The sequence below is a fragment of the Trematomus bernacchii genome, unplaced genomic scaffold, assembly GCF_902827165.1.
Source record: "Trematomus bernacchii unplaced genomic scaffold, fTreBer1.1, whole genome shotgun sequence".
Taxonomy (NCBI): domain Eukaryota; kingdom Metazoa; phylum Chordata; class Actinopteri; order Perciformes; family Nototheniidae; genus Trematomus; species Trematomus bernacchii.
Window position 1 is genome coordinate 10,396,705 of NW_022987828.1, and position 119,079 is coordinate 10,515,783.

Here is a 119,079-nt window from a genome sequence, read left to right on the forward strand (position 1 = left end):
AGCGAGCAAAGTAATTTGCCATGTGCTGAGTTTAAGTGCTGTAGGAAATCCCACTGTGACTTTGAAATTAAGAGCCAAGTGGACGGTGTACGGTACGTGATGGTCAGCTAAGCAGACACATTGCATATTTATATGTAGTTGGTCATGCGTATTTGAGCTTGTAGGCTACGTTTTTTTTATTGAAGTTAATACTATAACATGTGTACGAATATGCAGAAAGCCTCTATATTGTCACAGAGATGTAGCAAAATCAAGCAAAAGTTCAAACCTAAGTGTTTCCAAGTATTTATGTTTTTATTCCCCTGCTGTGGCTGCGTTTGTAGGCTAAATAACAGATGCGAAAACGGTTTAAGGCTGTAGACTTATTAACCAGGATAATTTGAGGGCAACACAACTATTCTCTTTCAATCAACTTTTATTGCACAAAGAATCGTGCTTTTCATCATGTAGGGTGTCTAAATATTGTCCAAACTCAATGGTTTTGTGAATTAACATTTCTTCACAGAGTTACACGTGAGAAACAAGTGAAACACGTCTTCAAAGGGTCTCGTGCTGTGTGTCCAGCCAGCTCCGCGGGACCGCCCCGCACACAGGGACATGCCCTGCCCCGCTGCCTGAGCTCTGCTGCGGTAGGCCAGCACTCCTTGAGGGAGGGAAAGACTGATGAACCCCAGTTTTATTTCTGCGTTGTCATGTTTCACAAGGAGTTCAGAAGCTCCGAGACCGCCTGACACCACCGTTTCATGGATGCATCTGAAGTTTAGGCGCGGAGACTCTTTTTCTCTGTCCCTCTATTAACTTTCCATTCGTATAAAGTCAATTAGCTAATGTTTTTGGACATTCATTATCGTTTTCATGCGTGAGCGTCTTCTTTTGTAGAATTTAGAGTATTTCTTGTTGCAAATCCCATTCAGTTTGTCAAGATGCAGCTCCGGACCGTCCTAGACGTTAATGTTGTGGACGTGCTGAAGAGAAGGAATCCCTCCAAACACTATGTAAGTTTTCTCGTCCTCTTTGTTTCTGCACTTATGTTGTAACCATTGTTTTCACATTTAAGACTTGTCTGTCGTTCACCCACTTTGGTTTTGACTGAATGGCTTTCCAACGATTGGATTGATTTGTCTTGACATTTTGTACATAATATCCATTGTGTCCTATAATAAATCCAAATGAATTTTGTAATTTTGAGGAATGTCCCTTTTGTGCCACCAAGACATTCACATTTAAGTGAAATGTGGATGGATGGATGACATTTGACATGGTGAGAGCAGCCTCATAGAGCTGCTACACGCTGTAGACCTTTAAAAGCCCTTCCCATGGCATGACGTCTTTGGTTGGCAGTCAAACATATTGTCTACGTGTTATAAATGATTGCCAATAGTTAATTGGTAGTAAATGGAAGAACATGGTGTTTTCAGGAATTATCAGAAATGTTCCTATTTTCGCAGGAGGGAAGTGTGTGTGTGTACGTGTGTGTGGCTGGCTATATGACAGGGAATAGGAGATAAAGTAAACACAGTTTGGCTGTAGCTTACAAGCCAGGAGTAGTTTTGCATCCTCCCTGGCAAACTAATTTTGCAAGTATGTCTACACACTGTTTAATGTCCTGCAGCTGACCAACTAATCAGCTAATATGGCCAACAAACTGACGTTAGCTGTGCACTCTGTGACTGTTTGTTTGCAGGACAAGATGTTTGTAAGATGAATAACAGGGAGATTTGCAGGAAAGCAAATCTAGGTTATGAAAGTCAGTGGCTTTGAATGTATTGTGGTAGGGAAGTCTGTGTCTGTGTCTCTCATAACATAGAATATGCAACATTTAAATGTGATGTTCCAATTGTCTCATTCTTCTATGAACAACAATATTGTTTTACATCCTAATGTTATTTTAAGGCAATAACATAAACAAGCCCAATGAGTAAACTTTATTTTCATTGCACATAGTAGATGTAATCTTACTGAGTCAACAAATTGCAGTTGAGCATCAAAAGGTTAACCAGAAGTGCATACAATGTACAGACCATATAATTAAAAGTAATAAAGAATAGAGAATAATAGAAGGTTAAGTGGAAGATATGAATCAGCATCGGCACTGATAACAACAGGCTATGTTAGGTATATAACATTACACTATGTACTGTATGTGGTTTTTATACATTTAAACACTGTGGACTTTTGTGTACCCTTCTGGCAGTGAGAGTTATGGCAAATACACTGTTGGCAAGTGCTTTTTGCTTTGTAGTTCCTTATAGTAGAGCCATCCACACTATGAGACAGAACAAAGTTGAATAAAATGTCCTCGTGTGATTTTAGGCTTTTTTTATATGTTGTCTTGCCGGATACTAAGGGGCTATGGAAGTCGTAATGTATAACCATCCAAAGATGCATTGTAACAAATACAATTGTGTTCAGACCGGACGTGAACAAATGGGCGGGGCAGTAAGGTGATTACCTTTTCATAATTTTTCCCACTATTCTTCCAACTAGTTCCGTCCTACAGTGCTATAAATATCTGTAAGTAGCATGCTTAGCTTAGCATAAAAACAGAAAAAAGATACTCAATGCTAAACTGCATGAATATAGTGATGGACCAAATATACCAGTGTGGCTGTAGATTCCTGGTCTTGGTTGATTCTATGGTCTGTTTTTGGTGTTGGCTTTCTGACTCGAGTAATCAAATCCAAGGAGCCATGAGACATGTCTCTGCGGGACTGCAAAAATCTATTAGTCCATCAGGTACAATTGGATTAATTAACCTGAGAGTTAGGATCAATTGCATCATCCATCTCCTGCTTAGGGAGACTCCTGATGGCCACTAACCATAGGGCACAGACTTTCCCTTGGGATTGAAGCCGGAGGTGAGGGTTGACTGGGAAGTCCCCACGAGGGGGAAAAAAAGAAATCTCATTATCTATGAGCTAAGCAACTGAAAATGCTTATCCGGTTTGAGAGAGGAAAGAAGCAACCCTTTGTCTTTTGTCCCCACTGTTCAAGTGTGACTTCCTTCCAGGGACTCATGGCACTGGAGCCAGAGAGTACATGGAAACTAATCCTTGTTTCCATACATTACCAGAGAGGGATCATTTTAGGGAAAATTAGATCCATTTGCAAGTCCTTGGTTTGTGAAGTTCATCGCAGAAACATGCTCTTTTTATACATTTAAATTATTATTTTGTGTTAAAATGTGCCTGTGAGCTACATACATATGGTAATTGATTGCAGATGAGCCCACACATACTGCCAGTGTGTATCCATTTGTGTTTAATTGATTTGTATCTGCTTGAAACAATAATAATATCTTGCATTAAATACCCATAGGCTTACGCGGTATCTGTAATTCTGTTTGTGACCAGCACCATCAATATTACTCTAACCGTTACCCACACAAATGACAAATGAATGAATTCATATTAATTTGTTTTTTTCAGTTTAATAATTTATATTATTATGTTCAAAAATAAACCTGGTTGTCGGTTCTTTTTGGATGTATCTTGACCTCACACACCCTCACTTTGAGCCATGCTGTTGTCTCAACTCAGAGTGTTTTCTCATGCTGTCTGTATCTAATTAGCGAGCTGCTGGAGAACTTGTTCCGCCTCGCTGAAGACTCTTTCTGTAATGAACAGTGTGCAGACTGAAGACTGCATTTCAAACTAGTAAATGATGTCCTTGTAGATTGCCACCATATGTGTAAATGCAGCTTTTGTAAACACCCTGTGCCATGCTCTTAGATGGAAATGCAGGAGGTGCAGCCATCTGTTTCCGAACCTCAGGGTGTGCACAATTGTTTGTGGGCCCTTTTATTGTTGAGGCAAATAGAGCATTTATTTTGGGAAGACTTCCCGCAACAGTGTTTTGTTCTTTAAATGACTGATGTCTGTCAAGGAAATGCTATTCCCATTTCAGCTTCTGTTTGAGTAAACACTTCTTCCCTGTCATTATTCCTGGTGATAGATATAAGCGCAGGAAGTTGTGGACATATCAGGAGCATAATTTGTTTCCTTAGACAGTGGACTCACGCAGACATTGTGAAAGGAAAATGCAAAGTTGTTAGTTACACAAGACGCTGAAACACAACAACTCAAGACCAGAAAAGATGGACTTTTTGTTATTAGCACTGTAGAATAATAATTTGACACTTTCAATCAGCTGCACTCAAAACCCAAATGTAATTCATTATGAATGGTTCTAAAGACATAATACCTCAAATCTATTGTCCCTCTTATTAACCCCTGATGTATTTCCAATGTGTGACGGTAACAGACGAACTTAATGAGTTTATTTGACCTTTGATGACCTCTTGAAGTTAAGTCAGAAAGGAATGCACTTTGTGTCATTAAGGCAGGGCAAGCTAAAGCGGTGCCGTGGTGTCTTTGACAAAGTGACTCTGCTCCTAATGGACCACTTGTGTTTGTGCTTCTCTCACTAGGTGTACCTCATCAACGTCACTTACTCGGACTCCACTTCCCATATCATCTACAGGAGATACAGTAAATTCTTTGAGCTACAGGTATGTTGTACTGGTAAATTAAGTAAATATTTCTACTGTCACTTAATACATGAGCAGCCTGAGCCCTAAACTTGCAAAAATGTTTGTTGAAAATGACCCGGATATGTCTTCATAGAATCTGTGAGGTCAGTTTGACCTTTTAGTCTCTCTTTCTGTTCATCTGCTGAAAGGCGGTATGTTCAATGGAAGGTCTCATTTAAGAAGACTGGAGCCGGTTTGGAGAAAGGGAAATGGGGGTTAATCCAGTAAGCAGATGCAGGAAGAAAACACTACCTCAGTCAGATTACAGCTTTGGTCAGTGTTATGCTTCAGGACGTTTTAAGGGATCCACTAGCATCCAGTGAAATGCCTGAAATTCCTTACATTGACTAATTTTACATTTTAACCACACAGTGTTTAGTAGTCTAAATGTATTGCAAGTTTAAAAGACATTTTGAAACATCTTAGTAGCTTAAGCAACAATGTGAAGGGTTTAAACCTAAATCTGTGCATGCCTTAATAAATGTTCTTCTAAAGGAGCGTCTCTGGCACTTCTCTGATAACTCCCTCTGCCAGACTGCACTCTCCAGTGCTGAGGCTCTGGTGGGCTGGCTGTACTGGAGGCAGCAGAGGAAACCCTTTGTTCTCTGGTCTCTTGCTAATAGCCAGGAAAATGCTGCCCTGGTCTGTTTGATGGAAACAGGGCTTCTCTCCTGTCTAAGTAAACATTAGTCTTGTCCATAGATCCCTGCTGCCGGGGTGTGTTTGTCTGGCCACGGTAATCCGTGAAGAACAACAGTCTCCAGCTGTCCATACAAAATTGGGTGGGGATAGTGTGTTTTATTTGTCTTTATGTGAACATAGTCATATAGGTGAAAGATGAAGTGTCTCGAGTGAAGCAGATTGGAAATGGCCTACAATCTATGATAAGTATTAGACTGCGAAGATAGCATGTTGGCAGATGCTTAAAGTAATCCTGCATTATGAAAAGTATTGAATAATTAAAAACAGTTGCGTATCTTAGATTTTAAGCTAGCTGAAGAAGGAGGTTGTTGTTTGGGTAATGCAAGGACCAATCCCAGATTGCATTGGAATAAATGAAGAGTTAGCTGTGGTCAGGAAAGTGTTGGGGGCTGGGGGAATGAACAGTTTGGTGCTTTGTTAATGGAAAAATGTGGCTTTCCTTTTAACATTTTAGATGACTATTTAACCTGGTGAATGTCCCCTTATAATTTAAATAATATTGAGTGTAGTGTTGTTTCTTAGGGCCTGTATTAGAATATTTGTCTTTTCTTCAGTCCGAAATTGAGATTTTGATTGTTTGTCTGCCAAATTACACCTACAGTCCTCCCCCAGCTCTGCACAGTTCTGTCTTTTTAGAACAATTGCCTGTTTTATGCTCACCAGAAGCTGAACAAAATGTGTTTGACACCCTTGGCCTGACAAATGTGACCATGATCTCATCGGATAACCATTAAATCAGAATTCAGAAAAGCTAGGAAAGGTCACAGAACAAGAAATGCCTTTAAGGCTGAGGCTGATTATTCATATTATGTCCAACGTCAGCCAACACTGTTCAGCTGCTCATAAAAAAGCTACTCATCAACAACAGGCAGCTTTGCTCTTAGTCTTTTTAAGATGAGGAATCCATTTTCGTTACCAAATGGATTTCCAAGAGTGCACTTACTGCTAATGAATCAAACCTCCTCAGTGTACTCAACATAACTCATAACTGCTCCTCAGGGAAGCAATTATCATAAATAATCAGGATCCCCTCATTACCAGATTCCTTCTCTCTTTGTCTTTTCTGCTGACCTAAAGTGAATCTAAGGAGAAAAAAAGCATTTGTCATGCATTTGCAGAGTTAAGCATGATAGTACTCACTTTCAAGACGTTTGTTTTCATGCTGCATACTGCTGAGCCTGAGTTCCATAAATGTTGTTTCTGGTGTCAAAGGGAAATGTTTTTTAACCACATTTGTTTGACGTGAGCAGAATTGGTCAGTGTGTCGAACAGAGTTTACCCCCTCCACACCCTTCAACCACAGCAGACAGAGCACATGGGTCACAGCATTCCTCAGGGGGATTGTGGAGTGTGCATGCTGGCCTGGTTTCCTTTTGGACACACACTTCTCCAAAAATCCCATAGTGGTCATTATTTTTGGATTGGAGAATCGGACCTGGTTCAGCTCTACTCTGTCTGCGTTATAGTTTATCTTGCCTGCTTTCATGGGACTTTGATAAGGTTCTTTTTCTTGTCAAACCTGAATTACATTTGTATTGATTTGAGGGAGGAAACACTCATGGGTGAGAAGAATGTCAATTTAAGGATATTTATTATTTAGAAGACAAATGTAACCGTCCCTTCTACAATGAAATGCTGTCTGAGTCATGATGGAGTCACACACAAAAAAAGAAAGTATCCAAAGATTCTCCAGAGTTGTTGTCTTTTTTTGTTCAGTTGTCAAAACCTGAGGCCTACATTACCCACAATGCAATGCAACAGATGCCAGTCCAGTCTCAGATGTTGGTGTGTTATGCTAGTAGCTGCTAATGTAGCCTTAAGCTACACAGGACTGGTTACTATACTTACTTTTCAAATGTGTAGTCTGCATACCCAATCATGCTGACTAGCAGAAATATTTTCTTTTAAAAAAACTTTACAATGTTGCTGCAGTACCAAAAGCAGCATTTGATGTTGATAATGATAACAATGCAGCTTTTGCAACAACATGCATGATAAATCGGGGACATTTTATGACCAAGAGGCCTGTTTCATCACAATCTCTCTACAGTAAACAACAGTCAAGTAGATGTCAAAACACAACCCAGAGATGGAATCAGATTATTGGTTTCCCACTCAAACATTTCTCCAAACTCCCTCTGACTGAGATTCCTCTCAGAAGAGTTCATTTGTCTGCTGCACAGCGGAGTGTCTCTTTGTCTCTTCCTCCCTTTCCACTCCAGTCAGTGCAATTAAGTTAAATGCTTCTATGATTATCATTACAGCGTACAGAAGCTGTTTGGGTTCTCCCATCACCATAATTCATATCCATCACGTCACATGCTGAAATTATGCCAGTGTAGAGAGGATTGAATGTTTTCTGCACTTTCTTTTCTCTCCCTTTTATCCACAACGCTGATTTTCAAGTGTGACTGGGAAACTGCATTACATCATAACACCTGTTGCTCTGTGGTTCATTTCCCCAGTGGGAACACTTGGCTGACACTGCAGCTTAATATGCTTAAGTATCCTTTGCAGAGTTTACAAAAGCAACATAGAGTAAATACAGCATATCAGAGCCAAGTCCCTGAAATTTGAGAAAGGTTTCCCTCAGAGTTTTGACCCAAGTTGTCCAGCTGTTGCTATAGTAACAAATGTCACACCTGTCCCGTAGAGCTGCAAGTGTATCCAGGCAGGTCCCCGGGGGCTGAGGTAATCATCGCCTCTCTGTCGGGAGAGGTGGTCTCTGAAGGTGCTGAGTGAAGAACGCTCCCATCTTAGAGGGAGTGTATGGCTACATCCAGCTAGGAGGCTGATAACATGATGAGTGTGTCAGACACACGGTACAGCTGCCAGTGCACTCTTACATAAACGGGGATTTCTAAGAAACCACATCTGTTAGTACGCCTGTTATAATTAGGGCCTGAGCTCGACTAGAGTCGGAGCGAAGACCTATTGTAATCCTTGTGTAAGACCAGATAAGGAAATTATACAAAAGCATAATAATGCAAGTTCACCCTCAAAGAGGAAATAACTTCTCACTCTTGGAAATATCCAGACATCGGAATTGGAATGTTTTAAAAAATATATTTAATAAATAAAATAAAAACTACCCATTCAAAACACTAGAACAAATTGACTATTGGGCTCTGTTAACACAATTATGCACTTCCTGTGTCTTATAATGCTAAACTCTTCTTTTTATTTTGTTAGCTAAAGTGTTGGTGAAATGTATCATGAAACAAAACACGTATGTAAACTCAACAGGCAATATCAAAGGTCATGTACATGTCAGACCTGCATAATAGTAGTGGTAAATGGTTTCCTAAACAAACATTCTGGTTTGTATTTATATTTGTTGAGGTTGAGGAGTATAAAACACTAGGTGTGGATAACCAGAGCCGCTCTATGTACTCAGCCCTTTTTACTTTCCCCTTAAAAACAGAATACAATGGCTGCGCTCTTCAAAATATTTCTTGTTGGCTGTCTATATTTTGAAGAAGAGGGGAAATGCCATGCCCTGAGAGAAGTTAAAGGATTTAGCCAAGGCAGCATATTATTGTAAGAAAGAAATGAACCACAAGAAGAGAAACCAAACCACTCTTACACAGGCAATCCCACTTTACCCTCCAAGCTCGATTCTGTTTGTCCACCTGGTTCTTTTTGGCCTGGTTTAGACCAAAACTCCCGGCTCCTCCTCCAAGTTGAGTGTGCTGTAGCTTGATGCTCACAGACTTTGCGGTTTAACAGAGCCCATCTGGAATAAGGCAAAGCAGAACGAGCAAAGGCGGGGCAGCATCTGGATTTTGAGCTTTCTGTTACTGTAGGATGCTCTCATATGTGCTCATGGTACTGTGATTTATTCAAGGAAGAAACCAGAAACTTTTGTCCTTGACACAAACGCATACACGCGCATATTGGACGCATCCATATTTTTTCAGCACTCAACAAAACAACCTTGTGCATTATTCACTACACAGCACATGTTCTTTTTCCACATGGGACAGATACACACATGTATACGTTAATCCAAGTAGACACATGCTGAGACATCAAACTGCTACAAATAGGAGGACATAGTTGTAATCTGTCATCATGACAGACCTAACAGTATTCTTTCTATAAAGAGTATTCTGTCTGTATCACCCTTTATCTCTTCATAGATAAATGGTCCGATGTATCAAGTGTTAACATCAAAGTGTTAATTATCTCCTCCGATGGCGTTTAAAGCTCCTTAAGTGGAACTTGCTTTTGATTTTTCTTTTCAAGTGTGGGTGATGTAACCTTGTCTGCTGCCCCAGAGATCAAAGTGTTTTGTAGTTTCACGACACAGTAGCTTTTCAGAAGATATTTAATTACACCCACGTTGAACTCATGTGTCATAACAAAAAGGTCGTCTGTTCCTCTTTTCAAATGCAACCCCCATTTTTTGTTCCTATGCCCCTCACAAATTCCTCCACTTTCAACTAACTGATTAACGTGTGGTAGATAAAACACAGTTCATGTGGCTAAGCCATCAAATAGTTACTTGATTATAATTGTACGTTGGCATCCATCTGTTTTCGTGGCAGTCAAAGAGTCATGTTTTTGATTTCTTGCAGCAGAACTCATGTTTTTGTCATTCTTTACTCCCTTCTCCTTTTTGCAGATGCGAATCCTCGACAAATTCCCAATCGATGGAGGACAGAAAGACCCCAAAAAGAGGATTATTCCTTTTTTGCCAGGTGGTAAACACAATCAATTTAAGATGTATTAAAGACTGCAGATTTCAAGCAAAAGAAAGGCTGTCAGTCATATTTATGCACAATCGCTGTTTGTCAGCAAGCCTACATACTCCACTCCATGGATTGGCCCACGACATTGCATTGTTTATTAACTGCCATACAGGATCCAAGCAAAATCAATTTGTGGTGTGCCATGGCAGTAGGAGGCTGGCAGAAAGGGATTTGTATAATCTGATGAACTCATTGTGAGCCAGAGCAGAGGAGAGCAGTGAAGAGATCCTTTGTTAGACAAGCTGTACTGCTCAAGTCTGACCACTGCTGTTTTGATCTTTCTGTAATTCTTCATGGAGTGAACTGGATGCCCTCCACACAGCAAACAGCCTGCACACTTTTACTGTTTAGTATGTTTCATAAATATAAACACTGATAACAGCTCATAGGAGTTATAAAGTGAGGATTAGTAACCTTTTACAAATGGTCTAATTTATGTATGGGTTAAAATGCCCTTTCGAGCTCAATTGATTTTAGAGTCAAAGCTGTTTTCAAAATAAAATATTTAATCATGTATGCTATTCTTTTTCTTTAGTTAGTCATTTAAAAATGAAGGTAAACCCACTTCCTTCCTCCTTTTTCTAAATGCAACAAAGAGCAAACCTGTTATTTATTGCGCTTGATAATCTAACATTTTAATGTTAGATTATCTTGTATCATTTTGTTTCTCGTGGTATATGTACAACTGAACTGACAGTGCTCTGTTTTTCCTCAGGTAAAGTCTTATTTCGCCGAAGTCACATAAGAGATGTAGCCGTCAAAAGACTAAAGCACCTGGATAATTACTGCAAAGTAAGACAATGGCTGCATGTCTCATAAAGTCCTCTTTAAGTTAATTGTATCACTCTGTCTGCTGTTAACACGATACATCTTGTAGGAAAAGAAATGACTGATGATGACTACCCATGTTTGGTTTTGTCGGAACAGCCCTTTATCTATGACAATGCTCTACTCCCTGAACATTTGCCACCGCATTTTGAAGGCAGACCTCAACATTTATCTCCCCCACCAGCCTCAACAGGAAAGCAACAGCACTATCTGTGCTGGTCATTTCCTGTCACCAATGTAAATAGGCAGCCTATAAAGGAAACAAGGGAAATGGGGGGCACACAGGGGTAAAAGAGAACCCAAAATGAATCAGCAGGCTTCAAGTCTAGTATGAGTGCAGATGGCTACCTGATCCGTTTATATGAATTAGGTCAGAGAAGGGAATGTGGGTCAGGTGCAGTGCCAAGTGTGGCAACAGTTTTCCTTTATAGGAACCAAGCAGGATTAGCTGTGAAGGCAAGAAGCCTAGTATTTTTTTAAATATTGTTTCTTTAAAGCTGTCTTTAGTGGGCTGAAGTATCTAATGTTCAACGCCCATGCAGCTGAGACAGGCGTTTGTTAAACTATATCACCTCTGTGGGTTTTCCTTTGTTTTAACCCTCACTCCGTGCTCAGAGCCTTCTTCCTTCCCCTCCACACCCTCCACATCTCCACCCAGTCTGTTTAGCTGACTGACTGTACAATCACGAAGTGTTTAAGACCGGTTATTCATTGTCATTCAAACCAAACTCGAGCACTTTTAAACAGCACCTGCAACTTTTTTTTAATATATGTTTTTGTCACAAACACATGCTTTCTCCCTCCTTTTCCCGCCCACAGGCTCTTATGAAGCTTCCCACCCACATTACCCAGAGTGAGGAGGTCCTAAAGTTCTTTGAGACAAATACAGAGGACCTCAACCCTCCCAAAGAGTGAGTAACTACCACTGCTGACTTTATAAATCATAGGCTATCATTCAGTATTAGCGTCATCTCTTTTAAACTAGCCATCGCCCTCTGGTGTGTTACGCTCCAGCAGCAAACTGTGTGTGGTTCAGCAGCTGGGACAGGTTTCACCCGCAGTGACCCATCTTGATCCAGAGGCTTTGCTGTGTGTCTCAGAGATGATTGATGGGTGCTGGTTGACAGGCACTGCGTTTTCTTATTAATAATGATTTATAGGAGGTAACACGCGATCCCCAAAACAAATGCGTAAGGATCAGAGGTGTCATACGAGTGCAGCTGAGTTCAAGTCTCAGAGCAGATAAGGCTTCAGGGCTAGTCATTTGTCAAAAGCACGTCTAAGTCAGAGTGGGAGTAATTACAGACCAGCTGCTAGATTCATTTTTGTATTCTATTCTTCCCTTTTGTCTATGTTAAAATTAAGTACATTCTTTTTTCATGAATGCATACATTTGTGTTTGTTTGTACTTCTCCCAACACACTCAATGAGAAAAATGTGTTGGAGTTACCTCTTGAGTGGTCTCTCCACCACCACCAGACACACAACCTCTCACCCCCGCTGCCCAGTCATGTTAATCCCACTTCAAAGCGAGATCTTCCTCCAGTCTTGCAGGTTCTGAATTTAAATTGAGACGTTGAGGTCTAAAAGCCATGCCACCCAAGTGCTCAGTTCACTTCTGCTGGATCTGGACCATTTCAAAATGCCTCTTCTGGTGTTTATTCTTTTTTTCGTTAGTTTGTTATATCATACAAAAAGGCAATTGGTTGAAAAAGGATGAATAAATAAAGCACATTTGAGAGCTATTTCGTCACATCTAAATATTTTTGAGAAATAATTTGAAAACAGAATAAAAATTAAGAGCATTTCGGCTTGGGTAATAATTATAATGTATTTGTTCTTCTGTCATCTTGACTGAAACATAATAAGTATAGATTGTTTACCATTCAGCCTTTATTTACTCTAACTTGATTATTTAGGGTTGCATTAAGAATGGAAATACTATTCTCCATCAATAAAAGCTTGATTTTCCAAAAAGGGAAACAATTTGATGTATAAATTAGGACAATTAGGGAGTAAACGTATACACAGTTATGTAAAAAGACCTAGAATCTTGCAATTGGTGTAGAGAACTTGATAGATAAATTAAAATGTTAAACAAAATACAAGTATGTAAAACAAGCAGAGGTCACGTCTTATATTTCAAACCGATGTAAGTTCTTTAACAATAAGTAGGTGCTTCTAACCCAGCTCGCTAAGCATGATGAAATTCTGAGAGGTAATAGGGTAATATTTCAGTACCCTTTCTCTCTTGGACCAGACCACACAACCCTATCATAAAAAATACAATGATGTGTACTACATCACCGGTAATAAATCTCTAGGCAGACTGATAGACTATTCCAGATGTTTTAAGAGTTGTTGAAGATGAGTTCCCATAAATCATATCACATAAAAACTGCGTTAACAATCCTATTCCTACAAATCATAGGAAAGATGTATTTATTTATGTCGAAATTATTTCTGTGGAAATTAGTTGCCAACATTTTCCCTGGGCCAGCACCCAAGATTATTTTTGTGGAATTTGAATGGGAGTTCAATCAATAAATCTATCAAGAAATCCAATTTGTCTCTATTACAGTTGCAGTGATTAATAATGAGACCGGTCATACTGGTGACATTTTCTCCACCAAAAAAAAGCTTGGGTTGAATTATTTAAAATATTTTTTGCCAGTAGTTACTAACTTTTAGCATCAGCAAGGAGGCAATGTTGTTTGACAAGTCTTCATCTGCTACTGCCATCTAACGGTCAACAGTCGTCACTGCACAGAGTTCAGAAAATAAAGAAATTATGTTGATCCGTCACAAGAGGGAGCCATGCAACAGGCCTTAAAACTGTAAGATGGTTTCTTTACTTCTGGAGAAGTGTATTGTGTGTATGTGTGTGTGTGTGTGTGTGTGCCATTATAAAACGTTTTGATAATAGAAACCATGTTTTTAATTGTATTACAAGTCATTTTACGTCCTGGGGTCCTGATTGGCACCTCAATTTAATGTTACTGAGATCATATGCAGATTGTATTTAATTATTGAGTTACATTTATTTTATTTTTTTCATCAAAGTCATCAATCATTGTTTCAACACTGCAAAGTTAGTCTGACAATTATGCAGATTTGAAACTTGGCAATGAGATAACATTATTTAAATTAAAAGTTAGTTTTAAGATATTTTGCTGGAATAATGTGAGCGGTAAACGCCAGCCCATGCTTTTTCTAAATGTATTTTACTGCCGTTTCTGCACCTTGCCTTCACACTATTTGAATCCCCATGGGGAAAAGTTTCCTTGGCATTTGGTCCACCCTAACCTTTAAGAAACAGTGAGCAGCCACAACACAGTGCCTGGAAACCATTGGCATTTCTGAGTCCATCAACTTGGTCAATAGCAGGCCCACTGATGAACAACAATTGCATATCTTTATAATCCTTATCCATCACTGCATCTTAATGATGTGCCAATCAAAACAACCTACCCTTTCAGTTTGCAAATCAGACCTCTGCGCATAATCATAATGATTTCCTGCTCAATTAAGTTGACCTATTGACCCCTAAACTGTAGGTCACTCCTGCAGAGGTTAATCTGAGGTCAGGCAGGAGTGTCTGTGTATTGTAAACATGAAGCAGGCGGACCCTTCAGTTCTCTGACTTGGCTGAGAAATGTGAGCAAAGGACTAACGTCTCACACATTCCATTTCTAATAAGCCCACCTACAAAGAGTGAGCTGCAGTTATGTGCAAACAGATGGTTATTCTCAACTCAAGCTTAGGATGGACTCTCCCGGGCTTGGATATTAAATGACGTGTTCAGCCCATGCATCTCCGGGCATGGGTGTTTATAAAACTGTAAAGACTATCTCCCAACTTCTGTGACTCTCCATTGGCTTGCTAACTAAAGGTTAAAATGTATCCCTAAAACATTGGCGCACAGTCTTAAGCATTTAATATGTTTGGACATATTTTGGCTCCCCTTACCTTCTCCTCATTTATTAGATTTTACTGGTGAGAGGAGGGAAGCATTTAGAGCCAGCGTTTTGTGCTCAGTCTTCTCCTGGGAAGAGTATTATTCCAGCTCTGAGCTGGAAGGGTCACAAGCTAGCAGGGCAGGTCAAGCATCCACTTTATCCCCATCATTTCTCCCCAACCCTCTATGGTATAGTGCTTCCCCCAGTTTCATCCCCACCCTACCAGATATTGGCTAAATAAACACTTCACGAAATACTTTAGAGATGTATAACATGTATTACAATTCATTTGTCTCACGTGTTGTCTCGATGCCTGAAACCGAATCAATAAACATACTGATGTAATGTATCCAAGAGTTTATGCTACATTACCTAAATAATTACCACCACTGACCCTGTGCTCCTTTCTGTCCTGAAAATAATCTGTTAGCTGAATGACATGCGTGCTGTTTTGATTTAAAACACATTTGGTTTCTTCTAAGGGACACTTTGCATCATCTGCTCTGACTATAGTTTATTAAAAATATTATAAGCACAAAGTAATTTGGCTCAGCAAGAATGTTTACCACTATTTTCGCTCTATGAACATAGCTTGAAGATAGCATATAAACATGTTTTTTTGTAGTGTCACAATACAATTTAGTTTGTTGTTCTTTTCAAAATTAAGTAAGTAATGAAGCTGAACTGAGCAGTGAGCTATTACGTAAGTGGTTGGAAGTATCTCATAACTTGTATTTGTTCACGCATCTGGAAACAGGGAAGCGTTGTGCCAAAAAATGACTTTATCTTAAATGACAGACAAATAAAGTTATTAGTAAAAATGTTTTGAGGAGGCAGTAAGAGTTGCTTAGCTTAGAGGGGAATCATTTGATGATGACACTGAATAACAGTTTTAATGTCATTTTTATTATTGTCCATTAAGTGTAAAACAGCTTTTTCCTAGTACAGTATGACATACTTAGAACATTGCTATTACAAATTCTACTTTTCTTGTTAACTGAAATCAATGAAACCTGCAGAGTAGATGGACAAACTGTAACCTGGCGAATGTTGGACAAGGTTTATCCAAACATGCACTCATATCCATAACTGGCCATGGCTCCAGTCCTGCTGCTGGCCTCTACAGAGAGCCAGGTGTCTGTTCCCATCTGTGTCAAAACCTCGGCTTCTCCTCAGTGTGCTCATGAGGACAGTCAGCCAACAAGCTACAAACCACACATATACATACTGTAGGCCCAGCTTTAGAAAACACTGCTCTGTTTTGAAATGTTTATGCATGTCAATTCTATAACAAATTCTCATCAAACAGGATTAAGCAATTATGTGCAGTGTCATCGCTTATGTACCTGCATTACAGTACATGAGGCATGAGCATTCAAATTGAACTGACAGCACTTTAATGAATGACTTTTAATGTGTTCATACTGTGTTCATCGTGCCATTGTTTGCTTGTTTTTGCTTCTAAATGACTAACTACGGCTGAATAGATCCAACAACAGTGACGGGTTTAAGCGTATGCAAATGATGTGTTCCACTCTAAATAGAAATCAACCAGACAAAAAGGAGCAGACAGACTAGTACAGTTAATATCCATGTAGTCAATGTCAAAATGGTGTTCTGTGACCCAGATGAGTGTGAAAGCACAGAGTGGGTTCATTGACACTATTTCTCATCGTTCAGCGTTTTGTGCTTGGCAACAGAAGGACGCTTTCAAATCTAAACATGAATGGGACTTACTTAGGGGATATGATAGTGTTGTAAAGTAAATAATTGCTGTATTGTTAAACATAGGCAGCTGCACACCATGTCTGCCATATAGACATTATCTCATGGCAGTATTTGGCTAGAAGATCTATAGATTTGTTCTCGTACACACTTACTGTAATCCTCCACGCACGCCGTACTGTACGTTGTATCCCACCCTGTCTCTCTCCCTATGGTAGTGGCGGGTCAAGTTCTGCATGCATTCTCAACAAGGGTTTGGCTGGGACTTGTGTGCCAACTGCACTCGGATGGTCCCAGGCAGACACAGATTCAGTTCTAACCAGTTCCTAGATTGATCAGGTTGTATTAATGCTCACACACACTGATACTGACCATGCTCCTCTGGTGTTGTCGTCTTTTCAGGGACTGTGGAGGATCCGGCAAACGGAAATCAGGTGAGGATGTGAAATCTTTTTTTAACTTGGTCAGTAGAATCTGTGTTTAAGTTATTATATGAGCCATCCATTTGTATTTTGTCCCTACTGTGTTGAATGGCTACTTGAATGATATTGAAGTTTGAACATTTAAAACATCTGGATGACATCTGTCTGTTGTAGTTTTCCAGGCTAGCACGTCAATGCTATACTGCTAGCATAACACACCCAAATCTCTGATTGAACTGTTGTGAATTACATTGCATTGTGGGTAATTTAGGCAACAGATTATGACAAGGTATAAGACTGTTTGAAATAAAGCTGCAACAATTAGTTGATTGATCCGCAACTACATTATTTTGATAATAAGATATTTTGTAGTAATTTTTTTTAAATATTCTCTGGTTCCAGCTTTAGAAATTAGAGAATGTGATGCTTATCTTTATCACGTAAGAAACTACATTTCAAATCTTTTGGTTTTGGACACTTTTAATACATTCCGATGGGCTCTAGGGAATTGTGAATGTCATTTTTCACAACAAACAAAAATTAATTGAGAAAATAATTTTGAGGGTTAATCAATGATGAAAACAATTAATAGTTGCAACCCTACATAAAAGACTTGTACTGGATTTTAAGAGGGCAATGAACAATTAAGCTTTATAGATTACATGGTTCCCAAATGCATTCTAATCCAACACTTTATTGGTTAACATTAGATCATTGTATTGTAATGAAATGGTTAAGAAAACCGTGTTTATGTGGGAGAAACAGACCAGTTTGCTCTTCCAGGGTTGACTATAGGCTTTATGTTTGTATGTGAGAGAGTGTAAGAAAGACAGAAAGAATGAGTGACTCAACTGAGCATGGGGATACAAGCGTAGGAGGAAGCAGGAAAGGCATGAGAGGAGTTTAGGGAACAGCTGTGCAAGTGTGTTTGTATGCGCGTGCACTTGCATGCATGCAGTCTCAGAATACCCACACGCATTACTAAATTACATGCTAGCCCTACAATCAGATGCGAAGTTGCTGTGGCCATCCTTTCTTCAATCTGTCACAGTTACAAATGACATAGCTGGGCAGCAAAAGTCTCAGTAAATGACCTGCAAGTTCATTTTCTGTGGTCCATGCATGCTGAGGAAAAGCTGTGATGGAGTTGCCACCAAATGAAATAAGACCCCAACCTAATTTCATTATATGTTCCATCGTATTGAGGCTTTACGTAACAGGGAATTCCAGCTACATGGCGAAATGGAAAAATTGTCTTATTTCAGCTGTGTGTGTGTGTGTGTGTGTGTGTGCTGAGTAACCTACATTCAGTCTGTGCAATATATTAGATTGGTTTCCAGCTATATTTATATCGGCTGCCTCACGTTTGCATGCACACTTTCAGCTGTTTCATGGTGTGGCTTAATATGAAACACGTTATCTGCTGTACTGTATGTATATTTATGCTTACAATTAAATAATTGCATCCACCAGGGAAAACAATGATAACACACTTTACGTCTTGTGCTTAGGATGATTTAATATTCACAGTTGAAATGCAGTACATACTGTACAAGCCCTCCATACTTTATACCTAAACCCTTACCATAGTCCCTGTGCTGGACATTAGCGGTGAACGCAGCTGAAAGATTGATCTTTGTCTTTTGAAGGAGGACAGCAGATAAAGTGCAGTGAGTCTGTGGTGAATTTGTGCTGGAGCTGCAGCTTATGGTTTACATAATTACATGGTGCAGGTTTCCCATAAGAGCTACTGAGCCCCTGCCCCTGAACAGGAGAATGTTGCCCTTCACCACAAAACTGCAATGGTTAGAAGTCCGACTAGAAGCTCTGTTTACCTGGCAAGCAGAACAAATGTGATGTTGATATTGACAATATCATTATGTTCATCACCATCATGGTTGTTTTTCTGTTTGTTCCGGCTCTTCAGCTTCGCCCCTGGGATGAATAAAGTTTTATCTTATCTCATTGTATTCAGTCATTTCTCTTTTTTTATAGGATGGAAACTAGATGATAGAGACCATTTGGCGAAAAAAGTAATTTGGAAGGGAATTGTGTTATAAACGTAGGGATTTCATCTCTCATATGTTTTCAGCAAGATCCTGGCCCATATCTAATTTATTGTCGTCCAACTGGGACTTCGCACAGTATGAGGTTGAAGTCTGCATTATTGATCTTCTATGTCTAACAATGTTGTTGGATTGACTGCAGATACTAGGCTCTTCGGAGTAAATCCCTGTCAGATAACTCGGACTGATCAAAAAGACACCCTGCCATATTCAAACCCTAAAGGAAATGAATGGTCTTTCATTCACAAGATACCATGGTGATGAAATAAGTATACTATCCATACACAGGGAAGAAAAAAAAGAGCAACTGTTAAAGAAAACAATCTGATTCCAATTTACTCCGATTTTGGGATCAACTGCTGCTTACTTTTTCGGATGTTGAGGGTTCTGCAAAGCCAGTTCATCTTTAAATCATCAATGATAATCTGTATATTTAACTAAGAAAGTGAGATGAGCAGGAGACGGTTTGAAAATGAGTTGGAGAGAGAAAGAAACGGAGCACTCAGGGGTGTAGTGCATGTGAATAGCAGCTGGAGAGGAGAGGAGGTTTACGTGGCAAGTGGAAACCATTTCAGTGTTGCGCACGGACTGAGGGAGTGTGTTTATATGTGCAGACTCGCTGTCTTTATTTGAGCTGCGGGTCTCCGGGGGCCTGTAGAGTGTGTATGTGTGCATGGGTTTGTGTCTATGTGGGTGTTCGCGTACTGTAATTGGTGTATGCGCATGCTTGTTGGGTTAATGTGTTCACGACTTAGATGGCGGGGTGGGTCAAGAGGTCTGTGTTTATTTGTATTTTCAGATGGCTAAGATTTTAAACCGGTATAGGAAATCATTAAAGCAAATGACCACTTTCAAATCTGTCTAACAACCGTGCACTGTGCCTCTTTTTCAATGAACAGCCCCCACTCTTCTATGCACAATGAGTCTCACAGTAGCCGAAAGATTAACTCTGTGCGTTGAACTAGGTTTAAATCAAGTGTTGCATTTAACTTTTTTTCGCCCCCCAAGTTATGGATATTGATGTTCATTTTAAGGATCAGTGTAAAGATGCAGCCCCCTACCTCCCCCAAGTTATAACTCTGGCATGGTCAAAGCTCCTCCCCCACCTCCAGCAGAAAGCAGATCCAATAGAGGCCTCTCTGTTTCTGATAAGTGACCATTTGTCACGGTGGACTCCCACCCTCGAGGCAGAACTTACTGTAAGCTTAATGCTCAAAACAACACGTTTGAGCCAGAAAAGGTTCAGTAATGAATGCGATCAGACATGTGTGTTTATTTATTTATTGGTAATTCTATGTAAGTCCAGTTATAGGCATAGGTTGTTCTTTGATGGCTCTGCTTTTGCTTCACATACAGTAGTCGAATGTAAAAGGCGTCAGATTTTCTACTGGAAAACATGATGAAGTGGAAGGTTGGTTTGAAGGATTTGGATTTTATTAGCATTTCCTTTTGATTCTAGACTTTCTTGGAAACCATCTATATATCGCTATATACTCTGTATATCCACAAGCCCCCCCCCCCCCTCTCAACCAACTTCCTCCTGACTGCTTTTCTGTTTTGTTTTGTTTGTCTACCCTCCCTCCCAAAATGTAAAGCGTCTTTGGGTTCAAGAAAAGCGCTATAGAAATATAATTTATTATTATTATTATTATTATATCTGCAACATCCAGTGTAACGGTAACTAATAAAGTTAAAGGTTCCCATGTGGAGTTTCTTGCCTCACGTAGCGTTATGGAGTGATGTTTTTACAAGTGGGTGCCTGTTTTATTATCACCGCCAACTGTAACCTGTATATACGTATGTGTATGAAGACACACATGCACAGTGTTTACAGTTGTTTGCAAAAGAGCGCTCGCGTATAAACATGGACAAAAACAATGTAGGTTTTAGATTTTTCCAAAGCTCTGCTGTCTGATGTACCTTTGTGAAACCTTCTATGGTATTTACACTTTTAACTAGAGTGCAAGTAAAGATGATTAAGATATTAGACAGTTTCGAACAGCCTTGTTAGAGCTGTCTTATGATTTTGCTGAACGTTTCTGTACTATTTGTATGTGGTCTGCCCTTTCTCCCTCAGGGCCACATACTGATTCAATGACATGAGTACATCTGTACTACATTGAACCCCAGTCCTGTGTCCTTTTCTAATCCAACTGCACATCTGCTGCTGATGAGACAAACAAAGGGATTGCACTTTGCCAATTTTATCATAAAGCTACCCTAAGGTTCAAAATATGGCACTAAAACAGAGTGGCCAATGCCAACTATGCTATCAAGCAAAATGCTTGATCCTGAAAAATCTCTCACGAAAAATAATGTCTTATTTGCATGGGTAGACTAGACTCCCTGGTTTCCTCCTCTTGGTGATGAATTATTGCAACGTTTCGTACTGTCATCATCTTTGGATGGAGTTGATGATGGCTTAGTGGGGGTGGGGGTGGAGGTTGGATAGAGTTAGGACATCTGGGAATGCAAGGGTGGGAGCAGGAAGCACATGTATAAATCTGAGTGAGGAGAGATATAAACACAGCGAGTGGCTAATAGGGCTATCTGGTGGAAGCCAAGAAGAAAATACTTTACTTTTCATAGCTCATAAATACCTTAGATCTACGTTGTGCATACATAAAACGTTAGATATATAAACAGACATGCAAACTTAAACACTCAATGATGGTTCCCAACCTTTTTTGTCAGCAAGTTCCTACCCCCACGGCTCTATCAGTTAATTAGCCTTTCATCAACACCACCCATCATGTAAAAAGCTATATATCTCATAGTGTTTGGATAGTACAAGTTGGTATGGCTAAGTTTGCTTTTGTACAACTACCACTATAAGCGTATTATTTCAACCATTGCTTTAGGCTAACAACTTCTTCCATGCATCCATTAATTAAGCTAAATATCTGAAATCACTGTTCTATAACTTTGAATACTATGTGAAATCACCCTTATCAGGAAGTGACTTATTAAAGTACTGTAACTTTACTGGGCTAAAGCACTTCATTGAGACTTTGATTTGTACACAGTCATTTATGAAGCTACTTTATACTACTCATTTCACAGCTCTTTTTACACACTTCATTTGAAATGAGACCTATCCTGTCCAATACTTGTTCACCCCATTTTTCTCACACATGTTCTCCCCGTTCTGGCTCTGTCTTCCTGCTGTTGCAAAACATTTCATTTCCTGAATGAGAGTGAAATATTAGCTTTTGTTTTTCAGGCCTATTGACTTTGCTGACAAAGTTTTTACTCACTCACCTCAGGTCTCAGATTTAGTGTTCACTCATCGCAGTAGTTAATTATTGGTTGTAGAAACATCTATTCTCATAATTTTACATAGATTATAGTTTTATGAGGTCATGACCTGCAGAGTTTTGTATCCATCTGACTTACGACACGTTTGTTTTTTTGTTCTTTTATTTTATTTGACAAGAAAATGTCCAGGATAGCAGATTTATTTATGATTGGGTTCCCAAGAGGTCTATATTTTATTTCAAAGTCAGATTTAGTAATAAGCAAGCAAAGGCAAGGAAAGGTTCACATGTTTGCAGTTTGAGTAGAAGGCAATTTACTGATTATGAAAAAGTGTAATGGAATGAGTAGCTAATTTAAATAGCACTCAAAGTCAAGGCACTGCAAACCAATACATCTGTAAATCAGGACCAAAGATAATGCCTGGAAACTTGATATAGACATGTTCAAATTCCCATAATACTGCATAATTATGTCTGAAAATGCCTCTTTTAAATGTATTTAATTAAAAAACACATCAACCTTTACTGGAAGTAAATTGACTGACTTATATAAAATCACTAAGTACTGAAAGACATTTTAGGTTTTCCCTTTTCGTTACAGCCAAACATGTTTGATACAGTCCTCTCATGTCAATGTTGAGCCATCATTATTATTGATCAGTTCTAATTGATCTGTGATTTGAAACAAACCACACATTACCGATAATAATGTCAATGTCAAAACAAATATCACTGCTTGCTGTAACTGAAGTTATTGCTGTTATATTTGACTTTGAAGAAAATTAAGGCAATAACCAACATTTAAATTATGTGTTCTTTCCAGTGTTTCTGCACCCAACGTTGTGGTCTGGCAAAACATCTTGCACAAATAACTTCAGGCTTCTCAAACCGCAGCCCAACCACAGTAATCCAGTGTCAAACTCTTTGGCAGTTTTAGCATTTGAGATGCTAAAGCTGTTGAATTCTTCTTCATAAGTTATGAGCTCCTTGACATGTTCATTTTGATCCCAAATTGATTGCAAAATATCATCCCAAGAGAGAAAAATTAATCTTCAGTCTGAAGCTCTTTGGAGAAATTATGTTTCAAACCAAGGTGTCATTTCTTATCTAAGACTTAAACCTTCAATGTGTTGGACTGAATCATCTTATTCCCAGCCTCATTTTTACACAAGTTCCTCTTTCCAGAAACTGTCATGACCAAATTTTTCAAAACGCCGGCTTTTCTCTTCTCCTTGTGACATTTTTTTGCTGGAAATATTTGTTGATCATGTGAGTCAGGAGCCAACATATTTAACTTTACACCACAGTGATGGCACTCCAGTAAAAGCAGCCATGTGACCATAAATAGAGATTGTGATTTGTAGATCCTGTTATTCAAACACACCATAAAAGTACATTGTGCATCCAATGTAGCAGCGTTATTAGTGTAAACAGATATAATCTAAAGTGTGCAGACAGTAGCTCCTTTCTGCTTTGAACTCAGTGGTCAGCTGAAGCTCTTGTTAATGTGTGAACTGAATGTCAGCTGTGCTTATGTCTGGATTCCAGCTGACGCTTGTTAGATGTGCTTTAGGGTCTTCAGCTATGCTTGGTTTAGGGATTCTTCAAGATTATGGCTTCAGCTAGGCTCAGAGGATGCAGCCCTACTCGTGTGGGGCAAAACACGTCGTAGATGTTTGTAATGTATAGGACAATATATGCTTTTATTAACTATTCACACATGAAATATCCATAACAAAACACTCCTGTAGTTAAAGTAACCAAACTTTATTGAAGTAGTGGACATGACTTACTTAAGTTATGAAAGCGTGCACAAACTGTGAAACTAAGTCACTGCTGGTGTTTATATGGTTAACTCAGTGAGGTACAGAAAGAGAGGTTTCCATTGGCTGTGCTGCACGCTGTAGTCAGAGCTCTAGTGTTTCATGGAGACAGAAGGCCATCCCTCTGAGCTCAGCTCCAGCCCCTTCATCTGGTTCTATTTAAGGCCTCTAGTGCCGACTCTTATGATTGGCGTACACAACCCCCTACTCTCTCTCCAGCTCCAACCCCAACTGAGGAGAAGGAGGCTTTTTAGCAGATGGTTTATTTTCCAAGGGAAACCATTTCTTTCTCCCACTCTACTGTCCTGTCCTTAGCTGGCTTAAGCCCACTTTTCTATCACTTCTAGAGCTCCTTCTGCTTTCTAACTGCTGTTCCTCTTTCCACTGTGTTAATGTAAACCTGCATCTACTGACCCGGTCTTGTCCCACATCAGGAGGAGGCCCCTTCAGTGACACATAATGGATTATCTTCACTTGACTGCTTGATCCTGCACTCTACTGCAAGAGATTCCTTTTTTAGACTTTTAGCATCTCCATTGCCCTTGTTGTTGGGCTGGAGGGGGATGCAGCTCTATGGCTAGACTCCCAGGAAGATGCACTGAGCCCTGTGATTATTGTGATTGGCTGAGCTCTACAGACAGTGTGGCCTATGGCACAACGAGTGCCCAGGAGCGGTTCTCGTGGACCTATGGCTGGCAGCTGGCTGACGGCATGTTTTTTCCCATCAACCCCAGGTCTGGATGCTTCGGACCCCATGCTCCTGGAACAGTACGTGGTGGTGGCCAGTTACGAGAAACAAGAGCCTTCAGAAATCGGCCTTCAAGCGGGCGAGGTGGTCGATGTCATTGAGAAGAGCGAGAGTGGTGAGTAATCAAAACAAAAGCACAACACAGACATGTTGAGCAGGAAAAGGCAACATGCATGTCAGACATAAACAAAGTCTTTCCATAGTTCTTCAAACATGCTGACTGTTTGCATTTTCCAAGCTCAACCCTTTTACCTCCTTTGTCTACAGCTAGCTGTTATTTAGCCCCATCTTGAGGCTCACTTTGGCCTACAGTCAGCCCTGTTTTTCCCACTGTTGGTTTAGGCCCAGGGCCAGAATGTTGCCTCTCGCAAGAGGAATGTCTTCCAGACTCATATTAATTATTCCACCTTACTATGCCGGATTTACAAATGCCAGCTGCAGAGAGTCCTTAGTCAGCTGTTTAACCTCTGGGAAAACCTAGCAAACAGAGCCAGGATCATGTTTTAGGATATATGTGACTCAGTTAGACAATATTTCATTTTTGATGAGTCAAAACAACTTAATCATTGATTAAGCAATAATGTATATGATTTAACAAAAATAACGGTTAGAATATCTATATTTCAAATGCAATGATATGAAATCTGGTGAGATAGTTTCACACTATATGATACCGGAAAATCTATATTGAATCAATTCACGTGTCTTGGGTAACTATAAAAATAGTTGTAAAACCACCAGGTCTAAGCACCTGCCCGAATCCCTTTTTATTTTGAAGGGAATTTGCTATACGAAGCCCAGGATTGACCGGAAAGGTATAGGCCCAGTAACAGGGTCTGAGCTTTAATGGTGTGCTGAGACAGTTAAACTGTAATGGGACTCATGTGTTCTTCAGTGGGAGGATGGGGATGGAGGAAATAGTGACCAGAAAGGCAATTGGACTTGGGTTTCATGATGGGTGTGAGTGAAACGCCATGCCACACTGGCCTTAAGGAAGAGGGTCTGTGGAGTAGGATTGCTTTGAAGTGTCACGTGTCCCGCCTTCGGGTTCATGTATTTGTTTTCACTCCCTGCTCCAGTAGGATTTCAACCCAATGGGGAGCCACAGTGAGGCGGATATTCCAACACCTTGAAGTCCTTTTATCGGGGGGCCTTATATGAGAGCTTTCCTCCATGAAGTCAAACTGCATGGTGCTGCGCTTTTAAGTAGAGGCCCCTTCACTTTTGCATTTCAGTTGGCCTATGTGCAAAGTTATGGTGGTTGATGTGTGTGTTGATGATGCATGCAGAATGTGAAACTCATGCACTTCAATGGTCTCATTGCAGATTTATGATTTTCCAGGCTTTCGTGTTATTACCGTAGCTTAGTTTCAATGTTATTATTGCCTTGTGTCATCCTCTTCTCTGATGGAAAGGCTATATTTAGTTGCATCTCTCACTCAGCTCATTCATTCATCTCTGGCTCAGTTGGAATTGTCAGGAGTTTCTAGAAAGCAAAACAGAAGAGTCCAAGCTCCTTAAAACACATCCTAAGGCTATTTGACAGTTTTATTATACACTGACGGACACTTTCACAGAGATCTGAGCTAAATACCCCCCCCCCCCCCCCACCCAGCCCTACATCTTGCTTTGGAGACTGTTTCCAGCAGCACAGCTAGCATTTAATGGAAATCTCAACACCTCCTGCAATGGAAGTCGACTAAATCTGCTCGATTTGGCTGGGGGACATCCCTCCATCTCCCTTTGCCAATACAAACAAGACCAGGTGTGTGCTAAGAAGATTTCAGAGCCCATTTGATTTAGCATTCATTCCCTTGCAGGATAAGTACAAAACCCTTTAATAGTTTCTGACAGATTGGTCTGTGAGTTACAGAGTGAATATGTTGCGTTATAGGCGTTAAAAGGTTTCTTTTACATTTGTAATGATAAAAGGATTGAATGGATTTTTATTGAGCTTCCAGCTAGTCACATATTTTCCTTTAAAGCTTAAAGTACATTCAAAGCAGCATGGGTTCCCCCTGCAGAGTTTTTGAATGCAGTGAGTGGAAAATATCTGTATGCTGTCATGTTGCCGTCTAAGTCTGGCTGTTTTTTGCAGAAAAGGTGTGAGTGTATGAGAGTATAACACTGACAGATCTACAGTAAAAAGGAAAAACTAAAGCTCTGTATTATTTTTGCCCTAGTCCCTCAACAGAAGTCCTGCTGTTAAAGCTACTGTACCATAGATGTTGGCTGTGACTGCAGCCCAGGGCAGTTATCGACTTTTCCTTACCTTGGATTAGATAATATATGCCTTCAACAGGGCAGTGAATCTAGGTCAAACCTATAAGAGAGCTCAGCTTTCTCCACTTTTCCAGCCTGCTGTTCAAGGCAGTATTTTCCATTGCAGTGGCTCAACGATACAGTTTGTGTCTTTGCCTTTGTTTCAGATAGTACCGTTTTTGTATTGATTTTGTTAGTGTTTGGTATGGTGCAGTATGCTGTCAATCAACAGGGTATACCTATGATTGCTTGATGTTTAGTTGTAGCATTCAGGTTTTTTGGAATGATACTCTAAAAACAAAGAAAAACAGGAACTACTTTCTGCAAAAACTGATATAAATAAATGCATGGATTAATATAAAGTAGCCAAATATAAAGGCATAACAATATAGTGTTGTTGAACCAATTTATTCTGCCATTATTCCCTATGCAGCTATTTTATTTGTCTATTTTATGAGAGTTTGCCAGGGGGAAATGCTGGCTCAGGAGGAGAGAGTAGTGCAGGGAGAAACTCTGGGAGAAAATGGAAAAAGCCATTTCCTGCCAAAGTTAGTGGTTCAGAAAGGTTGGTTCATTATAATGGCTTAATGGATCCTCCAGGATGCCTCCTCAGTTTACACTGTATTGGAGAGATGTTAACCAACGCTAAGCTAGCAGCCTTGTCGGTCAGTTCGAATGCTCGGATGTATTCAGCGGTTTAAACTTTGCCCGTTAATGGAGTAGCATGTAGGAAAGGAAAAATAATTTGCAGTCACTTCTGGAAATATTGCACTTATTGCAGCTGGTTTGCCTGCACCTCAAGGGCAGCGTTAGCCACACTGCGCCCAGTCAGGGTTAAACTTGTCTCCTTTCCAAGTCTGCATCAGCCTCTATGAATTACAATCTGCCAAATCAACTCCAGGAATGCCAGTCTGTTTTTGGGAGGCCGGCTCACATCCGTCAGTCCCTTCAGTTCCCCAAAGACCCTCTGGCACCACCCATGTACAGTATGTATTGACTATATGCTGCTCCACCCAGCTTAATTAAGCAGGGAGGAGTAGGTAGAATTTCAAGAAGAGCCCGAAGAGTCACAGTAAACATATCTATATAAAATAGGCCTTTTCGTCCTCACAAACACAAAGGATTTCAAGTTTGATGAATGTGAGCCATGGAGAAGTTGGAAGGGAACAGCGGTATCCTGCAGGAGATGTTTGACTTCCTGGCTGAAGTCCCTTAGAGATTGCTTGAGTCAAATACTGGCAGATTAAGCAGGTCTGGCCCTCAGCGTGGCATGATGGATGTGCAGGATGTCTTCTTTAACTTCACATGGAAAAAAAGTACCCACCAGTACAGTAATGTCTGCGCTCTCCGTCTTCAGGCTGGATGCAAGATGATCTCAGGGCTTACAGCTCAGCTGGAGCTCGATGTTCAGAGAGGCAGGCTCTTTTTGACTTTACTCCAAGAGCACAGACTTACACTTGTCATGGCAAAAGTTCCAAATCCAGATCACTACTACTGAGTTCATGGAATTTATTTTTATGGCAATCAGATTATTTAACTTATTTGAATTGTTTTTAGCCGCGCTAGTGCAAAGTACTGCTATGTCTAAATACAGCCCTACAGAGCTGCTTGTAGACTGTAGATTAATGTTTGAGCTATAATGCATGGACAACAACAACTATGGAAGACATAACCTTGGAAAATGTAATAAATGTAGCTCGCAGTTTACATGATGTATTGTTCCTCCTGGGATACAATGCTAGGCCCTCATATAACACTTTATTAGTTACAGATGACTTTCCTTTGTACCTAGATAAAGGCACAACAAGGCGTGTTGCCATAATATTCAGCGAGTTAATGAGAGAATGGAAATAACTTTTTTCAGCAACAGTAGTTCTTGCAAGTCTGACAGCTGAATGTATTACTGTCCTTTCCAAATGTTCTCTGATACAGGAGGATAAAGGGCAAGGTCAGCTCTGAACATCTAGTACTGTTCGTTCTCAAACCCTCAGTTTATGCAGAATGGTATGTGCAGTTTCAGCAAGAACATGTTTCCTTGTACAAAAGACGAAAAACCCTATAATTCTTGTCAGTGAACCACCGAAGACATGATACAGAAAACTTTCCAAGTGTTAAAAGTCTTTTTTAAGTAAAAAAACCTTCAGCAACAGATGGAAACCACATCATCCACTCATAGTGATCCCCATCTACCACATTCTTTCAGCTTACCATAGGAAGAACTAATTACCATTTCAAGGAATTAACCTTATCCTGTATTTTTAGATACGGAAACTTAAATGGGAGGTTTGTAAATTGCGTTTTTTAGCTCTTCAAGACTTCTACTGCTGCTGCATACAAGCAGATGAGTTGTATAACAGGAGCAATAACAGTATTTAAGAGTACGAATAGTGGTAATAATAGCGCACAGAAATCCGACTGCAGCCAAAAAGGTGCCTCTGTCTCACTCAAGAATTGACCATTGAGTTAAACCAGTATTTTAAACGGTGGTCTTTCAGAAACTCAAGGACTGCTGTGTCTCCAAATCAGTGGAGCCTGGAGAGCACACAGCTTTAGTTGAGACCATGAGGGGATCCTTTCAGAGGCTGGGAGGGAGAGAAGGTTGTTCCTTAGGTCAACACAAGCTCTTGAAAGTCGAGTTGTGCCGTTTCTTTTCCGCCCTTCCCTCTTACCATAGACTCCCAGGTAATTGAAACCCAGTGTTTTATGAAAACTGGAAACGTGTGTATATTGGGCTGAATACCTTCCCCCCGTGCTCTGATACTGAATCCACTGTTAATGAATACAGAAGCTGGAAATGAATGGGTTTTTTCTCCTACTCTACTCAACAGTGGTGTCAGATATCTGCAGGACTGCTGAGCCATTGCATTCCTCATCATTTCAGGTCGTGAAAAAAAGCCTCCTTGTGCAGCTGAATCTGTGGTTCTCATGCTAGATAGATAGATAGTGTAGAAATCCTTGGTGAGAGTTACTCCAGGTCAATTTGTCTAAATGATGCATTTGTCGGGTTGAGTAGAGCATTCTAATGTCACATTGTGTTATATGCTATTTCTTAGGTGATTGATTGTATACAAAGATTGCGGTTTTGTTTTATAGGTCATCCAGTCACCTTAGGAAAACCCCGAAATGACATAAATCTAGTTTCTTGTTGCAGCTGAGAATCTGTTGTTGATTACTGTAAAAATGAAACCCAGGTCTTAAAGCTGATAGAGTTTCCAGATGGCAGATACTGTATGAGAGACACAGAGCTCAGAAATGCTGCTCGCTCTCTTTCTATGTCTGTACAATGGAAAGAATATAAGTTCAGAGAGACAACTGCATCAAAGTTTTACTTTCTTGGCTGCAGGAATATCTCAGTTGCATTTTACCATCTGGCATTGTCAAAGTTCTGCAAAATCTTCATTTGAAATAACAAACATTGATTTGTCTTCATTTTAAGAAACAATCCATTTTGAAAAGCTTTGCAATCAGTAACATTTTTCTGGAAGTGTGCTTTTTCTCTTTCTGGTGGAGAGGTAAATGTGAATTTAACATGAAGCCACAGCCAGGAGTCGATTAGCTTAGCTTAGCACAAACAAATGGAAACAGTAGGAAACAGCTAGCCTTAATCCGTCCGACTAACAAAATACACCTACAGTACTAGCCCTCTATGTCCGTATAACCTCAAGTGTTAGTCATCAGATACCGGTAATGACGATTACCATAATATTCAAAAACTTGAATATTGATTTCATCTTAATAATACACAATGATAATATTTTGTAAATAATCTAGCACCTCTGTAATCATGCTTTTGTATGGTTATGGTTACGGGCTCTGTCCAACTTCCTACACTTCAGGTGTAATGCATTTGCCAAAACGAGACAAAACACACAAAGTTAAAGATTAATTTGACGGACGATATTATTATATATTTTTTTTTCAAATGTTCTACCATCATCACAACAGAATCATTATTGTGAATTATTTTGTCCTCAATAATAGTGTTGTAAAAATATCTAAACAGTGACAGCCCTCGCCTCGATCAAACTTTAAGTATGCCAATTTGGGTTCTGTGTGCCGAGTTGCCACGCAATCATCGGAGATTACAGGGAATTACAAGATATAAAATTAACTCCAGAGGTTCTGATGCAGGCTTTCTCCTCAAGAAAGACATTTTTGCTTTAAAAACGGGATCTTTATGTTTCATGCTGGCGAAATAAGGCTGACATCATCGTTTTCGTTTTTTTATTACAGAAATTATTGGAATAAAGCACGTACTTAAATTGATACGACCAGAGTTTTTGCAGCTCACAGCAGGCTACTGAGGCATAAACTTAGTTACAATTCGCCCTCAGCTCTACATTAAACATTCCGTTTTTCCTGATGTCCTTGAAACAAAAATACAACAGTGTTTTCAAGAAAAAACGTTTGACTTTTTCCTTTCCGAGGCTTTGACATTTGATGTTGATGTCTGTGGTCTCGATACTATGATGTGATGGTGTTATATGACATCTCCACCAGAGAGTTGTGGGTTCAGCTATTGTCTTATGCAACCACTGACCCCCTATCTGTCGAGGTTACGAAACTAAACTCTGCTCAAAGGTTTTTTTTTTACTGAGTAGCTTTATTCGTACGATTGAATAATGTTTAGCTATTTGTGTTGCCAGTCAGCATGTTCTTTTTTTCCTTTGCGGTTTAAACTGTGCCGAAGCTTTCCAAGAATTTTCCTTTTCCTTATGTGAGTAGCAAGGCAGTGAGACATGAGGAAAAGCAGGTTGGGATGAAGACTAAAAAACTGAAATAAATGATAAAAAGGCACAGATAAAGACATAGATATAGCTTTCCATTTAACATAAGTCTGCTCTCTCTATTCGACAAACCCACGCACATAATTCTAGACATAAGGTATGCTTCCTTCATCTTTGTTCCTCCCACATCTGTACAGATAATCCCTGCCATCCGGATTCAAGGAAGAAAAAACACGTTCTTCTCCTAATCGTATTTCCATTATCTGCCATTTGGTCTTTCATCATCTGATTCCAAAACTTTAGTCTCAAACCTCACAGGAGCTTCACTTTTAACCTTTTAACTTTGAGTAAAATTGATGTCTTGGCAACAGGAGACCCAAAAAACAGCGGTTTCTTTTGTTATGACCTCAGTTTAAGGTGTCATCATGAAGAATGTACAAACGATAACCCTGGGTTGACATTATCCAATCTTCAGGAATCGTGTTCCCCTCCCAGCCTTAATGGAGAAATATGCCACAAGAATTATCACAATAAAAGGATACAATATGTGACGACCATATGTGAGTTTCACTTTAAATCATAGTTCATATCCACCACATGGTTTCAGCACAATTTAATTTTGCATTGGCTGTACAAGGATTTATGGAGCTGGTTATTTGCAGGTGTGTAGTGCAAACACTGTGAATGAATACATGCGATGAAAGATATGGAGCAGGTTTCTCATTTAGAAGTGTTTTTTTCTACACTTTACATAATTGCAACCTGCATGATATAAACCTGCAACGACCAGGAAATCGGCACTTGCGTAATGTGTGTGCGTTTTTTAAAAGGACTTTTATTGCTTCTTTTGAGGTTCAGTGAACTCAGCCTAAGCACCTGCCATATGGAGGATGGTTGAGAAATACAGGCAAGACAGCCCTAGCCATCAATAACAGAATTTATTTACTCAGGCTTTTAACATGGCAATGTGTCTTTGCTGCGTATGTATATAGTCAGACTCACAGCCAAGTTCTCTCAATTAAAGTACATTTCTACACCTTATTCTCATGCCACTGCTTACATTTCTGTAAGTGTCGGTTTGCTGAGGTGAGAATGACATTTCCCCTAAGCAGGCAAGTCAGTGGGAAAATGGCAATTTGCAAATGTAAGGTTTTTCCTTCACTGGGCTGACACGTCTTTTTACTCCTGCCAATTTGACCTTTCTTTATAATAGCCAGTTTAATTTAATTAACTATTAATGTAGCAAGTGTTGCCCTTTGCCGTTCATTTAACACTTAACATGCATTTAAATGTTCTCAGTGACCCAGTGAGATATACTGTAGTAAATACACTTATGGTCTTTTCCAGGCTGTTTCCATAAATGAAAAATATTACACATATACACCCCATTATTCGGATCAGCTCCACATTTTTATGTCTTCTTCCTTTGCCCATACTAAACTCTTCCACCAGGTTTTATGAAAAGTAGTAGTTTCTCTGTGATGGTGCTGACAACCAAAACAAACCAAGAACATCACCTTCTTGGCGGAGGTGACACTAATTGAATCTTCTCACAACATTTTAGCTCCACTATGGAAAGAGGAAGTCTATTTAAGGGGTTGTGAATATTGTACACAACGTTTTATTTTTTCCTGATGTATTGGCATGAGGTTTTATTCAAGCCACAGCAAAGACTGAGCACATTACATGGCGTGTTGCATACCTGAGCCCTAGCCAGCATGTCTCACAGTGCCAGGCACTAAAAGCATCCTTCCCTCAGGATCCACCCAAAACACCCCCACTATGCAACTGATTATTTTGTCGTGTAGCTGAACTATTTAGTCAATTAAATATTGAATCCGTCATATGAATCACAGAGATTGCATGCGTAAGTTACAGAAAGGTCTGGAAAGATTTTCTTTGTTATTTCCTCCACTGAGGAAGTAATTTGGACCGTCAGCAGGATAGCTCTTGCGCCTCTAGATTCCAGAAACATTTGGTGGACACATTGAATTATTTTAGTCATCAGAAATGTGTTCAACTACAGTATGAAACCGCCTGAGAAAAACGACCTTACACAAATACCATGGGCATTCTTGCAAAGACCAATACATTACAGAAAAAAACATGATGTCTCATACCAGCTGAGAAGTTGTTCAGAGTTGGCAGAATCTCCACTCTTTGGGATTTGTCATTTCTCAAATTCTCTGACTTAAACAAAAAATAATGACTCCACATAAAGCAGATCCAACAAAATAGATTGAAACACTTTGTACTTTCCTGTCTACCTCAAACTCCAGTAAAAACATCTTTAATATTAAGTTATAGCAACATTTAATTGCCATATGTCTAATTATGATGAATGACTGCACAATTAAGTAATTACATGTTATTAAACTAAATGCAGATGAGTCATAATTGTCCAACATAATGGTCTAACATTTCTTTGCTTGTTTTTTTGCATTTCCATGTTGGCATCCTATAATTTTATTATTTCACCATATTATTAATTGAGTAATACATATTTTCTATGTTCCTGCCAATCATACTAGATTCTGCTCCACCTTGTTAATTGTGTGCAACTAAATTACGTCGTAACCCACCATTTATGTAGGAAAAATGTGCACTGGATGTTAGGGCCAGCTGTGAAAGTGTGATGGAAGCCCCCTATCCTCTTTATGGGTTATCCAGACAGCTGTCAGCCATATTGTATTCCCGTTACCACAACAAATAGCGTATGTGTGGCATGACACACCAGACAGTTTTTGTGCCAGCTTTGTCACATTGGCTTTCTGTTAAGAACGGACCTGTACTTATACGTTTAGAGTGAATGTATATGTTGAAATAATGAATTTAATGGGCTCTCAATGTATACACAAGGACCTATACAGCACATTTTATCTAACAAAAAGGATATCTGTACTCCACTCACATTATTGGGATCAGATTTTTGAAAGTGTACTTTGTATCTGCACCTTTTACAGCTGAGCCATTTGTCATAATGCAGTTGTTGGAGCAATGCTGTCATTCCCAGAGGATTAAAGTCAAATTAGTTGCAACATTGCATATGAATATTTTGGCCAGAAACAGCACTTCAGAAATGTCCTGCCCACTTAAATCATGAGTGATCCTGATGAAACGCAGGTTGAACAAGACCTCATCACGAATGGAACCGCAGCCAGGCGGTGTTTCCTCTGATGTTCTTGGCTCTGATTCTAATTCAAGTGCACAATACAATTTACTTCCTCATGTTCATTTCCATTTGTAGTTCATCAAAGGGATTTCAGAAATCTGATCATATCAGGGGTCAATAACTAAATTAAAAAAAAAAAATTTGACGGGAGATATAAGCCAGGCTAGACCTTTGGTAACATCACCAGATATCATCCATGATGTAGAGGTTTGTTATGTGAATTTGTTGGGAAAGAATCGTTTCATTTCGGGCCAAATTCATGTGTAAAAAGAAATTCCTCTTATCTTGCTATTTGATGCATTGTGTGAAATATCTGTTTAACATCCTGCACACTATGAACCTTTTTACTAAGCTGAACCATACATTTTAGTTGAACAATAGAACAAAAAAAACTTAAAGCCAAATGGATTTAATTAATTTATTGCAGAAAATGCTGATTCCAGTTCCTCAAATATGTATGTGTGTATATATTTTCAGTTTTATATCATATTAAACTGAATATCTTTTGGGTTTGGTCTGACAAAACAAGACATTTCAAGACATCATCTTTGACTTAAAAACAACGGCATGGACATCTTCCACTATTTTCTGACGTATGAACACATTTATAAAATAATCAGCAGATTTATCAATATTTATCAAAGTAGGTTGAAGCCCTTCTGTAAATAGTCCTGGTGATGTTCAGCCTCTGTATGTCTCCTCAGGTTGGTGGTTCGTCAGCACAGCAGAGGAGCAGGGTTGGGTCCCTGCTACCTATCTCCACTCCCACAGCGGCACACGGGATGACTTGGAGCTGGGCGCCTCCAAAGCTGGGGAAGGTAAGTCACTGTCTGCTTCCTCTGCCCACCCACACACACACACACACAACCTCACACACTCTGTTATATTCACACACACACAGACACAACCTCTGCTCTAAGCCTTTAGTCTTTGATACGTGACGGAATGGAGCAAACTCGTCCCGGCTTCACCACTGCCGGCCTACGCTAACGTCTGACGCCGCCGGTGTGAACACCTCTCTCTCTGTCTGCCTGCCATCATAAGCACGCTTGGACAGAGTTTAGATTCAGGTCTGGGTAAACAGCGAGGAGGATTGCCAGTAGAGACCAGACCACAGCCACTGAAGTGATGTGCTGCACAGTAATGCACTGTAGAGTAAAGATGCAGAGCAATATTTGATGATACTACCACCATGGTGTGACTTCATGAAAGAGGCATGTGTTTCAATCAGCAATAAGGGATAGAACATGAAAATACTCAATAAGACATGCCAAAATTATGGTTATGGTAAATCAAAAACAAATTCCCATGTGAATTTTGTTATTTCATGCTGTTTGTGCATATCATTGTGAAATGCAGACACGTTGCAGTACAGTAGAACACTGTTGACACACATTTTGGAGCTTACTTGAGTCAGAGAGGGATCCAAAACTCTGATAAGAAACACGCCTATGTAGAGATTGGTTTGCCAGACTCTAATGTGTCCAATCGTGCAATCATCCTGATAGGCCTGTCGGAGACTCTTACTAACCCATAGTGTCCTTCTTCAGGCATTTTTTATATTAGTGGGGAAAACATTTTAATTGCAGAGCAATCAAGCTCAATTCGTGTCAGATCCTCAGACTTTAAAGGCTTTGACAGGTAGAGCAGCAACTGCAGCTTGTTTAAGATGAATGCAGGATTGTGTTGGAGAAAACCAAACAAACTGCAGGCACGGAAATAATTAAGCTGCGAATTGCACTTCCAAAAAAACATCAAGATTTTCCAGCACTGTGGCCAAAAAACATCTACTGTTTTACAATTGCTGTACTGCGTAACAATGCGACCCAGGATCCCCTCGGTGTTGTATATCTTGTGACTCAAGGGTGGAGGCTGAGAGGGAATACATCAGGCTAAACAGTGGTACTGTTTCACAATCTGTTAAATATGTTTACATTTCTCCCAATTTAGGCTTACAGAGTACAGATTTATCAGAAGATTTCCACATACAGTATACGCCTACCACAAATGTATGACCACACACCAAATACTCTTATCTGCTCTGTTAGAGATAGCTGGAGTTAGCTGCCAGGGGGTTTTTGTGGAGGACAATCTGTCAATGTAATTAGTGATTATGTGTCTCGTCAGTCATTGGAATGGCAATCAACTCATAAAGCATCTCTTTGTCAGGCCTGTGGTCTTCATCAGCCTGTGCCATTGCATTGTTGCAGAAACCCTCAACATATTCTTGCTTATTTAGAAAAAATAACAAAGAGACATGTTGAAAGTTCAGGCAGCATGAGATGTAAGTTTATCCACTGATGGAAGTAAATATATACCGTCTCCCCCTTGTTTTGGCCACAAACAAATATATATATATATATATATATTGCCCAAATGAATAGTTAGACTTTGATTGATTGTCAATAGTACAGTATATGCCATTTTTTTTATCTAAACAAATAAGATATAACATATTTTTGAGATCTAAAGTTGCATATGGACAAAACCATGCTAGCTGTTTCTTAGCACCACTGTAAACATTAAGCTAAAAGACCCAACAATTAAGTATAATGTTCCCTAAAATTACATTTATGGTCAACTTGATATTGTTATAGAAAGTTTGAGCTATGTCTCTTTTCTTTAACTATTCCCAAACTACTTCCGTTATCATTTAGGAAAATGACACACAAGACTGCAGTTTGCACACATTTTGAAGTTTTACCTTTTCATAAGCATTGCCAAAAGAAGATAATCCTGAGCACACAGCTCCAACCTGCGGCCCTCTCAGCTGCATTATTAATTGGATGGCATTCTTTCTGCAGCAATGTGTGTCCCAGATGCTCTAGCACAACAGGATGGGAAAACTATGCTAACAACGTCCTAATTACAAGCCACACAGAAGATGTCTTTGTTTTAACACTTCCTCTGTAACCTCCATCCATCCACTCTAACTGTCCACCCTGTTTTGCTTGTGGTCTTGTTTTCATGTCCTCCATGTAGCTAATAATGAGGCTCCATGTCCTCTGTGTGTTGTGTGTGTTTGGTTAACATTTGTGCTTGGTCTTCATGTCTCCAATGTTTGTTTGTTTGTGGTCGTCGTCTGGTCACCATGTGTGTCTGTCAGTTACTAAGCGGCATAAGGCTCATCTGAAGAGGCTGGACCGGAGATGGACGTTGGGGGGTGTCATCAGCCGGCAGCAAAGCCGAGGTGAACTCAGACAGATGCTGCATCACCTCCCTCACTCCCTCACCCTCGTTATTGTTCCTCCCTGTCTGTCTGTCTTATCGTCTTTTATCACATTCATCTCCACCCGTCTACATGCACATATTTGTTCATTTATCGTGAGCCGCCATCTACCCAAACTAACCACTAACTGACTTTAATATAAAATGAGCCTGGAAAGCAAAGGTTTAAACTTTATATACACCAATTATTGATGCTTAGCTCAAATTATGTTACAAAAGTGCTTCAAGTAAGCATTTTCATTATAATTAAGCACTGTGTGCCAAAACCAATCTTCCCAGATTCATAGAAAACAACTGCCCAGTCATCTGAAAGTAGTTGTGTAATAGACTTTGGAATGCCTTATTCTGCATTTTAGAGCATTATTTTTTTATGAGCAAATGAAGCGTGGCTGTATTTTTTAATACATCTGTATTGTACCAAAGTGTGGTACAAACATACGTATCCTGCTGTGATGCAGATAGCAACCATATTGACAGATAAACAAAGAGCATTATTAATCTCAAACTTATTAAGTTAAAACTTTTCAATCACAGACTTGCAGATGTTTGTCTTAACAATGCTAAGGGGCTTTTTTCACAGGAGATGTATTTGGGTTGCTGACAGTGGAGTGAGGATAAGCTATTGAGTTCAGCCCAAACTTAACGCTTGGCAGTGGGTTCTGCTCTCGGGAGTTGAGAGAGAGAACTGTTTCCACCCCAGCACTGTAATCCTGCTTTTTTTGTCTAAAAAAAGAAAAACACAGATATTTTGCTGACTCCACAAGAATAATTCAAAACACTGAAGCAGGCGATGCATGTTGTGGTTAACATAACATCTGATTCAGAGTTTCCTTTTATTGCACTGCTGGATATTGTTTGGAAGAGGTTGTTGAGAGGCAAACGTTTTACCAGCCCCGACACAAGGAGGCCGGAAGAAACAGGCAAAAGGAAAATAAAGCAGACGGAAATATCTTTACCCGGGAGCCTTCTGTAGTTTTTGCAAGTTAAGGGATTTACAATCCAACACCCATACAGCTCCAACACAACCTCGGAAAACGGGTGGAGAAAATGGAATAATTTGTCACCAGAATGTTGCTTCCTGTTTACCAACTGGGACGACAGCATATAAAGTGCTTTATTATGTGCCCCTCTTCTTTTTGAACACACCTCTTTTCCCTGTATTTAGAAAGGAATTGCTGTAATGACAGGAAATGATGCCTCTGCTCTGCCCCTTGGCTTCATGGGAATGCATAAACCAGCATGAAGCCTCTGCTTTCTATTATGTGCTGAGTTTGGAGATGCTCGCTGTCAAGAGGCCAAGGACACTGTTAGGACATTAGCAGGCCCCATGTGCTGTATTTCCCTTTGGTGATACCTTAACACTAGTGAATTTAGTTATGTTAAAGTGTTTGAGACAACACTCTGGTACTAGTTTTATGAAGTTTATTGGGCAGGTGTTGTTAAAGAAGTTCAAAAAATATGGAGGAAGAAGGCGAACAAATGTGAACTAGGGTCGGCCAAGCGAAACGTCTGTTGAGCCAATTATGAATATGATTTAGGCTTAACAATTGATTTGACCACAACTGATTAATTGTTATGCAGAACGTAACAAAACAATACCTAATATACAGTACATCACATCTGTGAAACTTCACTGAATTATAATATTACTCGCACATCTGGCAGCTGAACCAATGGCCAGAAAGCAGAACCGTTCCGGTTTGTATTAAATCAAAAGTATCATATTGCAACATATGTGCCAATGAATCACAATCTATCATTGTTTATTTGTTAATCCTTATGTTTTATTACTATTATTTAATTTTTCAATGGTTCTTTTGTTTTCACAGCCCAAAATCTTAGCTTTATTGTCCTTCTCTGCTATTGCTTTTGCAGAAGAGAAGTATATGACGGTGCAGCCCTACTCCAGCCAGGGCAAGGATGAAATTGCTTTCGAGAAAGGAGTCATTGTGGATGTGATCCAGAAGAATCTGGAAGGGTGGTGGTTTATCAGGTAAACGTCTGCTCACTGGCTTCAGATATTCTTTTACATCTTCCATTAAACATAGAGGATGTAATATTTTATTTATCTCTATCAACCTACTGTACTTTACTAGGTACCAGGATAAAGAGGGCTGGGCTCCAGCCTCATACCTGAAGAAGATGAAGGATGATCTCTCTCCCCGCAAGAAGACGGTGACCGGCCCTGTGGAGATCATTGGAAACATCATGGAGATTAGTAACCTGCTGAACAAGAAAGCCTTGAGTGAGAAAGATGTGCAGATTGAAGGAGTCCCAGAGAGCCCCCAAGTGGCCAAGAAGGAGATCAGCCTCCCAATGCCTTGTGCTGACTCCAGCCCTGTTAATATCCCACTAGATGGAAAAAGTAAAGCAGAGCCTGCCTCACCGGCTATAGCTCGCATCGCTCCTCATAGGGTGGAAATTGGTAAATTGTGTATTTTGAAATTAGCCTGTTACAGATTACAAATAACTCTAACTAAAATGAATTTTTTTATCTTATTCTTAATAAGTGTCTATTCTCAAAAGTGACCAAATAATCATGTACTTTTTTACCTTTGTTTGTTTCACAGGTTCCCCAGTTCTCAGGCAAAAACCTCCTCCCAGAAGAGACGCAACCCTGGTAAGTGTGTGAGCAGCCTCTCAAAAGCTAACTCTGCCATGAAGTTTTATTTGACCATCTGAAAGTTGTGAGGATGAAATCTGTCCAACTTAACTGTAGACATTTTAAATGTTACAAGGGGCTTCACTCAGACACTGTTGTTACTTTTGTGGGGCCACAAGTCAAGAAGGTCTAAACTGGTCTTTAGCCTATCTTGTGCTTTAAAATGTAAAATCTTGAAAATACGTAGTCACTGTCAGTTAAATGTAGTGAAGTAAAAATACAATATCTCAATATTTCCCTCTTAAATGAAGTGCAGCATGAAATTAAAATTCTCAAGTATAGCAAAAGTATCTAAAAACTGGATTCATTTAATGGTGCCACTAACAGTGTTGATTTATTTTGTGTTCAGGGATTTCAGTTGCCCTCCCCACCAGAGGCCCCTACAGTTGAAGCAGAGTATTACACCATTGCAGATTTCCAGTCCTGTATATCTGATGGTATCACTTTCAATGGAGGAGAGAAAGCAGAGGTAAGCACTCTTTTCAATGTTAACTTCCTTCATACACTTGCAAACCGATATGTATTTCTTGTTGTATTATTGCTCTCATCATAGCTCAGTTACAACAACCCTTCGATTCTAAGAGAATATCAAAATAAAAAATACAAATCTTAAATGTATAAAAATGCCTTTTAAATGCAGGCTTAACATTTTTTTGAATATGTATTTCAGGTTATTGAGAAGAATTCTGGTGGTTGGTGGTACGTCCATATCGGAGAAAAGGAAGGCTGGGCTCCCTGCTCCTACATTGACAAACGTAAAAAGCCCAACCTGAATCGCAGAACAAGCACTCTGTGCCGCCCAAAAGTTCCACCACCAGCTCCGCCTGTCAAAAAACAAGACTCCTCGGAGACTGCACCTCCCAGCAGCCCCGCATCTGAAGCTCCAGAGTCCCCTGTGTCTCCAGGAAGGCTGGTGTACGAAGAGCCAGAATATGATGTACCTGCCATTGGAGATCTGGACATGGAGTCTGAGTTTGAGTTTCTGAGGGGAGAAGGTTCCTTGGTGGATGTAAAATACGGGGAAACATCCTCAGAGAAAGGATCCCACTTGTCCTCCAAGCCTTCTCCGGCATCGTCACTCCATAGTGCATCCTTCAAGATGTGCAACTCCTTTGAAGATGGCCACGAGGCAGAGGGGGAGGCGGAGGCAGAGTGTATCTATGAGAATGATGGCTTTCTGCCTTTCAGGGAGACACCTGAACGGCAGTGCAGCAGAGACTCAAATTCCTCCAAGACAAGTGTCTTGTCAGAAACTGGCAAGACTGCAAACCCGACATCAGGGGGATGGAGATCTGCAGGTCACAAGCTTAAGATAGACTTGAATGGGAGCCCATTTTCACCCAAAGCTAAGGAGGCATCCAGTCCTAAATCTGCCTCTCCTGAGTCCACCCCAGATCTGTCTAGAACTAAGAAAGACCAAGAGGAAAGCAAGGCATCCTTTTCCATCAAGTCTTCCTCCAAACCAAAGCCAGTGGTGAGGCCTAAACCACAACTAGCCAAGGCCTCCAGTGCAGAGAAGATGGACATCAGTTCCTTGAGGAGACAGCTGCGGCCAATAGGTCAGCTGAAGAATGGCACCAAAACCAAGGGTGAGGACTCTGAGACAGCTTCTGTTATTTCCTCAGAGGACTCCTTTTCTTCTCAGAGCACGTCCGATCTCTCCTCCATCTACTCTAAAGGCAGCCGGGGAGACTCTGATCTGGAAGGTGGCAGCCTGTATCGCACAACCAATCCCTATGAGAAGGTCCAAGAGACTGAGGTCAGCTTCCCAGCTAATGTGGAGGTGGAAGTGCTTGAGAAGCAGGAGAGTGGCTGGTGGTATATCCGCTGGGGAGACACAGAGGGTTGGGCCCCGACTTACTTCTTGGAGCCAGTCAGGCAACAAGATGACATGGCAGGGTCTGAATCTGATGGCACCCCAACTAAACCTGGAAGCATCAGCAAGTCCAACAGCCTAGAGAAGAATGAACAAAGGGTGCAGGCGTTGAACAACATAAACCAAAACCTTAAGAAGGTCACCCCACCCATTCCATCCAAGCCTCCAGGTGGCCTTTCAAAACCCATCGGCTTGTTTGGTTCACGGAAGCAGAATAGTACCAAACAGCAGCAGGTGGTCAGACCTCAGTCCGTCTTCATTTCGGCCCCGATCAGGGACGGTGCCAGCCCTGTTGGCTCTCTCAGGCGAAACGAGTCCCTCAACTCCACAGACCACCCTCGTGCCAGCCCTACGGTGCGACGCAATGCCTCCTTCGGCACTGTGCCACGCAACTTGCCGCCAAACAACATAGCACTACCCCAAAGGAACAGATCTGCTAATGGTAGCTCTGAATCTCTTGGCCTTGGCTCTCCGAGGAATGCCTTCCCTGTATCCACCGTTAAACCAAAGCCCCACATCATCCATAACAACCTCAAAGAGGTGTTTGTCTCCATAGCAGATTATCATGGCGATGAGGAGACCATGGGGTTTCCTGAGGGGACAAGTCTGGAGGTCCTTGACAGAAACCCCAATGGATGGTGGTACTGCAAGATTCTGGACAGTGGCAGACCTAGGAAAGGATGGGTTCCCTCAAATTACCTCGAGAAAAAGCCCTAGCAATCATGTGTGGAGCTGGCAGAACTCTGAACGTGCGTGTAAAGACTACTCAACTGATGCATTTGTTTTGTGAAAAGAAAAAGAAGCAAACCCTAAGACCTTAAGTAAGGATTGAAATCTTACTCCGGTACCTTTTGCCAAAATGAGCAGCCAGATCAAATTGTGACTTTGAAATGAAATGAGACATCTGGTAAAATGAGTCTACATGATACAGTACCTGAGACGTTGCATTAGGAGCAATATATCGAGACTTAGTGACGCAGCCAAAGAGAACACCAGTGAGCGGAAGAATGATTGAATGATATTCTTCAGTGGTTACCTTTAACTTGAACTAAGATATCATTTTGTGTCCAATCTTTGAACCCCTTCTTTGTAAGTTTATGATGTCATTTAAAAAAAAAAAAACGTTTTATGCATTTAAAGCTTACTGCATGTTTGAAACAATTCATTATACTGACAATGCCTTGAGCTGTTGAAGTTTAACCTTTTTCTCCTCCTTTCTTTAAAGAAAATCTCAGTTGTTGCCAAAGCTGCTTTTCGTTAGTCTCACCATGGTGCTGTCTGTTTGCATGTTTTTTTATATTTCTTATACTGTATGTCACCTTTTATGTGAAATATTTTATCCAATTTAATTGTGTTATATTGTTCTAACAAAACAATTTGTGAGCATCTCAGACTATCACAGTATTATCTTACACTCTCAATTCCTGATGATCTCCCCTAAAATGTCTTACTTTCATTTTAGGGGTTATTTGTCCAAATTGAAACGTCATTTGAAATTATATTTATTCATTCCTTAAAAATCATATTATTACTTATTTTATTATTATTATTATTTTAAGAAATGTACTCGTAAAAAAATCACAACCGCTTAAACATTCTTAAGAACTGCTCTTTTAATAATAACATTTTGAATTTCTGCTGGGCAGTAATTTTTACATAACTCTTCAGCTGCAGAAGTACTGCGATGCTCACTTTTGTTTAATGTTAACTGTGTGACCAATGATGATAATTGAAGTGCCAAAAGAATGAATTCAATAAATGCACTTTTTAACAATCATAAGTACCTGCTTTTTTTCTCTTGAATCATTTTTCACCCATAGTTTCTGTTCGCCCACACATCAGGTTTGGGCCTCCTATAGTGTTTTCCAAACTGTTCTGACATTTACTCTTGCATAAGACAATCTCACATACCCCTTCATCAACACCAGCCATGATGTTGCAATACGTTTCGTATGAATGAAATAAAAGCCAGATGATATTTAAAAATATCATTCTAAAAAGGGACAAGTTGACAATAGTTATTTATATAGTTGATGTGTGATATTTAGGTTTCTTTAGCATTTGTATTTGTATAGGCAGGGAAGCGTAAGTGTAACATGTTTATCACTCACTTTAGCATATTAAATCCATACATTCAATGATACACAAAACAATAAATTAACACGGTTAAATACATTCAAGTATTCCCAATGCTATAAAGCCTCTGGGGTTTGAACAAATACAAATTAAAGCACAAACTAAATGCATATCTGGTAAGAAAATACGAAATAGCTGAAACGTAATTGTCTCTTTCAAGTGCAAGACATCGTTATCACTGATATTGTGAACGTATTTTGCGCAAGTACTTTTTCATTATTTAAAAGGAAGAAAGACAGGTATTTGAGGAAATATCAGAAATTCCTTTTAAGGGGAGGCGTGTCGGTGTCAATGTTTGATTGACAGCAGTTGGAAGGCTGCCAGTCAGTAAGTAATTGACGGACAGCGTGTTGTTAGCATGGATGTATCAAGTTAGTGGGCATTGAATCCGTCTGTGTAAGGAGGAGTAAGGAACACAACAACAGCTGACTGGACTAAAGTCACTCATGCTGGTAAGTCAAAATGCGGTTTCTGTGCTGCAAACTGAGGTTAGCTGTGCATTTTCCCCAGGTAAATCTTTGTTTGGTGGCTAGTTCAACAAGCTAAGATGCATGTCCATGTTTGTAAGAGGGAGTTTTTAGCAGGAAAGTTGGTTGTTCTTGTGAAGTCTATAGCCGTCATTAAACTAAAAGATAAATAAATGTGCGAGTATCTAGGACAGGTGATTTACAGAGAAGATGTGGATATTGTAAAAAAAACAGCCATTTCAATTGATTTTAATGCTCCACATGTTGCATTTTGCATGGCAATCACCGCCACTGTTTACGAACATCATATGAGAAGGGATTAATTATCTGGTGAATTAATTGCAAATTAATGTGGCGTATAATAAACAATTTAATGAAAACTTATCACAGGCCATAATCACCATTATTATTAAGCCTCTCAGTTGTGTTGCATTAAAAGCATTCTGCCTAGGAATAAATATAAGGTAGAGAATGTGTTTATATCCAATATAAAAACACATCTTTGCATATGCATCACAGCCTAAGTGTTTGATCAGCTGGATGCTGCAGATACATTAGATCACACTTGGTTGCCTGTCATCCATTTTATTTCCTACCCATAACACTCTGAGCCATAGTGATGCATTTCACTTTGATTGGCCTCCTCTGGAGAACCGAAACATCTGACTTTGGTTTAGAGGGTTTTCATTCTGTGGTCACTGGGGCTGCTTAATTTAGCTTAGACTGACACAGCAAAAGTTGAAGTTACCAGTGTGGAGTTGTAGCCTATAATATTGCCTTCAGCTATAATTACAGAAACACCAAATCAAAACCCTGATGCAGTTTTCCAGAGTGAGACACTGCATACTCTTTTGATATATTGGATTTGGTGAATATAATAAGATTTACAGCCTACAGGAACTTAGTGTGAAATATGTCCATCCCGCTGGCTGTCTCCTCTATTGGGTTCTCATATCTCATATCTCACTGGCTTGGAACTAAGTTATGGATGCCCGTTGATCATCTTTATACCATGTTTGTCTGCTGGCTGTCTGTATTTTCTTGCTTGTTGTACTCATGTGTAGAGTTTGTTTATTGCAAAGGATAAATCACAGAAGTTAAAAAAAGAGAAAAAGCAAATTCTAGATGTTGCAGGTGAGATAAAGATACCCCGAAGGACTTATGACTTCACATTTGATGGTGTTCTGTCTATTATTCTGTCACAAGTTGTTCAAAGTGTAATTTATACTGAGTGTGGACGTTTATTCTTTATCTTGACCTGCTGGGCAAGTTGATTAAGATGTGACTTAAGGCTCTCAAAGTTGTAAGTAGACCTTGTGTGAAGAGCACTTTGTCAAATTGATGCAGGAAATATAATAAGAACCGTGCAAGTAAGCTCTCCCCAGTGTTGTCATTATCAAACCATTGCTGATGTGCTTCTCTTTTAGGGTTTTCTGTCCTCTGCAAAAGTGCTGGAGCTCTTTGTGGCCTCTGGAGGGCAGCAGCACTCAGCTTCACTGCTCTATGGCAACCTTAGACTCTGTCTGCATCAACACAGCAATTACATTATAAAAGGGTGAGAACAAAAACTCTCAATTGATATTTTGCACTCAGAACAACGTTGTACTTTAAATAATTGCACTTCTCCTCAGAGTCTGTCCCTTAATGCTTCCAATCTCACTGAGGAAAATATTTTACATCACAATGAACACTGAAAGCTTAAAGCCTTAGCTACAACAGAGGAGCAAACTCAAAATCCTGACTGACTGATGTCAAATTCAAATTCAAAATCAATATTGTTGTGCTTTTTTGGAATACAAATGTATTAATTAATGTAATAATAGGTGGCATGTGCGTTTGACCAAACAGCTGTCCAGAAGAGATACCATAACACTGCTCCAACAAGTCTGCCAAGCCCTTAAGCCTTCAGAAGGCCGACAGCCAGGTTCACTGAGAGGTCTGAGTGGAAAGTCTGTGTGTACACAGAAACCGGTGAGATATACCGTATTCATGTCACTGTCACATATACTGGCTGCGTTTTTACTCTCCCCTCTAAGAACACTTGGCCACGAACGGCAGCCACTGTCTGTTTCATGTCCGGACGTCATAGTTGTATTTGTGCCTGTTGGAGTGCAGCTTTAGAGCCAGGCCCACGGGGTAGTAAATAACAGATGAGCTTCACTCTGGCCAGGTCTACATACCACCACTCTAAACAGTTTCTCTGTGAGTTATATCTGTTTACTAAAAGCCCCTTGCCTTTGTTATTCATATAGTATAAGGCAGGGTGTTAGTCAAGAGGCTATACTACTGTAGAGAGTGATTGTGTAAAGTGGCAGCTTTTTGTCCTCAAATTGCTTTCAAATTTGAATTTATTTTTTGCACAAGACATTATATCAGCCATTTATATAATGTATGCTCTGGGAAAAGGGAATGGTACTAATACATTCCTTATCTTTTGTGCCAGATTTAGTTGTTTCCAGCTGCATAAAACATAAAAGGACTGTAGCTGTGAAATGGAAATGGCCAGGTTTAACATTTTATTGCAATGCGAGCCAAATAAGTATAGGGATATGTTTTTTTCTTAAATGACTTCTGTATAAGCAGATGATTTAATGTTTTGTCATGTAATAAATAAGGAATCAAGACAGTGATTCAAATTAAACCTTTATTTAACAAACTGAACATGATTAAACCACCTTAAGAATAATTTTCTAACGACTATAAATCCCAAGCCAAGGAAACCAAAGTTATGAGCTGATAATCTTGTCCACCATGCACTATGTCTTCCTTCACTTACTTGCTGTTATTGTTTTATTTAGGCTTAAAACAATTTGGTCACATTTGACAAGCAGGCTGGGAAAATGATGTTTGTATTGGAACTACGCCTGCTTAACCTACAACACAAATTCAAGATATCATTGAAATATGCACAAGTAGGACCAATGCCACCTTTAAACAATTTATTTCCCTTTTTCAAAGCACACATTTGTATATGGCATTCAAGGAAACACTTGACATCTTGTAGAGTTTGCTTATCTGCTTTCTGGAAAATAGTCAGCTAAAAAGATGATAGGCTTCATTTTCAGACTCTGATTTTGGTCTCCAGCAATACTTGAGGGAATATCTGGCTCTTTAGCTGCTAAATGATTTGTTAACCATCTATTCCCCATCTGTATCAAAAGATAAAGTACTTCTGTCAGGTATATTGTTATAGTTTATACGATTGCTATAACTTTTACAGGGCATTTGTGTTTAAGCTAAAAATAAAATGTACAGTATTTTCCTTCTGGGAGTAGAAGTATTTGGAATTACTCAAGTAACTTTCAGGTACTTGTACCGAATGTGAGTAAATGTACATAATACCAGTTGAAAGTGGCCTCAATGATTGTATTCTTCACCAGACGATTAATAAACATATTTCCCAAAAATGCCAAACAGAGCCTTTCAGGGAGCATAATGTGTTCTGTAATTAACTATGCAACACTCAAATAAACAATTTTCTTATTTTTTGGACAGTATACTGTAGCTATACATGTAAAACAAACAGTGATCATTTCTTTATAGTAGCGTTGACTGAATAAATAAACCTCATAATGTACAGTTAATATTACACTTATCAATACTATTTTTCTATCAAAAATGTTTCACAAATGTTTTATTTCTGCTAGGTCATATTTGGTCAGGAAGTAAAACAAAAACAGGTAGAAACGTAAAAGGAGTATCTCTCAAGCACGACAAAATTCCAGTATTATGCGATGCAGTGACAAAGGGAACGATAATACAACATTTCATAGCAGTGAATAAATTCACACACTGATATTAAGCACACTGAAATGTTTGTTTTGTATGTTTTGTGGTGAAACCTGCTCACATCAGAGACATTAAAACCATGTAAGAGCGACTTTAAGATGAATATAAACGTCCTGTTTTTACAAGGAGGAGCCTAGCAGACCCAATGTGTGTCCAGACTTCTCTTTTAAGGCACACAAGAAAACTTGACTGTGACTCAAACGTCATACAACAGAACATTTCCCTCCACAGCGGCAAAATAAAGCTTCAACACCTTGAAAAACAAAAACGTAATAGCACTTACTAATTACCAAAAGAGTAAAGTTTTAGCAAGACCAAAATTACACCTGAAAATAGCTTGCATTTCTTCACAATTCAAAGCAGTACATAATGCATGAAGTTATTTGAGTGAAATTGTCCTTGGAGTTTGCTTTTTACAGACTAAGAGCAGCACTCAGACACTGATATGCAAATGCAAACCTCACAACGTGCTACAATAACAAGCCTTGTCACTGACTGCAGTCGTGTGTGTTTTTTCACTTAATGACTTGGTTTAATGAAATGCGTCACTGCTGAAAAATATTTATGTTTTGATTTAATATACATATGAAGGAGTGTGTGTAACCTGAAGTATGCAAAGCCATCTGTAACTTTACAGAGGGATTTCATGGCTTTCTTGCAATGATGAAGAGATTGGTTTGTCATCTTTATGTGCTTGTTCAGCATTTTAAAAATACTTCCCTGCCCACCAATGTTTATTTGGATGACTTTTGTCCAACTAGCTAGCTGACTGAGGCCGCCAAGAAGCAGGACATGCAACTCATTCAAGTCCCACATTTTACAGGCTTTCATACAAACCTCTGATGTATGGGATGTGCCTGAGAGAGCAAACACTTTCTTTGCACTGAAACGATGAGCAGACACACAGCTAAAGGTGGCCCTTCCTCCCCTGTCTTCGTCCCAAACATACAACATCCTCTCTCCTACCTCGCTCCCTCGTCACTGATTTACATCCTCATTCACCGTGAGCTTGACCTTCTATGGTGACAACATTCACACTTTTTTCTACCCTTCGCAGAATCTCGCCCTGTCTGAAATTCACAGAAGCACAGCAGGCAGTGAGATATCTGACTAACACTTAATTTATTTACCCTTTAGGCCTAGGCATTTCATTGTGTTTTATTGCAGGGGAATATTCTGAGTATTAAAAAAATGGCTTATTTTAGATGTACTGCTAGGTTTTTACAAGGAAAAATTCTTAATTTTTACCCATTCCCCACTTGCGTCTGAATGTATTCAGGAAATGTCAAATGAAACCAATGTTGATCATACTGCTCAGATTAGCATTGATTCTTACTCTTAAATAACACTTTTTGACCGAATGCATTCTGACAAGCAGCTGGTGGAACTACATATTTATTCTTCTCATTTCTTCTGCTGCTATGGACAATTTTACTACCTTTTTTAAATTAGCTAGCAGTGATGCAATCACCAGCAGAATGAAACGTTAGTCTGCAGGAAGTAGGGCAGATGCCTCTTCAGATTACTCTTTCTCTTCAACAAATCACACAAAGCACAGATTCACTCGACATGAGTAGGCCATGGCCCTATCTGCAGATCCTGCAGTTGCACATACTTTTTGTCACTGTATGATGAGTTTCATAGCTGGATCCTGATACTGAGACATCACAGATGGGAGCTGTGAGATTTCCAAAGATCTTCATTTGACAGATGAAATGTTTTAAAGATGGATTTTGCAGGAGTCCTGCTGTAGAGTACCTGAGCCAGATTGCACACCTAAAGAAGCGGGGCATTCACTTGTGCTGCATCTGTCTTTACAAAGTCTTGCATGGCTTAAACAACCTCTTGAACCTGACAATGTGACTTGTAGTCTTAGCCTACGTGCTCCGGTAGGTCTTGATGATATCTTTGATTGTCCTCCTGCAGATGGGGCAGCATGCGTTGGCCATCTTCTTGAGTTTGAGGCCACAGGCGTAGCAGAGACACATGTGTCCGCAGGCGTAGAGTACGGTGTCCACCTCGTTCTCGTAGCAAATGGTGCATTCGTCGCTCCACGAGCCAGAGCATGATGGGAAGGTGGGGGACTCTGGGTGGCTGGAGAATGGAGAGCTTGGAGTTGTACCTGTGGTGATGAGACAACACATTTGAGATCTGTGAGTGACTTGGAAAGATAATTGAACAAGAAATTGAAATAGGCTTCCAAGTGGTTCAGGCAGACAGTTTTATTGCTACACTCCAATGAGACTCTTGTATCAAATGCACCTTTTTCTGTTTATTCTTTATTACCATGCCCACTTTTTTCTGCTAATGAAGCTCCTTCTGTCGCTATTATCTGCCAGGAGTTTTCCTGTCATGCTGTCTGCAGCTTGGGACAGCAGTGATGTCGGGGATCACTGCTTCACATCCCGAGGTAAATATTTGCTTTATGTGGATCCATGCGTATTGTGAGCCAATGTCTTGGCACTGTACAGTCAGTATTTGTGTGCTGACGGCTGTTCTATTGCTCTCCCGCATGTCTGCATTTTTATCAATTTCATAAACAAAACAAAGAAAAAATATCACAAACATCTGCTTAGCAAATACCCATAGGGAGAAAACATAGACAAATAGTGAAACTGGAACTATTAGACAAACCTGTGGAAGAGGAAAAGGCTGAGTAGTAGCTGGAGTTGAGGCTTGAATTGAGTTTGATGTTCAATTGTGTGTTGAGGTTTGGCTCGGAGTTGCCGCTGCTGAGCATTGTGGGGGTGTTGGGTGTACAGGATGGGGAGCTGGGGACCGACGGGCCTCGAAGGTCTGGGTGTGGAGATGAGCCTGAAGTTACAAAAGAGACATCTGGGTCACAATAACAAAGACTTAGCACAATATAAAAATCTGATTTCCATGATTTGTCCCGCAACAGAGACCGTTATGGTAACAGCAAGAGTATAGTGCAGATTAAGCAAAAAGAGTAGACCTACATATTATATAAAGTATGCACGGATTATTAATTGTAAAAAAGAAACGCAATAAGTAAAAATAACTAACAGATAAGTACACCATGGTAAAAAACAACACCTTAGTAGCAGTATACAGTATCTAAAGAAAGTGACCATATCAAAATATTGAAGTAGCTGGTAATGTTTACAGATTATAAATAAATTGAACAATGATTATATGATCATCTATAAAACAGGAAGCTAAATGCAATCGTTCCCAACTGGGAATCAAATATTTCCATCATGACACTCCGCTGAGCTGTTAATTAGAAAATGTAGGTGAGAGGATGTCTTGTTGCATCCCTGTTAATGTCTCAGTCTGTCACATTGACACACACATATTACATCTCTTCTATAACCAAGCAGATGACTTGTGAGTGCACAGTGTCTGTGTGTGGGTGTGTGTAAGTGAGTCAAGAGCCTATGAGTTGGTGTAGCCAAGCACCCCCCCCCCCCCCCCCCCCCCCCCCTTCCTTCCTCCTTCATGAGCCCATGATCCCTCTGGGTAGGGTACAAAAGGCTTTCACAGAATCTGTTGTCTGTCCCGTGTGATCCGTCCCTATTCGCACCCCTTAACCACCGGCCCTGGCATCAGTTCTTCCTATTGGCACTCGTCTCTCCTCACAGACCAGAATACCGACCCTGATTTCAGAGACAGATTCTGATCCAGTCTGCCTGACACACACACACAGCATTGTTGTTTATGCATTGTCCTTCAAATGACCACGGCAAAAATATTGCTAAACCGTCAGGCCAGCCGTTCACTTGGCACCGTCATTCATACAGTACGTGTCAAATGATCTATTATTGGTTGTTTGCATCCTCTCCCACAGTTTGCTTGTCCAAATGTTCATACAATGGCAGTGTGGGGTGGAGAAACAGCTAAAAAAAAGAACCACAGTTGGTAAGAAATTGCTTGAATAACAAAAGACTGTTGGCTTAATATAAGCAAAAGACACTTTTGTGGTGTGTTGTTTGCAGAAAAATGTATACAGTTTGTTGCATAACCCTGGCTTCGTGCTCTGATCCGATGCTCTGAACTCTTGCCTCTTTCTTTGGACCACTCCAACCACTGTAGTCTCGTTTCAGCCTATGTAAACAAACTATAGTAACTTTTTAGACATGCAATGATCAGCTTGCTGCTATAAGAAAACCTCCATAATATGTACTTTTAAGTTTAGCGCTGTGATCAATGTGTTTGTTCTGTTTTTGCTGAGACAAGCTTTTTCGTCTATCTTTTTATTCTTTATTTTATTATTTCTTAGAGGCATGTACCAATAATACCTATGTGGCAGACCAGCTGTTAGCAAAAGTCTTGGTGAACCCCTAATAAGAAGGAATAGATAACCCTCATGTCTATTCCTGGTCCTTTCATCAAGCGTACCTTTCATCTACTTTTGTATTATGAATTTACTGCTGGCTGTGTGACCAGGAATGAGTATGTGAATAGCTTTAGTCATGCAGACAGTACAGGAGACTTATTTGTGGCTAAGCATGTGGTGGCTTTCAACACTTGCTTATCAAATAAAGAGTTTTTGGCACACCGTGTCAGGCTATTTATTTCTTTCCCAAAGTCTTGTTTTAAACCCGCATTAACAATTTTCTTTTGGTCCGTTGGGGGCAGCAGAAAGGAGCTTCTAAACACAACACTGACATCCCCTTTTTAGCTAATTTGGCAAAGTTGTTAGCCAAGAGACGTAATCTATTTATAGATCAGTTATAAAGCTGGATTAGAACTGTAATTTGGTGTTGTGGTCCTTTAACGCAGGGGTTCCCAACCCCCGGTCCGCGGACCGGTACCGGGCCGCAGAGGTGTTACTGCCGGGCCGCGAAATAGCTGTGTTTATCGTAATATTTGCAGAATTATAAATATATAAAAATATTTTATCATAATATTTTTTCAAAAAGTGTTTAATTTTCGCACCTATGCCACCAGTCATATTATTTCATCCAGTAGCTAGTTAATCTTTCACCAGAAAACCGTTGAAAATGGCTTTTATGATGAGGGATTCGGCGGCTCAGCCTTATAAGGTCTCCTCTCGTGCGCACGAGCTTGTTACCGGTGCGCCAAGTAGGAAGAGGAGCGCACAGGAGACAACCGTTTGATTGCAGACTGTTATGTTTATGTGGGGAAATGGTGGTGCATACATTATTTGAGATATATTTCAAACTCGGACTTCATTTTAAGGACATGTCGGCCAGGGGTGTAGAGCTATTTGTTTAAGCACCGGATTGGCAAAACAGAAGAGTAAACCAGTCTGCCTTGATCTATGAATTAATGTCCGGGACTCTCACGATCTGCTGCCCGCAGCTGCTTTATAGAAGGAAACCCTCCTTCACTTCTTAAAACGGCTGCAGCATCCGGAGGCAGCGGGACGTATACTCCGCTTCTGAGAAGTGCAGCACCAGTATGACTGTGTTTAACTTCATCAGAACAGCTTAAGAGTGACTGCAGGCTGCTACGTGTTAACCACACACACCTATACACACACATCTACACACATCGAACTGCCCGATTACTCCCCCTTTTATTAGTTTTATGAAGGAGATGTCCAGTCAGTCACCAAGGCGCATGATGTGTGTGTGTATGTGCTCTGCTCAGCTCAGCTCTGTGTGTTCGGTGTGTTTGTGTCTGTCCGACACCGGCATTTGTTTTCAAATGTTTATGAACAGTAATTTACACACATATGGCTAACTCCATATATGCGGCTGTTCCCAAAATAAATTAGTTTAATCTTAATCTCGATGTAGTGCTAATGCTGTCGGAGTGCACCGGAACGAACGACACTATCATAATATCTTCTGAAAACAAATGCCAGTGTTCATAATGCGGCTTCTCCTCGTTTTCCCAGCATTCACTGGATTATCCGTAAATCATACAAACAAAACCAAAACGTTAATTTATCTGTTTTCCCGTTTTGGTTTAAAAACTGAATAACGTCGGTTTTTTGGTTTTCCGAAAAACCAAAAAATGACACCGGTTCTTTTTTAAACTTTGTTAATATGTTTTGGATGCATATTGTTCTAGTATTTGTTCAGGCTGTTACATACAATTAGCCTCTGTTGCTACCTGCTGGTGGTGAGTAAATATTAAAATCAGTTAAAATTGACAACCGGTCCGCGATGTTTTTTTAATGTATCTGCCGGTCCTTGGCACAATAAAGGTTGGGAACCCCTGCTTTAACGGATTTAAGTCCAGTATTGTAGCTTTGTTTTGTTCTCTACCAACTCCTGGGGGAAATATCACTGTCTTTAGCAGCTAGGTTAAGTGCTTCACTTTTGGCTCTAGCATGTCAATAACTGTGTCTGTGTGTCGTACAGTTTTACAGCTTTTTTTTGACTGAAAAAGGCTACTTGATATAGCCTAAACGATGCCATAAGCGAACATATGAAGTTGCAAAATAAGTGCAAAACCAAAGCAATGAGTCAAAGACGCCCAAACGCTACTTGGAGCTAAAGGAAGCTTTAGAGCCATGATACATCTCTGTACGTTTGCACTTAGAGTAACCCCTTTTCACGAACAAAGAGTTATATGATTAATTAATAGACAAATCTTAATTGCATCAGCTTTACGATTACTGCTGAGCACTAAACCCACAGCAGGAGACCTGTAGTATGACGACTGAAGGTCATAATCGATTCAAACTGTCTCACATGAAATTAAAAAGATAACACGGACATAATGACGACGTGAGAGCAACAGTCTCCCATCTGTTCCATTTCACCGGCTTGACGACACCCAGCCATGACAAACTGTCAATTGCCTCAGCGGCTAGATGTTTCCATGGCAACACGTGGCATGTGGCTCCAGAGAGTGGGTGCGCACAGACGTCACAAATGCACTCCCCACAGCTGGAGTGGGTAATGACACGAACAGCGCTCATACCCCAAATAATCAGTACGGACTGAGGGTGGGCAATGGGCGCTTAGGATAAGGAAATGCACAAGTAAAGAAGGGAAAGATGATTGGAGGACCAGTGTTATGGGGAACGAGCTGTGGGTGGAATACCCAGAACCTCAAACCTCCATGCAATTACATTTTAATAATGCATATTGAGGGCATCATAAGGAGCTATCACGGGCCTCCTGCTGATACATAATGCTGGCTGCTGGGAGCCCACGCAAGACAGAAATAACCTCCTCAGCCCTGGTCTGACTGACAACATGAAAGAGAGGAGAGGAGAAACTGTTATGAATAATAGGACAGAAACTTTGCCTCTTAATTATATATACACTTCCTGTGAAGAGAAGGCTAACCGGCTGGTACAGAGTCACTTTCATTGTAGCCAGAAGACATCGCGGCCGAAAGATTGTTTTCAAATAATTATGATGAATCTGCGGCGACTGCAAACAAATCAAAAGCACTCACATTTAGCTTGCTGCACTCTTCAGTATTTCACAGTCACACAATAAGACACGTCCAAGCATGCTTGAGCTTCTTCTAATGAAAAATTGAGAATTTTAAATCCTTTAAGTGCAGGAGTCTTAAAAACCGAGCAAGTCATACTAAATATTTCAACCTTAGACTTGATTTGCACAAAATGTGGTTACGTTTTTTTACCTCTTCGATGGAGATTAGTGCAGTGTTTCCTAAAAAACACAATAGGGGAAGAATCCTACAATTTAGAAAGAATAAGTCCTGAACATTTAGACAATACACTTATGATTAGATCTCCACTTGGAAGCTCACCAGCCGTTGACTCAAACCAAAAACTATTGCTATGTAGGAACATCCAGGGAGTAAGAATCTCAAAACCAAGCATCACTGTGTGGAATCTGCTGGAGTCACATGGCAGAGGACACAACGTTAATATTCATATCCAAACTGTGAGGGGGTTGAATGTAAATGCCAGACAGATGTACGAGTTGATAAAGAGTCGTAGAGCAGCCAAGATTGGAAACTAGGGGAAAACTATTTAATGACTCGGCTGAGTGGAAATTCAGCCTCAAAAGGTCATTCAGGGATCCAAGACTGCAAAACTTCTGAGTGGAAAGTACGGAAATTACATTGTGTAAAGATCTACGCAACATTTTACATTTCTTTTCACCTTGAATTGATTTTATATTTAAACATTTGTTACAACTAATGCTTATAAAAAAGCTTTATTTTCTTCTTTTCTCCTGGGCTAAATCTGTCATCTTTTGATCTTAGAAAAAATATATAATTTGCAAATTGTTGCTAATTTTGCATTTTAGCTTGGATTTGTGGGTTTCCGTCGACAGTTCAATAACATGGAAAACATCACTGACTCTGAATGGAGAAAAGAAGGCATGTGGAATCAGTGAAACTAAGCTATTTTAAGTACTGAGGTACGTTTTAGGTTATCATTCCCAAACTAATATAAAATCTGAAAGGTGTTTTAGGCAGTTAATATAAAATAAAAGCGGTGTGAGCGTACCTAAAATCCTGAGTTGTGTGATGGTGCCGTGCAGACCGTAGAACATCCAGAGTGGTCTGGAGTTATCGACACACAGCTGCATCCCCGCGCTGACACCGTTGTGGCTCATCATGACCTCTCCTTCTGTGTTCACCACAAAGCCCAGGATATCTCCACTGTGGAGCGGCACCGCCACCCGACCCACGGCCCAGAACTCCTTGCGGTCAACCAGGGACTCTGGGTTTGACGGGAGGTCACTTTGCCTCAGGGTGGCTGGGTCACAGGATGTCACGCCGTAAGAGAGACACCCAGGCCGGGCTACACCTGTCTTCACCTTCACAAACACCGTCTCTGAACAACTCATCGGCCGATTGGTGAACACCAGGGTCCTCTCGTCACCACGGTGATCCAGCCTCGCCACCGTGTGCTTATCCAGCCCAGTGACATGGACGCCATGCACCGAGTGGAAGTGCAGATCAGTGTCCAAGTGGCTGGGCAACAGCGAGCACTGCTGGGAGTTTTGAGAGTTTTGGGGCACATGGCAGGAGGCGGAGCTTAAGCGATGTAGCCGTTCCTCTTCCTCATCATCTTCTTCCAGATGCGTGTCTTGCTGCTGTAGGCTCAGGTCACACAGGCTGATGGAAAGGCGAGGGTCATCGCTGTTTCGCTGAATGTAGGCCCTGTGGGCGGCAGCAAAAGAACGAGGACGCAGGCAATCCAGAGGGACCATCTCGCTGTCTGTGAAAAAAAAAAAAATCCCACACAGGAATGTTATATAATACCTTGTTTGTGATGTTTTAAAGAGAGGAATTCAATCTGAACCAACACACAATGTCTGAGGCTAATACAAGCTCTCCATTTGTTGTCTCTCCAAGTGTGCACAGAACCAAATTTAATTTACGTACCCACTTAGTATTCTGCATATCCTAAGTACAACACTGGTCTGTTTTACATTCACTGTGCGCTGCTCATTCATTACACCTGTCACTGTAAACAAATGGTGCCTTCCGGCTTCTCTGCTTTATAACGTATTCATTCAAATGCACTCTCGGTACTAAGGCCTGAGAATATGAACAAATACGTCAACCTTTACATAGTCAGAAACATATCAGGACTCTTAAGTGGGAGCATACTGTAGCTGCAGGCAATAGGCTACATCACAGTAAAAGAGATGTAACAACTTTATGTAACGTTGAAGGATAAGCGATGCACATGAAGCCACTGAAAGACAATAAAGCTCAGCTTTGTTTGAGCCTCTCGCTCTGTCTTTAGCTCGGAGTCCTGTAATAATGAGCAACATTTAATTTTTTATCTTATTTCTCATTCTTATTTTCACATTCAAAGCCTGAGGTGTGAAGATGCAGACATAATTAGAAGCGATTAAATCCAAAGATTGGATTTTAAAAAGACTTATAATAATGCCAGTTTACCTTTCAAGGAGCAGAAATGCATGTGTAGTATACAGCGGGTGACAAATAGCTGTAATGAGCTGCCAAGACTCCTCTCTGTTTACATAACAAACTGTCTTTGCAGTAGATTCTTAATGTACTGTTTCTAACTCTGTACACTGTTGACATTTTAAGTTGCGTCTGGATGCTAAAAGCAGACTTTTTCCGATCATTGAAAGGGAAAGGCATTCTTAACTGTATCACATGTCTCTCTCAGAAATAGACCTTCCTATTCTAATTCTGTTTACTGTAAACTAGACTCCACATGGGAGCATCACTGCAAAACTAAAAGAGCGTAACTTTCCGTGCACGCGGTCGGTACAAACGGATCTGCATCGTGGCACGCTTGGGGGCATGCTGCCAAATTTAACACGGCCCTCTAACACGGGCTAAAATTAGCCTGATTGGACATTTGAGGAGAGTGGGGAGGGACAGGCCGAGCAATGAATGACATGATGGCTAAGTTGTGTGGCTCTCAGCCTCAATCTGCTTTGGGCTTCCCCTGTGGGAAGTGGACTGAGCAGGAGAGTGCGCCAGAGCAGGAGAGGATGAAAAAAGGGTGGGGTGGACACTTAAGAGAAGGGCATACCTCACCAGCTCCTCTTTATCACACAAAGACAGCACATCTCCGGCCAGCCACTGATAAACTGCTTGAACTTAATTACTTCCTCAGTCAAGAGTGTCCACAACCAAGCATGAGGCTCTTATTATTAGCAGCCTTATCGTCTTCAAGGCAAAGTTAGCCGACTTTGCAAACCCCCCGGATGCAAGAGATAATTTCTATTCTTGCTATTACTGCTTCCCGTGGTTCACAGTTTAAGTGGTGCAGCAGTCGAAACAAGTTGTGAGAAGAATCTTAATCTTAATGTTCTACCTAAACAAGATGCACAACATATCCTAGAAGACACTGATAATATAAAGCAAAATAAATATGTATGATCTCAATCTTGGTTTGGTCTCAAAGGAGTATGGGATGACATTTTAAAAATAAAACAACTAACAATTGCTTTTTTTGTCCTATGGTAAAATATGTGTACACCAACAATTCACCCTATGATTGCATGACAAGGTGTAAAGAACTGCTCTCACACACACATAGCGAGATATGGCTGAACCAACCCTTTCTTTATATCATTCACAACAGGGATATCCACCAATGGAACTCTGGGGGTATTGAAAACGAAATTATGACATTTGAAATGGAATTCCAACTTGAGATATTTAAACAACAAATAATATGTTATCCTTTTGTCGCTGGTGTGTAAACATGCTTTATTATTACTCTTGATATGGAGCCAAGTCTTCCTTTCGGACTATTCACTCATTAAAATGTCAGTCACACGTGACAGCTGCAGTCTTGACTTTTGCCCTCTGAATTATGTTATAAAATTAAGCATGGGCAGTCACAAGAAATTCATTGCAGCTTAGCTTAATTTATAACATTTGGCAAAGCTCCAGTGGTTTTTTAATAGCATGCAATAAGCATTCAGTAATGACAGATTATATTCAACTTCAAGTTATAAAGTTCAAGACCTTGAAACTTTTGAAGAGCATGGCGAAGTCTGAATCACTTTTTGTCAAAAAACCACAACAATACAGACGTGATTAAGTGCATGGCTGAAATTGTCCAAGTTTAATTAAGTGGTCCTTGAACAGCTACTCAATCTCATGAGGAATTAAATAGAGGAGCACATACCAACCTGACACGGTTCTGCACGGTCAGTGGCTGACCTCTTGGCTTTTTTATCAAGCGTAACTGGCGAAAACATTAGAAGTATTTCTCGACTCTGTTTATATTGGAACATACCACACCAAAGCATACACCTGCATGAAACCACTCTACAGTACCTGTTCTAGATATTCCTATTCAAACAAGTTGCAACCTTTTACTGCAACATTTACTCTTACCACAACCTGGAAAAACCAGTTTCCAGTTCGTGGAAAGTGAACATGATGTTGAAAGCAGGATGTGATAAAACAAAGAAAATGTCATCCTGTTTCACTGGGAACACATGCCAGAATGACAACTAATGATTGCGGTTAAAAAGCTGTTTGAGGTACAACACGCTTGACACAAACAGCTTGGCTCCTTTTCATTTGAACATTTTGAGAGGCCTCCATGTATTACAGTACTGTAGTTTTTGATTCAAATCATTCAATTCAATTTTTATGAATGCCTTTTTTAGTCTTGAACAGCTCTCATTTAAACAAGTGCAGGATCCTGAATAGAGGAGGAAGGGTTCAGTTGATTCCTTGGCCCGGTGGAACAGGATTAGGAGGCTTTTGGGGGCTTTATTGAAGCTGCAACCTCTACACAAGGTCAGCTGCACCAATTGTGTGTGTGTGTGTGTGTGTGTTTGGGGATTTGCCCTAAGTATGCATGCCTAGGGGGCCTATCCAGGGCTCTGTCTAGAATGAGTGAGTGAAGTCATCTGTCATGAGAAAGGAGGCTTCGGGAGGGAGGGGGTTGTGTATCTGTCCCAAAAAGGAGAGGGAAGGACTTTTGCTTATCAAAGAAAAACAAAAAGAGAACGGGCTCTGAGGGAAAATCTGCGTTGATGAGCTTTTAAGGAGTGGTATCTCACACGAGATAATGGCGCAAATATACAGAGGGTGAAGCGGGAGGGGCTAAAAGTCTTGAGAGCGATACGATATTGATACACAGTGAGAGCCGCACAGTTTGAGTTTCTGAGATGCCATGTGCAATCGGAGCCACATATGTTACGTTTTTAAGAGATCAAGCAGAGTCTCTGGTTAAGTACCAGATGTTTCTAAGTTTTGGACTTTGATCGTGGAAAGAAAAGGTGACAAATCGCAGCAGTGAAAATGTCACTCGGCACTTTGGGGATGTCATAAGGGCACAGTGTTTCCGAGGACAGTTAAACCTTGATGTGTCTCTACATGCATAAATCATGCACTTTCAAACAACGCTGCTTTGAATCTTTTTGTTATACTTGACATATACTGTACTAGTCATGACTGTCTTCAAAGTGTATGAGTATCCATTGATTGTTTCAATCTGATCTCAGACACATTTTTCCGATTATGAATTCACCTCATTGTTACAGTCAAGAAAACTGCACAGATGGACATATCTGATACCTAAATACACACAGAATACAAAGTACACATTCAAACTGGGACGAGACTCTGGTCATCTGAAAGTGATTAGCTTTCTCTCCGAAGGCTTCCGCCCGTACAACCCAGCTCCCAGGATCCAAACCTGACAGGCTCTATTACGATTTCTATTTTGATTTCTCCGCAAATCTATTCGATTCCATCTGGGTCGATTAAATCCCAGCTGAGCCACAATAGCCTGTCGAGAGGCATTTATTTTGATTCCACAAATCAAATAAATTCCAAGCACTGAGATCATTCGAAACCAAGCTCACATGAATACATAGACCCTAATCCCGATGTGTACATGTTGGCAGATGTTAGGTCAAAGGACATTTTAGTTTATACCAGACCTCTCATTTCATTGTAACCAACTGTCTGACAGAATGACTTTACTTCAGTTATAATAACCTGAGGAGGAATAAAGAAATAAGGAGCCTTTGTAGATTTTGGTTTTGCTTAAACATTAAAACCAAGAGGACTGAGAAAAGCAAATTATACTTAAAGTTACTTTAATCTACTTATATTTTAATGAGCAATTGATCAAATGACTGTTAAGTGAAACAGATGGATACTTTTAAGCTCTAAAGAAGTTTTTAGACTCTTTCAGCTTTAGTTATTCTTAGCCCACATCCTAAACAAAGTGCCATGGCAAAGAATATTCTCCCTCTACTGCAGGGGTGTCAAACTCAATTTCATCGCGGGCCACATTAGCATTATGGTTGCACTCAAAGGGCCAGTTGTAACTTTAAGACTATATAAATATATAATGTATTATATTACATTATTGCCTCTGCATTGTATTATTATCGGATAGGGTAATAACTTCATTATTAACTACGTCTGAAGGCAAAAGTCTAGGGCAAATAATTGCAAGTCTCTTCAGTGCACATGTCACAAAATGAGATGCATTGTGGAACATGTAGTTTATTGGCAACGTGCTTCTGTAAAGCGGCATGTAACCGTATAATAAACTTATTTTATTATTTGCAAGCTCTTGCAGGGCCACATAAAATGAAGTCGCGGGCCGGATTTGGCCCCCGGGCCTTGAGTTTGACACCCCTACTCTACTGTTTAACTGAGTCTGTAAATCTTTTCTTTTCTTTATTTGTTCAAGTAATTTCTTGGCTGGTGCTTTTCTCTTGCCTCAGAAGCACCGTTACCATGGTTGCCTTCATCCAACATTTGTCTGTTTCTGATTACATCCAATCTACTTCAGATTAAGAAGTCCTATTATCTAAGGCAAGGTGAACTGCTATCATCAGTTATTGTAAATGTTTATAATTTTGTAGATACAAATCTTCTTTTGACATCTATTTTCTTAACCGTGATTCCTGAGCCTTGTTCACGTCCAGCCTAAAGTCCTGCCTCCACAATATGTTTATCTTCATTTGTTCATGTTGGCGTTTCAATTCATAGCACACTAGTCTAGAAATAAATGTAATAAAGAAGGGACTGCTGCACTGGAATTTAGGTTATCTAGGTTATCTGCATTCCAAATTCACACCATTTATAAATACTACACAGTAATCCTTGTAGTGCATTGTTTGGCAGTTAGCATACAAAAAAGGTGACTAATGCACTATAATTAAGTATCTCTATTAGCAGAATATATTGCCTACTGCGCAGCTGCAGATGCCAATCATGGTGAAACTATGCCATTGGTAATTTGCAACAATCACATTGAGCAAATCAAACATTGCTATTCAAATGTTGCATTGTACATTGTAGGACATTATCAAAACCTTGTGATTGTAGCATGAGAGTTAACCTTCTAAGTATGGTCATTATACAGAATTAATGTAGTACTCAATAGTGTATACACAACAATTGTTACTTTTAGCACGTAACACTATGTTAATGCTGCCCTTGAGAAGGGACTTTTGATTGGCTGAAAGCCGAGGAGCATATTTACAGCTTGAGCATCAAACATGGTGTGAAAGCTAAAAGGAACGATGTACCTTCTTAGAAATGGACAAGGTTATCGCAGCCTTAAACCACAACCATTTCAAGCCTTACAATTTTTACCCAAAAATGGTATTAACATGGGCTTCTTTTGACCTGAACATAAGTTGCAGGCTTCAGTCATTTCCAAAAGAGGAGAACTTGGGACAGGGTCCATAGTCTTGCACAATCCTGACTATAATCAGGTTCAAACCGCCAGTCCCTTTAAAAAAAAAAAGGATCACTTTTCTTATGATTTATTGGTATGATCAGCATACAAAGAACAAGAAAAAAAGATTGATTCAAAGAAGCATGATTCATGATTTTAGTCTAATTCTGCCAAAATGATTCAGCTCAAGGAAATTACTCAATGTTTATAATATGGAGACACTTAGTATGTCTCGTTGGCTGGGAAATTACAGTTGACAGATTACTTTGTATATTGTTGATACCATGCTGAATGTCCAGTTTATTGTTTTTGGAGGATTTGGCTCTGAGCAGCAGACCTAAAATCAAACTTCAAGTAATAGTACAACATCACTTGGCAGTACTTCAGGGTAAGCTGAGCCGTCAGGACAATTGTGTGTCTTTTATTTATCAAAAAGAAGCCTGGTTATACAAGTAAGGACCACACCTTCACAGTGTACATAAAGATACAGTTTACCCTGCATTTAAAGTTGTACTTATATTCGATGATTAATAGCCCACATTTAGTTCCTTATCCGGTCATACTGAACCATTGTTACCTACATTGTCAACAGGCTGACCCTACACTGTATTTCTGGCCACTTGTGTCAGGTTGCACCTATCTGACCTCTCTATATTTAAAACCATTTCATTCACAAATCAAAACCCTGTAAAACTCCACATAATCTATGTTGACAAGTAAAACAATAAGTGAGATCTGTGGCAAGTGAGTGTGAGCTTCAGGCGCATAGAAAGAACACCGATTAAAAATAGACACAAAGAGAGGAAAGTACAACACAATCAGGTTCAACCCAACATGTTTGTGCAGCACAGAGCTTGTCAGCGTTCACACACACACACTATCTTTTTATCTGTTCACAAAACAGGTGTGTCAAAGGTACAGCGATATTTAACTGCCGTTTTAATTTTTTTTAAACATGATGTCACCATGATAACAAGTCTCCAGCTATGCTTTCAGCTATGTGGGGCTGTGCTTCGAGCTAAATGCTCAGCATTTTAACAGGTTTTTTTGTTCTCCACAGTTACATAATGAACAGGTTGACGAATAATGGAAATAATCATAAATTGCTCTAAAGCTGAAGTTTAACAAGTGTGATATTTAACATGTTGTCCTTCTTAGTTTGTCGAGACATTTCATACAAAACCACATAATGGCCCTATCCGAAAAGACCAGGGATAACCAAAGTCCTGTACTGACAAATAATTACATTTCATTCCAATTAATTGCCCCATCCAGTAGATGCTGAGATATTTTCTAATCTGCACCATAGTTTCCCAACACCAAAGCAGTATATATTAATACTTTGGAGACCATGAACTAGGGCTGCACGATATATCATGTCGTGACGATAATCGCGTTATGCGCATGTGCGATATTGACATCGCAGGACGTGCGATTTTTTAATTTTGTATTTTTTATTTGTTTAGGACGTGCGATATTAAGTAGGCAAATGAACTCAAACACTTCATGTTACAATTATTGTGCTGCTTGCTACAAAAGGAAAACTCGCGCGGCTCTCATGTCAGGGGTACTTGAGTGAGTGACATGCAGGCTCTGCATGCACAGCAAACCACCAATCACAACCATTCTTGATCAGATCACAGCAGGATAACCGAGCTAGCTCAGCTTGTTGCTCTGATAACTTAAGATCCAGAAGTCCGTGACAAAATCCTTCATCCGGTTAAATATTGTTAAAAAAATACCAATTGTATAGCATTAAAGTTCAAGAAAGGATGGTGCGGACAAAAAAAACTGTCTTTTCTTCAATTCCTGTATTTATTCATATCGCAATATATATCGCAGGGGAAGAAAATATCACAATGTCAGTTTTTTCCAATATCATGCAGCCCTACCATGAACAGCTGTGCAAAATGTTATGAAAATCCATCCTACTTTTGTTCAAATAGACCAACAGAATGACATTCCCATCCAAAAAGCGCACTCGCCTACACAGCAAAACATCTACATCTATGCAAACTGTGTATGCAAAAAACCCATCAATTCCTTTTTTCATATCTGCTTCCTTTGTCCCTGGAGGTTGAAACATGAGTGATTTCTCTCAGGATGTAAGTAAGCATGAAAAGCATATAGCACAAGGTTTTCCCGACCATGACGCTCTACAGGCCTAATGCATTGAAATGCCATGTACAGACATGATTGATGTCAACACCCTCCTTTTAATCACCTGGGATGTATGCTGCCTCTTGACAGTTGGGCAGCCATTTTGGATTCTTCTCTAATGACTAGAGAGACAGGTTGCAGATGATGTTAGCTGACGCCGGCCTCACGGATCACTACCAGTCTGTCAGTGATTAAGTGACTCATCTACCACTGGTAAACAAACCCCCAGTAGAGCATCTTGCATCCATCAAAAGATGGCTTTGACTCGCTCCGCTTATCTAACTTGGAAGGAATCCATCATACCTGTACAAAATGCTGGATGCTGTGTGGTCTCTTGGGACTCGTCCCATAAACAAACACATTCTGTTAAAATGCAGCCGTACATATAAAGCAGGTCCCGTTACTTTTGAATGCAGAAAGGTATGGCATTCCCATATGTCTCGCTTCAGGGAAATCAAACTGAAAACACTTGCAAGTTATTTGTGACCTGATTTCGGGAACTTCAACAACAAACTTGATAAAACTCAAATGTTAAAAAGTTGACTACATAAAGTAAAAAAAAATACCTTTCAGTCTTTCAAACTTAACAAAGTTGCATCTGGATCCAAGTTTCTTATAGTACTGTTCAGTGAAAAAGTAATAGTAAATAGAATTTTCTTTTTGAAATACGGCTGACAGACTATGCTTTAGAAACAGTTCCTTGAAACAAATACTCTTGAGGAAATCTTTTTTCTGTCCCTTTAAGGCCAAATCTGTTCTCTTCAAATCCCAAGCAATGCACTTCAGTCCTTATTGATATCTGCGTGAGTAGGACAAGTGTGGTGATGTAACATATCTGTCTTAAGTTGCAGGGACAGCATTGTGGCTCAGTTTGATTTCAGGAGATTAATTTAGCTTCCCCTCTTATGCAACACCATCTCGGCTTTCAAGCTGTCTCACTGATCTCAGGATCACCTTTGACTCCCTGCATGGGTGGCTGGCTACTGAACTGCACTCCCTTGATAAAAGCTTAGAGAGGAAACAACACCACTCTTGAAAAGATCCCCAAACATCAGAATAAGACCTGATGGCAGGAAAGCGGTTTGGCATCACGCCGCATTGAGAGAAATTAAAAGGCAGCGAAGGATAGCGACTCTGATGAATTCCTTAATATGGTGATTAAAGTTGTGAAAGATTAAACAGACAAAACAGTGTTTGATGCAGATCATCCAAGGATAAAATCAACATCTTTTGACTGTAGCCCCTCTTCAATGGATCACATTCATGATATTTCATTGATAGGGAATAAAAAAAACTTCAAAAAGGGTTTTAACTTTATCATGGGCTCAAAACACATTTTACAGGCTCCGTTTTTACAGAAATATATGACACATAAGGGACCACAGGGAGCATTAGCTGAAGCTGAAGCATCATACCAGCAAAATATTTCATCAGAACAGCGCTGACAGTGTTTTCAGTACACGTTTATACTCAGGTGACGGCTTTTGAAGAACGTGTCACGTTAATTTGTGCCGACTTTGGAGCAGGGACACTTTAATTAATCCATGAAATATTAAAGGCGAGGAAGCTATTCATGGAAAGGATGTGATCAGATACAGTAATGCTACATGTGTCCTAAAATAAGATGGAGAGAAGGCTGATTGGTCTTAGCGGACAGCTGGGGAATGAGGTCACATCACAAGAATGGTTCAGCTTAGAGAAACAATGGTTTAATGTGTTGAAAAAATACAGATCTTTTACCACCCCTCATCTTATATATATTTTTTCTTGATATGACATTTTGGGATTTTCTTTTATTCTTTTCTAAGTTGGGCAACTCACATCCTGTCTTTTAGTCTCTTATGAGTCAAACTCCAGAAATGTTTAAATCTACAATTCCCATATTGCAACTGAAATCTCTTTTCTTAGAACCTTTCCTTCATGGTAAATGCGCATATCTATCAACATTTCACATCTCCAGCTTGTAATGCAGCCTTTGATGCAGAACTTTAAATCTCAAGCCTATAATGATGACATCATCAATCTTACACATTAAAGTCTATTTTAGATGTCTTGCAGAGTTCAACTGCATACTTTATATGGGAAAAGGTTGAAAAGCTTTTTTTTCAGCTCCAAATGGAGCCGTGTGAAATCGCCTATAAATTGATCAATTGCCTCAAGTGTAATTGACAATTAAGTCAGCAACGGCTGGGTCTGAGGACTGTAAGTGTGGAAATGAAAAAAAATGTCATACCTCCTTTCTGTTGGTAGTTATGGGCTTGAGGCCACATTTTCATATGGGACCAAATTGTGGGTGTTCAAGTTGCATTGTGGGTAATGTAGGCGCCAGGTTTTGACATGAAAACATTTCAGAATTTTTTTTTTTTCATCCATACTGCCCATCATCAATATAACAATTTTAAAGGGGTGCAATGCTCAGGCTAAATCGCTGGATTACTGTTTTAAAAAGCCCTGTTTACAGCCATAGGATACCTTATCTAAACTGTCTCACAAACTGAGTAGTACTGACAAGTAAACCGATCCCCATGTGTACAATTGGTGGAGTGGCCCTTTAACTTAAAGCTCTCAAAGCGCATTATCTCACTGACACAGCAATCCGTAACACTTAAGTCATAAGGTTTATCACAACTTATTTTCTCTTATATTTTTACTGTCTTACACATTAATCTCAAAAGCCAAATCAAGGTCACCTCTCTGAGCAATTTTCTACACTCCACAGAGCTTATTCACAGCTCCACGCTCCATTTGTCTCCTGTAAAAGAAAACACTGCAGCCGATCTGTAACTCCCACCTGGGCAGATTGTGTGATAACAAGACCAGAACAGGTGAAATTTGGCTAAAATTATCAGCTGGTGCAGCATTAAACCCAGACCCAAGTGTAAGCATCATTAAGAATCTAAACGCATTCTTCTGTTGAAGGAAAATCTGCACATGTGCCAGTCTACAACACCAGACTTTGATGTGTCCGCCCATATTTCAGACACTAAGTGTTTGCTGAACTGCAGCCAACTGCTGAGACAATACTGGGCCTTTGAGATATACCATGCTCTCGAGTGGTGACGCTCACAGGCTATAGAGGAAAGCTGATAGCCAAGTGATCCTTCAGCTGACTGAGGGCCGAGGCTTTTCGGTTTAAGCCATCAATGTGGGGATAAAGGTGATCGATGTGGGAAAACCAGAGAAGAAACAGTGGGATTTGCAGCTGCTGGCCTCATTCACAGGCACAAATTACATGAACTACAACTATACATTGCAAGAAATCCTAATTTTAATTGGGAAGTTGTACTTATTATACCATACAGTTTTGTGAAAAGGCATTTTATTTAAACATATTAATCTTTGTTTGGCACAATAGAAATTGAATTCAGACTTGGATCCTGAGAGTGAGACATTCCTCTGGTTTGATTGTCTTGGAAAAACATCAGAGCCATGTCATAACCTGGCATCACCCTTCTCTCTGTCTGTCTTCTTGGGATGACCAACACACTCCTCTTGTTATTCGGCAAGAGCTGTGTGCTGGTCAGCACCACAAGGCCAGTGAACCCCAGATAGTGGCACTCTGGCGCTGGATAACAAACAGCCCATCATGAGATAGCACGCTTCTCGCTGTCAACCACACCGGGAGAAATGAGGTTAAATGGCACTATCTACACTATATGGGAGCCTCTTCTATTTTTATTAACGGCGTTGACAGCCTCTATTCTTTGGAGAGAGGCAGCACAATTCTTGGAAATGGTTATAAATAAGTACCGAGGTGTCCACAAGGATTCCTATTTATCTATTTTGCATAGTTTTGCATTGTTTTCAAAAATTGGAGACATCTGTTTTTGATGCATGATGTGTTTCATAAATGCATCTCAATCTGCAATCCAAACATACTTCAGATGATTCAGTGCGGTGAAAACTGCTGTTAATGATTGCAGAGGACCTGTTTGCTCTTAATTTCTTTGATGTAATGACCCTTTAAACAGCTCGGAGAACTTGTTAGAAGGGATTTCAGACAAATTGAAATTCCCCCTTTAGGGACATTTCTTTGATACTAACAACCGTGGTAACTATACAATCTACCTAATCTCCCACCATCTTTTTCCACTGAGCTATTTGGTCGGTGTGGGAAAAGTGGAGCAGCTGTATGTAACATCTCTTTTTATCCACTCACACTGGAAAAACAACATCAAATGCTGAATGGTTTCCAGTGGAGAAGCATTACTGTAACAAGACTCTGTGAGGCTGTACTTTAATGTATGTTGATGTTCAGATATATGCTGTTTGTCGTGTTTACCATCTTAGCTTAGCTCACTTTACATGTTAGTATTCTAACATTTATTGCAATTAACAAAAGTACAGCTGAGGCTAAGACAAATTGTAATTCAGAGGATCCTCAAAGTAATTGGGATTTGTCCTCTGGGGACCATGAATGTCTGAACCGCATTCATGGAAATCCATCTAAGTTGTTGAGATACTTTAGTCTAGGCTAACCCTAGAGGCACAATGCTGGCGTTACTATACTGTAAATGCTAAGTTCACATTCATAACTCACCTAGCAGCTGGACCCCCCTGGTGAGGCCGTAGATGTCTATAAGAGCCCACAGAGGAACAGAGACATGCACCCCGCTGAAGAACAGTATTGGGCTTGAGTCGTTGATTCGGTAAAACACCCGGCCTTTCTTGTCTACCCAGAAGGAGATGATGTTTCCCTCATTGGACAGCTCCTCTGGTAGAGCTTTTGCCCAAAAGCCGCTCTGCGAGACCAAGTCAGGGCAGGCGTACTTCGGCAAGGTGTCTGGATTGATCCTCGATGGGTCTTTGGATGTAAAACCAAGACGCAGAGCACCGCTCCAGCAGCACTGCTTTTTGGTGATCTGGAGTACACAGTTTTCAGAAATGAAGATGTTTGAAATGATAGCTAAAATGTTGCTTCTTTAAGTTAAGAATGACCATAATCATTGTTAATTTTAGTGGGTTAGCATGCTATCATTTGCTAAACACAAAGCGCAGCTGGGGCTGAAATGATGGTCATTACTTTTGCAGTATTTGACTAATAAAGATTATGACCTTGCTGGATGAAACATAGAGCAATAACCAACGTTTTTTCTGTGGCCACTGTGGGACTTCTGTACAATATTTCATGACATTTTATCCAATAGCTGCTAAGATTATACTCAGACCGATATTGAAATCTGTAGCATCAAGCCGCTAGCGTGGCTACATTTCAATTTTAAGAAAACTAAGACGAGTTACCTTGGTATGTTTATCACCTGCAAATGATTTTTGTCTTATTTTGAACCTCTGTTTACTTTGCATTTACCGTGCCAGATAACAGTAATCCTCACATGGCAATGCTTGCCCTGCTCTCTCACTTTCGAGACATAGATGGCCTGATAGGTGAAGTGGAAACTTGTTCTAAGCTGCTGCTGCTTTGGCCCACACAAGAGCAAGCAGAGAAAAGAGAGAAAATCAAAACAGGAGAGCAAAGAAGGGGGATGTGCAGAGAGAGGGGGAGGATTAAAAAAAGAAAGAGGAAATGTAAGGGAGAATGGGAGAGGAAGGACTCTCCATCACAGTCACAATTAGCGTCTTCCTAATTTATAGTGTCTCTCACTGTACTCTGTATTCTAATATAACAAAATAAACTATGCACTCACACTGACAGTGTTCTAGGTAGAAGTTTACTCGAAATCAGTGCACTATCTTTGTTTTTTAAAGTTAAATTGTTTACTGAAGATGGTGGAAGCCATGTGGATGATTAATGTTGGACTGGTGTAATCCACTTGCTGGTTTTGGGTTGCAAATGGTGGCAGCGTCGTGTTTAACAAATTATTGTTGCTTATTTCGATATAATTGCGACTCTTGAAGAGGCTCTGGCATGCTAATGCATCAAATATGATGTTTGTTTTGATTAGTCAAGTTTTTTCTTTTTTAGCTTAATGTAGCCATTTAACCATTTTTTAAACGAGTACTCGTTTGTCACAATAATTGACAATAACGCCCCACTCTATTGGTTTTAATTATAGTTAAGCATGCTTGGATCTTTCAATTGACCTATTGTAACTCCCATTATGTTATTATGTAACTATAATATGCAACTGGAAAACATTAAGTGTAATTTTTACCTTCAGACGAACTTGCTCATACACAGCGGTTGGTCTGTTGCTGAAGGTGATGGCATTGCAGAAGCTGGCCTGTCTCTTGACGGTGCGTTGGGATATGTCCATGACGATCTGCGAGCCCTTGGTGCTGGGGTGGAAGAGCAGAGGGAAGGAGGACAGACTCCCACACGGCTGGATGGGCAGGCAGCGCTTGGGCTTGTGGTGGCATCGGTGAGATGTGGCAGGAAATGGCCCGTTGAGAGAATCTACAAAATGTGGAGAAAGAAAAGTGGTTGCTCAGTGTGGTCCACAGTTGGGGAGCAGAAACTACATTCTTCTTGGGGCACAATTTACAGTAAAACAGGTTTAAGATTAGATTATTAGATTACACAGTCTGCACCACCGCAGGCTTCACTTTGAATATAATATAGTAGCATGGTGAAGTGGACTCCAGGTTGTGACCTGCTGTCACATGTAATTTCCTCTTGCATATCTCACTTGCTCCTGTAACATCAAATTAAGTGAGAAATGCTTTAAAAATAATCTAATACCCAGTATTCAGTTTCTCAAGGTAACACAGTGCATTCACACACCTACATGAAAGGACATTGCGCAAAGTAAATTACATGCAAATATGTCCTTGGATGCAAGGACAAAATTGCTTTCTTGGTTACGTAATTGAGGAGAACAAAGGAGCTTTGAGACGTTCATACAAAATGCTCCAGTTTCAGTAAATAGTCATTTGCAGTAATTCCAAAAACTTTTGTTATTTTTCTTATTCTTGCCAGATTTTAAACTGGTTTGAAAGTTTATGTCTCACCGTGCTGGAACACATTTACAGTATAATCAGTAGAAAAGAGGAAATGGGGAATAATGAAAACAAAAAATGATTAGCTAACATTTAAGGTGCTCTAACATCATCTCTAGCAGTTGAATTAGATCCACAGAAAGCAAGTTTAGGATCTTACAGGATGTTAGCTATATGTTCAGCTGTTGATACACATACAGTATATACAGTAAATATCTGCTTCTCTTTAAATAGTTAGTCACGTTCACACTACTGTACCTTCCATATCAGAGTGAAACTAAAATAAAAACACTGCTGCTACAGTAAGTGAGATTAAGTGACATTTATTGTGTTTTGCAGGTCAAATAAGAGCAAACCCAAAGGAGAACATCTGACTCATTTTCCCCATGTGAGTCATGACTTCTCCCACTAACCTTATAATAGAGCAAAACATGTTTTTCAAATCTCGTCTGTCTTTTCGGTCTTGAGATGATAAAGAATTTTCTCATCATGAGTCTGATATCACAGTTTCTCCCCTTCATTAGGACCTACTCCCACTGCTTTTCTTTCCACAGTTCTCTTCAAAGCATAACTCCAGGGTCACTGTGGCATTTTGGCATTTGTTCTCACAGACATGGGACTCTCATCAAATGTAGGATTATTCAGAGACATACAAATGTAATTGCATCACGATTGGAAACTGTTTTCTGTATCTTTAGTTCTCTATTCAGTGACATTTAAAGTACGATAAAATCCAGCCAATGTGCCAAAACTGGAAGCCAAATAAATAATTCAGTCCTAATTAACACTTCTTTCTTGAGAACTGCTTGTATTTTCACACCTACATTTGGAAGACTGTGTAGGAGCTGCTTGTGTTTGTCCGTGAGAAGAGTGGACTATATGAGCCAGTGCTGAAAGACAGCTATTCTTGCTTTCCTTCGAGCGACCTTGGAGGGTCAAACGCTTCATAATGTTCCCGGCAAATCAATCAACACTGTCAGGATTGGCAAAGACTAATCATGTGACTTCTGGGACCATGTCTGGTGTAGCTTCACTATTGTTCAGATTTCAGGGCAGAGATTAAGATTTCCGGGATGTTCAAACCTTTGTTGAGTTTAAACTAGAAAGAGTCTTTCCCTTTTCACCAAAATCAGAGAGGCCAAGAGTTCTGGGCTCAGTACAGTATATTTGTTAAGCTCTCGTCGCAGCAGAACAATGTTGAATTGTGCTCTGTGCACAACAGTGGTCTTAAATGAAGTCATAACAAATCCTTTAACCATATTGCATCCATGATGTCATGTCAGACGTGATGTCTAAGGGAAAACAAAACAGGAGTGTACTGTGCTCCGTAAGGAACCAGGCCTAAGAGTGAATAGAGTATTTCCTGTTAGGTCTGAAAACAGGAGCAACACCTCAAAGGCCTTATGCTTTAACATTTTACCAAAAATCCAATATCTTCTTTCATTTTCACTATATTAATATAATTTCTACTGCGGGGAATTGAATTCTCTAGTCTGTTTTCTATTTTCACATCCCAGGCATCTTTAAATGGGTTCCAGAGCACACAGAGGGCTATATAAACTATGACTACAGTTGAATGAGTAAATAAATGAATAAATAAAAATACCACGCTTGATTTACTGTAAATGACAGCTGGTTAGAGCCAAAAGTGCTGATGATACAGTGGCTGTTGAAGTGTGTTTAAATAAAGTCATGCGACCTGACGGAGACGTCAGAGTAAACAGTGACCAGAGCCCTGTCATGATAAAAGAGAGGTGCCATGACGAATGTGAGATGAGCAACTTAAGGGAGGATAATGTTACTTAATGCACCACCGAAAACAATGTGACTGCCTCGCTGTCATTAATTGGAAAGGACAAACCGTGCAGAGACAAAGAGTGGCCCTGGCCATTGTCACCTGGTCTCTTACGCTCTTACTGTGTTTTATCCCCAGGCTCGGTCTCAGTAAGAAGCCCAACTGAGGCCCTAATGCAGTGTGACGTTAGTATGGAGCTCGATGGCCCTTTCTCACAAGACAAGAGCTCACAGGCAGCACCCTAAAGAGCCAAAGGGCACATATATGTTTGAGCCTTTGCAAGTGTGTATTGTAGTAAAAGGTAAACTGAAGTGATTTTAATACATGGAGAAATATAAAACATCCTCCCATAAGTACTTGCTGTCAGTCCTGTTACTTTAACATTGATGTTGATTTTTCATCTAGTGACATGTTTTGAATTTAACCCTAAAATAGAATAGATGTTGGCCTGATAGTCTCCCAGTTTGCTGTGTCTTTTGCATACAATATTGTGTTTTATAAAAAAATTAAAAAGTGTTATTAGACCCCTTTATCCTACAAGAATTATCTTTTTTTTATGAAAGACTATAAATACAATCAAATAAGGCTAACTATTCTTGTCATTAATGTTAAAAAGCTGATGTACTGCAGATAGTCATGATGTACTCGAGTCTAAGGCAAAGTTTTAATATTATTATTTTTGCTTGTTTTTTCGACCATTGCCGAACTAATTTAAATTTACAGCCACATAAACCAGAGTGAACCATCAAAGCCTCACATTTAGGAATCTGGAACCAGAGAACATTTTGCATATGTGCTTAAATAACTGATTCGTATAGTTTCCCAATAATCTTCTGCTGTGCCTTACTAAATTAAATGATTGACTTATTTTTGCAGCTCCACATAGTCAATTTCAGACCATTTTTTTAATCATGGAGACTTGTGAATTGTCAGAACATAACACAAGTCTATTAATAATGAATTAATAATATTAAGACAAACACACTTTAAAGTAATGTTTTAGTGTTCAGCTCACATTGCATTATTATGTATATGTTCAATCATGCATGTTGTGAGTATGTATCACAATCAGAAAACCAATGGATACAACTTTACATTACGATGGTATTTATTGTAACAAATAACTCAACTTCTAAATGGTTTATTGTAACTAGTCAGCTAGAAAGCTTCTGCAAGAAATGTCAATGTAAACTGAGATAGGAATGTGATAAATAAGAGCGCTCAATGCACCTGTTAAACAAAAATAAATAATTGACCAATTGATCCTCACATAAGTTGAACAATAAAGTTATCAAAAATGTTTTCCAAACATGCGGATATTCACCCTGTGAGTGTATCACTTTCAAACAAACAAGCCAGGTGAGAAAAGTAATGTGCCAACTACTTTCAGTTTATCCTGGGGGATTTATTTTAATTATATATGACTGTAAACAACCTTAGATGCAGAACAAGAATAACAAGAATCCTTAGATAGTGTAGACGTTTTTCAAAATGTGAAAAACATGATTTCCTGTTCACATTTCCCCCTTATTTAAAGCCAGTCGTGACTTACAGAAGGTGTTAAAACTTGGCTACTTTCACTTCAAATTTATTTTAGGCATCCAGGACGCCTACAATTCACATGCACACAGGCTCTAGGCTGCACAGGCACGCTTCAGACCCGATTACATCGTCTCCTCTCATAATAATCACCGGATTTATTAGTTGTAGTTATCTTTTATGTCAGATGTGCTTACCGTAGAAGGTATTCCTGGTGATCTGACCTCCCATGGCTGCATGCAAGGTGCGTTCACCTCCGCTCTCTCTACCGGCTGAATCCGCGATATTCACATTCAGCTGCGCGTCTGCAGCGGTAACATTATACGGACACGATGCCGTTCACAAAAAAAAAAAAGTCCCGACAATGATTTAGATGCAGGTTGTGTCTGTCAAGCCTCATCGACATGAAGCAGCAGATCCAGTGCGTTTAGAGATCACGCTGAAATTAACATAAAAGGTGGTAGTGGAGGTGGGGCTTCCCGGGACTATTAACGCTGTAGCTACCAAAGAGGGGACCTCAAGAGCACAAGCAATACATAACCATCACATTCCTGTTGACTCAGTCTTAGAGGACACTTATCTACCTCTAATAAACATTTGATAATTATGTAGAGGTTTATATATGTGTTACTTATCTTACCATTTGTATTTTGAGTTTGTTTTATTCGGCTTATGTCTTTATCACAAATATCCTTATTTCACTCCATTCCTGTAGTCTTTCCCTAAATATGCACAGTTTTTATATAACAGAAATAAATGTGCCCCCCTGCCCCACACATACACACCTGTTATCAGGACTAACCTGCTTGCTGCCTATACTTTGCTTTCCCCAAGCTAAGGGGTACTTTATATTAAGAATCTCTTTCCCAGCATCACTTGAAATAAAAATGCAGGAAGGAAAGTTTTCTAGGATGTAAAGTTATTTTGGCATAAACCCCACTGAAACAATCTTGAAAGGCCCTTCTGGTAACTCTCTGATAACACGGAGATGTCACACTGCTGGGAGTTTTTTCCAGTAAATAGGAATGGCGGGTCAACAATGAACAGGCAGAAAAAACGCTGGCTTCAGGCTAAATCTCATATTAGAGCTGAGTAAGTGAGTTTGAAAAGTAAGACTGTGCAGTAAATTAACTTACGTTTTTACTTCATAAAGGTTGATAATTTGTGTCTGGGGTTTGGTAACAAATCTGCCAATTTAGATCTACTTCAGGGGCTTAAGTTTTGAGTGCCAATTCAGTGAGCCAGCATGACTGATGGGCGCACAGGAAAGAAACATAACACAAAATAATTGGAAAAAACAATCATTTCGTAAGAATAAAAGATTATTCACAATTGCTTTTTGAGGACACGTCTTGGCCCACAGCCTGCATTTGAGTAATATTGCGCTCAAATTATGTGCAACATTTCAGAAGTTAGAATGTGTACATTACTAGAGGTTGGTGCCATGAAATCTCCTAAAAAATTAACTCACCTCGGAGAGGGTCTTTCCTCTTTTCCCTTTTAAAGTAAGGTAGCAACTGGTAAGGGCTACAGAGGTTCAGAGTTGGCCCTGGTACCTAGTGGGCACCTCTCAGGGTCTGCCTTGTTGCCTTGGAGTTTACATAACTGGATAACTGGTGTCTGCAGCCAGGCCTGTGAGACACTATATTGGCTCAGTAGCATGAGCTATATTCTCAAGTTGTTTATACAAACTGATTGCGGTTTACTCGACTGACTGTAAGCAATTTGCAACCAGGGTAAAGCTGTACGACAGCATTCATGCACCATATTACATAAATATTTTTTTATGAAAAGTGTTCAAACGGATCTATTTTGTCACAGGGAATTGAGATGAACTATACATATGAAAGGGAAAAGTGTGAACAGAAAATGTAGGAATCTATGGCATGGACCCCTGCAGCTACGACAGTCACACTTAATGGAGTTTGACATGCCACCTGATCACTGGGCTGTCAGAATCTGATTGCTGTTCTGTAATACAAAGAGAAGTGTTGTTCACTGGGAAATAATGAAATAAGATTTTTAGTTTCCTACAATAATATCAAAGCAGTATACCATCAAATATGTATTTTAGGAAGGTTGCCAAAAAGCTATTTTGAAATATCAATATCAAAAGAGTTAATCTTCCCTGTATTTGCCTTGAATGCACCCTATTGTGTCACACTGGAAGAAAAAAAACTGTAATCACATTGCTGATGAGCACGTATACCAAGTACATAATTCACACTGATAAATCATTGGCAGTGTGTCTCTTTGTGGTAATTCAAACCGTTCTTATTTCCAACTTGTCTCACACGAAGGTTTGGCCAGGGCCATTTGGCGTCACTTTCTAACACATGGGGTAGCCCTACGCTTCATGGTTGCAGAAAACACTTGGTTAACATTTTGAACAAAACAACTCGTGGTTAGGAGAAAAGAGAGTGGTTTGGGGTATTTCATACCGTGACATAATAAAATAGCTTGACGTTGCGATTTGATGTCACACAGGACACACATAGTGGTCTCCTGGGTTAAAGCTGGGTTTGACGTCTACGGTATATAAGCGGACTTTATTGATCGTTATACTACGTCATCAGTCTTCCAGAGTACTTGATCTAGAGTGTGCATGGCATTGATTGTGGTTACTTGAATACCCGGTTGGGTCTCATTCCGGCACTAAATGGTGCCTTGTGCGTCAGTGTCAAATGCTGAAGGCTGTAAAAAATAGATGGTATCTTTCCCCTGGAAGTGAGACCGTCTTTTTGAAGTCAAACATTTTGCAATTCGCTTTATTTCTTTTTGTTTTTGAGTTGCAGTCCGTTTGCATTTCTTTCTGGTTGTTTGTGTCTTTTTGTGGTGAGTTTGCTTCTCCTTATTGTCACTTTGCGTCTCTTTGTAGACACTCGATGTACTATTCATCAAGATATGTTAACTGGGCCCAGGCCTAGAAACCCATGGGGTCAGGGGGCCCCATGTACTGAGTCCTGCAACCCACGACTGAAAACTGTGTATAGGGCTTAAGTTTCAAAATACGCAAACGTTTAAAAAAATTCAAACACTACTCTATTCTCAGCACTATTATTACCAAGTTTTTTGTGTAATAGCTCTGGTCAGGATTGTTTATACACCGTGTGCCCTGACAGAGCGGACTGACACCTCTTCCTGCGGTAGATTATTTGTAGATGGGCGCCTGGCAGGCTGGCTGGGGCCTCGGCGGACATCTTGACAGCCTTGTTTGTCAAGCAATAAAATTACTAACAAAGCACTTATATACTAACTAAGCACTCATATACTAACTAAGCACTTATATATACTGGCTCTATGAAACCTAATGTACTTATATGATTCTGTTTTCTTCAAGTTTGTATCTTCTTGGTCGAATGCACTTATTGTAAGTTGCTTTGGATAAAAGCGTCAGCTAAATGCAATGTAATGTAATGTCATGTTTGAGGCAGCCGTGTGCACGCTTGCTCTCTTCGGGGATGATGACACCATTCAACTCAGAGTTTGGACCCTTGCCCCTGCAGCCATTATGCAAAACATTACAGAGCAACACAAGAGCATCATATGATCCTCGACAGGGGGCGTCAGCAGAAAAGGAACCCCACCCGCCAGGCACGTATCGGAGGTGAAATCAAGTTGTCACATAGCATTAAAAAGAGGGACATAAAGAAGACACTGGGGGAAAGTTTATTGATCATGAGATTGTACGCAAACAAAGTGTAGATGGAAGGTACTTGCACACAACATTCATCTACATTTACCAGAATCCAGTTTATTTATTGGCAAAGTATGCTCACAGAAAGAATTTTGACTTTAGGTGTAAGAGGCTCTCATTGTATGCTGTGCCAAAATATCCATTCAAACACTTTCAGCTGAATTAAGCTAATAGGTGTACAATAGTTCACTATAGTTAATTGTCCCCGACAATGCCCCCGATTTCTTTACTTATTTTCTTTCACAATTTCATCGAGTGGAGTCTTCAGCGGTTTTGAGCAAAGGGATGCAGAGCTAACAAAAATAACATAACAGCATTATGAGCTTGGTTTGTATTTTATTTAACCTGGCGTTCAGAGGTGTCCAGTGATCCAGATACTGAGGAACTAAAGGATCATCACTGAGATTACGATGTGTTTAAAGACCCGAGGGACCGTGAATCTACTCACTCGTAGTAGTATTAGTTTACATCTCACTGTTTCCTGTAAGAATATCATTCAGGAATCTTTCTGATCATCAATATTTCTGTAATTTTACCATACTACAGGATTTGTTATCATATAGCATGTGGTCTACAGCAATGTTGCCATGCACTCCTCTAAGGGTAATTGCTATTGACCAAGATGGATAAACGTGCCTAGTACCACAACTTGAAAGCGTCTCCTGGGTCAGGAAAAACATTTTCCATGTAGGAGAGGCAGCACCACAGGGTATATGTTGGTAATGGGGTCAACATATTTAGAGTCAATATTATTGATTAGTCACACTGCTTCTCAGAATTTAAGCACAGTTGATATGACTATTACACTTGGAACTAATGCACATTTGCACAACAAATGGTTTGGCATGGTTTAGTTGTTGCCCTTCTGTCGCACCAAAAAAACGGAGACGTGACTTGGACTTGACTGCATGGAGCCCTTTCTTACTTGACTCCCTTCAGACTTGGCTTTCAGACAACTGAATACAAATACAATCCGTGTTTGAGTGTCAATTATGGCCAGTTACTGTAAATGTGCCTCTTTTCCATGTGTACTTTGTCCTCTTTCCAGGCATTTGTCAGAGAAATTGGGTGTTGTGGTCCAGGTCCTTAGCCTGCACTTAATTAACTAAATGCTGCCATTCTGTTTCTCCATGGGGACATTTTACAGCAAATTATTTGTTTGCGCAATCTATTGCATTTTTTCCTGTCCTGGAAGGTTTCCTCCCTAGTTTTCCTCTAAGACTATTTTCTTTCCTTATTCAGACGTGATAGAGATTCGATTTTCTACAGATTTGTGTTTTTGTTGGCTAGAGCCTGCCTAGCTGTTATAAGTGTTTTAAAGTCACTGTGTGTGGCTAAGCTTCCCGGCTGCTGGCTTTCTCATCACTGCACCAGGAAGTCAATAAACACATTTATTTTTATTTTGAGACATGTATTTAACTTGTCCCAAAAGATTGTTATGTAAATGTCATTCTGTGTTCCTTGTATTCATTTCTTATAATTTGCTATACTATAAAAGAAATTCATCATTAGCCTATTTACTCACCCACGTTATTCAAAACTCTGGTGACATTTAAATAACTGTTATACGCCTTCTAATTTAGCCCCCCCGCAGCTCCATCGCAGCCGTCTCCCAGTGTGCAGAAGTTAAAAGAGCCGTTCTTTTACTGCCACAAAACAGCATCAAATATCCATTAAAATCTCTCAAATGTTTTCATGCAATCATCAGGTTTTTGTAGCCAAACAATTGCTATGCGGGTTCAGTTATTATTACCTCTATTTTCCTCTGTGAATATGCTTTGTTGTAATAGGCACACACAAGACCACGTTACCCGAGCACCATTTAGTGAGGAAAATAATGAGATATTCAGGGAAATTTGACGGACAATATATGTTTGTTTTTCTTTCCTTTCTCTGTCTGAATAGATCTTTTCGTTAACGTCAGCAGTCTGGGAGATGATGGTGACTCAAGCGTTACTGGAATTCTGATTGGTATGGGGTAAGTTGAAAATAACAGAATTAATTAAAAAACATATATATTCCTGCAGTTTCCTTTGAACATGGCAGCTTTAAAATATGTGCACATACAGTATATTGTAAAGTACTTATTTGTACTGTATGTGTGCTCAGATAAAGGATGACCTCAGAGTCAGAGGCCACATCGAGGGCTTTATAAACGGCTAGTACTTTGTTAAGTTAGGCCAGTGAGCTTTTTTCATTAATAGTTTCTTACTTGTTGTTTCTTAGATATATCCCAAGTTACTTTTTATGTCATAAAATATCAGTTATCAAAGATATTGGAACATTACAATGGATTTCCAAACACAGGAAACAGGAAAAAGGAACATTCTTATGAATCGCAATACTTTTCCTGTCAAAACCTGCCCTGCATAGCATTTTAGTGCCAGAATTAGCCAGACATCCATGCGTGTGCATTTTACCGCTAACTCTCTGTTCATGATATACAGTATCATGACCCTATCCACTGGAGGTTAACGTCCACCTCAATCTGCTCGGCAGCTATGCTTGGCAGCTTCGGCTACCTCACTAAATCTCAGTAAATAACCCTCACAAGCCCGAGTTAACTTTGACCTATACTGTACATATATATAGTGCTGAGTTTCCCATGCTTATATTTCATTTCCTCGTACTCAAATTGCAATTTTAGATGCTCTTTTGAAGTATAGTCATGCTCAAATCATAAATTTGATGTGTCTGTATATACAGTGTAAATACAAGCTTGTTACCAGCTGCTAAAGTGTGCAGCTGGGTGCTTATTTCAATAGCACAAATGTGTTTGTGTGTCTGTACATAATATATATCCTCCATAGTGACATTAATCATGTGTGGGGTTAATTAGATGTCTGGGTTGGACCTCTAACGAAAAAGCTATTATAAAAATAAGAAAAAAAAAAATAGACTCATTTAAGGGGTCATTTGATAATCTATTGTAGTTAACCTCATTTTACAGCTGACGGAAAGAATACACAACTTTTTATATACTTCTAAAATCATATTTATATGTTACCAAACTTATCATAAGTCATCAAAAGCTGATTCGGGTTTTACGCTCATTCTCTCTGTACATCATATTCCACAGACACGAGCACCTCTTTTAAAAATTGCTTTATAGAAGAAACACATATAAAGATGATACTGGCAGTTACTATGCGAGGCACATTTGTTCCCATACATAGGTTTTGTAATAGCTGCTGACATAAATAATTTATTGTTTGGGACAGTTGATGTTTGCTATTATGTGATATTCTTATCAATAACCTGATATGATCGCTGCTGTGGAGCACTTAATGGCGCTTGTGAAAACAGCATCTGAAAGCGGGCCTTCCATCACTTCCATTACTTTAGAGAGTTCAGATGATTACAATTGATCTTCCACCAGAGAGAACTAAATCTAAGCCAAAGGAAGGAAAAGAAATCCTCATTATAAAAGAACCAGGATGACTTTAGCCATGGTTCAAATGCCAGCGTGATTTAAGTTGTGTATCCATTGTGCAATTCAGTACAAATGTGAAAGAGTATCAAGAACAATACAGTATAATTTTCTTGTCAAACATAATGTATGCTGATGTATAATTCAATGCATATTAAAATGGCAAAGCAGTGAGTGCTAAAGAACAGAGAGATGACTAATTAGTTCTTCATTTTTCTAAGGATGTACTTTCTTTAATGTGCGCTCACATACTAGGATCACTGCGGCAGCTGTAGTTGAAATCAAAAAGCATCCATTCTACATCTGCTCAAGTTTTGGTTCATTTGATGCAATATAGCAAAGCAACATAATTCACAGCTGCATTGTTTTCTCATCTTTAAAAAGCTTGCATCAGATGGAATTGAATAGATGCTCATGATGCAAGGGCAAGTACATTCTCAGACCCCATTATTTCAGTTACCTGCTATTGTGGTTTGTTTATGTATGATGGCAAGTTGTGAATTTCGAAGTGCATGTTGTCTGAATTGAAACCCCAGATCATCTGAACCCTGGTGTACTGTGAAGAAATGCTGTGGTGCATTACAGATGTTTACAGTCTTTCTACCATTGTTTGCACTGTATTATAAACTGTTTAAACCTTCACTAATATAGAGCCTGTAAAGCTGAGTGACTGCAAACATGCTGGAATGTTAACTGAAGCAAAGAGTAAACCAACTGTGAGGTTTATAATGAAATATGACATTAATAATCAATAAATATTTAAGGTGGTCCCTCCAGCATGGCTTAATGCATAATTAAAGCACTTTACATACATTCATAATGGTGTAATTACAAAAGAGGACATTAGACAAACACTGTCACTGTTTGCTCATGAGGTGTAACATTGATCCTGCTGCGCTGGGCATGATTTAGAAATAATACAAGTATAGGTTACTTTGGACCGCTTTCAAATGTATGTCTATGAGTAAAGATGTACTGTATAGCTGGAATTGCTCTAAGTCAGATTTGTTTGCCACAAAAGTCTTGCAAATGAGTATATTTATGAAAATATGTAGTATTATCATGCTTGGCAAATTTTACAAAAGAGCCCTTTGTGAAAGAATATTTCACCAAGCATTTTTGGGTATATCACGAAATATAATTGTACTTGGGTGATTGGAATGCTTTATCTTTTAATCCAATATGATTTAGCAGATTAGTCTGTTTATTGTTTAACAATCTTCATGCTTGATAATAACCCAAAAGACCTAAAGGATTGAAGTCACAATTGGTGACTATGGAGGTACCAAGAGGCTTTAGTTGAGACCTGAAAGGCCTGTTTAATCTAACCCAGGATTTGATGGTTTTTATTGACTTTTTTCTTTTGAAAACTGAGATTTGCATTCATTATTCCAGTTAAAACTGGTCAGAAGGCTAAGGAACTAAATAGCACTATACTAATTCTACACTGTACTTGAAAAATTACCATTGCCATTGTTACATTCTTAACCTCAGAAGTATTACTTCTCATAGGCAAGAAAAAGGCTTTATGTTTAGATGAAAAAAGGAATATAATATATTGCATATAATTAAATGGTTTGTAAAGGATTTAGGTTTAGTGGAATATAAACAAATTAGCTTCATTGCGTGATGATTGTGTTTAGTCGCCAAAAATGTTCCTTTGGCCCATTGTAGATGCACCTTTTTTCACTTTCTCAGAATTATAGTAACATAGGTATCGTAATTAAAACCGAAAGGTAAATGTGAGATGCTATAGACTCTGAGAGTGAGAGTATATTGTATTTCGTGATTACGTTTTCATAACAGACTAAATCTTGAATCCAGACCGGTCTGATCTGGTCGGTATTATTGTATTTACTGATGGTAAAGCTGATCATTTAGACAGAACCTTAGCAGTGATTTCTTCACTTTTTTTTAAATGTTGAGAGGAACCTAACAGAGCTTGAAGGTTTCCCAGACTGCTCAGTAATGCGGAGAGATTCACTTTCTCTCGCATTTTCTCTTGAGAAACACACTGATTTAATTCCATCTGTTGAGAATCACAGAGGTTTGGCAAAGAGATGGAACTTGGAAAGCCTTTTGAATTATTGACCTTTCTTTTTAAGCTTTATATTTTTGAAAAAACGACTAAAGCAGTCTTTTTTTTTTTTAGAGAGAACAAGGCTGCTCTTTGCCAGACCTGTTCTTGATACCAGCTACAGAGTGAGGACTGGTGGTGAGAAAAAAAAAACATTTTCTTCCACTGTTGAGATTTGTGATAAGTTTTTTTAGCATTTTGTCCCAAAATAGGTTGGCATCCAACAGATTGGGCTTCTCAAGTATAAAAGTGATAAATATGTCAATGTCAAACTCCTGCATGCGATTTTAAGCGTGTTTTCATCAGAGGTTTCGACCATGGATGAATTTTGGCATTATATAGATAAATCCAATGATAGGCCATTGTATAGATCCATCTCTTCCTTTAAGAGAACTCATTAGCATCTTCTTTTACCGATGTCTTAAACACTTGGACCACTCGGGTGACATATGCAGAGGACACAAATTGCGACACTGCAATTTTTCCGCTGCTACGGCACATAAATCACAGAGAGCGGAGGGAGAAGCTAATGGAGCACTACCGAGTCATCTCTAAGACAGGTTTACAAGGCGTCTAGTATACAAACTTTAAACTTCTATCCACACACTTTCTCAAATTTACTGGCACACACCTGGAAACAAACTTTATGAGCCTAGAATATTTATATTTGTCAACGAGGATATACACTGAAAATGGACCTGTGGCAGTTCTGGTCCAGAAACATCCCCGGATGCAGATAAAATATGTACACACTGCCTGTATAGGTATTGATGATAACATTTTTTTCTACCACTTCTGATAAAGAAGTCTTTCATATTTACTCACTCGAGAATAAATGCGAAAAATCAGAAAACTTGTCTGAAGAACTTTGACGAAAATCTTGAAAAATAAATCTTTACAGAAGTTCAGTTTGCTAAAAATTCTTTAGTGTGTTTACATTTACTGGGCATCAGTGCTCAAAGGAGTACTCAGACGTTTTACTTGGGAGTAGCAATACAACAATGACAAAAATTACACTAAACATTCTGTATAACATGGTGAATCCTAGAGACAAATTTCAATATCTACACATTTGGAAAGATGTAAATATCTTTAAAAACAATTAAGAATCAGTGCATAGTAACATATGCATTAGTGCTCTGTGTCATTCCCTTTTCCGCCACATTCAGAATGAAACAGTGCTATATTTTCAAAGTCAGTTTGTAACAAGATAAACAAGGCTTCACTCCAGAGTATTGATTCCTCCGTGTCACAAACAGATGCTCCGTCATTGACTGGGAGACACAATCATATTAGGTTGACGACAAGGTGAAGGCTGTGTTATAACGGAATGACAGCTCATCTCCTATAGATACAAATGGATTCACACTTCTTCCCCTTCCTCCCTTCTCGCTACACGTTTGTAACAGCAGCTGCAAATCATATGCAACTATTAAAACCATATGGGTTGTATGATGTGTTGATTTTTATTCTCTAAGTATTCTAGATTTCCATTGTTGTGTCTATTATGGGTTATGATTTGAAGCCACATGACAGTGTGCAGACTGTATGGGCCAGATTTACACTCTTGTTCCGCCTGTTGTTCTTGTGCTCTCCAAACAGATGCTCCATCAAAACTCTTTATACTTGGCTGAGCAATGGGAGTCACGCACTGTCACTCCATGGTCCCCATTCAAAGAATTTGAATATAGGAGCTGTCATTCACCATGATAGCATGAGTGTGCAATGTGTGTGTGTCTGCTGGTTCCTGAACATATGCCAATGACTTCTTTTTTGCATGTCTTTTTCTTTTGAAAGGTGTTGTAAATTCAGCCTTCAGGTAATATCTGTGTTTATTCACATCTGGTTATTATCCCAAATTGACAGCGTTGTAAAAACATTGACCCCGTAAGACGTCTCTTGCTAATTTAGTTCCATTTTTCAAAATGTCCTCTTATCGAGTTATCTTTAAACTGCTGCACTTCAACCATCGTTACCATTTGCCATCAGGGAGGGTTTCGCAGATCAATGTGTAAAAAAGAAATATAAATACAGATGTGGATTTTTTTCCCTTTTTATTAATAAGGCTCTTCTATATTTCAGAACATCTGAGTGTCATCTGGTCAAGTGACTGATAATGACATGCTCTGTGCTCAGAAAACCATACACATGGAGAAGAAATCAGCTGCTCTCAAGTGAAGGTCAGGGCTCCAGATCAAACCCCCCCCCTCCCACCGGATAAAATCAATGCCCCCATCGAAGTTTGATGGCATGTTAGGGCCTTTTGTAGGTAACATATCAATAATTATGATGCCAGGGGAGGGGGTTAATATTCTAAGAATACACTCAGAATTGCTTAGATAAACTACCCTTGTAAATTGTTCATTTATTAGAAAACACTTGAATATTCTCTGAATTAAAAGTTAAACAATATATTAAAAAGATCACAAAAATGCAATGGTGGATTACCAGACCACTGAATGTCTTATTCTTGCAGTGAATGAATCAACTTAATGGACAGATGCAACAATATCGCCATTGTCCATACTGTATTCCCTTCTTTATACCTACAAGGGTACTACCTCTTATATGCCGTCATATGGAAGAGATCGTTGATGTTGTTAGAATATCTGAATTGCTTCATGCTTGAAACCCTAAGGACTGAAGTCAGCGTTGGTGACTATAGAGGTGAGAGTTTGTAGTTGAGACATGAAAGGCCTGTTTATTCTGGCCCAGGATTTGATGGTGTTATTGATTTGTTTTAATATGGCACATGCCCCAAAGGCAAAGGCATGTTATAACAAGGTAACTTTTATTCAATCGGACAAGATGCACTCTGAATAAGGTTAATCAAGTTCAATGTTCACCAGTTTCAATGACAAAAACCCTTTAGAAAAAGGAGTGGGCTCTTTTGTACTGATCTGATTTTTAAACGGTTTCTAAATGTAGACTAATCCTACCAGTTGATAACTCAAGCCTAGCAATAAGACATCATTGTAGCTTTCTATGATGATTACATTAAATGTAATCTTGTCCTAAATGCTAAATACAGTATGAGAGTTAGCAACGTTAGCTTATATTTGTTTACATTTTGGTAAATTAGCACAATATATGGTATGGCATATGAGATATTAGCGGTTCCTGTCTGTACAGGATGTGCACACAGTTATGTCACAAGATTATTTTGATACCGACCGAGGAAAACTGAAAATGTTCAATGATTCTCAGGCAGGTTCTGGAGCATCTTGTTCTAAGATGCCCAAGAGAATTTAATGGCGCTTATTTGCAAATATAATGAATTTCCTCAGAAAAATAAGATATGACTGAGTTCCCTGAGATGTAGTGCAACAATTGCATGCAAAATTAGGCCACACTACAATAACACTTTGTGTTTTTACACTTTTCAACTTACACAGTATCTTAGCTCCAACTGTGCTTCATAGTTTGAAACTATTCGTATTATTCTATGTTGAAAGTTGACTAGAGTGGCATCGTGCTTTCTGAGGCTTTAAGTCAGGGAACTGGCTGTGAGGCCGCAGAGTAATATAAAGTTTACCAACATTATTCTGCAGAGGCAAAAAACCCTCAGTGTATTGATTTGACCAGGGGTGTTTATTATTTATTTTACTTTATTTTTTATTTCTTTCTCATTTTTATTTGTAGGAGGATGGACTGCATTTATAGCGCACTTTTTCTCGTCTACCAAACAATCAAAGCGTTTAACACCACATGCCAATACTCACCTAATAACACACATTAATACACTGATGACAGAACACTTTCTCTGGAGAGTGACGGGGCGCCATGCCGCCCCGCTTATGTGATTTTATTTCAAATGTAACATTGCCTGGCTTTAAATCTGCAGATCATCGCTTCCTGAAAGGGATATTTTACGTCAATAAAAACGTCCATGATTTTATAGCAATCCGACACGGCTATCAATCACGTTACATGACGAAAATCTTCTGAGTCGCAATTTAAAGAGTTGCAAAAATGAGTCGTCCTTTGTGCAGCAGAGTTTCTCTTGACTGTGTCTGTACTCATGACACAGTTTGTCTTCAGCACATCTGTCTCTACTCTGTAAAGCTGACATCATCTACACACATGTGATCCCAGGCACAAACACACACCCACTCTCCCCCCAGCAAAGGCCCTGAAGACACTTTTAGAGCATGCAATGGACGAGGGGGTAAATAAATCAAAATCAACAGCAGGCATCTGTTTAAAAAAAACTGACATGATCAGGATGCCGCCCCAAAACAGGCACATCGAAGGTCAGTGGAAGAAAAAAAGGAAACGCAGTATCGTCTCTGTCTTTCAGAGTGCAGTGAAATGGGACCAATTTTAGCCATGCTTTTGATTTGAACCTTGCTCTACATAAATCACACTAATAAGAGTTAGACTTAATCACCAAGGATACAGATAAGGAAATGGCTGAGATGTTGCACTCTGTTGTCAAGGAAACTGGTCAGGATTGGCTGAGTGGCCTCGGGAAGCTCTCAGTAAACTGCTGACCAAAACCGTTCATGCAGCACATGGAAAAACCCTGAGAGAAACAATCATCATCCTCTAATTCCTATAACTAGTATGATGCTTAAAATCTAACAGTTAAGACCAGATAATATGTATTTTATTATATTTGGACAAACAAATGAAATTAATTGATACGCCACATCGAACGTATTATAGTACTGCACCTACAAAGATGCAGCAAATGCATTCTTAGTAAGAATAGCCACCTTTTTATAATTTCTTTCTTTCTTGTCAGATACCAACACATCTGAAATCAAAGTATCTTTTTTACAGCTTGTAGAGGACTAAACATATTAGGTATAGTTTACAGTAACACAATTTAATTTGTTATCACATGTATTACCTGTAAAAAGAATATACAGATAGTTAAACTCTCTAATACTAGATGTATAAATACTTTATCTTTAAGGTCTGAGCCCCTATTCTCAAGCTCGTGTCCCATTTCCCACGTCTCCATTATGTCTTACGATTTAATTCTTATTAATTGTATTTTTATTTACACTTAAACTACTGAAATTAAAGTTACCACCTGTTTTTATCTTCCTCACCTCATACTGTGAATCTCCTTTCTATACAGTGTATGACATGTTAGTCAATCTAGTCCAACTTGAATATGCATATTAGACGAGAACAAATGATCCGGTGCATTTAGGAAGGGCCGTGTTAAAAATCTGTGAGAAATATTCCTCATGTAACTGGAAACTCTTGCAGCTGTGATATTGCTTGCATTAAACAGTCCCTTTAGGGATAAGATATTGCTGTGAGCTTGGGTATAGAATAATTCATGACTGGTGTGTGTGTCACACTCGCATCTGTGAACGTAACTGCGACACATAATGATGTGAGCTGAATAAACACCTCGCAATAAGCATGATTACAGACCCTCATGCTGGCATTGAATCTTTTGCTAAGTATGTGTTCAAAATCTGAACAGTATCTCTTTTTTTTGTGGATTTTGTATTATTAACTCACATTTCGCTTTGTCAATTAATGAGATTTTTCTCCCTCTGGAAGGCAATTAAACAATGGACCCTGTGTTACGGTCCCTGCCAATTTTCTGACAGTCCTCCTTTATCAACACGCAACTATCTAACACCAATTACTGTCTGTCTTTTCAAATACATGCAAATTAAAGTTGCAGCAAATTAACTGGGCTTTCCAGCTTATCCCGGGTACTGAAGTGTGGACCCACTGCTACTATATCTTTTATTTTGTCATTATTTCATCCTCCAATCCGAGTCAGTTTGTCCTCAAGGGTAATATGATAGGAAAGGGTATTAACCTGACCCAAATCGTAATAACGGATTCAGTTGACACTGATGTTTTTCTGTAATGTGTGACCAAGAAAAATCATTATAATTTGTGTCTCTGAGGGTAAGTGAGAGGGAGCGATATAGTCTTAAAACAGATGTAAAAGAAATGTGAAATTCATGTCCAGAGCCCTTTCTGTAATCATAATCAGCTCATATTTAACATATCTTCCTCTCAATGATCTAGCCCCCCCTAGTGTGTAAAGAAATGATCACGTAGCAGACTCCTGCCTCAAAGGTCCTCTTAAGACACTCATCAGCATCCATGCAGCAGACCGTTTCCACTAATGATTCAAACATTGAAACATTTGTAACATATTACAAACAAACAAACTACAGAAAATTGCTTTTTAAAAGAAATATCATTTTAATTTGAGGTTGCATCTTTACTGTGTGTTTTCCTCATACACCCCTCTTTAGTCAATTTCTGCCCACAGCAGTAACCAGTCTCTGCTGTTGCATACATTTGCTTTTCTGATCAACCAATTCCTTCAGCATTGCATAAATGTGCTCATTCAAACCACTAGGGGGCACTATGAAACAACCCAGCCAATACCAAATTAGCAGGGCGTCATAAGGGACGGTTATTACTCCAGCAGTAGCTGTTTGTTGCTGTGTTACCGAAAATGAAATTCAAAACAAACAGGTCTGTTTGGAGCACTTTTCCCTCATCCTCCCCAGCTATTCCTCCGATTCGCCCTCGTAGCCTTTTTTTCTTTCTTTCTTTTTTCTTCCTCTCTTTTTTTTCTTTTTCTAAACCAACCGGTGGTTATGTTGTCTGGAATATGCTAATCTGCTATGCTCTGGCAACTCCCTGGGTGAAGATCACTTATTAAAAGCATAGTTGGGAGGGTTTATGCAAATTGAGTCAAATCAAAGCAAGCTTTCCCTTGGTTGGTTACCTCTTTGCATACATTGTGAATTTGAGACCAATATTTTATTCCTGATATTCTTCCTCACGCAGCCTGTGCTACTTTTACATCACCTCAGAGCTGTCTTGGTTCTGTATTTAATGTTGAATTGATGTTGCTCTGCTTTCTTTGCCACTGTGTTGCTGCAGACAAACAGTTTGGTTGTCTGCAAAAGGAGAAGGTTCATTTCCGTTGAGTGGATTGACAGATTTGTTAGAAGGAAAAGATGGATAATATCCGCTGTGGCCAAAGTCTGCCGTGAAGTAGTCTGACACAGACACTGATTAAGCCTCTTGAGATCTGAAGGGATTGCAGGTCTTAGTTGAGAGACAAAAAGAGAAACAAAAAGAAAGGAGTGAGCAGGCTAAAGAACAAAACTGCAAATTGGATAGGATGAGATGCAAGTGTCCTGTGGGTGCGCTGGTTTTGTGTAACACGCTGTTCAGGTTGGACAAACAATCAGTTGTGCTTCCGTAACTCCAGACTATTAAGTGCAGGAGACAGGGGATAAGCAGATCTCAGATCATCAAGGAGGAACAGCCTGCCTGTATTGTTTGTGTCCAGCTTATACTTCTGATTTCTGGTCGTTATTTAGAAAAGTCACACTTTCTAAATGCTTCCGTTTCGCATACAGCCATGTATTGTAATGAAGGACTTAATTGGACCTCTTCACATGCATATGGGCTTTTGTTATACCACAGTAATGCAAACACACCTGACTTCTGAACTCACCCCTGCCCTTTACCGCGCCTTGTGCTATGCAAAGGTGAGTCCTCTATGTTCCATATTTATATTTTGACAGTAAATTGAGTAAAAAAGAGCAGAGGTCAACACCTTCCCTTCACGAAAATACGCAGACTCAGCAGTCTTGTGTTGAGTACTAAATATATATCACCAGCTGATCCTATTACTTGTTTAAATTGTAGTCAAACTGGGGTTTTCTAAGTAAAAGAGTAAGGTCATCAGTCATTACTCAACCGTTAACTGGAGCCATGCAGATAGATTGATTAAAAATATTGAATGTTTGCCCGTGCTTTTAGAGGCAGAATGCATGTCGCCATGATTTAGTTACAAAATGGCTTTTTTGCACAGAGAACAAAGAGATAACATTTTACCATCTTGTCAACATGAATATCACCTTATGAAATCACACATGACTCAGTTATGACTGCAACAGATGTAATTTCTCTGAGTCTTTTTTTTTACTATTATATATTTTACTATATTTTTAAATACATATGTAATACTATCATCTGCATCACACCATATCATTACTGTGATAAATACAGTGTATTGCTCTAAATCTGTTTGATAGCTCCTGTTGCACTTCAACCTAAATGCAGGCAGACTTATTGCATGCGTGTTATGTTTTCAGATGAAGCCTTTGTCTAGACTTATTCATTTAGACAGATGCATTCCTCCGTTTCTTTGTGGGTCAATTCAGCAAGGTTTGGACTATAAGGGGATCACTTGAGCACATTTCAGCGTTTAACCCGAGCATAAACCCCATCAGCGCAGAAGAGGCAGCTGTGGATGATTCCTTAATCCAACCAGACACTGGGAGAGGGATTCATAAAGACAGAACGGATTCCAACAGCATCCTACTGCTCAGCAGGGATACAATTCCCAATGTGAATGCAGAAGGGTTTGCCGATTGCAAATTCTAATTGCAATATTAATCAATTACTGAGAATAAAAAGCTCATTTTTATGCCTTCCATGGGTGGCTGGCGTGCTGCTTTCCTGTAGTCGTTATTCACTGGATCGTATGAGGTTTGTGCTCTATTGTAAGAAAATGAAATTATCCCACTCAGCTTTGATATTTGCATATTCACTCGAAAACAAACGGCTTATTATGCAGTTGCAAAGTAGCTACATCATACATGTAGAACAGATTGAATGTTTGCCGGACTTCTGTTGATCTAGTTACACAGAATCAGCCCTGCATTAATGGTGAACGCGGTTCAATAATGTCTCTGTCTGGATGAAAGCAGCCCCCCATAAAAACCATCAGAGGGCAATCGATGTGCTTTCATCCCCAGGACGGAAATTGCACTCATATGGCTCAGACTCTATGAAGGTCCCCCATCCAAAGCCAAATCATTAACATCAAACTTGCAGGAAAGAAATCAAAATGTCAGTCTGCCCTACAATCTCTTGGCAGATGAGTATTGCCTCTATTTCTTATACAATTTCATTCTCCTCATATCAAGTCCTAGCATAGCCTAGCCTATTTCCCCCGGCATGATTCGACTGCTTTGAATATGGAGAGTTTTGCATGCTGGAGAACCTTTTCTAAAGATATATTGAACAGACACTTCCTCAAATGAGCTACTGTGAATAATGGCTCTTTATTGCCTAAAGACTTCATTACCGGTACATGGTTAACTCATTTTAATTGACCTGTTCATCCAAAGTACGATACGATTTCACTCCTCCAGTGGTCTAACAATACTAATATATTTAATTAATATAGCTAATTTTGTTAATGTTCAAAAAGGCATTACAACAACAACACCATACAGATGTAACATGACTTTGTGTTGCTCACAGCGTTAAAAGAATAACACTTAAAGAGTAATGAAGCAATTGGGATCGTCAAACACTCTCCCACTACACATAACTTCCTTTATTCAATATAGTATTTATGTATAGCTCCTCCTTCATTTGTAGCATTGTGTTTCTGTTTTATTGCACTCTAAACTTGTAGTGGATCACATCAGTCCGGTTCTGAAATCTTTACATTGGCTTCCAGTCGGCCAAAGAATTGATTTTAAAGTACTATTGATAGTTTTTAAATCATTACATGGTTTAGGACCAAAGTATATTGTTGAACTCCCACATAATTACGAGCCATCAAGGTGCCTCAGGTCTTCTGGGACGGGTCTGCTATCGGTTCCGAGAGTAACAACAAAACATGGAGAGCCAGCATTTAGCTATTATGCCCCGACACTCTGGAACAAACTACCCAAATCATGCACGTCCGCAGAAACGCTTACTATTTCTAAATCGAGACTAAAAACATATCTCTTTGCCGCTGCTTTTAATTGAGCTGCTCATATTCGAACTACAGTATGCCTTTTAAACATGTATTGTATACCTGCGGTGTTTATTTTAATTATTTTATTATCTTTGCTTTGTAATGCCTGTTGTAAAATGCCATTATATAATGTGTTTTTACTGTATTTATTCATAAAAAGTCTTTTAATTTGTTTTGTAAAGCACTTTGAATTGTCGCGTACAGAAAAGTGCTATATAAATAAACTTGCCTTGCCTTGCCTTGCCTAAACTTAAAGAATTCACATTTTTTAAAGTCTATTCAAAGAAAATAATTGTTCATACTTGCCACAAAAAACATCAAATATGCTTCTAATGTATGTGATGGGGGGTTGGGGGAAGGGATCCACATTTATTGAACAAATATATTTTGTTTAATAAGTAAAAAAAAAAAGGTATAATATTGTTTAATGGTTTAAGTGGTGTAATAATAACCAGGGTTGTGGAGTAATGGAATGCATGGATCAGGTTACCAAAACAACTATATCCTTACAGATAGATTAAAACAGATTTGATCACATTAGTGTTACAGTTTAAATGGTGATTACTAGCAGGATTACAATGCATTTTAAAATAAAGAACGATATATTACGAAGCACATGTTCACACAGTACAGCACTTCAGGGGTCTTAAAACACCCAGTGAAAATAGTCTTTAGTGAAACCACAGATATTCTTCCAGTCCATCATCCTAGCCTCTATAATGCATGGGTGGAAATGTCCTCATTTCATTTGCATCATTTTGTGTTCAAACAACATTACCATTCAGCGCAAGCTAAGCCTTCCAGCTACTGATATATGGTCATTATTCAAGGAGTCAACATCGAGTTTGAGAAACATTCTCAGGTAAATGCTTTGTAAACACTATGTTATAGTCTCTGGTGGAAAGTATGTATTCAAGCACCGTATTTAAGTATTATTTTGAGATATTTTAACTTATTATTCGATTTTTATGCTATGATACATTATACTGCACTACAATACAGAGGCAATATTGTATTTTTCCTATATAAAACAAATGAAATGCTTATATGATACGATGCAGTACTTATCTACTTATCAATTGTGTATTGTATAACGTCTGTACAATTGGCTCCACATTGACAAACTAAATATTAAAATGCCTGTACATGTGATAAAAACAGGATAATATAATATTCTTTAATAATAAAATACTTTGAAAGAACCATTCTGTAAAACAAGTACATAACTTTTATTACATAAAGTATATTTTTGTGCTGATAATTTTCTTCTTTTACTCAAGTAAAAGTGTGAATTCAGGATGTTTTCTTGTAATGGAGTAATTTAAAACCATAGTATTTTTACTTTTACATAAGTACAGGATCTGAGTACTTTATCCACCTCTGTTTGTTTACTAGTTGAAATAGGAAGCAGTACTGCCTGAATTTGCTTGCTGCTTTTCTTTTAGGTTAGTTTCATTCTTATTTTTTTTTTAAAATCTCTATTGTTTTTTAAAATGAACAAAAAACTGTGTATGTTTGGTATAACTCTTCTCTTGCGTTTATTCGCATTGTATTTGATATTTAGGTAATCCAAAAGTAACAAAGTAATTGGGTTACATTACTTTTGCATTGTGTACTTAGATTAAGTTACTGATCACATTAGGGAAGTAGTAATTGTAACAGAATAAATGTTTAAAGTAACTCTCCCACCCCTGATAATGACTTACGTAAAGTTGCCTATGTTGTGAAAGTTAGGGGTTGAATGCGTTTTATCAAGACGCAACATATGTTTTCCAAAAATTAACTTTCAGATAGTTGTTCTTGACCTGCTGCACGATGTGTTGCACAGAAGATTGTTCTCCCACCTGCGTCTGAGATCTTTTGTATACAAATCATGAATACCATCAGAGTATACTTGTCAGGGCATTGTCTGCTTATTCAAAGCACAGGCGGACCAAAGAAGAATGTTAATTTATTGAAAATGCTGTGAATGTTCAAACGGTGTATTAAAGCACATAGCATCCACTGTAGAATTCATCCTTTTGATCATCTGGCATTCATGTTAAGTTCAATGTATGCCAAGGCCTCCTGTGATGCATCCCGCAAACAAAAATACATACAAACACAAACTCTCCTCGCTGCCTTGATTCCTATTCTTCTACCATATTTAATTTCTTTGTGCAACATCAAATAGTTCTACCCCCTTCAGTTCAATTTATTTTGTTCTTAAAGTGGAAATGTTACGTGTTGTTTTGAAAGACAATTACTTGCATTTATCACCACTCGTTGTCTTGGCAGTGTGCATTTTCTGGTACCTCTGCAATGCTTAAGTACAATGTTACAAAAGGCAATTTACAACCTAAAAATACCACTGGATCACTGTTGTGCTAAATTGAAATAAATCAAAAGCAGATGACGTATAATTGCAACAATTAAAGTATAATGATAATAGCTGTAATCATAGGATCACTGTTTTTTTCTTTTAATGGATTTTGATTGACATATCCTTTTTATATTCAGTCGGAGTCCACGTCAAACCTGAGCTGCACTTAAGGTTTATGTGGGATTTGTTCTTAGGTTTCTAAAGGCTTTTTATCTCACGCAACAGAAAATGGTCTCAGATTGCTTCAGATTCATTGTTTGAATATTAACTTTGTTTGGAGGTTTGAATAGTGTCATTCATATTGATCCAAACACATTACAAAGAGATCTCTAATTATCTCTCCTCCAACATACCTTTGACAAATATTCAATCTGCTGTCAATACTTTGTTGGCTTTCTGACAGCATGTCAATATTTCCTTCAATTCAGAAAAGCATCATTCTAAGAAATGTAATTTGTTTCTGCTCCTCTAAGGAAATGTCTGAACATGGCTGGGGGGTTAGGGTTAGAAGTATCTCCTTTTGCTGATAAAACAGGACACACCATTTTAACAACTGCTAATTCCACATATATCTGCACTATTGGCTGTGAAAGTTATCATACCACTAGCATATCAAGCTTTAAAGTGATTAAAACAATATATTTTTAAAACAATGTAACTTTAAGGTACCTGCCAGGTGTTTATTTTATTTTGTCCACCTTATTCATTTCCATGAGAGTAATCTAAATAACAGAAATACTCCTGTTCTCTATAATGCCAAAGTTCAACAACACCTCAAAGTTACTTGCATCATGTTACAATATATTGCAGGACTGTTGTATTAGACCGATTTATTTAAAATATGAAGTCTTTGATTATAATTGTGCAGGTTTTTTTTTTATTATCTATATATTATGCTTAGAAAAGTATTTATCTTTATGACTATCAAATGCAAAAGGACATTTTGCTCTAGAGATACAGTGCAATTATTGGCTTTTGTAGGTCAAAAACAGTGGAAAAATATCAAGGGACAATTTACGCGGTCAACACACACAGGCAAAAACACCCTCTCACAAACACACACGCTCATCAGGGACAAGGATACAATCGTTTTTCTTGACATGAATCAATGTTGACGTTCTTATTTCCAGAGGTATCGCTTTTTTTTTTTTTTTCGCTGCGAACTATGAGATGAACCGAATGGATATTCTGCGACATTGGCTGGATCGGGCGACACAGATGCCTCGGTCAATAGGCCAGAGCTGCTTATGGACTCGGAGCAGAAGACAGTGCCAACAGAGCCGGATCAAACGGCTTGATCTGTAAAGGACTTGACTCAAGACACAAATTGACTGGGGGTGCAGGAGAGAGCACCTCTCCAGCAGTCAGATAACTTTCACAGTTCATAGACACAGGGAGGGACACATATTTGGAAGTGTGCCACAGTCATTAAATCCTGGCTATTTTTGTATTCTGCACACTCACATCTGCTGAAGATCTGTCAGCCCGGTTCTGATATCACGAGGAGCGGAATCACCTTTGCCCCCGACCCCCTCCCATGTTTGTGACAGAGGGACTTATGCTATTAGACACCACAGGAAAGGATTTCACTCCTGTTACACCCCTGACTCCTGATTGAACACCCCAGCGCTATCTGTTACCAGGAGAGTGGTCTGCTGCTAGAGGCTCTTTGTGTAGTAGTAGATTATTTGCTTCCACTCAGATGGATGTACTTTAGATGACATTAAACAGAAGCAATATGGGATCTGCCCGGTACCAAACCCATCCCCCCTCCCCCCTCCTCCCCTTTGAAGAGCGTGGGAGAGTTTCATTCCCTATTCATCTCGTAAATCTAACATCTTACAATCAGTGGATATCTTTTTTTTATCCATAGGAGATTTGACGTGAACTTAATTCTCACATGCACTTTAAAAAACAAAGAAAATGTTGTTTACGTATGTATCCTCAAATTGGCAATCATCTTGTTTGAAATGAAAATTGAACTCACTTTCAGCGCACGGTCCTAAAACATGCATCAGTATAGATCTGGCAGGCACTCTGCTAAGTGTTTCTAATGTCTTGAGAGAGAGTAAATAAAGAGCCCTAATGTGTTCAAGTGCACACATCTAAATAAGACTTGTCAAGAGAACATAATCTGCTCTTCCCATGATGCCTCGTATATTGTGATGGCTTGTTTGTTTTGCGTTCAAGGGATGGCTTTGAAAGGGAAATGATAGTGATATTTTCTCGTCAAACGTAATGACTTCCCATTTGGAAATGTTAGAAGTGCAACAGAGGGACATTGTGCATCCAGATAAGCTTCAGGCCTGGACAGGCTCTATTCTCAAGTGTTCATGATCACAACATCATTTGACATCAAAGATACAGAAAAAGATTAATTAAAGGGACAGCAACCATTTTTACAATATCTACAGTAGCTTAGTCAGTATATTACATTTGCTTCACACACAATAGTGTCAGTTTGAATATGAGAGAGGAAGTAATCAACTGTCTTTTTACAAGATCAGAGAAAGTTTTAGGGTTTTTGAAAAAACTGATTATTCCGCTACAATAATTGCAAACAATTAATTCATTTGTCATTAAGATGTTGTCACGATTAAAACAAAACGATTCAATCTTTCAACTCCGACTTTATTAAAACGTTGAAGAGCGCTGCAGAGTCACACAATTATCACACTACAAGCTCAACCTTAGATAATTGAATATACAAATAAAAGCTTTTTTAGAACATAATATGCAGTTGAGCCGTTTTTTGAAATAACTTTCTGTACGTTATTATGCAGTGAGGTGTATCTCAGTGTCGCCTGGAATGCAAATTCAATGCAAAACCATAGGGTGTTGTATATACTTCAGTACAGCACCTGCAGAGTCCATATAAAGCACACTGTCTGTCAGAGGATGGTCTCCAATATTTATCAGACTATAGAGAGTCATGCTGCAGAGTGTTTGTTGAGGATGTGACGTTCTGTTTTTATTAACGGCCGACAATTTCAACATTTTACCATAATCACCTCTATATGTACCAAAGTGAGACAGCTAGCATGTCATTATTTCCTGTAGGACTACCATACAGCAGGCTAAAATCACCGCTCAACAGCACAATATAGTTTTTACTATAACTGCAGCAAAGAGACACACCAGCGTTGGCGACAAAGGAACTATAATCGTTATTCAAGGCTGTTGACTGTTCATCTCTGTTATTTCACTTCAGAGAAAGCTTTACCTGTTTTTGTTATGATGTTGTGTTTGAAGAAAAGGAAACATAATTCTCTCAGGTTTACAGATTAACTCGTGTTGGTCCTACAAGTGTTCTGAAAGGCTGAGGGTATTGGGTTGCAGGCAGAAAGCAAAACAAATACAATAGAAAGCAGCACACCTAAAACTCTGATGTATTTGTTTCAACCTCTTATGATCAATGTTTCGCTTCCTTCAAGATTAGAGGATACAAACAGTCCCCTCTCTGGCTTTTAATACAAACTAGGAGATGTTTTACAAAGCAATCAAATTCAGGAAAATGTCAAAATAATGAATAACAAAAAACAACTACAAACCAGAAAGACATTTTTAAATTCACTACAAAAATTATCAAATATTTTTGGTGTCAGGCATTGGGTTGGCTTCAGTTGCATTACTTTGATATGTAACACCTGTCCCAGTTTGTGTGTTTGCCAGCCAGCTGACTGTTCATTAGGGCAGGTTACGCCAGCTTTTAAAACTGCAATATTTATTAGATTTTCTGCTCTCAGCGAGTATTAACTGTTCCACAAAGAACAATGGTTTTCAGATCATTATGAGACAGAACTCAAAAGTACAAATAAAACTTTTACATAACATGTAAGAGTTATTGTTCTGTTTTTATTTTGAATATTATGTTCCACAATGAATCAGAAATTCTATTGTGATTTTTTGATAATAGATTATTTCTTTTGGCAGAAAGTAGGAAATTGTAAAAAGTCAAATCTAACAACCTGACCGAGAGCATGATTTGTTTAAAAATCCTATCTGGATTTTACATTGCGAGTTTAACATTTTGAAAAGGGCTTTACACTCAATCCCATTCGATTGAGATGAGATAATATGCTTACATTCTCAAAACTGATGTAAAATTATTGTAAACCAAATGAATTGTGTTGAAACCCCATGACCCGATTACCCTGCCCTTTTTATGATTGTTTTATCCTCTATTGCACATGATTAAATGCCAATGCCTCAGTTCATAGAAAAATGCATACTATTTTCAGCTAGTTTTAATGATTAAAATTGTCACTGGTCCAGTTTTCGCTTCAATCGGCCCAGCATATGAATGAGATGACCAGGTTTGGTCTCAGCTACTTTTGATGAAAGGAGAGAATTCATTAATTGAACTGGTAAAGCAATTATGAAATATGTATGTGGAACACATTGCATGAGCTGATGAAAGTCTGTCATTGTCCTGACGGCTGGTTTTAGCATTGACATTTTAATTGGTGATTTTCAGCTCTCATTCTGCACCAAAAATACACTGCACTGACGGCAGAGAAAGTTTCTAGGACATTTCCGTGAGAACGATAGCTTCTAAGCTGCTCACATACACAGTCATGCACACACACACACACACACACACATGCACATACACATACACATACACACACATACATACATACACACACACGCACGCACGCACGCACAGTGGAGTCATTGAAATTGAGTAGTCTGACTGAGCCTTGTGTGGGCTCAGTGACAGCGTTGATTAAACATTAAGGAAGAGATATAATGCCATTTTACCATTGTGAGTTATCCAACCCCTTTGTACTATCATTTCATCTTTGCCCTTGAACTCAAACACATTGCCAGCTGACAGGATAGAAAGAATAATGATAATGAATTATGCATAAATGAGAACTTGAATTCATCTTTATCCAACTTTGGGAAGTTGGTGCGTTCGAGGACCCCTGAGTGTCATTTGTCATGCAGCTGACAGGAAACACTGCGGTTGGTACTTGTAAAAATGGGCTCAGTGTCTGAGCCAAACAGAACAGTTTGGCTCAGCGGGGATCCTGATCCTCCTCATCTTTGGTGGGCATGACATTACAAGAGGGACAGATGTCTCTACTTTTACTTACTTTAACCCCTTTCTTGAGATGGATTTGGAAGAAAGCGGCACTGTTTTTAAAAAGGGAGTGTGTTAGATATAACAATGCTAAATGGCCTGGTCTGTTTACTCTTATTTTATAATACACAAACGAGAGCAAACACAGAAAATACTGGGACACCTTTTATTTTTAGGTTATTTCAACACAGCGAGTGTCCTATCTGATACCCTAGGTGTTGATTTCCTTTTTGTGCAAAACAGTAACACAGCCTGTGATACCAGATGAAGTGTGTGAGATATTGAAGTGCAGCAGACTTTCAAAGAGAGGAAAGGGTTGCCAGGAGGTAACTGACTGATTGCTGTTTTGTCTTTAGCTTGTCTGATCCATCACACTGTAACCATCTTTGGTAAATAGAGGTCGTTCATGTCTTTTTCTACCCATCAATAATGTTGAAAAGCATGAGCATTGGATCCACTTGGACAATCAGAAAGATTGCACCCTAACACACTGATATATTCATAGCTTTATTCCCAGCTAGGTTACACACTTATCACTTTCATTTTGGCCAAGATATTGCTGTTGGGATACGTGTAATTTTCTCTGCAGGCCTTCGAATTTCCTGGATAGCTTATCATCAGCCTGTGCCCCTTGATATTATGAACTTTTGAGCATGATATGAAAGGTGGTTTGTGTACCTCCCATAGTGAGGCAAGATTACAGCAGTTTTTGTTTCAGATGTGTCACTACCAAATTGTTTCCAGAACATATTTGCATAACTTTTTTTTCTGTCATGTGGCGTGAATGCCACAGTATTCAGGCAACAAATGAACTAAGATGTTGAATTATCATTATGTCCACTATTCACCACAGTGAAATAGATACATTACATTCGCCAGCCGTGGGCTAAACTCTCCATTTAAGCATTAGTATTAGGCGAGCCTTGAGAGTGCATTTTTATTTGGGAAACTAAATTAAGACAATTATATTGTATCTTATATGACATTATAGGCCTCAATATATAAAACATAATATATATATATTATATACCGCTACAAACTTAAGTTACAATGATTAAATGAGCAAAACTCTAAGGACCATATGGGTGTAGTTTGATCAGCTTTGATTGACAGTCCTTAGTCACAACCCCATCACTATCATCACTTTTATTAAAAGAGAGGGAAATGACATCACCAATTTTCCAAATCTCACCCCTTACAAAGCAGTGATAAGAGCACATACAAACAAATAAACAAACATAAATACAGGCATCTGTTGTGTGAAATAACCCAAACTGTTGAAACGCTGCCACGACACTTTCTGTCTTTATTATTCATAGTGAGAAACAGTTTGAGGTTTCACGGACTTAAATGAAAACCTTACATCCATACAAATAATAACAGTGGTTACCTCATAACAAGCAAAAACAAGTTTGTAAACATTTCTTTCTTCTAACCTGATAAAAAAGCTGCAATTTCTGTTACACAGTTATTTCTGCTAATCTAATTTACCCCACACTGACCTTTAAAACATACCAATGAATTATAAGGTATTATCCTTACACCTGACCTACAATGTTCAAGGTGGGACGTTTTCCTACGTGAACATAAGGTTAATTGATCCGTATATGTTCTTTGAATATGTAAATGACTACCGGAGCCTTAAAGTTAGGGTACATTTAAGAGAAAGTGCCCCTTGCTAACCTTGGGAACAATTAATCTTATAAATGTAACCCTGCAGTGCATGACAACGATACATATGCAGCTATGTTAATTTACATGTGCAGAGGGAGGTCCTCCGGAGCCAGGCTGTGCTTGATGAAGGTGCTATCACCCTCAATGAGAGGAATAATTATCACAACAACACATACATAAGTCCTCTATTAGATTAAGGCCCACTTTAATAGACTCACAGCAAGAGTGGGAGTGGTGGCTTAATGTAATTGGTTACAAGACGACATGCAGAGGGAAGCGTCACGAAAAATGAAGCAGATTTATAAGACCTGCTCTATCAGTTATTTTTCCTTTTTTCCCCCCATCTCCCACTGAAGCTTTATTTGACCACTCTAATCGCTCCTGTCCTGTGATCTCACAAGTGTGTCATATAAATGGCTGGCGCATTCTGTTTATTTTCTCCATCCATAATACATAGGGTATCTAAATCCTGCTGGCGTGTGCAGGAAACAGAGGGGGGGAGAGAGAGAGAAAGAAAGGGGGAGAGAGAGGTGGCTTGCTAATGGTGTGAGGCACACAGGCTCAGAACAAAGTGGAAGAAATACATACACATAAGCCAAGAAGAGCCACAGAGGCCACGCACTGTGGTCTGCTGGTTGAGAAGTGGTGATTTGAGAGTTTGGAGCTTAGGGAAGGCTTTAGGCAGTGTTTGATCTGCCCCTGCTCCACCAGTATTTAGCATCAGCTGCCTAAGTATTGTTTCTCTCTCACCTGCCTGCAAGGTCACCCAAAAATATTAATTCAGTCTTCTGGAAAGCACAAATTGCCCTCCAGTGTAACCTTCACCTTTCTTTATCCAGCAATACTGGATTGCTCTCTGTCTGGCAGGATTCTGCGGAAAGCAATGTTTCCAGATTTACAGGTTCATTTCCACTGCAGATCATCATTTATAGACATGGCACCACCATATGTATCACATGGAAATATACAGCAGGGAGAATATATTGTGCTAGAGCTATTTTTAACTGTGATTTATAGATTGCAACCAACAAATGTGATCGTTGCACATAAATCTGGGCTCCCTATGAGGCTTCCCCTCTTTATTTATCCATTGTCAAACCTGTCCAAATAACTGACCAACAAGTAAACACAAGAGTCTCTAGGGGTGGTTATTTGAGTCTATGAAGACATTTAACTCAGCATACTGTGATAATCCCTTTGAGGTAACATTATGTTACCTTTGTTTAGCTTCTAACTACACACCAAGCATTAAACAAAGGTTAAGAGCTAACTTTGGCGCCTGCATAGAAATGTTTATTGTGTGATTCTACTTCATAACAAAAGATAAATAGGATTTCACTTTCAATGCGATGTGTTATTTACAAAATGATGGAATATAAATATCCAACAAGTGTTAGTTGTATGCCGTTTTAACAAGGTACATTTCATCTAAAGGTTAGATCCTGAAGACACAATTCCTTCATATATGAAAGAGGTAGGTTGACAAAGGCTGACAACATTTATTGTTCCTAGGTTTATTTAAATTTCTCATCATCAAAATTACTGCATTCAAAAATCTATATTTTTTATTACTGCAGTAAACCATGTGCCACTTTTCGTTCAAAATATGTATTGAGCCAACTAAAATAGTTTCTTTGTAAAGCTGCTAACGTAACATTTTAAAATGTAAAAAACAAACTACTTACTCACACTTCCCCCCCCTCACTTATATGCCCCTGAATGAGACCAACCTTTCGCCACTGCATATGATCATCAGTTGTGTATGTGCTTGTGGTTGCCAGATCAACGGCCAAGGGCCCCCTTTCTTGTGTTGATTGAAAACGCGGTGGCTGCGAGCGTGCCCCACTCACTGCCCCGTCGTTCACTGTTAAGCTCTTGACTTCTGCACTCACATATGTATGCAACAACCAATGAATATTTCAGTCTTTAACCCACAGCTAGACAGCATCAGTGGAACAAGAAAGTCATCTGTTTCATAGAGATTATTAAAAGAAATACAAATGTGCTATGTTCCCTCCGACTCACAGCAAACAGAAAAAAATATCTACTCTTTTGTTTTTCGTTTTTTCCCTGTATGGAGGATTTTTAGTTTTATGTCTTGCAGCAAAGCTTTATGCATAAGCTGCTTCTCAGAAAAACATGTTTCCTTCTGGTCTCCTTCTGCTTTTGCACAGCAAAGCCAGGATAAACAGGTGCCCGTTTTCAGATAATTCAATGTAAGTGAACTGTGTGAAAGTGAACAGCACGCTCTTCTACCTTTCTGCATAGTTCATAGAGAGAAGAAAATAGGCGCGTTTACGCTGCACATCAAACTAAATACTGTAATTGCATAAAAAAAACAAAAAAAAACACAATTGAGTTTTGTACTGCCTGTCTTGTCTCCATCTGATCCTAGATTTGTCCAGAAGCATTACTTTTGATTTGATAAAACTGTCAAAAGTCACATGAAAGGTTATTTAGATGCTGCAAGATCAAAGGGTGTCTTTCTAATAACTGCGTGTTAGTAGTGTGAGCATCCACGAGCTCTGTTTTCAGATGCTGTATGAAGCTTTCACAGAACTGGGTAATTACACCTGCCAAGGGATATTCACAAAGGTAATGCTTTCCATCGCGGTTTCAACCCCCCCCCCCCCCCCAACCCTATCTAGGCAGCTTGAATGACAGCATTGCAAAAATGGCGGAAAAGGAAAAATGAGAGTGAGTGAACTGGAATAGAAGTGTCGTGGAGGGAAGATGGATTCCTGTGCTCTCAGTGGAAAGCTGTCATAACAGTCCTCAGCAGCTGTTCTGGGAGCAGCTAGGAGTCTATGGAAATATGCCACACACACACACACCGCCACTCCTCTCTGCAAAGGCCCAGGCAGGAGTCCCACCTAACTGTGTCACATTTCCATGGTATTGTGGTGAAAGCCGCCCAACAGAGAGGGAGAGGAGTACAGAGAAGCCGGGGCACAGGGGAAAGATCCTTTAATTTAGTCTCAGAGGAAAGCGCTAAGCCTCTATCCTTCCCGGGAGGCAGAGCGCAGCGTGAAGCTCTACAGCTGGATGTTGCCCTCTCAAATAGTTTGCTTCCATCACAGCACCTCCATTAGATCTCCTGTGAAGACGGGTGATTGTGTAATAGATACGAACATATCACCTCTTTGCCGGTTTTTCTCTAACTACTGTACAGCTTAACTGGTACATTTCCGGAGTAGAAACCTGCCAAGCATTAGATTTAACAACAGCGAGTAGTTGTGGGGGGGATCCAGAGAGTAAAAGTCGTGTCATCACTGATAAGACTCAGCCCCTAGCCCTATGAGGCAGTTTAAACTTTATGAATATTATAAATGCCCACCAGACACTTGTACCACGTTTGTACCGTCAGCAAATTAACTGCTCTACCAATTATGTTCTGCCTCAGTGGCTTGCAATGACAATGTTGGCACTTTGGTTAAACACCAAATTAATGTGTGATGCTTCATTTATTCATGCTTTTTGTTTTTGTACAAGCATGGTAAAGATGAGCATCCAGGAATGAAGTTGTCTTAGATATTCTTTTTAGATATTTATAGTTCAAAATGATGATATTAAATGTTTAAATTAATAAAAATTAGTGATCCAAACACAGTGTATTTTAATACGATTAACACTACATTTGTCAGTCTTTCTCTGTCCTCCTCTCCAGCCACACATCCCAGGCCCCCCTCATTGCCATTTTTAATGCATCCACCAGATGGCCTCGGACTTTCCCTCCTTTCCCCATCACCTGATTGCCGAACCCTGTTTTCACTTCCCTCATGTGCTCTGCAGTTTCCATCCCGCCCTGCCCGCCCCCTCACCTGCATCTCTTCCTTCATACGCCTCTTAGTTGAGATACTCCATCAGTTACATTCATTTCCTGTCAGTTTGCAAGCTTGCAATTTTGCTTCTGAGCTTCTGTTACCTGAGACCGATCTGTACCTGCATGCACGCACACCTGCACCTACTGTATAGTTGATAAAAGTTGATTTTTCAGACACTTGTGGGCAGCAAAACAAGCTGTAAACACAATGATATATTATGGGAAACTTGTTAGCAAACAGTTGCTGATACGGAACAACATTAGTATTCATTTGCAGTCGTTTGTGTCGACCGGCAAATGTAAGTTCAATATTCACTCTCCTTTCTGATCTGTTTGGCTCGACACCAACCCCCGAGGGAAATATCTGACTCTTCAGCTGCTAAACGCTCTGATATGTTAACAAGTTAGTCCCTAACTTTGTCCATGCACTGTTTGAAATTGGGTGGGGCTTAGTGGGTTTTTAGAGCCTTCTATCAGCCGCTTTCTGTGACTAAGAATGAATGACTAAATCAGCTACATTAAAAATATCAAAATAACCCAAAAGTATTTGGAGCTGCAGGTTAAAGAGCAACAGAGATCAATTTCTATTTGTCTTTCAAACGATAATTAAATGTATAACATATAATTGCATCATGTGTATAAATTGTATGCACTTTGATTTATTCAGTCCATTAGAGCCACTTGTCAGTTTTATAAATCATAGGTATATCAATCTGGAGTCAACTGAAATATTTAATTGCTTTTTTGTCTGCTACAGCTTACATAATATCTCACTTGTGCTGTAAATCACTTGTTCTGTGTTCTCCTTCAGAGAGGAAAAAACTGATCTTATGCAATCAGATAAATCTTTTGGTTTCATGTTTAATTTTATGGAAAACCATTCTGGCACTTAGCTTTTTAAACATTGACCATTCAAATTCACCAAGGAAAAGTGCAATGCTCATTTAGCAGGCCAAATGCTCAGATGCAGCACATTAAACGGCATGTACTTACGTGTAAATGCCAATTTGGTCCAGTTACATGTTGGTGTGGTCTACAGCCAGAGATATAGTTGCACAGGGAAGACATCACAACTCTAAAATACTGCGTGAGCTTCTCCTGGTGGCGATGGGCTTAATCAGTTTGTTGTGGACTCATTGGTTAAGGCAGTGGTTCTCAAACCTTTTCTGTCAGGCCCCCCCCCCCCTTTGGAGAAAAAAAAAAGTTGGGCCCCCCCCAACACAAGTTAGGCTCAGTGGCAGCGCCAGAGATTTATTTTGGGGGTGCTGTGGGGTAGCTTGACGTTTCATAGAGGGTGCTCAAACATTTAGGGTTTCCCATTAATGTACCGGTCGCTACAGTGAAATTTTCTACTGCAACACTCCCCACGCACATACACAATGTACCCGCGACTGTTACAATGAAGGCTCGATAATCAGCTCACGGCATATAGGTGTAAGCAGGGGTAAAGTGCTATTTTTATAGGTGGTGTGTGGACCTAACATCCTCTAGGGGGGTCCGGGGGCAAGCTCCCCCGGGAAGATTTATTTTTAAATATTGAAGTTAAATGCATCAATCGTGTGCACTTTGAGAGCAACATGAAGAGATCTATGGATACCTCTCTCAACACCCATATGAAACAGAACTGTAAGCAGATTTACTTTTTCTTTATGGATATTTTACAAATCACCCTTTTAAACGTTATTCTTTTTTTACTCTCATATAGTATTTCATACCTGTTTTTCATTTATTCTCTTATTTTTTTATAACTATAATGATCATATAAACGTGTGCCTCGGAAATAATTGTTTACATTAATGGTGACCAAAACGTTTGAGACCCACTGAGATAACACTGAGAGAGTCCTTTAGCTCACTGAGTCTCTCAGTCTGACAGGAGAGGACTCTCCTCCACTTTGTTGTTGAAAAAACTCCTTATATCCGTTAGCGTAGCTCGCTAGCACCAGAAGCTAACAACAACGATCTCCGGTACCGGTGCGCTATCTCTCTCTCGCCCGCGCACGCACACAAAATGGCTCGTTCCACACACACACAGAGCTAAGCTTTAATGACACACAGAGACCCAGACGTAATAGTACTGTACTGTATCATATTATTTTCGAATCAATAATTTTTCAAATTATGATTTTTTCTTTTTTTTTAATCTTTTTTTTTTTTTTTTTAATAACCATTTTTCCTGCTGGTCTCTCGCGCCCCTCCTGTCATGCCTCTGCGCCCCCCACTTTGGGAACCACTGGGTTAAGGCTTAAACATATCAGAGATTCATTTTTATGTAAAAGACCCACACTCCAGCCTAAAAGTTATTGTGATTGAAATGTGTCATACAGAAGGAATGTTTATACCTTGCACAAAGACTTTTAGGCTATAAATGTTGAGTAAATACACTGATGCAACATGGACAATAGGTAGGACATTAGAGAGGAATTACATAGTTGATTAATCTCTTTAGTCTGTGGTTTGATTCAAGGGTGGGTTTTATATTCAAATGTTTTTTGAAATATACTGTATTCAGTTGTTTATTTCCTTGCTTGAGCTGCACAGCTGCAGGATAATACCTCTGCTTCTGTATCTCAGTTCAGGCGTTTGCATCCAGTGAAGGACGCGGCCCACAAAGCTGTGTCCTTCAAAAGACCTGAAGGCTGCACCGAACCTCCCCAAATGAGCTGCTAACCTTGCAGAGACACAAATAATGCTGCATCGAGGTGCTCTTTATGAAGTTTTAAAGTTATAGGTTTCTCACCATGAAGTTGCCCTTTCAATGGCAACAATCAGTTAACTGGCAAAGTTTCACAACACCTGAGGTTCCTGTATATATTATGAACTACAAAGCATGATGAACGACGCAGGCCAAATACATCAATATAACTTTAATTTGTCTGTTGACCTGAGATAAATGTCATAGTTGAGTTTATGCCAGCCTTAATGAAGTGGCTTAATCATGGATATATTCACCGGTTAAAGATCACCAGCTGGGAAAAAACATTAAGAGGTTAGTTGAAATCATGTAAAATGCCCATAATAAAATGATATTGAGTATGTGCCAACACTTTTTTGGATGTATAAATATTGCTGAAATGGGCCTCTGAATTTGAAATACTATTATGTTGTACACTCAAGACAGTCATGAGATATAATACTACAGTACTGTAAAATAAAGGTGTATTCATAGTGTTACTATTTGTACAGTTGCATATTAAGTAGCATGTCTGCCCTCATCTCTCAATCTAGTCCTGCAGACTTTCTGGTCCTTCCATTTCATGTGTCTTGATATTTTGGCCTGAATTGACCCCGGCTTTATAATTAGCTGTCCGTTCCACTCTGGTTTTCTAAGGACAGTTTGCATTTTACACTGTGAGAAATTAGTAGTTTGGTACATTTGTCTCACTTGCTTTATTTGCACAGTTTTAGCATGAGATGTACGGTGGAGCCTGTACATCTGACAGCTTGGTATTCCAATTGAAAAGTAAAAGAAGAAAAATTATGAAGTGTGTCTCATGGCATGCGTTTTTATCGCCGTCAGTCTACTCTGCTGGTTGAATATGAAAGATAGTAGGACTATGGGATAATGATGCAGATGCAACAAGCAAAGGTGTTGGCTTGTGGATGAATGCTGACAGCCTGCATTATTAATGTTTATTCCAATGACATCCCGATAACATGAAAAAACAATCACAATTTTTTTTTTTACTGAGCGTCCACTTGCGTTTATGAGCAGTGTTTTTCTACTTTTACTTGAAAGTAATGTTGCAACATGTAATCTAGTTGTGTAGCGGCGGATGAGTCTGCTGATTGCAAATGATGGACTCAACTGCAAAAAGACAAAAGGTTTAAACAAAACCAAAACGATCCTTAAAAAAATCAGCATGTGTACTATTTGAACATTTTGTACTTTGACGAACCCTTAAGTGTCCAAAAACAACAAACATTCACAGAAACCAATTTGGCAGATAACAATGCCTGCTGCTACCAGGATTGTCTCATTAATCTACAAACAAAAACGTGCCATCAGAACAATCTGAAAGAGCTTACAATCACATAAGTAAAAAAACGAAATGTTCAAAAAGCATTGCCACAGAACACAATCCAGGGTTTGCAGAATGGTATTATATCTGGGTGGTGGATGAGTTTCACTGAGCCGGGGAAGATACAGTAGCTTGAGCATGGATATTTGGTGGCGTTTTTATTCTGTTTTCAGTTTAATTTGTCCTCTCTAGCATATCTTCACGGGTGTGTATTTTGTATAGTCCTAGCGAGTTTTCATTTTTCTAATTCTGCCCAGGGGAGTGTGTGCAGATTTACTGTACAATATATCTTCATATAGGCCTGTGCATGTTACATATAGTGGCTTTGACAGATTGAAAAACCAAAATCATTTCTCACATCACGCCATGCTGGGCAGTGTAGATTTTTGATTAACAGCTGTAATCGAACTTGAGCCCCTCTTTCTGAGCCATTTCCCCTCGGCTGTCCAAAAAAAGAACCACGTTGGATTTCGAGCTGTCTCTGACTTCAAAAGGGTCGAGATGGGAAAGAAGCGAGGAAGTGCAAATGGAGGCACACAGACAGAGAGAGGGTGGGGTAGGGGTGGTGGGAATGTACTTGAAAGGAAGACCAAGAAAGACAGGGAGACCAAAAGTGTGTGCGTGTGTGTGTCTGTGTGTGTGTGTGGGAGGGAGGGAAAGGGCTGTTGGTAGTAAGCAATTGCCTGCCAATAGACCCCAAAAGTAAGGGGCAGAGAACAGTGCACCTTTGGTCAAGTTCTAAAGTGCTCATTTAAAAAGATCTTGGAAACTTGCTGAGCGTTTTAGGCTGTATCGACTTTTCTTTCAGTTTGTGAGGAAAGCCTAAAGGAAACCCACTGATAGTCAGAGTTAGCCCACACAACCAATGTGTAAATGTGGGACAAAATCCATAACAGGGGAAGACATTTCTTTCCTCTGGCTTCTCTCTTGTCAGCATAAAATATAACGACAGTAAACTGATACAAGCATTACTTGTTTATGATGTTGGAGCAAGGAATATTTCCTATCAGTTGTCATTCCAAACACGTACTGGTTCCTTTTTAATTTGCCATGTTATACCGCTATAAATCTGCCCGAGCATCATACTAATGCTAACAAGGAGAGAGGGGATTTGGATGAACTCGTGTCATGCAGGTTTTTATCTCTTCTCTAATCTAATCTATTCTTGTTGTTGTTTGCCATCCGCCCCTACTGGAACTAAACTTAATAAGAATACCTCTCGATTTTTTTAAGCATTCATATATTCCTCCCACAATAATGTCTGACATTCTGGGCAGTAAAGAAGTCCTGAAGCTAGAAACCAGAATATCAAGATAGTGTCAATAAGATGACTTACTGATACTGCTCCAGTGGAAACAGGGGTCACTTTGTAGATTCAGGGAATGGTTCGCAGTAACTTTAACATAAAATAATAGAACAAATATAAAATGTAAATGAGCTGCACAAATGTTCTTAGACAGAAATATCGCCCTAAAACTGCAGGAGGTGGCGGCAAATGAGCATACCTTCTTCCTCCTCACCGGTTCTTCCTTAATTTCACTCTTTCACAAACTGTAATGCAATTATGCTTCACTGTCCATGGAAGGCCTCATTATACACAAGTATGGCTTTCCAGATTTGAACTGCTTCACTCTTTGTTTGTCTTTAAAAATAGGCTCCATTCAGAAGATGAAATGTAAACAGCATGGGTGTTGCCCATGGGAGGAAAAGACCCCTGTTACAGTTGGTGGCATATGCTAACAACTGGGTTCAAAAGAGTTGAAATGTTAATTTAAGCAATTCAAACTACACGTCGGCATAACATTGCTGGTATCTCCTTTAAGAGACAGATTTGGTATGAAGTGGGTCAAATCATTTCTTCTTGATAACAGATGGTGTTTGCTCTCCAGTGGCAATAAACAAACATGTTCATTAGAAGTGAACAGAGCAGATTTATAATTGTATTAATACATCTGTTGGTCATATTCACTGATATATTTGAGTGTAATATATTCAAAAACATTCAGAGCCATTATGTGCATGCCCGTTTTCTCTCAGAGGTGATCAAAAATAAGTTATACTTCCTTCAATCATTTTTCCTTATGAAAATAACCCAATTCTAGGTGTGTTGCCTTCCTCTTCTTCATTTGGCAGACAACAAGTATAACCAGCCTGCAAATGTTGTCAGTCCATCATATGGTTGACAAAGACAGACAGTCACACATATTCCTGTCCAGGTATGTCAATCTTGAGTATGAATTTCACCCAGCTTGCATGTTTAAGTAGCATTGAGAGAACTTGCAAACTCACAAACTTCCAATCTGAAAAAAGAGACACTGCTATTCACTGAGACACCACTAGTAATGATTATTTTGTTTTGGGTCAATGTGAACCTTGTTTTTGTAGTTTTTGCTGAGAGCAATCAGACACATTGACATTGCTAAAAATAGGTCCAACAATCGGAAACATGAGCTGTCAGATGATCAGGTCTGAAAACCAACCTCAAGGTTGACAAATATTATATGGAAGAGATAAACAAAGGGGAACAAAATGGTTGGGACCTGAGACCACAATTTCCTGTGCAATAAGCAACCCTGTCTGTTCAAAATGATGTTTATAACCCAAACTCCCCTCGGCCCCTGGCTCTTTGTTATAGGTGATGGATCAGTCTAATAGGAGGACAACAATGCATTATAAGTTAGGTCAAACTAGTATTATGATAGGCAGACAGATTATGTTCAGAGGTTGAGAATCCAATAATGTGCTGCTGAGATACAAAGAGGGCAACCATTCTCGAAGAGTTCCTAAAAATGGTTTGAAGATGACTTGTATGTATACGGAGAAGGAGCAAATAGTTTACATTGTGTGGCAATCTTACATCAGTCAGAGCTATGGGGAGTTGCATCATTAATGTTTAGAGTCTTATATGCATGAAAATAAGTATGTAACTGTTATGTGCAGTCATGTCCTTGTTATGGTATGATTTTGGAGTTTTGTTATGTTGTACAGTAAAGATGTGTGTCCGATGCATGACGGAGTGCATTCATTTCACAATCAAGGCCGGTTGACAAGATGTGGGTTTTAGGGTGGGGGGTTTCTATGTTTATTTTGTTCAGGGAAAATGAATAGGAATTAAATGATGTGCTTTAAATATAGTAATTAGTTTTACCAATAACATCATTTGCCATATTCATTGGAGTACCTGCTTTTGAAATAGTAAAACGTGTTTGTTTAGATAAAATCTAAGGATATATTTTATAGTTTTCCTCAGGGAACTTTTAGCCCCATTTTGTCATGCATTTTTAATAGATGTCTTATGAGCATTTTCAGACTACAGCTGTTGCCATCTTCATTGTGTGCTTCTACCCTGGTTAGGGTGTCATCCTCTTCTCTCGTTACATTTTAGGTGAGTGGAAAGGCACTGTTTACTTGTTCACACACTGTTGCTCTCCCCAGTATAACGGGCTGTTTGAACAGTAGCTTTCTCTCTTGCTATTGTTTGTGTTCACCTAGCATTACCTACGCTACATGTGCTCTCCATACAGAGTCTGGACTCGTTCACTAAACTACTGCTCATTGTCTGGGCTCAGCATGACAGGAGAAGCTAAATCGCCACACAGTGATATTTCTTTAGCTTACGTCTAGAGGAAGATTTAGATGGCTGACTGTACTCATTTATCCTGGCATTACTCATTCCTTCCAATAGCAACACAAAAGATAGCAGATTGAAACTAATATGTATGCTATATCCACATCCACAGCACTTGAGTAATGTAACAATAATGTAGGCTGACCTTTTCATAGATGTAGACGTGCTAACCTGCACGTTTTCTTATTTTGTCCCAACTGTTGCCACCTCGTGTCTAATTTGAGTGGATTGTAGATACATTTAAACCAAAAATCTGTTTATTTAATGAACTGGGAATGTTATATAACATCATTGTCAAATACAGATTACTGAATGCAAGATGCTTGCTAAATTGGACAGTGCACGTAGCAGCAATAAGGCTGGCAGCGTTTTTTTCTAGCATGCAAAGTGTTACTGTTCTCTGGTAAACATGCAGTTAGCTGTTAGCTGCTATCAGCTAGCTCATTCCTTGTCGTTTTGAAAGCCATAGAAGCAGTCCCTGAATCAAAGATGTCCTCGGAATTCTTTATAGAGAACCTTTAACCGAGATCAGAGTCCTCCCTAAGCTTAACCGAATGCTGTGAGTGCCTAACATAACCATAAAAAACGTTTTATCATGCATAGTTGCTAATGCGTATATTGTATTGCAAGAGTGGGGATTGCACTGTAGGGAATTCCAATGCAATTCCTTGCCAGTGAACATTTTAGTGATATGCTCACTATCACCATTTGGCGACTTTGCAGATACATTCATTAACATAATTGTCTCATTATGTTGTTAGAAAACCTAATTCTGGTAAGATCACGTTCCTTCATAAACCTTTTTGCTGTTTCTTAATTAGGTGTGTATAAATGTAAGTTCCAGGAGCCAGGATTGCAATCAAGGATATTCTAGGGTGTGCTTAATTATTATTTTACTTCAAAAGAACAATCAACCTAATAACAATATACCCAAACTATTGGCTTACATTCTCTCTGAATGTCTATCTGCTTGTAATTCCATACATCTTGTAGGAATTTCTTCATGGTTACAGCAGTAACTTTAAGTCCAATTTAATCACAACTGAAAGACACAATGGCCAAATTAGGACAATCCAAGTTGTACTGGAAACTGAAAATATCCTTTGAAAAATATGGATAATGTTAAAGAATATTGATGAGGGAACAAGACGTATAATTGACCCAGCACGTCTGAGCAAATCCTGCAAGCTGTTGCATTACAGTCGTGTGTGAAAAATGAGCCGCAGCCGAGGGAGATCTCGTAAATTGTATTGATATCTCGACAGGCTCGTCCCTGTGTTCATCATGTACGGTGAAAAAGCTCCAGAACACAGACATCAAAGAGATAATAGTAATCCAGTGACTCGCCAATGAGGAGAGTTGTATTTTCTGTGACAGGGCCAGTTTATTGCAGTGGCAAACTGTCCTAACTACTCCTCCCACTGTGATTTTAAAATGCCTTTCTCTCATCTAGACGATGAAGGAGGTACAAAATAAGTGTTTTGCCATCTGCAATAAAAGAAAGTTTCTCCCTTTTAATGGCATGGATAGAGCCGGGCGGGAGTGCACCTTGCTGTTCATCTCCTGCATGCGAGTGTGAGCTGTCTGGGTGATGGCCATTATGGTTCCTGCTGCTGCCTATGCGTCTGCTCCGCCGGGATCACTGAAGTGTTGGAACTAACAAGCTTGGGATGCAGACAGCGGATGCACAAATGGGATTTTGTCCTGAAAGCTTTAGAGTTTGCTCCCTGTCTTCAGTAGAAACAGGAGAGAGGATGGGGCCGTTTGCAGGGACTGTCTGAATTATGCGCCACCAGAATGAGATGATTACATCTGATAATCTTGCTAATGATCTACACTGGGGAGGAGAGCACATAAAATTGAATGAGCAATACCGATGTACACAGCTTTCAGTCTCACCCTCTCATCTCTCTTATTCTCTTATTCTCTTCACACTCTTCAAATTTATGCAGAATGTGAGATCTTCTCCACCCAGGAAGATATGCAATATTCCTTGTCATAGTTTAAGTACACACAGCTTGTGGGGTATAGACACCCAAACTAAGACATTCAAAATCTCCCCCCAGATATTTCTACACCAATAAACACGCATGTCTTCTCGATCTCCCACAAATACACACACACACACACACACGCTCCTAAATACACTGAAATCCCCACAATGGTCTTTCAGGCCAAGGTTAGTACAGATGAAAGACGTGTCATTGATGGAGGAGGCTCCTCCTTCCTCCCCAGACTGTCACAGTGTGTTTGGGAACAACCCACTTCATTTTACCAGCATAATGGGTAAACAGAGTGTGATCAGTCCAATTACCCCCTCATTGCAGAGGCGTTCTGGCGGGGATGGCCTGTAGAGAGAGTGAGCTGTCTGGTGTGCGGCGTAGTTGCAACAGTAGCACCTGCTGCCCGCATCCCTCACTTGTATGAATCTCAATTTGTTTGTACAACCGTGCCAAAAAACAGCTACCAAGACGTTAGCCCTCTGAGGAGGATGGCAGCTGGCTAGCCTTCTGATTGCTGTTTTCACTGCACTGTCTGAGGATGTGTGCAAGATCAGAAGGTGCTGCTCTCAGCAATGAACTCATGTCAATGTCAGTCCTTCCAGTGGGTTCTTTTGTGCTTAGTTCCTCACTGTGCAGCTTTCAAGGACGGGGGACATTTCTTATCCCCCACACTGCAGCAGGTTTTACAGCTCAGTGGATGCATGATTTTGCTGCCAAGAGTTCATCCACAGTAGGCCTACTGTAAAGAAGCTGCAGTCCTAAATATAAATTCTGAAAATGTAAGTTATGGTTTCAGACATTGTGTTCGCTGTGCACACTCATATGAAGAGGAGCAGAGCAGGGCAGTAATGGTCCCCTCTTCACTTGTACGGTTTCTCTCACGACATACAGTCAGGACTACTTGACATGTTCATGCAAGTGTGGAAGTATATTAACCTTGACAA

General features: G+C 39.4%; 2 protein-coding genes across 5 annotated transcripts; one reads left to right on the forward strand and one right to left on the reverse strand.

Moving 5' to 3' along the window:
- The first annotated feature begins 673 nt into the window (after window positions 1–673).
- Window positions 674–44,522, forward strand: sh3pxd2ab (SH3 and PX domains 2Ab). Of its 4 annotated transcripts, none has more exons than XM_034152056.1 (14): window positions 676–995; window positions 4,430–4,510; window positions 9,861–9,939; window positions 10,703–10,779; window positions 11,635–11,726; window positions 16,902–16,933; window positions 24,802–24,930; window positions 35,681–35,794; window positions 38,083–38,166; window positions 40,080–40,197; window positions 40,301–40,629; window positions 40,775–40,824; window positions 41,216–41,335; window positions 41,537–44,522. In XM_034152056.1, exons 1-14 carry the CDS (start codon window positions 924–926, stop codon window positions 43,457–43,459), a joined length of 3,300 nt encoding a protein of 1,099 aa, XP_034007947.1. In that variant the 5' UTR covers window positions 676–923; the 3' UTR covers window positions 43,460–44,522. The 4 variants fall into 4 exon arrangements, with proteins under 4 accessions (XP_034007949.1, XP_034007950.1, XP_034007947.1 ...); XM_034152057.1 differs by having other exon boundaries at window positions 9,861–9,936; XM_034152058.1 differs by lacking the exon at window positions 38,083–38,166 and having other exon boundaries at window positions 674–995.
- Window positions 44,523–47,975: 3,453 nt separating this feature from the next.
- On the reverse strand, window positions 47,976–76,965 carry neurl1ab (neuralized E3 ubiquitin protein ligase 1Ab). Its single transcript, XM_034152167.1, has 6 exons — window positions 76,757–76,965; window positions 72,442–72,683; window positions 70,869–71,190; window positions 57,512–58,228; window positions 51,769–51,948; window positions 47,976–51,256 (listed from the first exon to the last, which is right to left on the reverse strand). Exons 1-6 carry the CDS (start codon window positions 76,788–76,790, stop codon window positions 51,012–51,014), a joined length of 1,740 nt encoding a protein of 579 aa, XP_034008058.1. The 5' UTR covers window positions 76,791–76,965; the 3' UTR covers window positions 47,976–51,011.
- Between the last annotated feature and the right edge of the window lie 42,114 nt (window positions 76,966–119,079).

Bases quoted from the DNA above. Each gene is read 5' to 3' on its own strand.
- neurl1ab (XM_034152167.1), bottom strand. From the start codon at position 76,790: ATGGGAGGTCAGATCACCAGGAATACCTTCTACG. The intron at 72,684-76,756 runs GTAAGCACATCT...CACATTTTGTAG, and splicing joins CACCAGGAATACCTTCTACG to ATTCTCTCAACGGGCCATTT. The intron at 51,257-51,768 runs GTTTGTCTAATA...TCATCACCACAG, and splicing joins AGCCTTTTCCTCTTCCACAG to GTACAACTCCAAGCTCTCCA.
- sh3pxd2ab (XM_034152056.1), top strand. From the start codon at position 924: ATGCAGCTCCGGACCGTCCTAGACGTTAATGTTGTGGACGTGCTGAAG. The intron at 24,931-35,680 runs GTGAGTAATCAA...ATGTCTCCTCAG, and splicing joins CATTGAGAAGAGCGAGAGTG to GTTGGTGGTTCGTCAGCACA. The intron at 41,336-41,536 runs GTAAGCACTCTT...TATGTATTTCAG, and splicing joins ATGGAGGAGAGAAAGCAGAG to GTTATTGAGAAGAATTCTGG.